We start from the raw sequence: 143,831 nt of genomic DNA, 5'->3' as shown, positions 1-143,831 counted from the left end.
AAGAAAGAGGTAATGGAAGATCAATAGCAGATCTAAACAGCTTGTATGGGGGAAATTTAAGCCAAAATATAAATATATTTAATGCTTCTTGTGCAGATATGTTCCACTCCCGCTTGCCCTCTTCTTCTCCCACACAAACTTGCTCTCTGCACAGATCACAAATGCATTCGCAAACCTGTCTTCCCTGCTTGTGTGTGTGCTTTTGATCTTTTTCGGATGAATGACAGTGTGCAACTGCGAGGTCACAGGCTTAGTGTGGGTGAGGTTGTTTTTCCTTCTTGTGGGTGTGCTTGTGTGGCTACAGTAGATCACTACATCTCTTCTTTTGGTGCTGCCCACTGCATGTGGGGAACTGCCGTTAAACCGAAGAAGAAGAAGACAGAGAAGAAGAAGAAAAACACATTTAGGTATCTTTGAGGGTGAAAATAAATTTATATGAGTATCCCATTTTTCATCAGCTAATTTTCTTTCCTCCTCTGTGTCGTGGCACAGTTGATAGCACTCTTGCCTTGCAGCAAGAAGGTCCTAGGTTCAATTCCCAGCTGGGGGGATCTTTCTGCATGGAGTTTGCAAGTTCTCCCTGTGCATGTGTGGGTTCTCACCAGGTACTGCAGCTTCCTCCCACAGTCCAACAACATGCCTGTTAAGTTAATTGGTCACTCTAAATTGCCCTTAGGTGTGTGGGAATGAGTGTGTGCATGGTTGTTTGTGTGTTGCCCTGCATTGGACTGGTGACTTGTCTAGGGTGTACCCTGCCTCTCGCCCATAGACTGCTGGAGATAGGCACCAGCTCTCCCGTGACCCACTATGGAATAAGTGGTAGAAAATGACTGACTGACTGACAATGAAAAGAACTGATGTTCACTGTGACAAGAAAAGCTCTTTGGTCATATCTTCTGCAAAAACCAATTAGATGCATTTAACAGGATTGCCACACCTCCCTGTCTTTCTGAAGGACTGTGTCATGATGACTCTGTTATGGCTCACATTGTTACTTCATCAAGGGTGTAAGTACTCTTTACATGATTTGTCACAATGCTTTTCTTATTAAGTAACAGAAAAACGACCATTTGGTCATTTGTATCTAATATTGTTCTTTTTCATGTTTTTCTCCATTGTTTCACTGCTTTTTTCCCAAAGTAGATACTCTGGTTCCAGTGGTCACAATTGAACATGGTCAATCGGTGACTTTGACATGTGGTTTTGGTAGGAAATATCCCAGGAACACATGGCTTTACTGGTACAACTAGAGTGCTGAAGAAACTCTGAACTTAATTAGGATGTTGCAGAGAAGGATAATCCCCAAGTATGGATCAGATTTCTCTGATTCAAGATTCAGTGTAACATACGTTGGGTATAGCAGCAATCTTAGTATTTTCTCAACAGTTCAACAAGATAAGGGAATGTATCAATGTGCTGAAAGGGACATGATTGAATCTATGTGGAGTGGGACTTATTTATCAATAAAAGGTAAATAAGTAATTTCTTCATCCAGTATTTAAGAAATTATTTATTAATCCCAGTTACCAAGTGTGCATTTTTGTGTGAAGTGAAACTGGACATATATGTGTTATATAAAAACGCAGAGTATTAAAGGTACAAAAAAAATCAACTAGTTCATTTTTCTGACATGCAAGTCATTTTCAGGTCCTGTTTGTGGATGATTGGTGCCTCTAAATGTGTATGTTTTTGAAATGTTAATTTTTCTTCTATATACACACTAATAACCACATTTGTTTTCCACATCCAGTGTATATTTTATACTCTTTAATCTTTTGTTCTTTGTATGAGAACAGATCACAAACTTCTCTCCATTGAGAATTTAGTGAAGATTCAAGATTGCTTGTACAAAGATTCACTCCTGCTGAACTCACAGCCCAGTGACAGAGTACACGCAGTATCCAAGATAAAAATAATTCAGTGGATTCATACTTTCTACAGTCAGTGGTGTAAGGACCGGCCTACCCTGCCTCGTTTTAACCTTATCACGCTGATCACTTATGTTTGTGTGTGCGGAGAGAAAGTTAGCTGGGTAGGGCATTTGTGTAACCTAACAGGATGCTGCCAAAGACTGCGACCTTGATAGTGGTTCACTTCAATAGCCTCTACTCATCACAGAGTGTGTGTGTATGTGTGTGTGGGTGTGTGAGTGAGAGAGAGCTGCTTTGTAAAATAGCAGCATCCCCATGTATTAATTCTCCATTGAACTTAAGTGTTTTCACCCTTTATTCCCTTTAATCGAACATCACCACCACAACTCTAAAAGAGGCACAGTGCATGTATGTGCAATAACAGAAAGAATAATAAAAACAAATAACAATTGCTAACACCCTGTTATGGCTTGCGAGATATAGGACCCCAGAATGCAGACTAGAAGGCAGCATGTCGGTAAGTAAAAAGGTTTAATAACAAAAACTCACAGCAGGAGGCAGGAACAAAATAACAAACGGGCAGGCGAGACAGGCATGGCATGATCAAAAAACAAGACATGATCTGAGAAATGTTTCCGCGACGACTAACTGAACAGGTGTGTATATATGGAGTGAAAACCAGGTGGAGCAAGAGACAGATTAACTTGGAGCAGGTGAACCGAATAAACTTAATTGACAGACAGAACAAATCGTGGCTGTGGCAAAAACAGAGACTCTAATATACAAACAAAACCAAACTTGACAAAACATGAACAAGACTAAAACATGACCAGAAAAATAATAAATGATTCAAAATCTAAGAATAATAATAATAAATAATAACAAACAAAAGAACGAGTCAAATCTTTAACTGTGAAAAAACATAAGAAAAAACCCCAAACCAAAAACCAAACAACCCCAAATCATAACACACTGTAAAAACCTTAGATTTGGCAAAAAATGTAAAACCTGAAATTTTAAAGGATATGTAGTTTTATAAAACTAATCCACCTGCTGTAAAAAATATTTTAACTTAATTGAGAGTTACCTCCAATATTTGTCCAGGGATGCTTTTTTATCACGTTTTCCATGATGTTATCTTTTCAATATATGTAACAAATCTAAAATTTCATACAAAAGATATTTGCTTCTAGTGTTATGTTAGCTGTAATATCTGAATTAGTTTCACTGGTACTCCAGCAAAATTATAAAGGGGCTGCATGGTGGCGCACTTGGTAACATTATTGTCTTGGAGCAAGAAGGTCCTGGGTTTGACTCCCAGCCAGGGGTCCTCTGCATGGTTTGCTTGTTGGCCCCGTGCATGTGTGGGTTCTCTCCGAGTACTCTGGTTTCCTCCCACAGTCCAAAAACATGACTGTTAGGTTAATTGGTCTCTCTGAATTGCTCTTAGGTGCAAATGAGTGTATGCGTGTTTGTTTGTCCTGTGCATGTCTGTGTTTCCCTGCCCATAGGCTGCTGGAGATAGGCACCAGTTTCCCCATGACCCACTATGGAAGAAGCGGTAGAAAATGACTGATGACTGACTGGTACTCCAACAAAATTATTTATTATTATTATTATTTGATAGGAAAATCTGAGAGTGTTCGGTCCTCTCTGATGCTGAGAACAAGAAGTATTCAGGTGAACCAAGTGCAGTCTGGTTCAAAGCCAGATCACACAATTATTTTCTTGATATTATCTACACTGACGGAAAAAGATCAGGAAGTTGTGAGAACAGATCGGACTCTCCAAAGACATGTGTTTATAACTTCTCTAAGAACGTCGTCTCATTTGATACTGGGACATATTACTGTGCTGTGGCAACATGTGGACAGATATTATTTAGAAATGGAACACACCTGGAAATTCATGGTAAATGGCTAAATTCATTCATTAATGAAATATTTTAAATGTGATTAGTATTTTCTGATTTGTGATGTGTATAGTTTTGATAATCTTCAAGGATCCAGTCTGTGGTCACAGGAGGCCATCATAGTTATTATTTTTCTTTCTGCTGCCTTAGCCATAAGTCTGAGTGTTATGGCTGTCCTCCTATGCTCCATCAACAGATGTAATTGTGGACATCATCATGGTAATTCAAAATACCTTTCTTGTACTTATCTAAAGTAACCTGTTACACTTTGTTTAATCATTTGTTATCTAATTATCCAGAAGTTGTTAACCTGGAGAAAAACTTTAGACAGAACAGACAACAGGTAACGTTTTAGGGATTATCAAATATTTTGATACAATTTAAAAGAACAGATGAGTTTCATACATGTTTATTTGCATTATAATTTTTTTCATTGATCTTAGAAAGATGAAGACAGAACAATGTTTTCTACTGCCATCTTTACCATGAGGGGAACTGGCAACACTGAAACAAAGAACAAAGCAAAAACACAGATGATGTTTGCTGCAGTAAAACCTTTGAAAAATGTCCTATGTACCTTTGAGCTGATTGATCTAGTTCACAGTTGTTTTGAATAATATATTACAGCTCTGTGGTGGAAATTAAACCCTTAAATAATCTTGTGACACCAAGTTGGTTATAGTAAGATTAAGTATTTGTTATCTGTTGCAACATGAGAGTGCCAGACCAAAACCATCAGGCTTACAATGATACCACTCAAAGTATTTTATACCCATTACCAGACACATCCCACAATTTTGTCATATGTTGTTAATCTTTCCTGGTTTTGATCTTGAAATGATTGTCTGTTGATTGTATTCTATGTTATAGTTTGATGTATGACTGTATTAAAATAAGACTGTATTAAAACAAAATAAATTCTAGCAATAAAATTTAAAAATCAAGATACGTCTGTACAGGTCTTAAGCTGCAAGCTGTTTGTTTATTGACAGTAAAAATGTCATGCCATGAAAATACTAAACTGAAAAAAAATTTAAAAATATAGAATAAGAATATTTTTAATTCTTCAAAATAGCCACCCTTTGCTATCATTACCCCTTTGCTCTCTTGGCGTTCTCTCCATGAGCTTCATGAAGTGGTCACCTGAAATGGTTTTTCAAAGAGTCTTGATAGAACTTCCCAGACATTCATTGGGAGACGGCCAAAAGTTAATATTTCAGTCAGCACAGCAAAGTGCGGCTACTTCTATCTAAATCTAAAATATAACATATTTAAAGTTGTTTTACAATTTTTTGTTTGCTACATAATTACATATGTTCATTCACTGTTTTGATGCCTTCAGTGAAAATCTCCGTACAATGTAAATAGTCATAAACTTAAAGAAAACCATTAAATGAGGAAGGCGTTCAAGTGTATGTACAACCAAAATATTTACTTTATTTCTTTGTGACAGTACGCACAACCAGCTGTATGGCCTGTTCAATGGTTGGATCTGCTGCAACACTGAATAGTTAAGATGATGAAATTATCATTATAAGGCAAAGCCATTTACAAGTCGTCTAGAGTATATTTTTCTTTTTAGACAGTACACAGGGGGAATGATTGTTTGCAAAGAGCCCAAGGATGTCAGGATCTGGGTTTTGTGTTTTTGTGCTTGCTACATGTGCTCATTCTCAGGTGGTGCTGGAGCTCTCAGGTGTGCTGGGTGACAGGTGCGACTTATTCCAGTGATTGCCAGGAGGAGTACTTAAGCAGGAGGCTGCCATCACTTCAATGTGAGAGTGTTTTTGCCACAGTGGTACAAGCTCGAGCCACACTCCAAGTTATGCTTCGTTCTTCGATCTTGTTTGACTTTGTTTTTTTGCTCCTCTGCAGATTTTGAAAGCCTAAGCTTTGGACCTATGTCACTGAGTTTTCTGGACTATGTTTCTGAAAGTTACTCTGGATGATCAAGCCTGTCTTCGTTCTGAGGATTCCTATCCTGTGATCTACCTTCGTTTGGATTTGCATCAAGCTGGCAGCTTCCTGTCCTCTTCGTCTCCTGAGCCAAGCCACAAGCGTATCCTGTCCACCCTCCAACATAAGCCACCGCACATCGAACTTGCTTATGGTAACCTGAGCTCCACAGAACAGCACCAAGAGAACTCTCTATGGATATACCTGCTTAAGACCTGGATCCTGAATCTCATTTCCCCCTGGCGACCTGACCATCATAACTCAGTAAGCCGATCTCTGTATCAAAATAACTATTTGCTCTTAGTTTCGTTTTTCCCTCTGTACCCGTACTCATCCATTCTTTTCACTTCTCTCCTTACAGTGGGATATTTCGTCTGTTCCGTTCCTGACCATATCTTCAATAAACAACCTTTATTTTACTTCCTCCTCCTGAGTGTTCTATGTCATCATGTTCGAAAATAGCTCATACCCACATACAAAGGAACCAACTTTAACCCTCTATAATGCCTTTTGTTGAAAACTTGCAAACAAGTATGACTCTTAAATGTTTTCACCTTTTCAGGAGCTTCCTGATCCTCCAGAAGGACCACAAGGAGGGCCACCACTCTGGAATGTGGCCCGTGCACCCACAAAGACAACGGCCTACCGAGGCGAGCAGCCCCCTGCTGGTCCCCCATTTGGTGGGTGCCTTCAAAGACCCCAGGATGCCCCCACAGCCCCAGTGCTTTTTGACAGCAGTCTTCTCCAAAGCGTCTCAAGTGGATTAAAATTGAGGTGCACAAGGCTCATCAACCCACATCTCATGACGCTACTGATGTGTTGCAATGTAAACCCGTGTTTAAGAGAGACAATAATCTAATAAAGTGGATTGTCTCGAGTGAAAGCAGACACCTGCATAGGACGGTATTAGCTTAAATGACGCTATTATTGTGTAACTTCTGTAACATTTTCAATAGATCAACATCATAGCTGCCCAATCTTTTGGCTTAAGGAAACCTATTCACAAACACTGCAAGGTTATAAACCCTCAGCGAATGCTAATCCTGCTTGTCCACCTTGCTGTTCATTAGCCCCAAAGCTGTCGAACCTTTTAAAAGCTTTAGAGAAGCATCCTTAACAGCTACACTCAACATAACTGTCCAGCTGTACCATATACAGAGCAGTGTGCAGCATAAGAACTGAACACTACAGGTGCATCACAAAAGATTCGACTGTTGTAAACAACTTTAAAACTCATTTCAGAAAGTCCGTCCGTCCGTCGTCTTCCGCTTATCCAGGACCGGGTCGCGGGGGCAGCAGACTCAGCAGAGACGCCCAGACGTCCCTCTCTCCAGACACCTCCTCCAGTTCCTCCAGGGGGAGCCCAAGGCGTTCCCAGGCCAGCCGAGAGACATAGTCCCTCCAGCGTGTCCTGGGCCGTCCCCTGGGCCTCCTCCCGGTGGGACGTGCCTGGAACACCTCCCGAGGAAGGCGTCCAGGAGGCATCCGGTATAGATGCCCGAGCCACCTCAACTGGCTCCTCTCGATGTGGAGGAGCAGCGGCTCTACTCCGAGCCCCTCCCGGATGGCCGAGCTCCTCACCCTATCTCTAAGGGAGTGCCCGGCCACCCTACGGAGGAAGCTCATTTCAGCCGCTTGTATCCGTGATCTCGTTCTTTCGGTCATGACCCAAAGTTCATGGCCATAGGTGAGGGTAGGAACGTAGACTGACCAGTAAATTGAGAGCTTTGCTTTTCGGCTCAGCTCTCTCTTCACCACAATGGACCGGCACAGCGCCCCCATTACTGTGGCAGCTGCACCGATCCGTCTGTCGATCTCCCGCTCCATTCTTCCCTCACTCGTGAACAAGACCCCGAGATACTTAAACTCCTCCACTTGAGGCAGGAACTCCCCTCCAACCTGAAGAGGACAAGCCACCCTTTTCCGGTCGAGTACCATGGCCTCGGACTTGGAGGAGCCGATCCTCATCCCAGCCGCTTCACACTCGGCTGCGAACCGCCACAGCGCATGCTGTAGGTCTTGGCTAGAGGGGGCCAGCAGGACCACGTCATCCGCAAAAAGAAGAGACGAAATCCGCTGGTCCCCAAACCAGACCCCCTCCGGCCCTTTGATTCTATGTTGTGTTCTCATAGTGTGGTGCATGAAAGAAAACAGAGGTTGCATCTCGGCTGTCTTATACTGTTTGAAATTTCAAAAAGACCGAAACTGCAGGAAGTACTTTGAATCAACTGGTCCAAGACACCTCCCTTTACTCCATTGTGTGTGTGTTTGTGTAGATTTCACACATCTGCAATTTCCTGGGTAAACTGCTGTAGATATAAGGCGCTCCTGGAGAACCATTCCTCATCTGATGATTGACAGTGATATGGTCAAGCCTCATTTTCATGAAATCTAGGTATTTAATGAGAAATATACCTCGTGTGTCCTCTGTACCTCCTGGGTTGACTCCCGCGTATGACCTTACATTCAAAAACATTGGATGTCTTAAGTCACTTCCTCATTGAGCAAATTTAATGAGCCACTCTTACTTCTCTCCTCCTCAGACGCCACCTGCTGCCGGAGAACTCAGTTATTAAACAGTGAACATTACCAAATCTGTAAAATAAACCACTTGCCTTTGCATAAACTGTTTCCTGTGTGAGCTTTACATGGTGGTGTGAAAATCTATGACAAATATGACACTTAGTATGGGTAATTTGGCCTATTTGCCTTTCGAGCTGTTTGCCCTGGGTCAAACATTTTGGGTATTCTTCCACAAACGTTTCACAATTGTTTAGTTCCTCCTCACAGAACCGGGCTAACTAATTAGTAGTTTGCTTGGGGTCATTGCCCATTTAGAAGACCTTTTTAAGACAAATCTCTAACTTCCTGGGTTATGTTTTAATGCATTGCATAAATATTTCCACATAATGATTTCTGATGTCATTTGTTTTGTGAAGTGCACCGGTCTCTTCAGCAGCAAAACAACACATCATGATACAGCTGCCCTTATACTAGGTCTTCTTAAGCTTGCAAATATTTTCAGAATCAGCTTAAGTTTATAAAGGGCAAACAGGGAATTTGGCTGGTACGCTTAGCTCTCAATAATAAAGAATATCTTTTTTAAATGTACTTACAGTATCTACACAATTGACTGTACAATAGAATATAATGTGAGATCAGTCCAAGTATGCATGGTGTTGTTCTGGAAGTCTGACTGTTAAGTGTTCATCAGAGAAACAGCCTGGGGGAAGACAGTTTGTGTGCAATGTGTGTGGGGTCTGCAGAAATTGTAGCTGCCCTTTTCTTGACCCTAGACCTGTAAAAGTCCTGGATAGAGGGAAGGTCAGTCCTGATGATCCTCTCTGCAGCCCTCATGGTTTGTTGATTCTGGACCTGTCCTGTTTTGTGGATGAGCCAAACCACACTGAGATGGACGAAGACAGGACAGACTGAATTATGGCAGTGTAGAAGATGACCAGCAGCTCCTGTGGAAGGTTGTGCTTCTTGAGTTACCTCAGGAAGTACAGTCTCTGCTGGGCCTTTTTCCGAACATTGTCTATGTGTGAAGACCATCTCAGGTTTTGAGAAATGGTGGTTCCTAGGAACCGGAAGTGGTCCACAGCAGATATAGTGTTGTTGAGGATGGTGAGGGGGTATGTGGGGGTATGTGTGGGTGGTGTTCTCCGAAAGTCCACCATCATCTCCATAGTCTTAAGTGGGTAAAGTTCCAGGTGGTTCTGATCACACCAGTGTACCAGCCGATCCACCTCCAGTCCGTATGCAGACTCATCACTGTCCTGGGTCAGTCCAATAACAGTGGTTTCATCTGTAATCTTCAGGAGTTTCACAGATGGGTCCGCTGAGGTGCAGTCATTTGTATAGAGGGAGAAGATGAGTGGGGAGTGAACACATCCCGGGAGGCGCCGGTGTTAATGGTTCCTGTGCGGGAGAAGATGCTCCCCAGCCTAATCTGCTGCTGCCGGTCCTTCAGGAAGCTACTGATCCACTGACAGGTGGGGGCCGGGAATTTGAATTAGATGAGCTGCTGGTGGAGGATGTCTGGGTTGACAGTGTTGAAGGTCAAGCTGAAGTCCACAAACAGGATCCTGGAGTACATCTGTTAGGAATAACCTTTATTAATATGACTCATTGCTGTTTTTCCCATTTATACCATAGTGAAGTAAAATATAAGTTCTAATGTTTCCCTTTTGTTACAATAGGATAAGAATGCTCATAGACATACAGTACAAGGATAAATGGCCCAAAGGTTGTCATAAATGACCTGAGGCTGGGGCACTGGGGTTGATAGTGGAGCAGCCGGTATAACTGGTTTGATTAGAAAGCCACAGCACACTTAGATTAAGGATGGACACCCGCTACTACACAATCTAACAGATAGACACCACAATGGTGACACAGTCTACTGATAATCACTGAGGGAGGGCACATCCATTGCATTGGAGTGCCACATATAAAACTACATGTGACCTTCTTTAGGAGGCTCTTCGTCATCCTTACACAGACGGTGACGGTCCGAGACGGGAGCCTCAGCGCTAATCTCTGTAATCATCCCTCTACCTTAATTTAGAAAAAAGAGCTAAAAGTTAGAAACTGGTTGAGAGTCGTTCCTTTAAGACTCAGTGTTAGATAAAGTGTGTGATCGCTTCATGGGGACCAAGTACCGGAGGAGCTCCGAGGCGTCTGACCACCAACAGGGTGCGGTAGCTCAGACACATCCATGGGTGGTCGAGGTGTTGCAGGAGAAAGTGTAGTCCCAAGTTGACTGAATCATCTGCTGACCTGTTTGCCTGGTAGGCAAACTGCAGGCGGTCCAGCAGGGGGCCTATGAGATCCTTCAGGTGCTTCAACACCAGTCGCCCAAAGGATTTCATGACCACAAACATCAGGTCGACAGGCCTGTAGTCATTTAATCCTGTGCTGGTGGGTATCTTGGCTACTGGAATGATGGTGGAGCATTTAAAGCAGGACGTAATCTCACGTAATCTAATGGGCTATGTACAATATAAACAAGTGAATCAAAGATGGTTGAAAACCATGACCGAAAGAGTGATGCAACATTAACATGCAATGTTATTTATGTTTGAGAACCAAGGATTATCTTGAAGAATCTGGAAATGAAGTTAAGTTAGTCTTGGAACTAACTTAAGCAATAATTGGTATACCTTTAAACAACCATTCACAAGGCAAGATCAGATAAAATATTATCTTAACAAAATAATATTTTAAAGAACGATTTGCTGAATAAAACCGACCTTCTGGATGACCAATTCTCAATGGTGTTTAAATAACTGCCTTTATTTATTAAAATAACAATTAAGAAATATTATTTTGAATAAGAACCAAATCTTTGAGAAATGGGCTTAATTGTGTTAATTATTTATCAAGTTTAGTAAAATAATATTTAGAGAAATATTATTTTACTAAATTGAAAACTAACAACTAAATGATCTTTAGTAGGCAAGCATGTGGTCTTAGCTGTTAGCGGCTGTTAGCGGTTGAAGCTGACAAAAGAAGCTTATACCTTATCATCCGAAACACATACCTTTAAAATACCATTAATAAAAGGGTTAAAATGCATAAGCGTGGACGGCACATTATGGATGATCTTTTATGTTTAAAATCACCCTTTAAATAAAAAATAAAAAAAAACACAGAACACTAACTGAGCACATGTGCTGAGCAGATAATGTGCTAGCACTAAGATGGCTGAGTTTTCATCATAAACAAAACCAAATGTCATAAAACAAAAAATATTTAGATTATTTCATTCTAAACTACTTCTCTCTGCCCAAAACACAACCTCTTACATAAACCGTGCTGAGGGAAAGTTGTCGGAGGTGACGAAGTTGAGGAAGTATCCACAGTGAACAAAGGGTTAGCTCCAGCTAACCTCCGTAGCTGTGGGATGGGGCGGCATTTCTGTCGGCCCGCCAAACTGCACCTTACTGCTGTAACCATGGTGATGTGGTCCCGTTGTCCTTCCTTCAGACTGGGAAAACTGCTCTACTTGGCGTCGTAGAGACAGGGTCTCTGCTGGGAACTTACCCCTCCCTCCTACTTCCCTATTTTGAAAGGGAATTGCCCAATCCAGCTCTCCATCCAATGGGTCCGGCCACCCTAAACATGAAAGGTCTTACTAAGCAGGTTTACTGAAAGTTCTGTTTAAGCTGGTGTCGGGAAATAACACGCCTAACCTCTCACAGCCTGCATCCAGAAGTCTCGCCCTTCTTCAACTGGGGGTCTGGACGACCGAGTAGCCCACTGCAGTCATCCACTCCTCGACAGTCACTTCTGTTGAGGGCTGCTCATTCCCTAATATCACAACTGGCTCTTGGTATATGGGTTAGGTTAATTTTAGTGACTCGGCATGAGCTGCAAGGGGGCTGTATTAACAAGCTTGGCTAAGGCAACCTATAAAAACCTCCTAAAATATCTTAGAACCAGGCAACAAGACTTTTTACCACCAATGAAAAACCAACAATAAGGTGACTCAAATAATTGAATGTCCAAGATTTATCTAGAATTTTATATGCTTTCTTTAATTTGTAATGCTTTTGCAAGGGTCAGTAACAGCTTAAATTTGGCAACACATAATAAATTCAATAATAGAAATGAATCAATCAACTCAACCTGTCTTTCCCTTATGCTGAAACTAGTGAGTTTTGAGAGGCTTTGAAGACGGAGGATGTTTCTTCTGGTAACAACGAGCGATTTCTTGAAGGAAAGACGGCTTAATCTTCAGTTTTCTTCTTCTTAGTGGACAGGCACTGATGCTCCAGATTTCGTTGGTCAAACAGAACTTTGTTGTCATATCTCAGAAGACATAGCTTCCAGAGGCTGAAGAGTTGAAGGAAACCCCGGAGGTATAAAAGAGGTTGATTCAGCAATTCCAGAAGCCTGAAACGTAGAGCAATCAGTTGTTCACTGATCAAGTTCTCTTCTGTTGTCTGGATAAAAAGGCTGTAGATGAAATCAGATTCTTAATTTCGAGGCACAGTCCTTCCAGGGCACACAGGTTGATCCTCTTTTTAATGCAGTCGATCAGCTGGGCTGTGTCTCTGGTCCTCTGCCTCATCTGTAGCGTCTCTCTCCGTCCGATCTTGTTCACTGGTCTTCTGTGAGGAAACAACCGTGGTTCCCTTTTTTGGCATTGCTTTTATAGTGCAGATGCTCTTACTGGTCAGCCCTTTGTTAGGCTTCTCCGTTATTGCGCAACATGCTATTGCCTAATACGTTATTGCTCAATACTTAGTCATAGTCATTGTGACTTTGTGGTGCTGTTTTTTGGCCTTGAAGATACTAGTAATAGCCACACAGCTGGCTGTAGTCTTGCGTTGCTTGTTGGTTTTCAAAGATTCACTGTCAGCATGCAGCTGGCTTTATCATGTTCCTCCCTTCTTCGTCTCTTTTGTTGGCCTTCAAAAGGTTCGTTGTCAGCCCGCAGCCGGCTCTCGTCCTACAGTTCTCTCCCTAATCTGCACAATCTTAAACTTTACACAGTATTAGACATTCCATACTCAGCTTTCTGCATTTACTTTTTAGACAGTTATAAAACCATCACTTCATTCTTTTTTTATTCATGCATCACAACTGATCAACATTATATCTCTTTCATATATAGCTGATTGAGAATTTTAAACCTTAATGTTTTTTATTTCAATTATCAGTTCTCAATCATATTTCAATCAGTCAGTCAGTCAATCAGTCATTTTCTACCGCTTATTCCATAGTGGGTCACAGGGAAAAAAGAAAATGGGTATAAAAGAACTACTGAGAAGAAGAAAACTAACGAAAATGCAAAATAAATAAAAAGAGCTTTATGTCGTCAGTCAGTCATTTTCTATACCGCTTATTCCATAGTGGGTCGCGGGGAAGCTGGTGCCTATCTCCAGCAGTCTATGGGCGAGAGGCGGGGTACACCCTGGACAGGTCGCCAGTCCATCGCAGGGCAACACAGAAACAACCATGCACACACTCATTCATACACCAAAGGGCAATTTAGAGTGACCAATTAACCTAACAGGCATGTCTTTGGACTGTGGGAGGACGCTGGAGTACCCGGTGAGAACCCACACATGCACGGGGAAAACATGCAAACTCCATGCAGAGGACCTCATCTTCCAAGAACTCGGAGTAATATGGTGATCAAGGGACTTGCGGCGGGGACCAAGCATCGAGAATCTCAAACTTGTCGATGAAGTCAAGGTGAATCAAAAAGGGAAATGACACAGACTCTTTCTGGAGGACAGGTGATGAGGGAAATCCATCAGCAGCAAGAGTTGCTGCCATCCATGTGAGATTGTGTCAATAGGGCTATGCAGATGCGAGAGCATTGGGGGTAAGGACAGAGGGGGGGAGAAGTGTTGAGGGGGGATTGCCGACATGACCTCGGCCAGCAAGCCATCTGACAGTTGTGGAGGACCCGTCTCGTGTAGCATGGCATCACCTGTTGCAGAAGTCTGGGAGATCAGCTCCTCCAATGAGGCAGACAGGTGTTGCTCTTCGTCATCACCGACAGAGGTTTGACAGGTCACAGTCTATAGGTGACAGAGGTTTGAGTGCTGCCCTCTGCAGTAGTGATTGACACCTGGCATCCTTTGTCGTCAGTGCCTGGAGGAGGCAAATCAGGGGAGCTATGGTTGCCAATAGCAACAACCCTCCCGTCGAGTAGATGCAGGGTGGGCAACCAGAATCGATCTTTAGGATCTTCCCAGATGTAACTGATGATAGGGAGATACATTCCCCATTGCTGTGTCTTTATTCTAAAGGCACAATGTTTATTCTAAAGGGCATTCGAATGCCGATGTCCAGGTCACCTTATATCGTGTCTGAAGAGTTTGGGTCATAGTCATGGAGATAAAGGGTAGATCCCCACGACCCTCAATGCAGAAAACACTTGTACCTTAATTACCCCAGTTCATGAATGAATATTGGATACACAAACAGCAATTCATTCCTACTTAACTTAGTGCATATTATTGCATGATCGCATGACACTTGGATCCAGTTTGAAGAGTTATGTCAGTTTGCCTGCAATGAGACATTAGCGCACTGTGTCCCTCCGTCCAGTTCCACTGGGGACCTGCGTGGAAGAGGTCAGTTTGTTGCAAAAGCGGGGATTTTATTTGGACAGTGACGTCACGGGACGTCCACTGTTATTCCCCGTTTCTGGCTGTGCTGGAAGTAGGTCAATGAGATTTATTTTGAAAGTTCCAGACAAGTTCGTACTGGCCTTTCACCCATGTCTGTGGTCCCAACAAAGTGAACAAAGGTTTCTTGTTATGTGCAAAAGGTCTTGGTTAGCACACACATATCCTCACAAAAACTGATGTATGATGTCACCACCTCAGTAAGTTGGTTTCAATCAGTGGCTGAACTTTCAAAAACAGTCAAATCTGTGCAGTCAAAGCAGGCTTGTAACATCTGTTTTGACCCATCAGTTCACCTCTTAAAGGTCCGAACCACAGGTTTGGAAGCATTTAATTTCTGGTTGGGATGAGGTGGACCAAAGAGTAGTCAGAAAGTCCCAAATCAGCCCTGGTTACAGCATGATAAACATCATTTAAAGTTGCATAGCAGTGGTCCAGAGTGTTTTTTGTCCCTAGTGGGAGAAAAACAGACAAAAAAGAAAAAATTCTTGGCTAAAGGTTACATTTCTTATATGTAATTGAACCTCAAGAAACCTTCTTACAGTCAAGATTGCCTAATAAATGGCAGACCTAAATCTAATCTTCAAATTCTTTTCAAAGTAGTTCCTAATCTAGTGTGTTAGCATTTTCTCAGTAATGATCTGTTTGAAGAGTTTTAGTCAGGTTTCAGAGCTCATTGTAGCAAATTAAGGTATTTGTCTATGAGTACATTTGCAAACTGTAACTTGGCTTTTTATAAGTCTTTCAGAGAATGGCTTCTCCATCTCTGATTAACCTATGTCAGCCAGCATCTTCACAAGTTCTTATAAATTTGTTCTCGGTAGGATTCAAACATTTAAAGAAAACTGTTGTGAGTTAACCAATACCAATAGAGGATTCTGTTTGTTCTGTAGCTGAATGCTTGTAATCATCCAAAACTTCGACAGGCTCAGGAGACTAGTGAAAAGCCATGATATGAGTAAGCATTATAATATATTCTCTGAGCTAAATATTTGTAGTTCATCTGTCTGCAGATGTGCAATGAAATATACCAAATATACCTACCATGTATATTTTGGACAAGACCAAAAATACCTGGTAGGTATATTTGGTCTTAACCAAAGAAGTACTTAGTTAAGACAAAAGGACACTGGTTATTCAAAACTCTAAATAAAGGCTCAAATACAGATGTAAGTATTATTTACTTGAACACATACAGAATATTTTGTCATTCAAGTAAAGGTTAAGGACGGGCATAGGCTCAGTCTGAGCTAAAGTTTGTATTCATGCTGACCTTTTTTTAACTTTTTGTTTTTTACAAATGCAGATACTCTGGTTCCACTGGTCACAGTTGAACTTGGTCAACATGTGACATTAAAATGTGCATTTACTGAGAAATGTGTAAGTGTAGCAAGGCTTCAATGGTACAAGCAAAGTGCTGGAGATACTCTGAAATTAATAGTGATGCCACGGAAAACATCCATGTACGAACCAGAATTAGCTCCTTCACGATTCAATGTAACATACTCTGGGGATAGCATCAGTCTTTCAATTTTCACAACAGTTCAAGATGATGAAGGAATGTATCACTGTGCTCACATGGACTGGTTGGAATCTGCCTGGAATGGGACTTATTTGTCAATCAAAGGTAAATAAGTCATCTCATCTTCCTGTATTTTTAAAAATTCTTTAATACATGGAAACTCAGATGCATGCATCCTATTGGTAAATGAAGGCAACCTACATTGGATGTGTTAATTAAAGATTTGTGATCTCTAAGGCAGCTTTATTTAGAGAAGTCACAACGGCATCCTAGTCCTTAATATTTACGGGTTACATTATTTTCTGGCAGCTATTGGTTTTGTTAACTTTCTTAAGCAGCAAAAGAAATTCTTTTCTTAGTCATGTGGAAAGAAAAAGTAAAAACTTATACTTTTTATGGGTTTATTACTACAGTGGAGGCTTTGTCAAGTAAGAATGTAGACGCTCTCAGGTTCTAAAATAGGTCAAATGACTTAACCTCTGCTATAAAAACCACACACCACAAATCTCACAATTGTGCTATTCGTTAAACAGGTGAAGCCTAACTTGAAACATCTGATTTATTTTATACACCACAAAAATCATAGTGGTAGATATTAAGCATGCTAAAATAATTATTTTAGCATGCGTTTAAATGTATAGCATATCAGAGCTGAATTAAAAAAGAAATTATTATATTCATTTTTTTCAACAGTAAAACTTAAAAAAAGGACAATATGTTTAACCCGATGGTTCCTTTGCTCACCCTCTCCTTACTGTGCCTTGCAAAAGTATTCATCTTCATTTGAGATTTGGCACGTTTTGTCATGTTACAATCAAAAACTTCTATAATTTTTTGAAATTTTAAGAGTTTATTCAAAGCAAAGTAGTGTATTAAAATGACAATGGCAAATTTTACAGTTTTGAATTTTAGTTACATAAAAATACATTTAGGATGCTTTTGTATTCAGCCTCCGATCCCTGGGTAAGCTGGGAGAGTCAGTCAAGCAGGAATATAGCTCTATGGAAGAATGGCAAGAAGACATTTTTGAAAGAAAGCCATCAGAAATCCCCTTTAAAGTTTTCTGCAAGCCATGTAAGAGATACAGCAAACAAGTGAAAGAAAGTTATCTGTTAAAAGTGCAAAACAGAACTTTCTGGCAGCCAAACACTATGATTGGTTGAAAACTAACAATGATTATGCACCATTATGCATGTTAGTGGCACTATCAATCTGTGGGGATTATTTTCTTTAGTCGGGACAGGGAAGATGGTCTGAGTTGATGGGAGGATGGAAATTAATGCAGCACAATCCTAGAAGAAAACATATTAGGGGCTTCAGAAGAGAACAGTTCTATTGTGCTGCTATGTTATCCCCCCACATTTATGTCTGTAGTATTATCATTATTATGCATTATTTTCCACAGGAAAATCTAAGAGGACATCTAGCTACACAGTTGTTCAGAGGCCAACATTATCAGATCCATCCCATAAAGTGGATCCAGAAACTCTGCAATGTTCAGTCTTCTCTGACTCTGAGATCACAACCTGTTCAGGAGATCCCAGTGTATTCTGGTTCAGAGCAACATCAGATAAGTCTTTACCTGATATTATCTACACTGATGGAAAAACATCTGAAAATTGCGAGAAGAGATCTGACTCTCAGATGAGATGTTTTTATAACTTCTCTAAGAGCGTCAGCTTCTCTGATGCTGGGACATATTACTGTGCTGTGGCCACATGTGGACAGATATTTGGAAATGGAGCTATCCTTGAAAGGGGTATGATTATGTTTACATAACTGGAGGCTTTTTAAAAAATTGCCAATGATCTTATCGATAGTAAATGTCATACTGCATAAGCAATGACAAGCATATTTCTTTGTTTTCTAGATGAAACTTTTAAAATCAACATGCTGGTGGTCACAGTTATCTGCCTGGTCATTTCTGTGATTATTAATATTATCTTTATCTGTTGCCAAACTCAAAGACGTGCATGTCAACAATGCAAAGGTAGGTTTATATCTTACAATCATACAAGAAACAAGTTCATATGAAAACAAAAGATACTCTGAGAATCAATTGATGAGTAAAATTTTAGTTTTCAGTTTGCTCTTTGTTCCTTGTTTACAGAAAGATCTTCTTCACATAGAGGACAGAACATTGTTCAAAAAAGAGATGATATTGTAAGCACTAACAATAAATCACCTAATTTGTAGTTTGAAACTTAAGAGCTCGATATAAAAATATAATTTTGAAATGAAAATTATCCAAACAGGCTGAAGATGGACCAGATCTGAAATATGCTGCGTTACATTTCTCTGAAGGGAGAACGTCAAGAGGAAAGAAGAAAAGAGATCTGATGACTGAAGAAATTGTGTATTCTCAAGTTAAAGGACCAGCTTGAATGTGTGGCGCTGTAACATGTACAAAGTAACACTTGATTTGTTACTTTTATTCACACATGCACTTAAAAGTTGTGGATTGAGTTTTAACTGTTAAAAGAAGTGAGCATTTAAAAAATATAACTTTCAATATAGTGAATATTAATATTTTTGAACTATATATTTACTTTTTCTAGTGTTTTGGTAAAAAAATTAAACAAGCTGGCTTCATGGTGTGTTTTATGTTTTGTCAAAAAAATCCAATCTGTAAAATCTGCATTTCCATCTGAATAAAACAAATTAATACTGTTTGTTTATGTGCCAGTGCCAGAAAAAAATAGTTATGCTAAACCTCAATAATACATTGTATAGCTGCACAATGGGGCAGTTGGTAACACTGTATTGTAACTATTATTATATTATTTCATATTGTTTTAAATAATAATTTGGTCTGTTTAGTGTTGTCTGGTGAATACCACCCCAAATGGTAGTGGTATTAGGATAACAGAGACAGGATGAATCAAGCTCTAGTATTACTGCACACACATGGAATAAATTCACACAATTTCTTAAAATACAATATTTTATTCACAAAAATAATTCAACTCCAAGTCAAATATATTTCAATTAACAAACTATTTATTATACTAGAATAATTCAACTAAAACTACCAAGCAAAATGAAGGAATAAGAAAAACTAATGAAATACATACAAATGAAAGAACAAGGGAATTAAAAATCATTATAAACCATGACGAATAAAGTGATACAATATTACCGTACAATGTTATTTATGTTTGAGAACTAAGAATTATCTTGAGGAACCTGGAAATTGGGTTAGATTAGTCTTAAAACAATCATTGGTATACCTTCAAACCACAAATCACAATCCAAGATCAGAAGAGTAGATAAAACATTACTTTAATAAAATAGTATTTTAAAGAATGATTTGCTGAATAAAACAACATGTTGGATAATTAACTCTCAATGGTGCTTAATTTGTCATCCTTATTTAGTAAGATAATATTTAAGGAAATATCTGGAATGGGAACCAACAACCTTTCTGGATAAATTATTCTTAATGTTGTTTAATTAGCTATCACATTTAGTGAAATCATATTTAGGGAAATATTTTTCTTAGATTGGAACTAATAACCTTTCTGGACAGTTGTTTCTTAACAAGCCATTACCTGGTTAATGGACTACTAAAATGGCGACGAGGAACGCCTATGGACTCTTAAGATAGAGGCGAATTGCATTTAAACCTATGACTTAACTTCCATTAATATACCTTAATGATCAGTTTAAGGGGCACTGGCTGGGCGTTATGGCAGTTTTGTGTTTAAAACCAACCCTTTTCTTAAAAGCTTGTTTTCCGCACTAGTGCCCTGTATTTCCCTGTAGGTTGACAGGAAAGGGGTGATGAAAAGCGAAAGATATGCAGCAAATGTCCCTGGACCGGAAGTTGAACCAGCTCTTGGGCTGCGTTTTGAGGACTAAAGGCTTTGTACATGGTGCTCTTAATCCCTGCACCACCGCTGCTCCCTAAAACCACTCTTTAAATGAAGTATGTCCTAACTTTAAAAGACAACACAGAACCAATTGTTAGCCTTAATGATGAGGAGCTTGTTCACATTAACTGAGCAGATAGTCTGCTATCACTTAGGGAGCTGAGTTTTCTCAACACAAACATATGCAAAACATCATGAAACGGTGTTTAAATTATTTTCTCCTATTCTCTGCCCACACACCACCTCTTACATATACCGTTTGGAAGAACAAAGGACTGTTGCGGTTGCTTCGGTGGGCAGGCTTGGGTGTTGTTTCCGCTACCTGGACATGCAACCAAGAAGGCGTGCGATGCTGGTGGCTCCTATGTTGCCCTCTTTCAGGCAGGGGGAAAACCCCTTCACTCAACGATGTTAGAGACAGGGTCTCTGCTGGGAACTCTCTGGTTGCTTTTCTGTAGGCCTCAGACAGAAGAGTAAAGCCATGCTTGCTTTAATCAGCCCCTTTTGTATGAACGCTGGATTATCTGAGCAGCAGATCATACTTAACCTCGTTGCACTCGATCTGCGGGTATTTGACCGTCTGATCATAGTCACTGTTGTTGGGACCCAGCCATCTATTTCAACATTAAAACTCCGGTACAGACTTTCCTGAAACTTTCAAAATAAATTGCATTTAACTGACTTCCAGCAACTGAGGAAAAGGGGGTAGCAGCAGACTTCCCATGATGCCACTGTCTGAATAAGAGCACCCCCTCTCCAACAAGGCGACCTCTTCCACACGGCCTTCGAAAAGGGCCGGATAGGGGAGACAAGCGCGCTGATGTCTCTATGCTGGCAAACAGACATAAACTCTTCAACTGGATCCAAGGATGTCATACGATCATCGATCATATGCAAAGTTAAGTACGAATGGAATACTGTCTGTGTATCCGGTATTTTCATTCATGAACGGGGAAATTAAGGTGTAAGAATTGCTTACTTTCCCTCTGAGGCCTGCAGAAGCAAACTGTCCCAGAGAAGTTCCCTACAGAGAAGCGGTCTCTATGAAGCCGAGCGGAGCGGTCTCCCAGTCTGGAAGGAAGACAGCAGAGACCCCATCACCGTGGTAACGGTAACGTGCAGTGTGGTTGGCGGACAGAACGGCCCGTCTTTCATCCACAGCCACGGAGGTTAGCTAGAAGCTAACCGTTTGTTCACAGACCGGCTGACAGAACAGCCTCCACTCCCACAACTAAGGAGGTTAGCTGTAGCTAACCATTGTTCATTGTGGATACCTTCTTCAAACTTTGTCGTCACCCGGACAACTCCTCAGCATGGTCAGAGGTTAGATTTGGGCAGAGGAAAATATTATAGAAGTGATTTAGATTGAAATTATCTAAACATTTTTCATTTTATGAAGTTTGGTTTTGTTTGTGTTGAACTCAGCTATCTTGGTGCTAGCAGACTATCTGAAGCACACGTGCTCAGGTTGTGTTCTTTGTGTGTTTTTAAAGTTAAGACAAACTTTATTAAAGGGTTAGTTTAAAAAAAAGATTGATCATAACGCGCCGTCCACGCTTATGCATTTTGACCCTTTTATTAACGGTAATTTTAAAGGTGTGTGTTTGAATCTGGTGCTAAGCTAGCAGCTTCTTTGTTAGCTTAACTGCTAACAGCTAAGGACATGTGCTTGCTGCTAAATATTTACCCAGAAAGGTTTAGTTTCAATCCAGTAAATAATGTGTCCCTAACATTTTACTAAATTTGATAACTAAGTACACACCATTAAGCCCCAATTCTTCAGAAAGATTTGGCTCTTTCCAAAACATTCCCTTAATAATATTTATTCAAATATTATTTCAATAAATAAAGGCAGCTAATTAGACACCATTGAGAATTCATCCAAAAGGTTGGTTTTATTCAGCCGATCATTATTTAAAACATTATTTTATTAAAATAATATTTTATCTGATCTTGCATTGTGAATGGTGGTCTAAAGGTATGCTGATTATTGCCTAAGTTGGTTCCAAGACTAACTTAACTTCACCTCCAGATTCTTCAAGATAATCCTTGGTTCTCAAACATAAATATTGCATGGTCATGTTGCATCACTCTTTTGGTCATGGTTTCCAATCATCTTTAATCAACTTGTTTATATTGTACATAGCCCATTAGTCTTAGTTATTCTTTAATTCTGCTTGGTAGTTAGTTGGATTGTTTTAGCATAGTAAAGAGTTTGTTGATTGAAATATGTTTGACTTTGAGTTGACTTATTTTTGTTAATACATTCTTGTATTTTAAGAAATTGTGTGAATTCATTCCATGTGTGTGCAGAGTTTATGCTGTTCAATAATGTCAGATCTCGTCTCACACCTTTCTATTTTGTCCTAATACCATCACCTTACTGGGCTGGTATTCACAGGGCAACCCTTAACAGACTGAAATATTATTTGATAAAATATTAAAATATTAATATTAAACATTAAATAATATTCTCAGATTCATAAGCCCAACACTGTGGATCCCAGGTTGAAGAGTTTGCCTTCTCGCCCGCAAGGAGATATTGCCTCTACTGTCTGACCTCAGCTGAGAGTTGAATGGATTGAGACAGCCATGTTGGAACAAGATGGTTTTGTTCAGACTGAATGACATCACGGGGAGTCCAGCTATGACTCCTCCTCTTCTTGGCCTGGTTAGACGTAGGTTAGTGTGATCAAAGGTGAAATGAGGTTCATATCGGCCTGGGATTGTGTACAGTCCAGTCCATCTTCCATCCATGTTTTAATATATAGCTGGGGGCCCAACAACTGTTACCTAACAGAATGGAAGGTCCTGGGTCTTGAGTGTGCATGTTATCCCTGTGCATGCCTGGGTTTTCTTCGGGTACTCTGGTATCCTCCAACAATGCAAAAACATGAGTGTTAGGTTAACTCATGGGTGGGCCATTATTTTTTCCATGCTACCACATGAGAAAGAAAAATAATAAATGTGGGACTGGGCTTAAAGGCTGAACTTAATTCTTTACAATATCAATTCTATTTCTTCATAAAACAACTGTGGAAAAACATGGAATTGTTTTGACAAGTTGATAAACTGGTAAGAGTATATGTTATAATTAAGCATAATAAAAAAGAGAGGTTGCCTTACAAAAATATGTATTGAACCAAATATAAAATAAATGGTAAACAAAATGGAAGTTTTTACCATTTATGACTCATTAGTGAACAATTTAAGACACACATGCCCCAAAACCCATTTTGAATTTCATATACAGTTGCAAAGAGGTTCCTCTCAAGATCTCACAATGTTGCATTTGTACACCAAATATTAAACAAGATGCATCAGAGTATAACAAGGGTTGTCACTGAACTCTTGAGGAAAAGGTCTCGGAAGAAAGTGTTAAAAACCATTTGCCTATTGCCTTCACAGGCCTAGATTTGTATTCCAACCAAGCTTTAACAAGTGCATCAAAGTCAGGCTGAATGTCTGAAGTAGAGATGTGAAGCCCAGCTGACAGGTGATCATCTGTGAAAGGATCTACAGGGGTTGGACAATGAAACTGAAACACCTGTCATTTTAGTGTGGGAAGTTTCATGGCTAAATTGGACCAGCCTGGTAGCCAGTCTTCATTGATTGCACATTGCACCACTAAGAGCAGAGGGTGAAGGTTCAATAAGCAGGGCAAGAGCACAGTTTTGCTCAAAATATTGAAATGCACACAACCTTATGGGTGACATACCAGAGTTCAAAAAAGGACAAATTGTTGGTGCACGTCTTGCTGGCGCATGTGTGACCAAGACAGCAAGTCTTTGTGATGTATCAAGAGTCACAGTATCCAGGGTAATGTCAGCATACCACCAAGAAGGACGAACCACATCCAACAGGATTAACTGTGGATGCAAAAGGAAGCTGTCTGAAAGGGATGTTCGGGTGCTAACCCGGATTGTATCCAAAAAACATAAAACCACGGCTGCCCAAATCACGTCAGAATTAAATGTGCACCTCAACTCTCCTGTTTCCACCAGAACTGTCCGTTGGGCGCTCCACAGGGTCAATATACACGGCCGGGCTGCTATAGCCAAACCTTTGGTCACTCATGCCAATACCAAACGTCGGTTTCAATGGTGCAAGGAACGCAAATCTTGGGCTGTGGACAATGTGAAACATGTATTGTTCTCTGATGAGTCCACCTTTACTGTTTTCCCCACATTTAGGAGAGTTACGGTGTGGAGAAGCCCCAAAGAAGCGTACCACCCAGACTGTTGCCCAGAGTTAAGCATGGGGGTGGATCAGTGATGGTTTGGGCTGCCATATCATGGCATTCCCTTGGCCCAATACCTGTGCTAGATGGGCGCGTCACCACCAAGGACTACCGAACCATTCTTGAGGACCATGTGCATACAATGGTTCAAACATTGTATCCCGAAGGCAGTGCAATGTATCAGGATGACAATGCACCAATACACACAGCAAGACTGGTGAAAGATTGGTTTGATGAACATGAAAGTGAAGTTGAACATCTCCCATGGCCTGCACAGTCACCAGATCTAAATATTATTGAGCCACTTTGGGGTGTTTTGGAGGAGCGAGTCAGGAAACGTTTTTCTCCACCAGTATCACTGTCGGGTTCTGGGAGCCTGTCTGTTTTCTGCTTGCTGCTAACCTTATTCGTCCAGCAGAGGGTGTCGAGCTACAGGAGGAATGTGGACAGGTGTTTCCCATCTTCTGATCGCCGTGTACGCTACTTAAGCCGTGGCTGCCTGCTACTCGTCGCCTGAGTGTTGAGCTTATGTGGTAATCATCTCGAGCCAGTTTTTGGGTTTTGATCTGCTCTGTTCCTTTCTGACATTTGTGTTTTCGCCTTAGGTATCAGTAACCTTGATGTCCATCGATCCCTTAACTATTCCTCGAGCGCTTGGAGCCTTTTGGATTACCTGTCTGGAATTCTACGTACACTCCTGGACTGAGCAATCTTCACCTTTTACTGGATCTGTGCTACATTACGACAAGCGTACTTCTCCTGCAGACCTGTCCACCCTCCTACATAACTCCTGCTTCACCTTCCACTTGCTTTCCACAGAAAGCACGTTTCGCTGTGAGCTCTACTTCAGTTCTCCTAAACCCCGTCTCCCCTGGCGGATTCCGTTCACTCTCTAGTAAGAGCATTTATTTATATTCATGATATTTATATTTATATATTTATATATACATTGCCGTCCTGTTTTCTTATCAGTTCTTTTTTCTCGCACAGTTGGAGAGACCAGATCCCTGTCATCCCTGTGTGGAATTTAGAAATAATAAACTTCTTTTCACTGTTTGATGCTCTCTACTTGAGTTCTTTCTGCATGTGGGTCAGATCAGTGTCAAAAATGATGTCAGAACACTCAGGCCAGACAGACCCAGCAGAGAGTCTCAGTAGAACTCTATCTGAACACTCTCACCAGATTCACTCTCATGACTCTGCTCTTCGTTCTCTTTCTGAACAGATCCAACGGAATAATCAGCAGCTAGATCATATTGTCTCGCTACTCCAGCATTCTTTAAGTCCTCAGACCTCCGGTTCCTCTGAGGGCGCTGTAGCAGCTTCTACTTCTCAACGTCTTTCACACTTTCGTCACTTCCCCTGTTCCGGAGAAGTTATCCGGTGACATTGATCATTGTAAGGGGTTTTTGTTACAATGTACTCTCGTCTTTAACCGCTCTGCTGCTAGTTTTCCCCATGATGATGCTAAGATTTCTTATATACTGGGATTACTTACAGGGAGGGCCTTACGTTGGGCTGAGGCTCGTTTTTCTGACTGTAATCAGTTTGATTGCTCTTTTGATGACTTCATTCTTGAGTTTAAGCTGGCTTTCTCCTCTGAGACCGACCAGACTAGCGTCTCTCGCCAGTTGTGGGCCTTAAATCAGAGAAATAGACCAGTCTCTGATTTAGCCCTAGAATTTCGTACTCTTGCAGCTGCTTCTGGCTGGAATGATAGTGCTCTTAGAACAGCTTTTTTCCAGTCCCTAGATGAGCCACTGAAGGATGAATTAACCTTGATTGATGAACCTAAGACCCTTAATGAGCTAATTTTGTTAGCTACACGGATTGACAGTCGTATGCGTGAGAGATGGAGAGCCCGTTCTGAGCATTTCCGGGCTCGTTCTTCTTTTTCTGCAAGATCACCACCCAACGCTAGGTCTCTTCCTCAAGTAGTTCTGCCTGAACCTGAACCCATGTTGATAGGTTGCACTCGCCTTACCCCTGAGGAGAGACAACGTCGTAGACAGGGGAACCAGTGTTTTTACTGTGGTTCATCCAATCACCTTATTGCAGCTTGTCCAACCTGTCCTACCCGGCCAAAAGACAGGGTCCGCTAGTTTTTTTGGGGGAGCTAACGGACCAGTTTAATGATTTTGAAGCCCCTAGATTTTCCCTACCAGCCACCTTGATTGGTAGTCAGCAGACTAGGAATCTTTTAGCACTCGTTGATTCTGGCTGTGAGCAGAATTTTATCGATAGCAAGTTGGTAGAACTGGCCCAGATTGAGATTGTACTTCTTGATACGCCACGATTAGTTTCTGCCTTAGATGGACGGAGGCTGCATAGAGTTACTCACAAGACCATACCGATTGAACTGGTTCTCTCTGGAAATCATAGGGAAATGATTTATTTTTATGTATTTCCGGTATCTCAGTCTTCTTTAGTTCTGGGTTTTCCTTGGCTGCATAAACACAACCCTCATTTAAACTGGTCCGAACTCCGCATTGAGGCCTGGTCTAATTATTGTCATTCCAATTGTCTTCAGTCGGCCTTACTTGTTAGGAACTCCATTGTGCCTAGTCCTCTTAGTGATGACTGTCCCGACCTTTCCGGGGTTCCTACAGTATACCATGATTTAGGACTAGCCTTCAGCAAGAGTAACGCTCTCTCTCTACCCCCCCATAGGCCCTATGACTGTGCCATTGACCTTCTTCCTGGGGCTCCTCTACCCACCAGTAGGTTGTATCCTATCTCTGGACCTGAACGACAGGCCTTGGAGGATTACATTAATGACTCCCTAGCTGCTGGTATTATTCGTCCCTCTTCCTCCCCAGTGGGTGCAGGGTTTTTTTTTGTTGGAAAGAAGGATGGTTCCCTTCGTCCCTGTATTGATTATCGGGGCTTGAACCAGATTACAGTTAAGAATAGGTACCCACTTCCTTTACTTTCCTCTGCATTCGAACCAGTTCAGGGTTCTACTGTTTTTACTAAGCTTGACCTTAGGAGTGCTTATCATTTAGTTAGAATCCGCCAGGGGGACGAGTGGAAGACAGCTTTTCAGACTCCTTTGGGTCATTTTGAGTATTTAGTCATGCCTTTTGGACTTTGCAATGCCCCAGCAGTCTTCCAGTCGCTGATTAATGATGTGTTAAGAGATTTTTTGAACATCTTTGTTTTTGTGTACCTCGACGATATTCTGATCTACTCCAGAAACCTTGAAGAACACCATCATCATGTTTGACTAGTCCTTCAGCGGCTGCTGGAGAACCGATTATTTATTAAGGCTGAGAAATGTGAGTTTCATCAGTCCTCTGTTACATTCCTGGGTCTCATCTTAGAGGGTGGACAGGTTCGTTCTGATCCTGATAAGATCAAGGCAGTCCTGGAGTGGCCAATTCCCGAGACAAGAAAACAACTTCAACGCTTCCTGGGATTTGCTAATTTTTACAGGAGGTTTATACAGAACTACAGCCAGACCGCAGCACCTCTGACGGCTCTGACCTCCACTAAGTTGCATTACACCTGGACTTCGGAGGCAAATTCAGCTTTTCAAGCTCTAAAAAGGAAGTTTTCCCGTGCACCAATCCTTATCCACCCTGACACTAACAGACAGTTTACCATGGAGGTTGATGCTTTTGACTTAGGGGTTGGAGCTGTTCTGTCCCAGTCTGCTGCTTCTGATGGTAAATTGCATCATTGTGCTTTTTTTTCCCGCAGACTAAGTGATGCAGAGCGCAATTATGATGTCGGTGACAAGGAACTGTTAGCCATTAAATTGGCTCTGGAGGAGTGGCGTCATTGGCTTGAGGGAGCCTGTTTACCTGTCATTGTGTGGACTGATCATAAGAACCTGGCCTACTTACAAGCTGCTAAGCGACTCAATCCCCGTCAGTCTCGCTGGTCCTTATTTTTCTCCCGCTTTAATCTGGCTATTTCCTATCGCCCAGGGTCTAAGAATACTAAACCTGATGCTCTGTCCCGTCAGTTTTCTGCTGATGAGGTTTCCGTCTCCTCTGTTCAACACCATATTCGCCGTTACAGGGCTGTTTGGAACTCCACTGTCCGGGCCCTTCAACGGACTGCTGAACTCAACAAACGTTTTGCTGACAGAAGACGTCGACCAGCTCCTGTTTACCGCCCAGGGCAACAAGTCTGGTTATCCACCCGTGACATTCCTCTAAAATCTATTTCTAAGAAACTTTCTCCTCGTTTTATTGGACCCTATGTGATTGACTCTTTAGTCGGTTCCACTGCAGTTCGTCTTCGGTTGCCTCCTAGTCTTCGCATCCACCCCACTTTTCATGTTTCTCAGGTAAAGCCAGTGTTCACCAGTGCAATATACTTCGAAAGTGCAACAAATTGTCTGTGATTTAAAGCTTGTGCCTTAATGAAGTTAACTATTTTAGTCACAATATCAATAACATGGTTGAATTTTAGCCTGGACAACACATGATGATGTATTATACAATGCAAAAATACCAACTTTTGATCAGTATCTATTTCATTTACTTTAACTTGCATAAGTTTCAAAAGTCCAATATTTTTTTTCCTGTCAGATTTGGGCAACATCTGTTATAACACCTGCCAGTCAGTCCCATTTTAATCCAGAGTGTCCATGAATCCAATTACCTCTGTGAACAGATTGCTCCCTGTCGTCGTTCCTTTAATTTGCCGCATTGCTGCAATCTTCTCACTAATCTAAGTCCGTTATCACACGGACAAATATGAACAGCTGGGCTTTATCACGCACATCACAGCTAAGCAGATAAAGTCAAAAATTGACACTTGACGTTGAAGCTAAGGCTCCAGATACACTGCAATGTCCTCAATCTTTCTCCACATGGTTTGCCTGGACAGCAAGACTTGCTTAAATGCTTCTTTTTTTTTTTTCAGGGCATAATTGAAACCACAGGCTGCATGGTGGTGCAGTTGGTACCATTGTTGCCTTGCAGCAAGAAGGTCCTGGGTTCGACTCCCTGAATGAGTGTGTGAGTGGTTGTTTGTCCTGTGTGTGTGTCTGTGTTGCCCTGTAATGAACTGGTAATACCCCCGCCTCTCGCCCAATGACCACTGGAGATAGGACTGGGACCCTACAAGAATAAGCTGGTATAGACAATGGATGGATGGATGAATACATTGACTGGTATGGATCTTTACAGTCATTGTGTTAGTCACCCAAATGACAATTTTAAAATAATAATGTAAATAGAAATAATTAAAGATAAAAAGTGTTTGATTGAAGGCACTACTGACTGCTGAAATTCTGTAAAAAACATTAAATGCAAGATGAATATGAAAACAATTCTATACACAAGTTATTCAATAAACCTTTATATATGTGATAATCTTCATTAAATAGAAATATCCTATTAAATAATGAATAAATGCATCTGTGATTATTTAAATGTGTTAACAATTTGTGAAATACATTAGGTTATAATTATAGACAAACCAGATCAATCACTGTTTATGGTAGAAATCATATTACCGCATGGCAAATATTTACCAGTTGTTATAGTAGAGTCATAGAAAACCAGCGGTATCAACTTTCATTCTTTGCAGGGTCATGAGTCTATGTAATTGAATCATTTATTGGAAGAGGTGTGTTCAACATAATAGCAGTGGGGCTCAACTACAGAGGTCATTCATTATTTGAACAAACAGGTTAATCAGGTGGACCTTAATTAAGGATGACACCAGGACATGTTGTACATGTATTTTTCTCTGAAAATCTGACACAAATGGGTTGTTCCAGGCATTGTTTGAAAGAACAGTGTACTTTTATTAAGATTGATTGATTGGAGAGAGGAAAACATATAAAAAAGTGCAGAAAATTGTAGGCTGCTCTGCTAAAATAATCACCAATGCTTTAAAATTGAAAGGAAAACCAGAAAGACGTAAAAGTAAACGACAGACTGCAGTCCGAATGGATCGAAGAGTAGCCAGAACTGCAAAGGCTCAGCCAATGATCAGCTCCAGGGTGATCAAAGAAGGTCTGAAGTTAACGGTGAGTGCTTTGACAATTAGAAGATCCCTGGGTGATGCTAATCTATCAGCAAGGAGCCCTTGAAAAATTGCTCTGTTAAAAATAAAAGACATATGCTGAAGAGAACACAATTAGCCAAATAACACATCAACTGGCCTTAAGAGAAACGGAGAAACATTTTGTGGACTGACAAAGTAAGACCCCCAAACTCTGAGTTGAAGTTAAAGTAACTCTAAAGACAGTGAAGCATGATGATTCAGGCATCATGATATGGGGATGATTCGCTTACTATGGTGTCTGATCTATTTATCACATACAAGATCAGAACAGTTTGCAAGCATCAAAAAGCTTGAAGAGGTCAGGTTGTCTTATGGCAGAGAGGAAATGCCCTTAAAATGGGTGTTTCAAAAATGGCAACAACCCCAAACCAACAAAATCACAGGAGTGGCCAGCTTAATCCAGGAAATGCTGTTTCTCAAGCAAAACCAAGGAATGCAGAGGAATTCTGGAATGCTTTCAAATCCTCCTGGGCTGGAATACCCGTTCACAGGTGCCAGAAGTTAGTCAACTCCATGGAACATAGCAGTTCTCAGAAACAGTGATTATACAACCAAATATTAGCTTAGTCGTTCACAGGAATGATATATTTTAAAGATTGTTCAGTTTATACAGTAAATATTTGCATTTGTACAAATGTAGACCCTGCTATTTCATTGAACAGCCAAATGTTTTATGCTTTATTTTCTGTAATGAGATTGATATATGTTTCTTTATTGTTTGATCTAGAATATAATGTGAAGGAAGAACCACCAACCAGCTCAGCTCCACCGCCACCACTAGGTCAATCCAAATGCAGGTGACTACACATCCGAAAAGGGACGCAACCTCCCCCACCACACATGCTCCAATCCCTCCGTAGCACCCTCTAGGGTGTCCGCCACCCTGACACCCTGGACAGAAAACGAGGGGAGCAGCACACTGCCGGGCCCGCCCAACCACCCGGCCAATCCCAACAGCCCCAACCCGCGTGTTCATGAGAGAGAAACAACAACAAAAAATAAATAAAAATAAAATAAATGAATACCCACCAGCTTGTACCCGCACCCAGGCCGAGCACAACCTGCCAGCCCCCCGATACATGTACAAGATGCACTCCACCGTCCCACCCACCCCACTTTCAAAAATTCTTGAACAATACTTTTCCAGACTTCAAAAAGTCTTTTGACGTATTTATTTGAAATTTGGAAGTCCTTTCGATTATTTTATGAACAGCTCTATTATCGCAAAGTGTTTGTTTAAATGTGAGCCAAAAATAAATAAATGAACAGGAATATGAAATGTCAAGGATAAAAAAATAAAAACTACATAAGATAAACAGTGTCTGAAAAAATCTAGCAGAGACCTGACACAAGACCTGAGAGATGATTGTTCTTAATTTTTACATATGCAGCTTGCAACGATGTTCGGGATAATTGACTGTCCTTTATTTTAACTGTCCAGGTGGACACTTTTGAAAACTTGTGTCAACAGTAAGTGTAATGGTAGCTGGTTTTTCAAAGAACAAACCTTTATTGTGGCAGGAAGTGCACTTTGAAAGTATATACTGTCATAGCCAATCAGATGCATTTGACTCGACACCTCCCCCTCTTATTTAAGAATCAAGGGTCTCAATGAAGGCAGTGTCAAAATGTTTCTGTTATGGGTTACACTGTTTCTTCTTCATCAAGTATGTAAGTAACATATTTTAAAGGTTACGTAACTAAATGATGAGTAATTGTTGATGTCAGTTAAATATTTTTATGTTGTTCAAATATTGTATTTATTAAATGATGCAGATACTTTGGTCCCAGTGGTCACGGTTCAACTTGGTGAACCTGTCACTTTGCCATGTGCTTTTTTGGAGAAATATCAGAGCACCACATGGCTTCACTGGTACAAACAGAGTTCAGGAGATACTCTGAAATTAATTGTGATGCAGCAGAAAGGCTTAACGCCCAAGTATGGACCAGACGTCTCTGACTCAAGAATAAAAGCAACAAATGATGATAAATTCAGCAATCTAACCATTCTGAGGACAGTTCTACAAGATGAAGGAATGTATCACTGTGCTCATATGGACTGGACTGAATCTACTTGGACCGCGACCTATTTGTCAGTAAAAGGTACTGACTTAGTTTATTTTTTCAATTTTTTGGTGATGTCTTATTTTCTCCAAAATTGCACAGCTGCAATGGGGGTACACACAGGAGAATCAAGTTAAAGTGCAAAGAAGTATCTTCAGCAGTAACAACAGGATTGTATTTATTGTACTCAAATCTTAAAATTTGACACTAACAAATATTGTTTTACTGGACAGATTGTTGGTCTTGAAACTGTACAGATACCTAAAAACCTAAATGATTTTGTAAGAATTAATTTTTTTTAAATTATATCAAGATATATTTATGTTATTTAAGCTGGAAAACATAGGGAGTTATTGGGTACAGAAAATATGTGAATAAGTAAAACATCATTGTTAGAAAAAGTTGACAAACAACTGATAGTGTGACAGGCACATCTGGACATACGTATATATATATATATATATATATATATATACATACATATATATATATATATACATACATACATATGTCTGATGTTCCTTTTTCTTTTTAAAAAACATTGAGGATGTAATCTGTGTGATTCAGTTGAATTGACTTTGTAAAGGGTGTTATATAAATAAATTGAAATGAAAGCAATTTAGAAACATTGAGCTTCATAGAGGGCTGCACGGTGGCGCAGTTGGTGGCGCAGTTGGTAGCACTGTTGCCTTGCAGCAAGAAGGTCCAGGGATTGATTCCTGTCCTGGGGTCTTTCGGCAAGGAGTTTGCATGTTCTCCCCGTGCATGCGTGGGTTCTCACCGGGTACTCCGGCTTCCTCCCACAGTCCAAAGACATGCCTGTTAGGTTAACAGGCATGGTAACTCTAAATTGCCCTTAGGTGTATGAATGAGTGTGGTTGTTTGTGTGTTGCCCTGTAATGGACTGGCGACCTGTCCAGGGTGTACCCTGCCTCTCGCCCATAGACTGTTGGAGATAGCCACCAGCTCCCCCGTGACCCACTATGGAATAAGTGGTAGAAAATGACTGACTGACTGAGCTTCATAGAGACATTTTTCAGCTTAATTTGAGATGGAAGACCTCTTATTTACACTGTTATCTTTGTTAATTTATCTCTCCATAGAAAACTCTGACAAGATGTTGAGCTACACTATTATTTAGCAAAATTAACATAATTATCAATTAGATTTTGTTCTAATGGGATATTTTTGGAAATCAAGCATCAAGAAAAAAATTCTGTGTAAATCAAAAGGGTGGACAGTTGTTTACAGTTGAATCTATGTTCTTTCATTTCTTCATAGAAAACTCGAGCTACATTGTTCTTCAAAACCCAGTTTCTGATCGAGCGCATCCAGCAAACTCAGAGACTCTGCAGTGTTCAGTCCTCTCTGAGTCTGAGGGCAAGTTGTGTTCAGGAGAGCTCAGTGTGTTCTGGTTTAGAGTCGGATCAGGACAATCTTATCCAGAAATCATCCACACTAATGAAAAAGGACCACATAATTGTGAAAATACATCATCATTAAACACTCAGAAGAAATGTACTTACAGCTTATCTAAAAACCTCAGCCCTTCTGGTACTGATACATTGTACTGCGCTGTGGCAACATGTGGAGAGATATTATTTGGAAAAGGAACTAAAACAAATGCAGGTATGAATTTTATTCTTAAAGGATGAGAGTTAAAGCTATGCAAATACTTGAACTTCTTTGAAGACAATGACCTCTTTGTTTTCCCCTTGTTTTTCAGATAAATTACCAAATTCTGAAGTTAATGTGCTGATGATCATAATAATATGCTTGACCATTTCTATAACTATAAATATAGTTTTTATCTGTCGCCGAACTCAAAGATCACTGTGTAGAAACTTTAAAAGTAAGTTTTGTTTGCTGAATTACTAGTTTTGAAACAAACATGCATAAATACTAAAAACACCTAAATGTTGTGCTGTGAAATAAAACAAACACTATAAACTGATGAGCAACTTTTAAAGATACTTTTTAAAGATACTTTTCTGCTCGCTTTTTCCCAAAGAAAAACACAATGTCAATCAGCCGGATAATATTGTAAGTGAATTATACTAAATTCCTCATTTTCTTTTTGATATTTGTTAAAAATACTACTTATTTTAGCACTAAAACTAAAATGTGAATTTGTCGTTTTCGCCAGACTGAAGATGGACGGGATCTGAACTACGCTGCTTTACATTTCTGTGAAGGCAAATCTTCAAGAAGAGAGACTAAAAGAAAGCCAAAAACTGAAGAAAGTGTTTATTCACAAGTTAAAGGATTAATTTGATTATGCAAAGATACATTATTTAAGTACACAACTAGATGTTGTAGATCCAAATATATCCTCAGTGAGAGATTCAGAGGTTACCATAACTGTCCTGATATAATGTCTTATTTAATGTCTGAAAGAAGTTTAAATTTGCTTCATTGTAAAAATACATGGAATTTTGTTTCATACATTTTCACATGTAAAAATGGTAGGTTTGAGCTAAAATTATATATTTTTTTAAAGAAAATGAATAAATGAAAGAGAATAATTGTAAATGTTCATTTGTAGTTGGGATGGACTTATCAAAAGCACATTAAGAATGAGAAGAAGGATGTTCCAGAAACATCTCTGTCATTTGCACAGGGCTCATGTGAGTGTAAATAGGTGTTCATGGGGAAATTTGACTCTTTTGGATATCTGGCTGTCCAGGTAAATGGCCATGCCTGAGCTTTATGAATTTATGAATGTTTGCAGTTCTCTGAAAGCCAATGCTAATTTTTTCAATGATTTCAATTATCTTCTACATGTAATATGTGTTGATTACGACTGTTTAATTATTGTGGGAGACTTCAACATCCATGTTAACAGCCCTAAAGACAAAGGGGCAAAATAACTATGTGATACACTTACAAATTTTGGTTTTGTTCAACATGTTACAGCCAACACACAAATGGGGACATATTTTGAACTTACTCATCAGTAAAGGTCTAAACATTTTCCAAGGTCTTTGTAATGTTTAGATGTCACCATATCTGACCATTTTTCTTAACTTGTTGTCTTGTAACTCAGTAAATGAGCAGGTAGATAAATTCCATTCTAAAATTTCTTATATTATTGATTCCATTAAGGTAAGTGTTGTCTCTGGTAAAAAGACATCTGCGTGGAGAAATGCTTTACTACTAAGAAGTGTAAAAAGGAAGTGTCAACCGAGGAGACTGGACACCAGGTTCACTGTAACATCTATAAAGAGAGACTTTACAGGTATAACAACTAGATAATGCAAAGCAATCTTTCGTTTCTGAAATCAGCAAAAACATTAATGATTCTCGTGCTTTGTTTGCTATGGTTGGAAGGTTAACAAACCCTCCTGTGTCTGTAGCATCTGAACTCTAACAAGTAACAATGTAACAAGCTAACAAGGTAGTGCATATGTCAATATCAAGTCCAACACCAATGTGGTGTCCAACCAAAACAAATTTGGACAAAATGACACAATTCTACCAAATCAACTACTGAAGCTTAGAGGAAATTCTACATAAACTAAGCTCTGTCTCGATATCTTACCCACAGCCTTCTTTCAGAAAGTTTTGCCAGTCGTAACACCTGATTTGATTCAAATAATAAACTCATCCCTTTTGTCAGGTGTTTTCCCTGAGGCCTTAAAAACAACAATTATCAAATCACTGTCAAAAAAGAATAATCTGGACAAGTTCTAAAACACATTATCTTGCAAAATTATAGGCCCATTTTAAATCTCCCATTCATCAGAATGGTTTTAAAACAAAATGTGTTTCAACAGTTAAATACAATGAACAGCCGCTTTGACATCCTCCAGTCAGGTTCCCATGCTCACCACAGTACCGAGACTGCCATTGTCAAGGTGTTCAATGACATCCGCATGAATGTGGAAGAACCACAGTGCTGGTATTATTGGACCTCAGTGCAACATTTGACACTGTTGATCACAGTATATCACTGGAGCGAATCACAGAACTGGGTCAGTCTGTCTGGTAGAGCACTAGACATTTTTTGTATCAATATGAAACCTAATAGAGTTGATAACACATGCAATGTTCCCCAAGGTGCGATCCTGGGACCTTCCTATTCAGATGATACACAGCTACCAGGTGAATAGGTAACTTAATTGATATGCCATAATTTTCTCTTGTTGAATAATAACAAAACTGATTAAATCATTTTTAGAGTAGACAATCCTTATGCATTCATTCTCTCTGGATCATAGGACTTGAGAAGATTATCTTAATCCTTTTTCTCTCTGGGGCTTTCTTGTAGTTAACCAGAGACCTTCTGGCTGCAATGACAGTGCTCAAAATTGAGCCAGAGTGCAGCGTTGACCTGGCCTATATTTTTCAGAAAAATATTACTCTTTGATCTTGATGATCTTTGCTCCCATTGGACATAAATCACAAAGACGAGAGAGAGCACAGACCCGGAAATGGTGAAAAACTATCATGGAAGTCCTGAGGCTTGCATTTCTGGTCTGCATATTTGTCCTGTTATTACAGCTGCAAAATCATTGTGAGTGTCAAGAGCAGCTCATTCTACTCATTCAATCCAAAGACTGAGGATGAACAGTGTCTCATTGCTCCAGGTCTGTCCACGGCTCATTGTTTGCATCATCCATGCAGTAGCAGGTTTAGCTACACCACATGGCCAAATCTTCCCATGATGCCCTGCTAAAGTGGCTTGTTTACTACAAAAAGGCATATGTGTCCTGTAGTTGGGTCAGATCAGGTCTGGTTCCTATTTACATCAGAAGCAACCCGCACTAGAGTCCACTTAGAGGTGGGCTCGATACCACCTCAAAAAGTGTGTCACAGTTTGGATGTTTGGTCCAGAACAAGGTTCAATTGAATGTATTCAAACCTGCAAAAAAGCTCCAAACCAAGGCAGAAACGAACTCTCGTCTGTTTACATGTTGCCGGTGTGAAAACACCCTAAATCTTACACAAAGCAAGCACATAAATATTCTGTTCAGTGTTAAACATTTATTGGTGTTTTCTATCTCTCAGCTTTTTATTGCTATTTAACCTAACATAGTCATTACAGTCATTGCATGTTGGTGTAGCATCACCAACCAGTATGAGTGATACAATAAAATCTGATAAGGACTGAAAAACAGAAAATATTTGTAATAAAAAACAGTGTTGTCATGGTGACACTGCCAGGAATGTGATCACATATAAAAACGTTTGCTCTGCAATATTTACTATCGACAAACAAAATGTTTAAGTTTGGTCACATGTTTATCCCGGGCTGTTTGGTAATATAACACCAATGAAAGGTGCCACTCTCACTGACCACAGACTGACAAATGGCATATCAGACTCACTACACAGCTGCATAGAATTCAATGATGCATTTACTTGAACTTGCATATCCCAAAATTACCCAGTAAGCACTGGGTAGTCTGATAGGCAAAGAAGCACTTTATAAATGCATTTTAATAAATTAAATGTATATTTTTTGCAGACATTTAAATGGAATGCAAATTGTGTGATATGTTTGATTTGATTGTGTGCTTTTCCAGTATTTATTGTCCTGCCCTCTTAAGTTTTGGTAGACTTCCATAACAAATTTTTATTCACTTAGTCTTGGCAAATGTATCCATCTTATTAAAGATCTTTAAATTCAAGCCAGTTGCTCTACTGTTTACGATATCGAGTTTTTGTTAATCTGCTTTGGCACTTATTCTTGGATCAGGATATATACCCGAGTCCTGGCTTCACATTGACATAGAATCTTCATTATACCTCAACAAGGTAAAACACACAGATTGAACAATTTTTTTTAAGTGGTTTTGGGCAATAGTAAAAAGAAAAAGTAGACAGGCGGATGACATGTCAGGGTTTGAAAAACCAAATAGAAATAGGAAATAGTCAAGCAAAGACCTGTCATGGGACCTGAAATATTATTGTTTGTAATTTTTACATATAAGGGTTAGGGTAGGTTATAAAAACAACATCCCCAGCATTGAACATCTCATTGTTCAATCATCTAAAAATTTAAAGAGTATGGCATAAGTGCGAACCTGCAGAAATACACCTAAACTTACCTGCCAAGTAAGGAGAGCGTTAATTAAAGTAGTCAAGAGGCCCGTGGTAACTGTACAAGGGGCTGCAGAGATCCACTCCTCAGCTGGGGGAATCTCTCAACTGGACAACTACTTGTCATGCACTTCAGTTCTGCCCTTTATGGAAGACTGGAAGACTATTTTTAGTAGGTGATATTCTTAAAACACTCCACTGGCTCCCTGTTTATAAAAAAATAGATTTTACAACTCTGCTGTTGAACCATAATACTAAGTTGCTTGTCAACTATGAACATCTTCTGGGCATCCCATTGATGTCTTTATTGAGGGTCTGGTCCCATATGACTTGGTGGTTGACTCCACATTATCTAGGATACCAAACCCTGCAGTACCAGGGTAAGACTATGTTAAGTCTAAAAAAGGTGTTATGCAGTTTGTTTGTGAATATTTTTCAACAGTGTGAGGGCCAAGTCTCAAACTAACATTAGTGACAAACGGTAAAGAGAAGACTGAGGACTCCTGAGCTTATTCAACAATATCAGAATTACTTAGACTCTGTCATGATTAATAGGGATTTATCGTCTGAAAATTTGGAAAAAGTAGAAACCATGTTCAAATTTGCAATTTTCATGGATAAACAAAAACTCTGACCAGCTGGTGGCGCTAGGGTAAAAGCCACCTGATGGTAAAAAGCGCATGAGGATTTATCATGTGGTCTCCATCTAATATGATGTCTTGTACAAAAACTTTGACTGCAATGTATCTGCCTTGATAAAAGTGATTACATGTTTATGTGGTTGAAATTAATTAAGAAATGCCAAAGAGTTAGAAGAAAATGTTTACACAAGGAGCTTCATTGTGGCAGCAAACCACCTTTGATTGTATATTCTTTGGTAACCAATCAGATGCATTTGACAGTCTGGATCACCACACCTCCCTCAGTTTCCTTAAGCGTAAAGTGTCCTTATGTAGACAGTGTCAAGATGACTGCTATGGGTTATACTGTTTCTTCTTCATCAAGGACGTAAGTAGCATTTACACAAATTACCAAAGAATTTTATTTATGTCTGAGCTGTAAACTGTTTTTTGAACTGATCTTTATTTTTCTTCTTTTATGTGCTGCAGATACACCTGAAAAAAAAAAAAGGACTTATACAGGTCTAGGATCAGGAAAAGAGCTGCTAAAATCTCTGCAGACCCAACACACCCGGCACATAAACTGTTCGGAGTTTTACCTTCAGGCCGCCGCTACAGAGCACTGTTCGCTAAAACCAGCCACCACAGAGAAAGTTTCTTCCCCCAGGCTGTTTCTCTGTTGAACATTCAATAGAGTACAAAACAACAGCATACAGATGTTGCAAATGCACCTTTTTTATTAGATATGTGTATATTGTACATTGTAAATATGTATATTCTGTAATACAAAAACAAAACCAAAGAGCAAAGTGTACCGGAGTCAAATTCCTTGTTTGTATGTATGAACTTGGCAATAAAGCTGATTCTGATTCTGATACTTTAGTACCTGTGGTCACAGTCCAGTTTGGGGAACCTGTGACTTTGACATGTGTTTTTACTGAGAAGTTTCAGGTTGTGACATGGGTTCATTGTACAAGCAGAATGCAGGAAATACTCTGAAATTAATTGCAATGCTGCGTACAAGTAAACAGCCCACTTTTGGCCTGGGATTTTCAGCATCAGGATACAAAATAACATTTAATGGCAACGAAAGCGATTTGATAATTTTGTCTACAGTTGAACAAGATGAGGGAATGTATCACTGTGTTTATATGGACTGGACTGAATCTATTTGGACTGGGACTTATTTGTCATTCAAAGGTAAATATCTTACTATTTCATTATGTGGTTTTTTTTTTGATACACAAAACTTAAATTTGGTTAAAAGGATGAAAGACTGTCATGGTAAATGTGTGAAGTGTCTCTGGATGGCTCATTTATCCAATCTTTCCTTCACAATTTGGCAGGTAAAATGGTAAAACATTCTTGTTAGGGAGTTCTAATAATATGAAACACATGTTTTGTACTAAAGATATTTGGATTTTTACTATTTTCTTAGTGAATGTGTTCTCTTGGTAAAATGTCCTCATTTATTCTGTTGAAGATTGTTTTCTTCCGCAAACAAGACAAAAAATTATATCAAAGCAACCTCATAGCTATTTTAAAATCAACATTAGAAAAAATGCTTGTAATTGTGAATTTTGGTAATGATAACCTTTCATGCAACTTAACTATATCTGTTCTTAGCAGGATATTATTTAGATATTTGCAGAAAACAAATCTATCAAAATTAGTTTAAATATAAGGATAAAAACAGACAGATTTTAGGAAATATATAATAGGAAACATACATAATATAAATAATGGTATAGTTCTATATTCAATTATTTTTCTAGATTTAATTAGTTTTGAACAGTGTAACAACAAAGTAAGGAAAATACTTGCTGAGAATAGACTCTAAATTGATACCTTATAACATTCAGTTAAGCCCACAATGATTTATACAACTGGCCGATTTTATTTGACAGGTTTATCTGTTTGGAAGTAATATTAACATTTTAGAGTGGCACAGTTGGAATCATGTGTTGAATCAAATAGCAAATTTGTTGAAGGAGCTAAAGATTAGGGTGATGGCAAGGAGGCCATCCAACCTCAAAGATTTGAAGCTCATGATCAAAAATAAATTGTCAATATACCAGAGGAAACATGCAAAAAGTTGGTGAGCAAATATAAGAAGGGTCTTGTTGTGGTAAAGCTGATAAAGATTTTTCCATGAATATTTGGGAAGGGTATAAATAATTATAATACAATATACATAATATTAATAACTTGATGTCATTTCTTACATAAAATTAAATAAAAATATAAAAACAGAACTTTGTTTAAACATTGTTTTATTGTCTTTTGAAAGATGCCTGTCTCATTCCCTATAATAAACAAACTTCTTGACTAAACCTAAATCTGCCAGGAGTATGAATCATGTAGGGCTTAACACTAGTTAAGGACCTTAGCCTATCTGGTAAAAGTGATAAATCCACCTTTTCCTGAAATCTCTCCTCGGTTTCTAAGAGATAAAAAAATTACTAAACATCTTAAAACAATGGACATCTTAAATTAAGATGAAAGACCTCTTTTTACAGTTGTATTGATTTTTTATTTTTCCATAGGAAACTGTCAGAGAACATCGAGCTTCACTGGTATTTAGGAGCCAACAGGTTCTGATCTCACAGAGTTAGAGACTCTGCAGTGTTCAGTCCTCTCTGTCTGTGAGTTCTTTGAGCTCGTCACCAAAGATAGATTGTCAATATACTAGTGGAAACCTATAAAAAGCTGGTGAGCTTTTATAAGTAGGGTTTTGTTGCTGTAATGCTGATAAAAATTTTTCATTTGATAATTAGGAAGGGTATAAATAATTTGATATAAATTTTAAATCAAAATAAAAACAGAACTTTTTTAAACATTGTTTTATTGTCTTTTGACAGAATCCTGTCTCACCCAAAACAAACTTCCTGTATGAATGAAAATCATTTTAAATCTAAATCTTCCAGGGGTATGAATCAGGTCGGGCTCAACGGTAGAGACAGACCTTAGTCTACGTATATGGTAAAAATGTGTTAAAACCACCTTTTCAAATGGGACTGTCATTTAAATAAAATCTTTCCTTGGTTTCTAACAGATAAAAATAATAAACATCTTCAAGACAACTTTCAGCTTAAATAAAGATGAAAGACCTCTTTTTAATAGTTGCTTTGTTTTTTCTTGTTTCCATAGAAAACTCTCAGAGGACATCGAGCTACACTGTTATTCAGGACATAACAGGTTCTGATCCAGTTTGTCCAACAGACTGAGAGACTCCGCAGTGTTCAGTCCTCTCTGTCTCTGGGAACACAACCTGTTCAGAAGAACCCAGTGTGTTCTGGTTCAGAGCCAGATCAGATACATCCCAACCAGATATTATCTACACTGATGGAAATTGTGAAAAGACATCAAACAATCAGAAGAAATGTAGTTATAAAGTCTCTAATGTCAGCTCGTCCAAAGCTGACACTTATTACTGTGCTGTGGCCACATGTGGACAGATATTATTTGGAAATGGAAAAAACCTACAAATTCAAGGTAATTATATAAATTTATTTATTAATTAAATACTTTTAATGTGTGATAGAATAAGCATGTAATCTTATCTCTTATCTTTTTATTTAAAAACTGGATTTTAGACAGTCCAAATGTAATCAAACATTTCTGCTGTGTGATATTTGTAGTTTTCTTTTGATAATCTTCAAGGATCCAGTCTGAGGTCACACAAGGCCATCATAATTATTTTTCTGTCTGCTGTGTTTGCCATAAGTCTGACTGGTATGGCTGTCCTATGCTCCAACAACAGACACAAGTGTGGACATTGTCATGGTAATTCAAAATACTTGTTAATACTTGTTAAATTGTTAATCATCATTATTTAATTTATCTTTTTATCTAATTATCCAGATGCTGTTAACCTGGAGAAAACTGTGGTCAGAACAGGCAACAGGTAAAGTTTTTGGGCTTCTCTTATTAAATGTTTTGATACGTTTTAAAGTAACAGATTAGTTTCATAAATGTTATTTGCATTATCTATTATTTATTATTATTATTATTTATCTTAGAGAGATGAAGACAGAAGGATGTATTCTGCTGCCATCTTTACCATGATGAAAACTGACAACACAGAAACATTAATGATATTTGCAGCAGTAAAACCCTTCAGTCTTTAAAACATGTCCTATGTACCTTTGAGATATTTAATCTAGTTAACAGGTGTTATTGTAGTTTAAATGTATTGGATCAGTTTGATTAAACACAAAAGTGGTTATAATGTCCAGGCTTGGATGTATATTAAATTCATTTAAATATGCATAAACATAAAGGAAGCGCCAGGCTGCAAAGTTCTCTGACGTTTGTTTCAGGTCCTTCTTATATTTCCTCTCTGCTTTATTAATTGTGTGTTTAGATGCCAGTAGGAGTCAAACATGCCAAATTTATGAGCTTTTTCATGCAGAATTTTATAATTGCCATTGTTGTAATCACCATACTTAATTTAGGCATGTTTTTTCTGTTGATATAAATTTAATGAAATCAAGCTACTCTTGTAGCCGGCAGGATGGCCGGGTACTCCATTAGAGTGAGGAGCTTGGCCATCTGGGCAGAGCTTGGAGTAGTAGTCCTCCACATCAAGAGGAGTCAGTTGAGGTGGCTCGGGCATCTGTTTCGGATGTTACCTGGACAGTGTTGGGAGTAACTATGTTACAAGATATCGTCTTTAGTAACTGCATTACTTTTTTGGTATCGGAGTAATCTAACTAATTACTTTTCTCATTTCCGTAACGCTGTTATGATATTTACAATGTAACGTGCCACGTTACTACAACTCATTAAGCAGGGTTTAATAGGAGCACAGAGCTGCTTTTCTCCCGCAGGTGCTGAGAAGGCATCAGGTAGGCGGGTTTTCACCACACAGAGTAAACCAACAGCAAGAGGACAGCATGACAATGGAGGGTAGTATTGTAAATTCAAAGACGGCGTTCAAAAGTTGGAAGTATAGGCAATATTTCACATCGCTTAAGTTAAAAGCAAAAATGTGCATTTGATTTGCAAGTTATGTTCAGGAACAAAAAAAAGTATCTACGTCCGTGACCAGTAACTCCAACCTAATGAAGCACCTCGCATTGTCTCACAACACTTGTGGCTAACAACCCGAGCTCTGCTGTGACCAGCGCGAGCTCTGACAATCCTACAACCTGCAAACAGAAAAGGCTTGCTTTTCTGGTCAACAACTTGTACCATCATTTTAGATTCTAAAAAATAACTGAATAGGGTACTTTGCCTAGTAAGTAGTTATTTTGTGCAGTAACTGCGTTACTAACTCAGTTACTTTTTGGAAGAAGTAAGTAGTAACTATAACTAGTTACTTTTTTAAAGTAACATTCCCAACACTGCTGCTGGACACCTCCCCTGGGAGGTGTTCCAGTCACGTCCCACTGGGAGTAGGCGCAGGGGATGGCCAAGGACATGCTGGAGGGACTATGTCTCTCAGCTGGCCTGGGAACACCTCGGGCTCCCCCCAAAGGAGCTGGAGGAAGTGTCTGGGGAGAGGGAAGTTTGGAAGTCTCTACTGAGTCTGCTGCTACCGCGACCTGGTCCTGGATAAAGTGGTAGACTACGAGAACGAGTAAGCTACTGTTGTGGACACACCATGTGATCAATGGATGAAATAGATGTGAAAGAACTTTATAGTATGTGTAGTAATAGAAAAAAAGAGTACTTTTGGGGTATATTCTGTTTTACAGATCGGAGTAAAGAAATGTCTATATTTTCTTTCCTTACAAACAACTACATGTTAGTTTTGTCACATTGTGGATATTGTCTTGCTGTTTCTTTGATTTCTTTAATTTTTTGTTAATTTTTCCTTGTTTTGGATTTGGGCTTAAAATGATTTTGTTTGTTGATTTTATTCTATGTTATAGTTTGCTGAATGTATTAGCCATCTTGTAGTAGCTTTACTCACTGTAGTGTCATGTACTGTTTCAAAATCCTTAAGTTTTACTTTCTGCCCAACACATTAGGTCTTAGATTGTTATTATCTATTTGTGATTACTGGCTTTGTTTGATGTTCTTACTGGTTTTCTTTTTCACTTGCCAGATTATTGTCATATCATGTATCGTCATTGAGTCCTGATCTGTGTACATGTTTCTTTAAGTGTTTCGGGGTATTGCTTTGAGGGCTTCCCTTGTCGTTTTGTCACTTCTTTCAGTTCATCATAAAAAGTCAATTTTCTTTACATTTAGCTAAGTTCACGTTTTTTTTTTTTTGTATGTAGATCCTCTTCACCCACATATCACTGTGATATTTTTATAATTCAACAGTAATGGCAAAATGCCAACTTCAGTATTTTAGCGTCAGGTATGTATTCAAACAAAACTATATAAAAAACAAAATAAATTCTAGCAATTACATTAAAAAATCAAGTTATGTCTGCACATATTTTAAGCTGCAAGCTAGTTGACAGATGTAGGTAAAAATCTAACAGAAAAAATCCAATATAGAGAAAGCAAGCAGAAAATGTATAATCTCTTTGTAAACACACACACACACACACACACACACACACACACACACACACACACATTATTTTCGATGTTGAACAAGCCTAGTGTCTTTAGATCTCTGTCAAATCACACTCATGCATTTACTTGGTCTCTGCCACGCTAAATGTTGCTGTTTTGCAGCAGCAACATTATTGCTTTTCTTCATCAATATGTGTCGATATTCTCTATGACCCATCATTAAGATTTGACATGCTGAATCGTGTTATCTTCGTTTCATTGCTGAGGGCTTCTTATATATTTGCGCTTGTGGGGCAAACTTGGCTCAGAGTTTAGTAACGTAATTGTTACGACCTGTTTTGAAACCAAAAACCCTGAGAATCACAGAGCCGAGTTGGTCCAAAGGTTCTACTTTCTAATCAGTGCTTGTCCAAGGTGGACACTTTTGGAAGCTTGTGTCGACAACTGTAAGTGTAACGGTAGTGGGTTTCTCAAAGAAAAAACTTTTACTGTGGCAGGAAGTGCGCTTTGATTGTAAATACTGTCATAGCCAATCAGATGCATTTGACTCGACACCTCCCCCTCTCACTTAAGAATCAAGTGTCTCAATGAAGGCAGTGTCAAAATGTTTCTGTTATGGGTTACACTGTTTCTTCTTCATCAAGGCCGTAAGTAACATATTTTAAAGGTTACGCAACTAAATGATGAGTAATTGTTTATGTCAGTAAAATATTTTTATGTTGTTCAAATATTGTTTTTATTAAATGATGCAGATACTTTGGTCCCAGTGGTCACGGTTCAACTTGGTGAACCTGTGACTTTGCCATGTGCTTTTTTGGAGAAATATCAGAGCACCACATGGCTTCACTGGTACAAACAGAGTTCAGGAGATACTCTGAAATTAATTGTGATGCTGCAGAAAGGCTTAAGGCCCAAGTATGGACCAGACGTCTCTGCCTCAAGAATAAAAGCAACAAATGATGATAAATTCAGCAATCTAACCATTCTGAGGACAGTTCTACAAGATGAAGGAATGTATCACTGTGCTCATATGGACTGGACTGAATCTACTTGGACCGGGACCTATTTGTTAGTAAAAGGTACTGACATAGTTTAATATTTCTTATTTTCTCCAAAAATGCACAGCTGCAATGAGGGTACACACTGGAGATAGAAGACAGTGAAAAGTATCTTCAGCATTGATCCACCTCTCTGATTATTACACTTTGTGAACTTTATTACACTTATTTGTGAACAAAAAGATAAACACCTTAGGTCATGAGGAAGAAAGTATTGGAATGGTTGCAGCTTTCTGTCAGGCTTCAAGATTATTTTCTTTCATGGCATGTCTTCTTCATAAGTACAAAGTACAAAACCTGTGATATTTTAGGTGTCTTTTCATGCATCCTATGTTCATACCCAGTGATCCTTGCAAGTAGTGGGGGTGCTTGTGCCCATCTACCGTGGTCATTGGGCGAGAAGTTGGTCGCCAGTCCATCACAGGGGGATTTGATTATGCTGTTCAAATCTAATTTGTGTTTGAAAAAAGAACATTCAGCAAACTTTAACCTTCCCACATCAAGAGCCTACATTTTATAACTTTACACATTACCCTGCATGTTTTTAAACAAACAGAAAAACATATTTTAGAGAAATACCTCATACATGTATGTTATAAACAGTACCAACATAATTATAATTATTGTACTCAAATCTTTAAACTTTACAGTAACAAATATTTTTACTACTTTTAAAACTGTACAGACATGCAACAAAATAAATGATTTTGTAATAATTAAATTTATTAAATTATATCAATAAAAACTTTATGCTATTTAAACTGGAAAACATAGGGTGTAATTGGCTACAGAAAATGTGTAAATAAGTGAGCCGTCAAGGTTAGAAATAGTTCAAACAATTGTCTGTGTGACAAAAATATATAGGCATATTAGATCAACTGCAGGAGTGGTTTACCTTCATTAACAAATATCACTACTATTTAGTTTTTAATTATTTGTGATTATTTTAATAGATGAAAAACACAACAGCAAAAGGGTCTTTTCTTCTTTGTCTTTTTTCCTTTTCATTATCTTACTGTTGTTTAGCAAAACTGACAAATATAAATAAAAAACATTAAGCATCAATGACACATTTTTCAGCTAATTTCAGTTTCATTTGAGATGTAAGATGTTGAGCTACACTATTATTTAGCAAGATTAACATAATTATCAATTAGATTTTGTTCTGATGGGATATTTTTGGAAATTAAGCATCAATAAATTCTGTGTAAATCAAAATGGTGGACAGTTGTTTACACACTTTCTCTAGACTCTGGTATCTGAAAAGAGGACTGTCTTCTGGACATCTGTCAAGTTAGCAGTGTTCCTCATCATTGTGCAGCCTACTGACCCAGACAGAGAGGCCATTTAGAAGCTGAGGAAACATTTGCAGTTGATTCGAGTTAATTACCTGAAAAGGGTGCGAAACTATGAGTTTTTATATTTAACTTTTTCACAATATTCAAATTTTCTGAGACTGAAGTTTGGGTTTTTATTGTGCTTGGCAACAAACAAACATTAACCCCTCAGTTACATTCAATCTCTTGCAGGTGTTTCCTGTTGGCCCTCCTGCTAATTTGGGTCCTGATAAACTTCACAGCTAAACACATGTATCAGCTAGGAGAGGTAAAAACATATTCATAAGGGGACTAATTTCTATCTTTCATCTAGACCTCATCTCAAGCCCATCTTCTTTTTTTGTTTCGGTGTCCTTTCCTGCAGAGTAGCACCCAGAATTGCTATCTGAGTGCCAAGAAGAATCCTGACAGATTAACTTTCACAAGTGGAGCATTAAGACTAACGCTATAATGCTCTGCTTGATAAATATAAAAAAACTTTATTAGAAATTGCTTTGGGATTATCTTAAATGGAATGGACATTGAGACAAAAACAAAAGGGAAAAAAAAATACCAAGAAAGGGAGAGAGCTGGGGCAAAAAGGTAAAAGGGAGAGAAGGACATAAGAGTAGAGGAGAGAAAGAAGCATAAAGAGAGTAGAAGAAAACACCCCAGAATGCTGCTTCTACACCTGCAGAAACGCATGTACTGCTAAGACGATCCAGGTAAGGGAGTAGCCCAAGACCCAACCTGACACAAAAACAGGCACACACAGTCACAATGACATGTTCCCACCCTCATGACTACACATAAAAACACAAACACCCAACGTTAAGACATACAACAATGGACGCCATACACTTACTCGCACTCCTCATACACACTCCCAAGTCCAGGTACCGATACACCAGATAGCCTTTTTTCCACCAAAAGAACTCTCGTTCGGTTCACGTGCCTTTAAACTTTGGTGCTTTCTTGAGCACCGGCACACATTTCCACCAGTTTTGCATTAGGCGTTTCATGCAATGTTCCTTTTAACCTCTTAAGCCGGACGGGCTGCCGGAAGACCTGCTAGGCCACGCCCCTTTTTGGTGGTTTATAAAACTATGTAAAACTCCAGCAATTTTATTTTCTTAAATATATCCAAGGAGGAGGCTTTAATCTTTACAAAACAATTCCCCAAATGAGTTTTGCACAAATACCTTTTAGTTTTACAGCAACTTAAACACAGGCAATGACATTTTAAGATCCCTCAGACAGTTCTGACTGTAAACAAAACGGTACAAAAAGCACATTTCTCTTTGCAGCACCCCCACATGTCTCATATCATAACAAACTAGAGACACTCACCTTTCTAACAAGGCATAACATGTCTTTGTAGCACCTTCTCTGGTGATGTAATTTGCTTGCATATTACAGTCTGCTGGTTGCCGTCTGCCGGCTTCTGGCTTGTGCGCTACTCCGTTAGCTTCCAATTATGTTTGCAACTGTACATTTTTATGATACACAAGGTAAATGTCATAACCAAAGGCTATTTAATATGCAGAAGGACTCTTACAATGGAAATCAGCACTTTTATTTGACCAGATTCCCTTTTATTTCCTTTTAATAAGGTGAAAAACACATTTGGGAACGTTTTGGCACCCTTTGCTTAACTGCCATTTTCGCCTGGCACATTGCCCTCTAAAACATTTGTGGAACATATATGCTTCAACTTAGTCAGTCTAAATTTGCTGCAGTTATAGTGAAGATGTGGATGAATGAACCAGGGGGTTCTCCTAGGAATTCCAAAGGATTTATCTAGTGTTTTGCAGTGTTCATTTAGAAACAACTTTTGGCGAGGCTCAAAAATGTTTATTTTTTCTTTGTTTAATCACAAATAAATCAGACAAAGTAACAGTTACAATAGTGGTTCCACTGAAAAAATATTATTTTATGTCTTAGCTTTACACAGCTACCAAAGGTTTGCACATAGGCCTTATAACTTTGGAGCTAAACTTGATTTATATAAGGTAAGTAATTTCAGACGGAAATGGCTCTAAAACCCCTTAGGGCTTATCAGGTTAATGCTAAAAGAGAGCATCTATTAACTACAGGTAATATGGAAAATACGACAGCAACACTGTGCAAGAACAATGGTATGTACAGTGGTTTCATTTGCATATGTTTAGCATCCCCAAGTGTTCTGGAAAGAGTAGTTATACAATGTGTGTTTGTGTTTTTGCAAACATAAATAATGTTTATACGGTACGTTGTTTGTCTTCGTTACCGTACTTGTTGCTTTTATTGTTTATGGCTTCGACCCGGAGAAAGTAGGGAACTGGAACAGGCTCCGAACCATGTTGGTGGAGAAAAAGAAAAGGATAAGAGGGGCAACCAGCCCCCGGACCCAGGAGGTGGTCCCCTTCATTCCGGGGTTAAGACAGGCAGAGTCCCTGTTCCACCAGTCTAGTTTATCCTAACCAGCCCACCCCCGGTCCCCAATGACCCCTGTCCCCATCCAGGAGGGGTCCACCTGATCCAAACAAGCCCGCTAACCAGATTCGCCCCCAGGATGAAACAGTCTCAACCCCCTAATGAAGTCCGATTCCAACCCCATGAACCTCCCACCATCTCAAGCCATTCTAAGGCAGTGGCTAACTTGAAACCAGATGTTTACATACACTGTATAAAAAGACAAATAACAATTTTTTTTACTGTCTGATACATCAAACTAAAATTTTCCTGTTGTATGTCATTACCAAAATTATTTCTATATGCTAAATGCTAGGATAATGAAGAATGTTTTAAGTGACTTTCTTCATATTCTGAAGATTACATATACTTGCTTAGTTGTGTGGTTTTTTTCTGTGTGTGCATGGGTGTTCCTCTGAGCTGCAGGTGTCGTGGTCAGGTAAGCTGCGGCTTTCACACTTCTGCAGTTTCCTGAATAAATTCTTCATCTGATGATTTACAGTGGTATTGTTAAGCCTCATTTCATGAAACCCGTTGGGCATTCTATGGGAAGTATACTTCATGTGTCCTCAGTAACTCCTGGGTTGACTCCCACATATGACCTTACATTACAAAACATTGGATGTCTTAAATCACTTCGCACCTGAAGAATGAGCCATTCTTACTCCTTTCTTCCTCGGATGCCCCCTGCAGCTGGAAACCAGCGTTATTGAACAGTAAACATTTCCAAATCTCTGAAATAAACCACTTGCCTTTGCATAAACTGTTTCCTATCTGAGCTTTGCATGGTGGTCTGAAAATCTATGACAAATATGACACATCACAGTGTTTGGTATTTGGCCAAAAAACCTTTAAGCCTGTATGCCCTGGGTCAAACGGTGGGTATTTTTCCACAAGGTTTTCGCAGTAGTTGACTTACTTCTGACAACACTGGGTTAACCAAGTCAGGGTTGTAGTCCACCTTTCTTGCAAAAACCCTTTAATCTCTGTTGAAAAACCTTTCTATGAAATTACGATCATGTCTTTGTAATGGCCACTGCGAACATTGACTTAGTTATTAAGCTACTTAATAACTAATTTAGTTGTATTGGGATTGTTGTTCATTTAGAAGGCCTGTTTACCAAATCTTTGATTTCCTGGATGATGTCTGAATATGATGTATCATATTCAATGTAACATACACTGGGGATAGCAGCAGTCTTACAATTTTCACAACAGTTCAAGAAGAAGAAGGAATGTATCACTGTGCTCACATGGACTGGTTGCAATCCACCTGGATTGGGACTTATTTGTCAATCAAAGGTAAATAAGTAATCTCCTCTTCCAGTATTTTTTAAAATTCTTTAATACATGGAAACCTATGAGGGTGCATCCTATTGCACATTTTATTCTTCCATTGTCGATGTTTTCTAACTTAATATATTGTCACACAAATTTACAGTATGTCTGAAGTATTATAATTATTATTACATTAATATGCACTATTTTCCACAGCAAAATCTGGGCGAACCTCGAACTACACAGTTGTTCAGCAGCCAACATTATCAGATCCATCCCATAAAGTGGATTCAGAAACTCTGCAGTGTTCAGTCTTCTCTGACTCTGACATCTCAACCTGTTCAGGAGATCCTAGTGTATTCTGGTTCAGGGCAACATCAGATAGGTCCTTCCCTGATATTATCTACACTGATGGAAAAACATCTGAAAATTGCGAGAAGAGATCTGACTCTCAGATGAGATGTTTTTATAACTTCTCTAAGAGCGTCAACTTCTCTGATGCTGGGACATATTACTGTGCTGTGGCCACATGTGGACAGATATTATTTGGAAATGGAACTATCCTTAAAAGGGGTATAATTATGTTTACATAACTCGAGGCTTTTTAAAAAATTGCCAATAATCTTGTTGATAGTAAATGCCATACTGCATAAGCAATGATAAGCATATTTCTTTGTTTTCTAGATGAAACATTTAAAATCAACATGCTGGTGGTCACAGTCATCTGCCTGGTTATTTATGTAATTATTAATATCATTTTCACCTGTTGCCAAACTCAAAGATGTGCATGTCAACAATTTAAAGGTAGGTTTAATGTAGGTTTTGCAATCATACAAGAAACAAGTTCATACTTTCATATGAAACAAAATAAAAAGATTTGCCAAGAATCAATTGAGTAAAATTTAAGTTTCCAGTTTGCTTTTTGTTCCTTGTTTACAGAAAGATGGTCACAGAGAGGACAGAACTTTGGCCAAGAGAGATAATATTGTAAGCACTAACATCGTCTGATTTGTGGTTTGCAACTTAACAGCTCGATATCAAGATATAATTTTGAAATGAAAATTATCCAAACAGGCTGAAGATGGACCAGATCTGAACTATGCTGCGTTACATTTCTGTGAAGAGAGAATGTCAAGAGGAAAGAAGAAAATAAATCTGATGACTGAAGAATGTGTGTATTCACAAGTTAAAGGACCAGCTTGAATGTGTGGCCCTTTTACTGTACATGTACAGTACAATTAATTTGTTATATTTATTCACACATACATTTAAAAGTTGTGGATTTAGTTTTAACTCTTCAAGGAAGGGAGCTTTTAAACAATTTAAATTTTAACATATTAAGTTTTAATATTTTTGAAATTCATATTTCTTATTGTAGTGTCTAGAAATAATTAAACCAACTGGCTTCAAGGTGTAACAATAGTTTCATGTTTCATCAAAAAAAACCAACATAAAACTATGTTTTATGTTATGCTTTTACTATCTGTAAAGTCTGTATTTTTGAATAAAAAAATGCATGTTTATGTGCCAGTGCCAAAAGAAAACCACCTGCAGGGGGAACCGTGAGGGACCGGTGCAAAGAGGATTGGGTGGCGGATGAAGGTGGCGGACGAAGGTGGAGACCTCGGCGGCCTGATCTCCAGATGCTTAGGCTGGCTCTAGGGATGTGGAATTTCACCTCGCCGGAGGGGAAGGAGCCTGAGCTCGTGTCGGAGGTCAAGAGATATTGACTAGAAATAGTCGGGCTCACCTCCACGCACAGTGTGGGCTCTGGAACCCATCTCCTCGAGAGGGGCTGGACTCTCTTCTACTCTGGAGTGGCCCACGGGGAGAGACGGTGGACTGGGGTGGGTTTCCTTGTTGCCCCCCAGCTCAGCAGTCTCGTGTTGGGGTTTACCCCAGTGGTTGAGAGTGCCGTGCCTTCGGGTTGGGGACAGGTCTCTGACTGTTGTTTTGGCCTACGGGCCGAGCGGTAGCGCGGAGTAACCGGCCTTCTTGGCGTCCCTCTTGGTGGGGCTGGATAGTGCCCCTCACGGAGACTCCATTATTCTGCTGGGGGACTTCAACACCCACGTGGGAAACGACAGTGATACCTGGAGGGGCGTGATTGGGAGGAATGGCCTCCCCGATCTGACTCCAAGTGGTGTTTCATTATTGGACTTCTGTGCTAGTCACGGATTGTCCATAATGAACACCATGTTCAAGCATAAGGGTGTCCATTAGGACACCAGGCAGGATGTCGATGATCGACTTTGTTGTCATGTCATCAGACCTTCGGCCACATGTTTTGGACACTCGGGTGATGAGAGGGGCTGAGCTGTCCACTGATCACCACCAGGTGCTGAGTTGGATCCGTTGGAGGAGGAGAAAGCCGGACAGACTTGGCAGGCCCAAATGCATAGTGAGAGTCTGCTGGGAACGTCGGGCAGAGGCCTCGGCCAGGGATGTATTCAACTTAGCTTTAACCAGATTCTGGAGGATGTTGGAGACATAGAGTCCGAGTGGAATATGTTCTCCGCATCTATTGTCGATGCTGCTGCCCGTAGCTGCGGCCGTAAGGTCTGCGGTGCCTGTCGTGGCGGCAATCCCCGAACCTGGTGGTGGACACCGGCAGTAAGCGATGCTGTCAAGCTGAAGAAGGAGTCCTATCGGCTGTGGTTGGCTTGTGGGACTCCTGAGGCGGCTGACGGGTACCGTGAAGCCAAGCGTGCTGCGGCCCGGGATGTGACAGATGCAAAAACTTGGGCCTGTGAAGAGTTCAGTGAGGCCATGGAGAAGGACTACCGGTTGACCTCGAAGTGATTCTGGTAGACCTGTCTGGCCAATAGTCGAACCTCGGCTTCAGGAGGAGCAGTGTGGTTTTCGTCCCGGCCGTGGAACACTGTACCAGCTCTATACCCTCTACAGGGTACTCGAGGGTTCATGGGAGTTTGCCCAACCGGTCCACATGTGCTTTGTGGACCTGGAGAAGGCATTCAATTCAATTCAGTTTTATTTACATAGCGCCAATTCACAACACATGTTGTCTCAAGCCACTCGACTGTGTCCCTCGTGGTGCCCTGTGGGCGGTGCTCCAGGAGTATGGAGTCGGGGGCCCTTTATTAGGGGCCATCCGGTCTCTGTACAAGCAGAGCAGGAGTTTGGTCTGCATTGCCGGCACTAAGTCGGACCTGTTCCCAGTGCATGTTGGACTCTGGCAGGGCTGCCCTTTGTCACCGGTCTTGTTCATAACTTTTATGGACAGGATTTCTAGACGCAGCCAAGGGCCGGAGGGGGTCTGGTTTGGGGACCAGTGGATTTCGTCTCTTCTTTTTGCAGATGATGTGGTCCGGCTGGCTCCCTCTAGCCAAGACCTACAGCATGTGCTGGGGTGGGTGGTAGGCGAGTGTGAAGCAGCTGGTATGAAGATCAGCTCCTCCAAGTCTCAGGACATGGTTCTCGACCAGAAAAGGGTGGCTTGTCCTCTTCAGGTTGGAGGGGAGTTCCTGCCTCAAGTGGAGGAGTTCAAATATCTCAGGGTCTTGTTCACAAGTAAGGGAAGAATGGAGAGAGAGAACTACAGATGGATCAGTGCGGCTGCCGCAGTAATGGGAGCGCTGCGCCGGTCTGTTGTTGTGAAGAGAGAGCTGAGCCGAACTTTGGGTCATGACCGAAAGAACGAGCTCCCGGATACAAGCGGCTGAAATGAGCTTCCTTTGTAGGGTGGACGGGGACTCCCTTATAGATAGGGTGAGGAGCTTGGCCATCCAGGAGGGGCTCGGAGTAGAGCCGCTGCTCCTCGACATTGAGAGGAGCCAGTTGAGGTGGGTCGGGAATCTATATCGGATGCCTCCTGGACTGCTTCCTCAGGATGTGTTCCAGGCACGTCCCACTGGGAGGAGGCCCAGGGGATGGCCTAGGACATGCTGGAGGGACTATGTCTCTCAGCTGGCCTGGAACACCTTGGGCTTCCCCCAAAGGAGCTGGAGAAGGTGTCTTGGGAGAGGGACATTTGGGTGTCTCTGCTGAGTCTGCTGCCCCCGGGACCCGATCCCGGATAAAGCGGAAGACGACAGGTACGAGTACGAGCACATTAGGTAATAACAGTTGTGTTAAAAATTGTCATGAACGGCTCTTGGAGTGGACCCAAATGCAGACAGGCAGGAGGCACCGTGGCTTGGTGAGTAGCAAGGTTTACTTTACCAAAAAGACAGGAAGGAAAAGGCAGGCAGTTGGAAGCAGTTGCAGGCATGGACACGGCTTGGAAAGGTAAACAGACATGAACAACAGACTTGGCATGAATGGAGGAGATCAGAATAAATCAGCAAGGAACAATCAGAAATGAGGAGTATATATGGGGCATGGCACAGGTGATGCAAGAAGACTAATTGACAAAGTGCAGGTGGACCGAGTGAAGCTGATTGCAAGCTGACCGTGGCAGGGAGTGGAAACAAGACATAGCTAGAACAAAACAGGAATACAAGGACACAGTCAAACCTAAGGGACATCTTACAGATAAAGCAGAACATAAACTGAAATGCACTATAAACAGAATACAAGAATCATCAAAACCAGAACAAAAAACACTAAACAAAGTTCAGGCAGGCGACCCAGCGGACGGTCCGTGCAAACAGAGTTCAGGCAGGCGACTCGGAGACAACGACAAATTCCGAGCTCCCTGCCAAAAAACAAAAAAATGGCTTTAAGAAAGATGGCAGAGGAACCCTCCCAGCTTCCTCTGTAAACAAACACTTGCTTTTTAGTTTTACACACTGACTCACAGAACACACCAAACCGCACAGATCTAAACCATTAGATTCCTTTCAAACAAGATCACTTCAGATCAAGGCCCAGGCAAAATGGGGGATTAGGCACTTTGGAAGTGCACTCTCTATGCAGTGGCTGACGAGCTGCAACTCATCTCAGCTGTGGCAAGGGACCTGAAACAGAGGAGAAAGAGAGCTCTCTCTCAAACACACCAGTAAGTGAGCAGCATCATGGTTCCAAACTAACAAAATTAAAGTTATGGAGTGGCTAGCCCAATCCCTGGAACTTAATCTAATTGAAAACTTGTGAGGTGACATCAAAAATGCTGTTTCTGAGGTAAAACTAAGAAATGCAGAGGAATTCTGGAAAGTTCTCTCATCCTGGGCTGGAATACCTGTTTACAGGTGCCAGAAGTTGGTCAACTCCATAAAACACAGATGTAAAGCAGTTCTCAGAAACAAAGGTTATACAACAAAAAATTAGTTTAGTGATTCATGGGAACGAAAAATCCTAAAGATTTTCCAGTTTGAACAGCAAATATTTGAATTTGTAAAGAAAAATGTAGACACTGTTATTTTGTTGAACAGCCTAATGCTGATTTTCTTTCATTTTCTGTAATGTGATTAAAAGATTGACCATTTGTCATCATGGTTTCAATTATAAAATAATGTAAATGTGTTTCCAATTCATGGAAATGAAAACTGTTATAAGGATTATGAACTTTACTCACATTTTAAACGCAGTGCTATCGTTTGACACAATTGTAGATGTGAAAATAATTCATTAAACATTTTATTCATCATATGTTTAAATTAAGCATAAATATTTTAGTGTTTAAATGTATTTATTTAATAGAACAACACATCACTAATTTCTGTTATCTGTCAGCCTTAACCATCCAATTCACAGGGTTTGGGTAACTATATGTTATGTAATACCTAATAAATTGATGTTTTAATGAAAACCAACTCAACTGGCTCTTTTCAATGAGGAGGAGAGTCAGCTTCTTCCTCTTCACAACCACGCCATGTGATCCTGAATGAAAACCACACACAGGGTCAAGGATGAACAAGGTCAGAAGCAGGGCTAACAGTGATAGCATAGACATTATTTTGCAAAATGAAGTGCTGATGACTGCAAATTGAATTATGAACTATTTGAGACAAACATTACTATGACCACACATATTGTTATTATACATAAGTTGTATGTACCGGTTTTCATTTGTGTTTGCTTTCTGATCTTTTCTGGGTCAGTTGTTATTGTTGTTAAGGTCTTGCCATATAAATTCATTCCTTTGTGTTGAGTTTCTTACTTATTTCTCTTATTCTCTTTTCTGTGCATTGTGGTTGAAACTCTGGTTAATATTAGGCTTTGTATTTAGTTCAGCGCCCTGCTCTGCTATATCCCCCAGCTGTTCTGCACACCTCTGATTCAACACACCTGGTTTCAGAGTCATTCTTTACTCCTCCTCAGTGATAAAACTCCCTGGTTTTTATTGTTCTTTGTTGGTTTCTCCTGTTGTGCTCAAACTAGTTCTATGTAGTTCTGCGCCCAACCTTTAAGTTTTTCTTTGCTTTACCATTCAATTATTATTTTCATGTCACTGCTTTTGGTCTGTGTGTGCATGAGTCCTCCAAGACCACAATATGACAAATGTGGCATTTCTATATATTTTAAAATCTTTAGAAATAATGCAGGGAATGACTCTTACTGCAATAATATCCTATAAATTACAGGACATTATCTTTAGATGTGGTAGGTATGGCAGAAAATGTGATGGTTATTTAGCTCTACTGGGCATTATGCCTTCCTGTGTCTTTACAAAAAGTGATGTCTATTAGCTTGTGTTGTGCTTATGCTGCTTTTCTTTACCAGATTTCAAGAGAGAAGAAAAGTAATTGGGAAATAGTTTTTCTTAAGTAGTGACAAACAAGACTGATACAGTGTTTAGCCCTGTGCATCCTTAGCCCGAAATGTGGCCCTGGCCTGTCTATGTAGGGTTTTCATAAAAGGGTTTTTTTCAAGCTCCAAGCTCTCAGGCATTCTTCCTGCCAGGTACATCCACACATACAGTACAAACAGCAGAGAACAGGAACAGAAAATGAGTGGGTACCTGAATTAACTGGATACTGATGCACATGTTCCTCACTTTTCCACTCATTTGCTTTGGGTTGTGATAGGACCAGAAACCCTGTATCCTCACTGCAAGATGAGTTGCAGTTGCTCTGCAGTTTGAGTGTCATTTTACAGTATGAAGAACAACATGTCAACTTACCTAAAATGTTAAAAAGAATAAAGCAGACTGAATATTTTAGTTAATTTAAGACATAGGAATTGACTAAGAGGTAATTATCATCTGGATCTGTATCAAAGTAATACAGATACATTTAAAAGGCTTTTGCTTCACCCCACAGATAAAGGGAATGTATAACAGCAGCTCATTGTAGCAGGACATCCCCTTTGAATGTATAATATCACCCTCTGTGACTCCACAATTGACACTGTGGAATCTTTCCGCTTCCTGGGAACCATCATCTCCCAGGATCTCAAGTAGGAGCCAAACATCAGCTCCCTCATCAAGAAAGCCCTGTAGAGGATGTTCTTCCTGCGGCAGCTGAAGAAATTCAACCTGCCAAAGACTATGATGGTGCACTTCTACACAGCCATCATTGAGTCCATCCTCACCTCCTCCATCACCATCTGGTACGCCGCTGCTACAGCCAAGGATAAGGGCAGGCTGCAGCGTGTCATTCGGTCTGCTGAGAAGTTGATTGGCTGCAGTCTACTGTCGCTCCAGGAACTGTACACCTCCAGGACCCTGAAGCGGGCAGGGAAGATTCTGGCTGATCCCTCCCACCCCGGTCACAGACTCTTTGAGACTCTCCCCTCTGGCAGGAGGCTGCGGTCCATCCGGACCAAAACCTCACGCCACAAGAACAGTTTTTTCCCATCTGCCACCAGCCTGGTTAACAAAGCCCGGAAACCACCCTGACACTCTCCCTCCCCCCCCCCCCCCCCCCTTTTTTTTTTTTGCTGACAGGACACTTGTAACCTGTAACTCTATGCGTTACATTAACGCTCAGCATGGACTCCTGCTTTACTTGCACTGCCATACTTGCACAATGATCACCTGCACTGTTGTATTGCGCTTGCATCTTATACTGCTCTGTGAGTGAGAGTAAATACTCTCACTCACTTAAAACTGTGCACATATATTTATATTATATTGTAGATATGTTTATACTGTTTAATTTGTACTGTATTGCACCGACTACGCCAAAACAAATTCCTTGTATGTCCAAAAACGCACTTGGCAATAAAGCTTTTCTGATTCTGATTCTGAATCTGATGAAAGAACCAATCAAATGTATTTTACATCCTCATAACCACACCTCCTCCTGTTGCTTCAGTGTGAGGTTTCCTAATATAGACAGATGACATGATTCTTTTGTGGGTCACACTAATTCTACTTCATCAAGGACGTAAGTAGTACCTATGTGCAATCAAATTCTCATTCAAGTGTATAAATGATGCCTTATTTTGTTAAACAAATTTTTGTTGTATATTTCTTTTTTTTTTACCGTGTCCTGACCGGCAGAGTATCGCTCCGAATTGTTGTCTGAGTGCCAAGAAATTGCCCAACAGATTTACTTTCCCAAGCAGAGCATCACAGCTAATGCTTTAAAGCTCTGCTTGATATTTATAAAAGAAACTTTATTATAAACTTCTTTGGGAATATTTCAATTGTTACGGACACGGAGACTGAAATGAAAAGGAAAAAATAAGCTCAGAAAAGAGAGAGATGGGGGAAAAAAGGGAGAAAAGGAGGAAAGAGTGGAGGAGAGAAAGAAGAATGAAGAGAATACAAGATTACACCCTGCTTGCTTATACACCTGCAGCTGTTTTTTTTTTTTTAACAAAATAATACAGGACAATTCTGAATGTAAAATGTACTTAGTGAGAGGTGCAGCCCAATATAGAACATCTGTGTATCTGTCAACACCTGAAGCTTAACACCTGTGAGTATGGGTGTGGACGCGATTTTGTATACAAGGTTTCTCCACAAAAATATGCAATAGCGTTGTTGTATATTTCTAATCTAATACAGAAACTTTGGTGTCAGTGGTCACAGTTCACACTGGTCAACATTTGACTTTGACATGTCATTTTACTGAGATGTTTCAGAACTTGGATTGGCTCTACTGGTACAAGCAGAGTGCAGGAGATACTCTGAAATTAATTTCAAAGCTGCGTAAAAACACAAACCCCATTTATGGACCAGGATTTTCTTCCTCAAGTTTCCACAAAACATATGGCGACAAAATGAGCCAAATGACAATTTTGAAGACAACTATTGAAGATGATGGAATGTATCACTGTGCTCATATTAACTGGCTTGAATCTGCGTGGAGTGCAACTTACTTGTTATTAAAAGGTAAATATGTAAACAAAATGTTCAGGTTTGAAAACTAATATTGAAAGACATACAAAGGCATGTCTGTTTGTTTGAATTTGAAGTCAAAGCAGTTTGATGTTACTGTGCTGGAATGTGTCTAGGTACAGAAATGTTTTAACTCTAAATAAACTTTTAAAACATAAGGTTTTAACATCTTCAGGTTATATTGAAACATTTTACTCTATGGTAGTATTTAATATAAATTTTCACTTCTAAACAAAGAAATGTATCATTAAATCATTGTAGAAAAGACAACATTTGTCAAATTATGTTTTTTCTTGAGAAAATTAACCAAATTAAAATGTATATGTCAGTTTTTTTAAAGGCAAAAAAGAGCTATTTTACAATCTTTATTTCATTACAACTGTTTTAGCAGCTAAACTTCATGCGAACACAGGTTGATTTTTTGCCAGAACATGTTGAGAACACATTAAAAGTTTAAATTATGAAGCATTTGACATTTGCTTAACCCAAAAGCACAGAGTAGTGAAAACAATTTTTATTTTATTTTTTTTACAGAGGAACAACGAGAACATCGAATACAATTTTTATTCAACAGTCAGTGGTTTCACATTCTGCTCATGGAGCAGAATCAGTGTCTCTGGAGTGTTCATTCCTCACTGACTCTGGTCAAAAGTCGTGTTCAGGAGAACCCAGTATGTTCTGGATAAGAGCCAGGTCTGACAAATCTTACCCAAATGTCATCTACAATGATGGAAGAAGATCACATTATTGTGAAAAGAGGGCTGACATTCAAAAGAGATGCATTTATAACTTCTTCAAGAACGTAAGCTCTGATGGTGACGCTTACTACTGTGCTGTTGCCACATGTGGAGAGATATTATTTGGAAATGGAAATAGCCTGGATTTTCCAGGCAAGTATAACATTTGATCTTTTTCCATTAAATAATTTGAAGAGTTTACTTGAGCACTCTTGGGTGGTACTTTTTGCATCTTGTAAATCATGTGAGAACAATGGCAGACAAAAACAAGAAGTTTTTACTGCTAAGGAGATGCTGAATATGTTGGAGCCAATCTGTGTCCTGTCAACTCATCCTCAGCAAGGAGGACTTACTGTATCCAATGGATACTAGTGATCCTAATCGATTATTTGCCTTTTGAACATTTTTATAATTCTATTTTAAAATGCTCCATTTGGAGTCAAATCTAATTTGCTCTGTATGTTCTTTTTTAAGTTGACAAAATGGCTAATGTAGAAGGCCTACATTTTTATCAACTAATACCTATAGTTAGTTATATTTTAGTTAGTTATATTTTAAAAACAAATTAAAGTACAGTACTCATTAGATTATTGCACACTATTAAATAAATTAATTATTGAACCTGGCACTCGATAATTAATTGATTCTCTGATATTATTTGTACAAGTTTCTAATATTCATTTTATACATGCTTTTATTAACTTTGATTCCTAATATCATGACTTTTCACTCCCAATATCATAGTCTGACCAGAACCTTATTTGGAAATATTTTTCAACATCAACATGCATAACTGTTGGAATAATTGTATATAGATTTCTTATATTTCCTCATCTTTATTAACTTTACTATTTGACCTTTATAACCTTTCATGTTGTATGTATAAGTAAACATGTAATGAGTTGTTTGCAGGCAAGGAGGAAAGGTGGAATCGGGATGACACAGTGACAGTTGAGGACATCATAAAGATGAAGGCTGATTGTGCTGAACAAAGAGTGCACATATCTTAAGATTATGGAGACTGTGCAAGTGTGTTTGTACAAGATAATGGGGTACATGATCTATGTCACATTGTTGCTGTTGTTCCCCACCCTTTAAGAGCAGCAACGTTTATGTAACCAGGGACCACCTAAAGATAATAAAAGAGGATGTCGGAAAGATGGTTTTCAGAGCGGTAGGAGATTTGTAACTGAAAGCACATCTGTCTGTTCTCCTCGCAGTGAGTAAAAACTAATTCTCTTGTCTTTCTCTTCTTTTTGTGATGTTATAAGTATTTTAGGTTAATTGAACCTGACAATAACATTCCATAGATGTTGATAATTGTAAATAAATCTCCATATACTTAAAGTTCATGAGTGTTGAGCAGTGCTTGGTAGCATTGTTCTTGTACCATTATTCCATGTTCCTCTAAATTATACATTAGGAAATCATTTGATTTAAATAGTCCATCATTCAAAACAAAAAACACAATTTCTAGGCAAAATTTTAAAATCATTGTCCTTCGGCTGTTATGTTCTTTGTTATGTGCTTTTATTATGGAAACAGCAGGAAAAAGACATGCATGTAAAGTTCAGCTGGAAATCAATTCAAAAATACTTTATTATTCCCATCATCATGTACATCATCATAATACAAATTGTGTTATTTATTGAATCAGTCACTAACCCAAATGTATTAGAATTAAAATATTTAGCTTTTTTAATTTTTATATATAATTGTACATAAATTCAAGCAGGAATGGGTTAAATCACACTGGACATGTGATGCCAAAGTGCTGTAAAACAGAAAAGATAAATAAACTTAGGTGTGAGTAGTTTTATTTTTTAGAGTAAAAGTCGCTTGGAAAAAACAAAAGCAAAAGACAAATCGCAGGGGACCGAGTTGTGAAGAGGCGACCCATGGCCCGAGCTCTCTGATGTGGGCTGTCATAAATTGCTCCACATACCACCATCTTGTTTTTTCTATTAGGTTAGGTCATTGTCATGCAAACGGTCATGTTGAGCTACACAATGATCGTTGCTAAATAAGTATTTCTGTCCATTTGCTAATACGTTAGCAGCAATAGTGAAAAGTGAATATGATGACACTGATTAGGCACTTGAGTAAGGGATATGTCTTGGTTTGTAACAACTCAAGACAAGGCTACCTTTACTTATTTTTCAATTTAAAATACCAAAACCAATCAAAATTGAACGGAATTGTTTTACACTAAACATATAAATAAAAACAGTTAGTGATTTGTGATTGTTCTTTTCTTTTTGTGGAAACAAACAGTGTCAGTTCAGTGTATAGCAACTATAGCAAGTGTTTTTTGCAGCTTCCATGCATGCTTTCACAAATTAAATAAAGGTTATATTAATCACTTACTGTTCTATTTCACAAGTCACAAGCAAGTTATTTTGATTGTAGTAGACCACATCCGATTATTTGGCTCCTTTGATATTCAAAATCTACTGAACCATTAAACAGTCAGACATTGAGAAGAATTTATATTATATACTTTTATGTTTTTCTTTATCATCATGTGTGATTTGTTTATCCTTTTGATGTTTTTAATGGCTTCTTTTTATGCACCACATCCTCCCTTACAGGTTATGGGCTGTCTACCCTCACTAAAGCCTTCTTAGAACTCTCACTCTCTCTGAAAACTTTGTTATTCTTTCATTGGGCTTCTGAGAAATACATTAGACATTTTATTTTGAAGACTCTCCTGTTGAGAAAGTACAATGCTTTGTACAGTTTGTACTCATTTGAAAACAGATGCACTTTTCAACAGCAAAAGGCTTTTTTGACAAGTGACCCAAAAGTCACTCTACACCAAACACCCAAAAAATAAAAGGGGAATGAATAAATAAAAAAAGAAAGTTTAAGACTCGGAGACACTACAAATGGCCATATAAATATTAGGTGAATTAATAAAAAATAGGTCAGAATGCTGAGAGCTTGAGCAACTCCAAGCATTATGAAAGCAGAGGTAAGGAAATCTTCATCAGAGTAGACAAAGTGTCTGGATAGGATGAGAAAAATTAATATCAGGTCATTGCTGTAACGTTTGAGTAATGCCTGCATAAAATGTTTTGCAGTGGCTCATATATGCCATCTCAGAGTTGTAATGCAGGAGTATATTTCAGCCTCTACGAAGTCATTGGACATCTGGCTTAGCATTTGCTCAAACTGCATATGCTACAGTATCAGATGCGCTGAAAGACAATGCTGGAGCATTTGTTTTATCCAAAGGAGCATTATTTTCAACGACATTGAAAACCAAGGTATGGAACACTGTGGCGTGAGTGTAACTAAGCATCTCCAGCTAAATACATCTACGTTATATTTTGATCCAATTGTTATCAGCTGTGTTTAATGAGCATTTACACATCTCTACCTGCCATAGAACACCTCAGGCATGTTCTGTAGCAACGTTTTGTGTTATATAAATAAATTTGACTTGCCTTGCCTTCATAAACAGACACACTGCTGTTGTGGATGTTGAGGGGAGGCATTGCTGTGGGTGTTCTCCGGTTATGGAAATTTTTAGTGCCTTGCTTGATTTGCTCTTTGATACTCTGCAGGAACTGACAAAAGTATTAGAACCCCTCAGTGTTGTTCCATTCTTCTCGTATTTAGTCTTAGAGTAATGGTTTCTCAGCATTCTGCTTGCAGCTGTGAGATAATGTCAGGATCTGGAGTCATCTGCTGCCTGCTGCTAACACCTTTCCAACACTAGGTGCCGCCAGTAGAAGAGTCCTGAGGCGACAGGTGTTGCGCATCTATTCATCAGCTGGGAAGCATAAAGAGGATGGTTGCCAACATTTCATCGCCTGAGTGTTTTGCCTCCGTGGTAATCTTCTGGCCAGCTCTGAAAACTTTGCAAGAATTGCTGTGAAGGATTTTGAAGTATTTTTCTGTGTGAATTCTAACTTCCCCTGTTACCTGTTCCAGGTGCGATTTCTGCCTGACCTGTCCCAATCCTCCGTTGTGGTACTGGCTACTTCCTGGAATTGGACTGGACCTGGCAAGCGGGGCTTCTTTCCTGACACTTATCCTCTCCCTGGAGGTTTCCCCGGATTCTCCAGTAAGAGAATGTTTCAGTTAGGTCACATTCTGACGTTCAGCCACTAATCATTTCTCTTTGTGTTTTTTCAGTGACGGGAGATTAGATTCGCCGTTTCTGTTGCGCTTGACCAAGTTTGCAATAAACTTCTTTATTTAACAAGTTCTCTGAGTGTCTCTGTATGTGGGTTAAGTCGGCTGTAAAAATCATGACAGATAATATGTATGCCACACTGTTAAGATTATGTCTGGAACCTCGTCTTTCTGGGTCTCACGAGAGTTACCTTGAAAACTGTTGTAGCTTATAAGGAGAACCTTTGCTTTGTCTAGGGAGAACGATTTGGCAGCACTACTGAGCGCATCTCCAATGCTGTAAAAAATCCTTCTCTCTTGCAAGATTAAAATAAAGCTGATTCTGAGTGACAATCATTGGTCTCTGTCTTGGTAAAAACCAATTTTTCTACAACACTCTGGAAATCCATCATCTCCACTGTCTGGATCAGGTAAAGCTCCAAATGGTTCTGACCGCACCAGCTGATCAACCTTCTGTCTGTGTGCAGACTTGTCATTGTCCTGGATCAGACCATTAACTGTTGCGCCAGATGTGTACAGGTAGAAGAAGAGTATGGAGAGAACACACCTCGGGGGGTGCTGGCGCTGATTGTTCTTGTGCAGAAGAAGATGCTCCCCAGCCTCACTGCTTTCGGTCAGTCAGGAAGCTGGATGAACCTCTGACAGTTGGGGCCCAGCACTTTGAGCTGGGTGATCTTCTAATGGAGGACGTCTGGGCTGATGGTGTTGAAGGCAGAGCTGAAATCCACAAACTGCCTGAAGCCTGGACTAACCGGCTTCAGTTAGCCTGCTACATCCTCCTACATGGCTCCCGAGGAATTTAGCTGGGGGAGGGGCCTATTAAACAGTATTTTTATTTAATATAATTATGTTAATACACATTTATAAAGCCTTGCAAATGAAATAACCATGTTGTTTACTAATACAAAATAAAGAATAATGTGTTAAACAGTGACATGTAAGTGCGCAGTCACCAGAAAATGCTGAGTAATTATGCTCAGGTTTGCATAAACTTTAGCTTGTGCATTGCAGAAATCTTAGAAACTAATCTGCACTGCATAATAATCATTGTATTTAAAACATATTAACTCCAGAAACCTGAAGGCAACTGTACAACTTCTCCTGAAGAGATTTGGAAATGTTTTTGAAAAAATACTATAAACATTTCCACTCTTGTTTTTTCAACCTTAAATGCCGAAGTAAGGCCCAAAGTGATCGAATTTGGATGCTCTAGCCTTCACCAGCTATTCCCGCCCTTACCTTAGCATAACTTCTGTTGCATAGCAACAATGACAGCGTGACGCACAGCACAGTGAAGGACTAATGGAGCCCAAAGGTTAACCCCTCGCTTATCTCCACTGTATACTGCACATGGTTTTTATTTACCCCTTTATATATTCCTGATGGCATATAAGCTTGTTTTCTTCTGAATATTCTTGTTTTATTATCTTTAAATTTTATTCTCACTCAATAATCAGCCATTTAAAATGTTTATAATAACTTTCATGTTCATTGATAGAAAAAAATAATACTAAAGAAATTATATTGATGACAAATACCACTTATTTTATTGGTAAAACCATATGTATTTCATTTTTTTGCGGCACTAGTGGGCTTTATTTTTTTCTCAGTGTTTTTTGACAGTAGGCAGACAGGAAACAGGGGGTGTAGAGAAAAGGGGAGACATGTGGAAAATGTCGCTGGGGCCATGACTCGAACCCGGGTCCACCACATTGTAGACCAAAGCCTCAGTACATAGGCCGCACACTTAAAGTCCTACACAAACAGTGCTATGCCCTTGGTAAAACGTTTAACAACTCAAACACTAACATAATAACTCTCTGAACCAAGTTTAAATCAATTTATCTGTAGAGCATAAAAACAAATAAACCAAACATTTCTCATCAGATATAATCTGACAGTTTAATTTGTGTTTAACTTCCTCTCAGTGGTAAAACCCCGCAGGAGTATGATAACGATGGGCCAGGAGACAGGCGTCCTTCCCCAATACAGTGAGCCTCATCTTCTAGGCCAGTTGACAGTTGGCGAGCTGAGCCGGCTGTTAGCACAGTGGGAATCGACATCTCCAAACACATTAAGCAATTAACAGATATTTCAGCCTTACACAGCTTTTTTTAAACATTGTAAAAATTATTTTGTTTCACAGAAAGCGTAATATATCCAACTTTATTCATAGCATCTCTCTCTCTCTCTTCTGCCATTACTACTTCCGTTTGAACAATCCACTACGACCCACAATGAATCATGGGATAGAGTGGGCCACAAGGGATACACCGGATATATCCTTTAAATCTGGGGAAAAGAAGGACACAGTTGTCGGTCGTATTTGGAGGAGCCTTCAAATTGACGTACTTGTCCTTCGAAGGATGAAGCCCATGAATTTGGACACAGCCAAAGCCCATTTTGGCACACTATCTTGTCAAAGTGTCTTTACTGCCTCCCCATTTAATGGCCTACAGCTATTAAATGGCCGTGGCAACTTAATTTACACAGGGTTGTATTTTTTCTTGGGCGGGCCCAGATATCTGAATGGGCAGGCCCCGCCCCACACACCCGCCCCCCCTTGGCATTGGTTCTGCCAGAGCCTGGGCTAACTGGCCTGAGCCTGCAACATCCTCCTGGAGCGTAGGATAACAGGCCTGACTCTGCTATGGTCTGTGCTCCCTTGGCCTCCTGCTCCGCTCTGCTTCACTTGCAGGGCTTGTGCTCTGCCAGCTTGCTGCTTCTCCCTATTACTAAAGAACCATGGCTCTCACTAAAATACTATACTTTGTTTGGACTCATTGTAGCATATGTGCCATTTTGTAAGACACAGTTTTAACCATAATGCTCCTGTCATGTTGTTTAGAGATGTCTATTTACACCAAAGAGATTATGACAGTTTTATTGTTACAAAGATTTTAGGAAGTGCGCAAATTGTACACTCTCATGGCTGCCCCTTTTTCTATTGTGAAAATATGAAACTTTTGAATTTGTTACTTTTTATTATGAGTTTGCTGGCAACAATGAGACATTTGAAATTGCTAAATGTTATTAGTCAAAATCTTATTCTGTTACTTCTTCTCATATCTGGTAATGTTAAAGTACACCCTGGCCCTCCAATTTGCTCTGTTCAAATTCCTCAAACACCAATATTGGTTTGGGTTTTGATGATTTTTGTACCCATAAAGGCATGGGCTTCCTGCACATTAATGCTGGAAGCTTGTTACTAAAGATGAACCACCTTCACACTTGGGTGGAAAGCTCTAAGCCAAAGTTTGTTATAGTTTCTGAGACTTGGCTGCGTAGAAATGTTGATTATGCAGAGGTAAACATTCCTGGCTATGTTCTTTTCAGACAGGATGGAATGTCAAGAGGTGAAGGAGTTGGCATTTTTACGTAAGATAATTTTTAATGCTCTATTCTCTATCACGTTCTGGGTTTGGATCAGACCAAAGTGCAGATAAGAGCTTGGCAGCCGCATGATGAGAGAAAGGCTTCTCTTTAATTAAAGGTCTCCAAAACGTAACATAATCCAGCATGTACAAACATGAGTCGAGCCAAAAACTTACATGTGTTCACAGTTCTGTAACGTAGCAAAACTGAGCATAAACTACCCCTGTTTATGCTCAGTTTTGCGGAATGAGGAATAGTGACGGAGGAACCAGCGGGGAACAAAGAACACAGACAAACTAATATACAGGGAGAAAAGAAAGGCAGGTAATCACAAGAACTAAGAACAGGTGTGGCAAGGAGACATGGAGGCATAAGGGACAGGTGGAACTAATTAACAATAAAGGAAAACATAGACCTAAGCACAGTTAACACAAAAACACAAACCAAGTCCAAGGATGTCATACCATGACATTCTCTTGTCAAAGTCAATACCTAAACTCTTTGATTTATTTATTGATCACTCTGACATAAACAACTAACCTCCATTTCTGCTACCTGTATGACCCCTTCTCTTTTCCAATGGTTATAATCCGTCTGACAGAGAAAGGTATCCCAATCCTTGTGGTTTTTAGTATAACAATGGCCAGCAGTGGGACCCTTTGTGGAGTGCCTTGAGACGACATTGTTGTAAATAAGCGCCGTTTAACTAAATAATCTGAACTGAAACTTTCTGTGTAGTTATGCTGCTATAGGCTTGGGCTGCTGGAGGATATGATGACCACTTTCACCCTCTTCACTACATTCTCACACTACTCTCCAATTTTGCATTATTTGCTGTTATTTCAGCTTTTAACTTTGTTCTCTCTCTTTTCTCTTCCTAGAAGCTACACCTGGCCTGACTCTGTCTCTACCTGTGACACATTTCTGGAGAGGGGCATCGTCCGAGCTTATGCTGGCAACAACTTAATGCTTACCCTCTACCGATGATCCACATGGCCCTGTCTTTCAGTGTTTAACCCTTTCTCTCTCCTAGACATGGCGATTGACTGAGCTTTTACTGTAACTAATTATATGTGCTCTCTTTCAGACTTTAACCTTGAAAACAGGGAGTTTTTCCTCTCCACTGTTGCTACATGCATGCTCAGTATGAGGGATTGCTGCAAAGTCAACGCCAGTGACTGTCCACTGTCTCTACATGCTCATCCAGGAGGAGTGAATGCTACAAGTCACTGACTGGATGCAATCTGCTGGCTTTCCTTAGACAGAAAAACTTTTTATCCAATTTGAATAAATAACTAACTCTGACTGCACTGCTCAATGGTTAGGACTAATTGGAATGTATGTACCTGACCTTTGTGAAGTGCCTTGAGACAACATTTGTTGTGAATTGGCGCCATATAAATAAAACTGAATTGAAAAATTTGAATTGAATTCAGTTTCAATTGTATCTTGTGCATCTAAGGTTCTGGAGAGACTTGTTCATAAACAGGTTAATTTGTTATCTTGAGGCAAACAATTTGTTATCTCTTGTACAGTCTGTTTTCTGTTCTGGTAATGGATGTGCAACAACAGTTTTAAAAGTTAAAAATGATATAACCGCTGCCCTGGACTCCAAACAGTACTACAATGCAAAATTCATTGATTTAAGACAAGCTTTTGATTCTGTGAACCATTCCTGTCTAATCAAAAGACATAGCTGCACTGGAGTTTCCATTCAGTCATTGACATGGTTCTCTAACTACCTCTCAGACAGAGCACAAGTGATTATAGACTCTGAAGCTTCTAAATTTTTTAAATGTCTTCAAATGTGTGTCTCAACGTTCCAATTTACTTTATTTCATTTATATTAATTTATTTGATTTAATTTATATTAATTATATCCCACAAGCTGTTAGTAAAGTTGCTGTACATTTAAGCAGGTGACACTATTTGTGGAGCTATCTCTGAATGCTAAGAAAACGTCCTATGGTTTAACTGTAAAAAATCTGTTAATCTCTTCAATTCGGATTTTACTACCATAGATGGATCTATCCTAGAGCAGGTTAGACAGATATCTTTATTGTAATCTTAATCTGTTTCCACAGGCTGACATGTTAAGTTGGAAATCCACATCATACATATAAACATTCAACGCAATTAACAATTACAGTACAAGTGCACAACAGCGGGCAAAATAAATTCAATAAGGCAGCTTGTTTAGAACAGCAATGGCTGAAAGAATAAAACTCATTTTAAAATGGACCATTCTATATTTAAGTGTCCAATATCTGCATTCAGAGGGCAGGAGCTGAAAGAGGTTATGGAGCGGGTACTCAGTGTCCATAACTATTACTATGGCAGGGTGGGTCATTGCTCTGTCATCCAGTTCTGTGATGTGTGGTGTGGGGGAACAGATTATTTTCGATCCGATGTGAGTGATTGTGAGGAGCTTATTTCTATTTGCGACTGACAGCATGGTGTAAAAACTGGTAAAACAGTACAGCAGAGTGGACTGAATAATATTTGGTACAATAGCAGCAGAAGGTGATTTCAAGGTTACAGAGTATAGGTACTTGGGAATCTGGTTAGATACAGTAGCTCAATGTGCTTTTGTCACCACATCACCATGCTTAAGTTCAAAGCAAAACTTGGCTTTCTGTAAAGAAACTACTTTTGTTTTACATCCTAGTTTAAAAGAATAATTGTTAAAATGTTTATTCTTCCCTTGTTTGATTATTGGGACATAATCAAACAGTCTTCAAAAACTGGATACAATTTAGCATTTTGCCATTCGATTTATCACCAATGCCCAGTATAAAAAACACCACTGTCTGTTGTACTCTCAGGTTAATTGGCCTTCATTACAGTCTCGTCGTAATATCCACTGGCTCCAGTTCATTTATTAAACCCTACCAGGTCAGTCAACTTGTTACTTAAATCAGTTACGGCAACAGGAATACCCCTTTAGATACAAAACTCATTCCTCCCAATTTATTAAATTGAAAGTCCCTAAGGCTAAATCTTCTTTTTTCCATGCGTTTTTTCACCTTGATGTTCCAAATGATTTGAATTTTTATTGAAACACATTGCATCTTAAAACTTTGATTTTACTATCTACTTTTAAACACAGAGTAAAAGGTATTTTTAAGAAATCATATGATTTTTTTTATTTTTTATTGAATGAACACATTACTTGTTGTATGTTTGTAAAAGTTTGATGTCCTCTCCCCATTTTCCCTTTCAAGTGTTTTAGCACTTTCAGGATAGCATTGTAAATAAGAAATTGTTTTTTTGTAAGGATGATGATTATTGATTAATGAATATTTATCAAAAATTATAATTAAAAATCCTCATTCAAGAAATATGTTTTCTCAACCAACAATCATTGCTTATGGATAGAAATCAGATGTCCTCTGGTGTTGTGATTATGGGCTCAAAGCACTTAATAATTACAATTAGTTAATTATCATTAATAAATGATAATTATTAACCAAAACCACTCTAAATGTCACTGCTTAATCAGCTGCTTCACTGATAGGTTGGGGAACTTTGACTTTATTTTGACAGATAAATCACTCTTCCATGAAATAAATACAAATGCTTCTCTTTAGATATATATGTGAACATTTATTGAAACCATATAGCCCTGATATAATTATTACTCTGGTCTAAAAACCTTCACCTAACTAACAAGCACTATTCTACAAAAGAGTAAAATGATTACCTAACAATAATAATAAAAGAAAATGTATGTGCACTAAGTGTCTATGAAAATCAAACCAGCAGTTTTATGGACAAAATGTGCAGTTTGGGTAACTTGGAAAGTGGAGCAGAACCACTTTACAGGGCAGCCTTCTTGGTGTGCTGATGTGGCGATCTTTGGCGATCAGCTGATAGACAGTGGGTCATGTCCTTAGCCACACAGACTCTGATTGCCCCAAATCTCAAACAAAGGGTCATAACACTCTGAGGCGGGAACTCAGTGGAAAAACTCCAGTAGTAAAAGTGGGACAAAGGACTAGGCCGCAAGGCCCAGACCGCGGCTGCTTTGAATGGAAAACGTTTAAAAGTCCAACTTCTAACTTCTGGCTGATTTGGATCAGCCGGTTAAAAACATGACCATACACACCTAAATATACCTATCCGATTTAATATAAAAACAATGAAATTACTTTGACGTTGATTTCTTCTCTTCACCAGTTGAGGATGGGTCGTACGTCTGAAGAAGAAGGGGGGGGGGGGGGGGGGGGGGGGGGGGGGGGGGGGACCAGAGTGACAGGCGTCCGTGATCACCTCCAAAATGAGTAAACTTCTCATCCATCCAAAATGGGGAAAATATGAGGAACTGTTACAGTCGACTTATTCAACAAACTCCTCTCCTTGAGAACAAACCTCTATGGGTTTTCACCTGCGCCGGAGTGTCAGTGGGGTCTTCGATCGGTATATGAATCTACTGACCCTCTTGTATCAGACAGAATTCCAGCTTTTAGGCTGTTCTGGGTTTGGCCTTGTGGAGGAAAAAGTGACTCGCCTGTGAGTTTCTGTCGCTCCACATATGCGACTCCATTGCATCATCCCATGAGACACAATGGAAATGGCAATGAAAGTTTGGTTTCCGCGGGTTTTATAATCCCGGGTGACATCAGAGCTGCGATGCCTGTTGGGCTGCGCATGTTCAGCTGTGCAGCCCAGACGGTCTATCCGACCAAAATGATTGATCCCAACATCTTAATGTTTTGCCTGGTAAAATAAAGGTTTATTAATAAAAAACAGGATCCTGACGTCCATCCCTGGGTGGTCGAGGTGGTGTAGGATGAAGTGTAGTCCTAGGTTGACTACATCATCTGCCGACCTGTTTGCGTGGGAAGTAAACTGCAGGGGTTCCAGCAGGTGGCTTTTGAAGTCCCTCGTGCTTCAACACCATATGCTCAAAGAATTTCATTACCACTGACGTCAGGTTGACAGGTCTGTAGTCATTTAACCTCGTGATGGTGTGTATCCTTGGGAGCGGGATGTTGATGGAGTACATAGGATCCTCACACAGCTTCAGAGACCTATTGAAAACATTAATGAAGATGGGGGCCAGTTGGTCAGTGCAGGTTCTCAGACATCAGGAAGAGACATTGTCAGGTTCTGGAACTTTCTTGATGTTTTGATGCTGAAAAATTCAATGCAATTCAATTAAAAAATACCTTATGAATCCCAAAGGGAAATTAAATGTTGTTGTAGCTCATTATGTAGGTTTCTTCAAAGAGCTGTTGTAGATGCTGATGGCTCTGGACAGGAAGGATCTCCTGTAGCGCTCCATCTTACAGCATATCTGAAGAAGCCTCTGACTGAAGACACTGTTGTTGTAGGACAGTCTCATGAAGAGGATACTCAGGGTTCTCCATAATGCTCTTCATTTTATGAAGAATCCGTCTTACCACAATGATCTTCAGAGGTTCCAAAGGAGTCCCCAGAACAGAGCCAGCCTTCTTTATCACCTTGTTTAGCTTTTTTAAGTCCCTGGCTCTGATGCTGCTTCCCCAGCAGATGATGGCAGAAGAGATCACACTCTCCAGAACAGACTTATAGAAGATATACAGCATCTTGGTGCAAACACCAAAGGACCTAACCTTCCTCAAGAAGTACAGTCTGCTCTGTCCCTTCTTGTAGACGGCTTCACAGTTGCATCTCCACTCCAGTCTGTTGTCCAGGTGAACACCGAGGTATTTATACTCCTCCACCACCTCCACCTCTTCTCCCATGATGGAAATAGTTTTTGACTTATTCCTGGTTTTCTTCAAATCTACAGTCATCTCCTTTGTTTTGGTCACGTTCAAGATGAGATGATTGTTTTCACACCATGCCACAAAGTGGTCCACCACCTTCCTGTACTCAGCTTCTTGTCCATCTCTGATCCAAACCACGACTGCAGAATCATCCGAGTATTTCTGCAGATGACAGGGGGTCCTAATAGTTTATTGTTTGCTTACTCAGGTGGGCCAACAGGAGTCTCTCTAGGAGCTTCATGATGTGGGATGTCAGGGCAACAGGTCTATAGTCATTGAGGACTGATGGGTGAGTTTTCTTTGGTACTGGAACAAGACAGGAGGTCTTCCACAACACCGGAACCTTCTTCTGGGCCAGGTTAAGATTGAAGAGATGCTGCAGAATCCCACAGAGCTGCTCTGCACAGGCCTTCAGGACTCTAGGGCTGACATGATCTGGACCTGCAGTCTTATTCCGATTCACTGTCTCCAGTTGCATCTTCACCTGACTTCTTGAGACACACAGGTGAAATGGGGAGGCAAAGGAAGCATCAGCATCTTCTGATATGGTTGAAGGCAAACATATAGAAGCAGAAGGGTCTATGGCTGAGGTGGAAGATAAAACATTTGAGGTGTTACTGGACAGTTGTCTGTCCTGTGGGTCAAAGGAGGGTGGGATGTCTGTTTGGCTCTGAGCAGGAGAGGAGGATGCTGAGCTTGTTTCTGAACTGAACCTATTGAAGAATGTGTTCAGTTCATTGGCTCTGTCCAGACCTCCATCAGTCTGATGGAAAACCTTTTGAAATCTGAAAGCCTATTGATATCTTTCTCAGATATCTTAATTTTAGGCAGTGGGTCTAATGACAGGAGGGTTGGTGGATGTGGAGCTTATGTATTAAAATGCAAAGTGGATGAATTGATGGGAGGTTTAAACTACAGGCCAATTTCAATATTATCTTTGCTTTTCAAACCTGCAGTAAAAGCTGTTAAGGTCGTCTGCCAGGGTGAAGGGCTAGGCTCCTGTAGGCAGTGAGGTTTCTCAAACCATTCCAAACTAAGGCTCGGTCGTTAGCTGTGAAGTTGTTTCTTAGCTTCTCACTGTAGCTTCTTTTAGCTGCCTGAATCTCCTTGTTAAGGTTGTTGCTGGCTTACTTTACAGGCCCCAGTCCCCACAGTTGTCTTCCTTGTTGACCTTCGTTTATGTAAAAGTAGATTCCACCTCGTCTCTTTTTTTCCCTACAGCTTCAAACTGCGGTCCGTTTGAAACACCTGGAAGCCCGGCATCAGACGTGCAATGTCCTGGATGTGTTCACTCAGCCATGTTTAGGTGAAACGGAGGACGGTAGATCCACGGAAGTCATAGTTTTTAGAGTTTAGAAGCAGCAGTTCGCCCATTTTGTTAGCCAGAAAGCACACACTATCCAGTTGAGTTGAGGGCTAGGTTGTGTGGAGTCCACGTTGCCAAAGCTTCACAAGCGTGCCTGCCCACTTACTTTCACTGGAGCAGTTCCCCTCCAGTGTAAGTGACCACAGAATGGTGGCAGAGAGCAGAATAAACACACAAGAACACAAAAAACAAGGGAGCGAAGTATCTGCCATCTGCAGCGCCACTTTGGAATATCAGACAAAAATAGCCTGAGTAAATACAAAATGCATTAATTAAATGATAATAAAATAATAAAAATAATAATAAATAAAATTAATAAACAAAATATCCAAGCCACACTAACAATGTGTGGAAAGGTAATTGGCCCCTAATCCCAACCGCTGGTTCTGTAGGCCTTGGCAGTAACAGCTCCTATCAAGCATTTTGCAATTACTGGCAAGTCCTTTACATCGTCATAGAAGAATTTTGGCCCACTCTTTGCAGAACTTTGAAGAACTTTTAGTTTAGTTGCCAAACAGGTACAACATAATGTTTAGGTTTTTTTGGCTCTTATACATGATGATTTATGGGCTTTAAAAATATTTCATCATCTAGAAATTTGTGGTAATTGTAATAACTGCATAAATTTAAACCTTCTGATCATAATGTTGTTCAAATATTAATCAAAAACTCACCTGCTGGTTGCGCTAGTGGAAAATTCCATGCCACGGATAAACATGGAACCATTACATGAAGCAGATACTATGTTTAGCATCATGTCTGTTCACAACCCCCTGATTTAAATCCATCTTGACTCAAGAACACCTGATGATTCAGAAGAAAAAACAACAGATATGCAAATCCACAAACGAAGGCACAAAAAAGGAAAAAAAAAAAAAAACAGAGCAAAGGTTCATTGTATAAACAGGAAATGTCCTTTGCGTATATATTCTGAGGCAACCAATCAGATGCATGTGGCAGTTGGGATCACCACACCTCCCCCTGTTACTAAAGGATCCAGAACTAGAATGAAGACAGTGTCACAATGACTCTGTTATGGCTCACACTGTTATTTCTTCAGCAAGGATGTAAGTACTATATATGTATGAATTGAAACAGAATAGGTCCAAATTAAACTATGTAACACTTGGTCCGTTACTATCTAATAATATATATTTTGTTTCATGCAGAACTTGTTTTCACTTGCTGCTCTTTCTCCACAATGCAGATACCTTGGTTCCAGTGGTAACAGTTGAACTTGGTGAACCTGTGACTTTGACTTGTGCTTTCACTGAAGAATATCCGAGCAACGTATGGCTTTACTGGTACAAGCAGAGTGCAGGAGACACTCTGAAAACAATTATAATGCAGCGGAATTTAATAAATCCCACATATGGACCAGAAGTCTCAGCTTCAAGATTTAATGTGACAAACAGCATGAAAGTAAGCAATCTAACAATTTTAAGGACAGTTCAACACGATGAGGGATTTTATCATTGTGCTAAAACGGACCTGTACAGATTTAACTGGACTGGGACCTATTTGTCAATAAAAGGTAGGTCAGGTTAACAAGTAGCACGTACATTGCATATATGTATCTTGATGTTAAATGACAGCATTTGGAAATTCATGATTTCTTAAAAAATATAACTTAGTTGAAAATGCAGAGAAATGCCCTGCTGTCAAATGCTTCTAGTGTGTTTCTCTGACTCGCATTTAATATATAAGATCTAAAAGCTTGGTAAGTGCCTCCAATGTATCTTTTTATTTTTGTTTTCTCCCAGTGAAAAAAAAATCCCTTAATCAAATGTTTTTTCGTGAAAAGTTAAAATGTTTTCTTCAAAAAAACTCATTCAACTTTTTATGTTTTTCAATAATGTCTAGTCTCTTAGCCAAATAAAGAAAATTGATTTTTCACAGTGATATTATTACTGACAAACTTTGCGAGCATGACAACTCAGTAAAATAATATTCTTTTTGTGTTTGCAAATCAAAATAACTGACAGAGTTACCACTGTTATATCCCAGTTTGGTACCAAGCTTTCCAAGCTAAAAATTACACTGAATAACAATTTATTTACAGATTTCTGTTATTTTAAATCAGTGAAGAGAGGTTAATTAAACAGATATTAACTATAAATAGTTATTTTTTCTGAGCTGCAGAAGATAACCAGTTGCAAAATTCCTAACCCGACAATCCCTCAGAACACAGAGAATAAATATCTTTGTTTATATAAAATATGACCTCAGAGTAGCAAATTTAATCCACCCATTGTAAAAGTACTTAAGAATGCCGTTCAAGAAATGATGGGATGGTTTTATTTAATGATGTTATCCTTTCACAAGACAAAAGAATAATTATCTAACAATTTAAGATAAATATTACTTTAATACAAAAGAGGTTACCTTTCGTCTTCTGTCATGCTAGCTGTTACTTTTTATTTGTTAATGTACAAGTTTCATAGGTTTTGTACTTTACATGTACAGGATCAATAGGGATGCACATGATTAAAAATTATTTTCATTTATAAATTTTTTTCAGGAAGGTCTGAGAGAACAACAAACTATACAGTTGTTCAGCAGCCAACAGTTTCTGACCATGGCCGCCCAGCAAACTCAGACACTTTGCAGTGTTCACTCCTCTCTGACTCTGAGAACACAGCATGTTCAGAAGATCCCAGTGTGTTCTGGTTCAGAGCCAGATCAGCAAAGTCTTTTCCTGATATTATCTACATCGATCCAAAAAGAGCTGAAAATTGTGAGAAGAGATCTGACTCTCAGAAGAGATGCATTTATAACTTCTCTGGGAATGTCAGCTCCTCTGATGCTGGGACTTACTACTGTGCTGTGGCTACATGTGGACAGATATTATTTGCAAATGAAAGGGACCTTAAAAAAGGTCTGGCATTGTATATATCACAGCAGCTATTATACAAATGGCCAAAATCATCATAAATAAATGAATAAAACGTTTTCTTTGTTTTCTAGATAAAACAAATGAAATCAATGTGCTGGTGGTCACAAAAGTCACAATAATCTGTTTGGTGATTTCTGTAATTAGCAATATTGTCTTCATCTGCTTTCGAATACAAAGAGCTGCATGTGAACGATTCAAAGGTTTGTTTTGTTTACTGATTAATATAATTTAAAGATTTTTAATACAATAAATTCTTAAAATCACATGAATTAAAATAAATCAAACCTCATATACACTGAGTATTTATGTGTCACTGTTTGGTCCATGTTTACAGAAAGCTCTTCTTCACAGAGTAGACTCAACTTTAGCCAAAAAGGAGACAATGTAAGTAATGACTCTGAGTCAGCTAATTTGTTCTTCGTAACACTAAACATTACATCTGAACATTACAAAATGACTTTTTATGAATTTTTATTTTTCTGAACAGACTAAAGATAGACCTGATCTGAACTACGCTGCATTACATTTCTCAGAAGGAAGAACATCAACAGGAAAGAAGAGAGAGTTGATGACTGAATGTGTGTATTCACCAGTTAAAGGATCAGTTTGAATATATGTATGTCAACTTGTGTGTAAAACTCAAATTTTTAGACTTTAGTGCATACTGTTGCTGATGCACATTTAAAAGTTGTGGATTCAATTAAAACTGAATAGAAGGAGGAAGTGTGGAAAAATAAGTGTGTTTTTAATGTTTTATTACAAACCTGCCTCCATATTGTAGTGTATTTGAACAATTAACTTGTTGGGTATTTATGTGGACTTCATTAAGTACACAAGTTGCAAATAAAAACAGCTCTATATATCTGGATCTTTCCGATTTTCCAAACCAATTAGCTGTCAAGCTTATGACAGCTAATTGGATCCAGATAAATAAATAAATACATTAAGTTCATATAGCTGAGACTGTTCTGTATTGTTAAATGGATGTTAAATTTATGAGGTAAAAAAAGGCTTGTCAGTCCTCTGAACTAAAAATAGAACCAATCAACCTCTTTACATATCTAAATAATACATGGAATTATAGCTTTGTGAACTTTGTGAACAAGGGAGAATCTCATCTTTTCTAAACCAAAACAACCATCTGCCACTCCCAATTAGCATCATACCTCCGCGCTGCATTTATAACATGATCATGTTCTTGACTGTAACTTTAGATCTAATGAAGCCGTGTTGGCTCTCAGCTTTAACTTTACTGATTTGTTACATGAAAATTAAAAGTGGTGCAGAAGACATAAGTTTTGATGTTGATCTTGAATTTGAGAAAATTTCAGCTGCTCCTATGTATTCTGTTTTATTAGTTTTAACAAGACTTTTTCTAATCTATGTTTTTGTTTTTTTGTTTTATTTATTTTTTCTGATCATTCTGAGCATTTCTGGATGAATGTTTATGGTTGTGAAGGTCATAATTATACATAATTAGTCGCTTGTGATGAATTTTTTACTTATTTCTAGTATTTTGTTCCCTGTATTTTGGCCCAGGCTCCTATTTTAGTTTTAGACTTTTCCCCTTTGTCTATGGATCATCTTATTTTAGTTCAGCTCCGTCTTCATTCTGCCTGTGTTATTTAGTCTTCTTCCCTTAGTATCTATGCTCAGCATTCTCCCTTCGCTGTTTAGCATCTCCTTGATTAGTCTCACCTGGTTTAAATGTCAATCTTCACTCCTCCTCAGTATTTAAGCTCCTTGGTTTCCATTGTTCACAGCTGGTTTCATTTGTTCTGTCCACCATGGTTCCCTGTTCAGCTCTCCTTGCTCTTTTGTCATTAAATCCTTGTAATACCCATGCTACATCCTGTCTGTGCTTTGGTCCTGCTTCTACACAACCACTTGTGACAGACTTTACTAGAATGTTCCCGCACTTTGTTGCTGGCAGACTGTCTTTGTTAAATTTGGAATATTTCATATTTCACATTTCCCAGACTTAAAAAAACAGAAATCAATCAGGTTCACAGTCAAGCAAATAAGAACCAAGAGTAAAGTTATGTCCAAGAGCTACACTCTGTATCAAACTGTTTACCAAACCCAAAATATATATATATTTTAATTTGAGAAATAAACAATATCACTCAGACTGTTGCTACAATGTCTATGAAACAATATGCAAATTTTAATTATTAAGATGATTTTATTTTATTGCAATAGGTTTCATAATAGTTATCAGTTTAATCTATGCACAGACATTATAAGTATTATTGATAATATTATTATTTTTTCTTAGTACTGGTACCAGCAGTCTGCATTGTTGTTCATTTTAACATTCCTCCCCAACACATGCAGAATGTGTTCTGTTTTACATGACTTTTATCAGGGACGATATTCTTTCTTTCAATGCACACAATGCAGTCAGCACTCAGATCTTTGTATGAGCAGATATTACAGTGTAAGCTGTTTTATTAGCCTTAAAATATGATAATTGAAATTAAAGTTGAACGAAACCCCAAATCAACTTTTTTTTGCAGATAAACTTTATGAATAAACTTTTTAAATTCTGTAATATTTGTCTTAAAACCGTCTTAGTCCTGCCCTCTTTGGGTTGAACGGTGGCTATGGCAGTTGAGTTTTCCTACTAGTTCAAATGGCATAGCTTGGTACGTTCCTACGTTACAGCCCTGCATTTGGGTATAAAACCATTTCACTCAAACACACGCCCTCGTGGTGAGTCGGATCTAGCATGTTGGATCTGTGAACATTGATCATAGCGTTTATGCTTTATTCCTTTGATCATATGCTTTACTTAAGACAATATAAATCTACATGTAAATGTAAACTTTTTGAAAGGTTGTTTCTGTTTTGAATGTTAGCCCATGTTAGCAATGATGCTGCTAACATCACTTTCCCACAGAATGGGACACAATGGGTCCACAGAAACTGGATCCATTCTGTCCTCCGCTGGCTCGGCTGCACCAGCTTCAGGCCTCGTTGAATCTGCACCTTGACCCAACAGCTTGAACTGATGAGGCTCAGGCCTGTTGGGCTTCATACAGCCTCCATCAACCTCTTGTGATGAGGGGGTTGAAAAATCTTCCACTTGAAAAGATCTATTTGTGGCGCTCTCGTCCTCCTGACCAGGCTCCCACTTAACCCCCTTTGCTCATCCCTATACTTGGTTGTGCCCCTCAGTTTCTCTTGGCACTGCCCACTATGGTGGCATGTTTCAAAATGTGTTTGGGGGCGGGTTTATGCTTTTCTATTGGGATTAGTTCCACTTTAAGGACGCTTTATACATGCTTAAGGCTTTTATTGCGAAGGTTTGCAATAATGACTGTTAAATCCTTATGTTACTGTTTTTGGTGTCATGCCGAGTATAAATAGGCCCTCACATACAACGCTGGTAGTCAAATAAATCTGACCAGTTGGTGACACGTCATTTAACAAACATACCAAACCATTTTGCCCCTCCTTGAACCACCACCTTAATGTGGTGGAGGGGTTTGAGTGCTTGAATGATACTAGAGGCTATGTCGTCTGGGGCTTAAATGCCTCTGGTAGGGTCTCCCATGGCAAACAGGCTCTGGCTGACAGGTCCCGGCTCGAAAGAGAGATGCGAGGACATCCCCTAGTGGGCCCACCACCTGTAGGAGAAACCATGAGGGACCAGTGCAAAGAGGATTGGGCAGCAGACGCAGGTGGAGACCTTGGCGGCCCGATCTCTGGGTCTAGGGACATGGAATGTCACCTCGCTGGGGGGGAAGGAGTCTGAGCTTGTGAGGGAGGTCGATAGATATTCACTAGAAATAGTTGGGCTCACCTCCACGTACAGCATGGTCTCTGTCCTCCAGAGAGGCTGGACTCTCTTCTACTTTGGAGTGGCCCGCAGGGAGAGGCGGCGAGCTGGGGTGGGTTTGCTTGTTGCCCTGCAGCTCAGCCGTCTCGTGTTGGGGTTTATCCCAGTGGATGAGGTCTCTGACTGTCATTTAGGCCTACAGGCCAAGCGGTAGTGTGGAGTACCCGGCGTCTTGGCGTTTCTGTCGGGGTGCTGCATTGTGCGCCTCCTGGGGACTCCATTATTGTGCTGGGCAACTTTAACGCCCACATGAGAAACGACAGTGACACCTGGAAAGGTGTGATCGGGAGGAATGGCCTCCCCAATCTGAATCCGAGTGGTGTTTCATTATTGGACTTCTGTGCTAGTCACGGATTGTCCATAATGAATACCATGTTCAAGTACAAAGGTGTTCATCATTGCACTTGGCACCAGGAAACCCTAGGCAGGACATTGATGATCGTCCATGTTTTGGACACTCGGGTGAAGAGAGGGGCTGAGCTGTCCACTGATCACCACCTGGTGGTGAGTTGGATCCGCTGGAAGAGGAGAAAGCCGGACAGACTCGGCAGGCCCAAACGCATAGTCAGGGTTTGCTGGGAACATCTGGCAGAGCCCTCAGGGAATACATATTCAACTCCCTCCTCTGGGAGAGGTTTGACCAGAATCCAGGGGAGGTTGGAGACATAGAATCCAAGTGGGCCATGTTCTCCGCATCTATTGTCAATGCTGCTGCCCGTAGCTGTGGCCGTAAGGTCTGCGGTGCCTGTCACGGTGGCAATCCCTGAACCCGGTGGTGGACACCAGCAGTAAGAGATGCTGTCAAGCTGTAGAAGGAGTCTAATCAGCTGTGGTTGGCTTGTCGAACTCCTGAGGCAGATGACGCGTAACGTGAGGCTAAGTATGCCATGGCCCGGGCTGTGGCAGAGGCATAGGCAAAAACTTGGGCCTGGGAGGAGTTCGGTGAGGCCTTGGAGAAGGACTACTGGTTGGCCTCGAAGCCATTCTGGCAAACCATCCAGCAACTCAGGAGGGGGAAGCAGTGCTTTGCCAACAATGTTTACAGTGGGGTTGGGGGCCTGTTGACCTCAACTGGGCACCTTATCAGGCGGTGGAAGGAGTACTTCGAGGATCTCCTCAATCCTGGCATCACGCATTCCTTGGTGGAAGCAGAGGCTGGGGACTAGGGGTTGACTCTTTCATCACCCAGGCTGAAGTCACCAAGGAGGTTAAAAAGCTTCATGGTGGCAGGGCTTCGGGAGTGGATGAGATCAGCCCTGAATACCTCAAGTCTCTGGATGCTGTGGGGCTGTCATGGTTGACACGCCTCTTCAACATTAACAGAGGGACAGTGCCTCTGGACTGGCAGGCTGTGGTGGTGGTCCCCCTTCATTAGAAGGATGACTGGAGGGTGTGTTTCAACTATAGGATGATCACACTCCTCAGCCTCCCTGGTAAGGCCTTTGCCAGGGTATTGGAGAGGAGAGTCCAGCCGATAGTCGAACCTCAGCTTCAGGATGAGGAGTATGGTTTTCGTCCTGGCTGTGTGGAACACTGCACCAGCTCTACACTCTCTGCAGGGTACTCGAGGGTTCATGGGAGTTTGCCCAACCGGTCCACATGTGTTTTGTGGACCTGGAGAAGGCATTTGACTGTGTACCTCGTGGTACCCTGTGGGGGGTGCTCCATGAGTGCGGAGTCAGGGGCCCTTTATTAGCAGCCATCCGGTCTCTGTACAAGCGGAGCAGGAGTTTGATCTGGATTGCTGGCGCTAAGTCGGACCTGTACGCTTTGGGCTCCCCCTGGATGACCTGGAGGAGGTGTCTGGGGAGAGCGACGTCTGGGTGTGTTGTAATTATTAATATGGATATATTATTTAATATTTAATATTATTATTTTAATATTTTATTATATTATATTTTGCCCTGTTAGGGGTTGTCCTGTGAATACCAGCCTAATAAGGCAGTGGCATTAAGACAAAGCACAATTTAGCACAATTTCTTAAAATACAAAAATGTATTAACAAAAATAAGTCAACTCAAAGTCAAACATATTTCAATCAACAAACTCTTTACTATGACAACTAAAACAATCCAATTAAACTACCAAGCAGAATTAAAGAATATGGAAGTCTAATGGGCTATGTACAATATAAACAAGTTGATCAAAGATGGTTGAAAACATGTCTGATAGAGGGATGCTACATTACCATGCAATGTTATTTATGTTTGAGAACCAAGGATTATCTTGAAGAATCCGGAGGTGAAGTTACGTTAGTCTTGGAACCAACTTAGGCAATAATCAGCAAACATTTAGACAACCCTTCACAATGCAAGATCAGATAAAATATTATTTTAATAAAATAATATTTTAAGAATGACTTGCTGAATAAAACAAACCTTCTGGATGACCAATTCTCAACAGTGTTTAATTAGCTGCCTTTATTTAGTAAAATAATATTTAAAGAAATATTATTTTGAATAAGAACCAAATCTTTCTGGAGAAATGGGCTTAATGGTGTTTACTTAGTTTTCAAGTTTGGTAAAACAATATTTAGGGAAATATAATTTTACTGGATTGAAAGCCAACAACCTTTTTGGGTAAATGATCTTTAGCAGGCAAGCACGTGTTCTTAGATGTTAGCAGTTAAAGCTAACAAATAAAGCTTGTAGCTTATCATCAGAATCACACATATACCTTTAAAATACCACTAATAAAAGGGGTTAAAATGCATAAGCATGGACGGCACGTTATGGCCGATCTTCTGTGTTTAAAATCACCCTTTAAATAAAGTTTGTCTTAACTTTAACAAAAAAAAAACCAAAAAACACAAACACAGAACACACAAACTGAGCACGTGCTGAGCAGATAATCTGCTAGTACTAAAATAGCTTATTTTCAACATAAACAAAACCAAACTTCATAAAAAGAAAAAATGTTTAGATTATTTCATTCTAAATTACTTCTCTCTGCCCAAACCTAACCTCTTAGGTGAACCGTGATGAGGAAAAGTTGTCCAGGCAATGAAGTTGGAGAAGGCATCCACAGTGAACAAAAGGGTTAGCTGCAGCTAACCTCCGTAGCTATGGGGAGGGGTGGCTCGCTTTGCCAGCCGGCCAAACTACACGTTACTGCTGTATCCAATAATAATAATAATATAATGCGGTCCTGTTGTCCTTCCTTCAGACCGGGAAAACTGCTCCACTGGCGTCGTAGAGACAGGGTCTCTGATGGGAACTCTATAACACAGTTTGATTCTGTAGACTTCAGAGAGAAAAGTCAAGCCACGCTTGTACCTTAATGACCCCTGCTCATGAATGAATACCGGATACACAAACAACAATTAATTTGTACTTAACTTAGTGCATATGATCGCGTGATCGTATGACACTCTTGGATCCAGTTTGAAGAGTTATGTCTGTTTGCCAGCAAAGAGACATTGGCGCACTGTGTCTCTCTGTTCAGATCCCCTGGAGGACCCACATAGAAGAGACGGGATGTCTGGAAAAACGGGGTTTTATTTGAACAGTGACGTCACGGGTAATCTGCTGTTACCCCTTTTTCCTGGCTGTGCTGGAAGTAGGTTAATGCAATTTATTTTGAAAGTTCCGGAAAAGTTCGTACTGACCTTTAATTTTGTAACCCATGGCTGTGGGGTCCCAACAGATGTCTCCACTCAGTCTTCTGGCCCCGTGACTCGGTCTCAGATGAAGCAGAAGATGACAAGTACGAGTACAAACCCATTCTTACTTAGAATTAAGTGCTACACCTTTACGACAGGTGAGGCGGTGAATAACTGTGCCTCATCACCAATGGCGCTGTGCCACACTGACTGATGCAGGCATTTGGCTCATGTCCATTGAATTACACATGTACTAAACATGCTGACATTCCAAAGTCTAATATATTTAACAAATGTATTTCGTTTTTCTAATTGGCCATAATGCACAGTGAAAATGGACAGGGTGAGGCAAAAGTACCGTGCTGCTATGATGGGGCACTGCTGAGCCCCATAAGCACAGACTGCTAACATATTGCTACGTACTCTTCTGCTATGTAGAGTGCAGGGGTATTTTCACAAGACCTGTAACCGTACACTGATTTAAATTTGTTCCAACAAAACAGAATACTCAACATTTGAAAAGGATTTTTTTAAACTGTATTTTTAGTCGAAACAGGAAGTTTCTGAGAGGGGAAGACAAATTCCAGAGCTGAAAGATGTGCTTCAAACAGGTGGGAGAAAGGTAACCCGCTCTTTTTAACCGGAGAGGTACACCCAAAAACAGCATTGAATGGGCAGCACAGGCTCAACATCAGCACCCACAACGCAAAGGTGAAAGAGAATTGGGAGATTTTAAAACACTTGATTAATGCAACCTGCTTACATTGACTTTATACGCAAATAAAGATAAGATCATACAAAATTTTTAATTTTAATCAAACAAAAGAGCTGAAATAATTTAAAATTAAATAATCAAATTTTGACTGTTTATAAAATATTATTTTCCTTGCTATTGTATTGTTGAACAGTATGTAATAATTAATTAAAATCTTTTAAAACAATTAAATGATTCAATTAAGGTCAAAATTTAAATAGAAGCATTTGTTTTGGGTTCATATATTTGTACATCCGACTCCAGATGTTATGATTCTAGCCTATCTTCCTGCTTCCTCCTCTGCCCTCCTGTCAGCAATCAGCTCCATCTGCTCGACCTGTTTGCTGCTGCACTGCATGCAATCATGGTCATGCCACTCACCTGTATGCCAGCAGTTATATTCAGCCTCTGGCAGGCAGACGGTGCCAGATTTTTGAAAGCCATTAGAGTGAGTAGATATCCAGCATTCCTTCCTGCCTGATCACGTTTTCTGACCACGGTTTTTGTCTCTCTTGGATTTCCCCCTCTTGCCTGGCCCTTGTTGGATGTCTCTAGCTCTGGATCTTGACCCTGTTTCTGTCCCCTGATTTATGTCTCTGCCCAGCACCTGGTTTTATCTGCCTGAGCCTGCCTGCTTTTCCTTTCTGCCCGGACTCCCTGCTTCGCCCAGTCCCCTGTCAAGTGGCCTGTCCTGGCTTTTCTGGTTCTCGCCCCCGCATCAACTCACTGGTTGGTGAGTTTGGATCTGTCAGCAATCAGACATCAGTCAGCGGGACATTCCCATATGGACGTTCTGGGCCAATCTCTGATTGACCACCTCCCAGCTGAGGAGCCGTTTCCTGGTCCGCTGTCTCACACAGATCTTGAGAAGTGGTTCCTGGGTTCTGATTGGTGGTTGCCACTGTTCCTGTTACCAAGACCATAATAAATCTTTTAACTTTGTGCTTTGTCTCTGGCTGAAATTTTGGGTCTTCAGTCCTGGTCATAATACCAGAGGAGTCTATGTCTCACCAGTCATGAACCTCATCACACGTCACTGGAGACATGCTATATACAGTATGTGCTGTCCTATTTAGTTTTTTATTTATTTAGTTTTTTTCATTGTCACGTCAACTAAAAGACCAGTTACAAGATTCTAGTTTTGTATCCCTGCAAGCTACTACAGTTTGCTGGAAGTTATGATAAAAAGAGTGTGTGCAGTTTTGTGTATCTTGTTTTATGCCTGGTTTGGAGGGTTTACTTAAGTTTTTACAAATGTCTGAATTTGGATTTCTCTTTTTTCAAAGAAATAATAGCATGGAGTAATCTGTGGTGTATGGTTTTGTAACCTTTTGACTGAATACATTTGAGAACGTGGCAAAAGCCAGATACTTTATACATAACTGTAAAAATGAACAGGATAATGTGCTCCTATTTTGTCATTGCTGGATCTCCAGAACGCCGTTTCAAGTAATTCTTTTTTATTTTGAGTCACTCCCAGTGCATCTCTGCTGATATGCAATGTTCAAATGCTTATAAAACTTATTGTGTAATATGGTTAATCTATTTCGGAGCTCACCGAAGTCAAGCTGTAGGGCTAATAAAAATTTTGTGATTTGTTTCCTGTACCAAATATTTTTATCATGTTTGTTCGCAACCTTTGTCTTTACCAAATAACTATTGATAGTACATAGAAAACCCATGGGTGACTGAAATAAAGCCTCACAAATGAGAGCAGAGGCCCAATGTACATACAGGAAATGCCCTTTGATTGTATCTTTTGTGATAACCAATCAGACGCATATGACAGTCAGGACCTCTACACCTCCTTCCAGCTACTTAAAGGACATACTGTCTGAGTAAAGACAGTCATCATGACTTCGTTATGGCTCGCATTGTTACTTATTCATCAAGGGTGTAAGTACTATATACAAAAATCGAAATAGCACTTTTTTTCATTCAAGGATTTGAAATGTGTGGTTCAGTTCAATATAATGTTCTTTTTCATGTTGTCTTTTTTTGTTTAATGAGCTGCTTTTTCCCAATGTAGATACTTTGGTGCCAGTGGTCACAGTGGAACTTGGTCAATCTGTGACTTTGACATGTGCTTTTGGTAGGAAATATCAGAGGAACACATGGCTTTATTGGTACAAGCAGAGTGCTGGCGATACTTTGAATTTAATTGTTATGCTGCAGAGAAGGATAATCCCAAAGTATGGACCACATTTCTCTGCTTCAAGATTCAATATAACATACTTTGGGGATATCAGCAATCTTACCATTTTCACAACAGTTCAAAAAGATGAGGGAATGTATCACTGTTCTGAAAAGGACATGATTGAATCTACTTGGAGTGGGACCTATTTATCAATAAAAGGTAAATAAATGATTTTCTTCCACTATTGTAGAAATTCAAAAATTACCTTGTGATTGTCTTTGTCAAAAATGTAAGTGGACATAATAATGGTACTGAAAAATGTATAATCTCTAAAACCACCATAATTCAGTGGGCATAGATTTATTGGTGGTCATAAAAATTTTTGGACCAACAAACAATGTTTATTTTCAATATTTAAGTAAATTTGAAATATATTTTTTATGTTCTTATTTTTGCCTCATGTCCTCTAAAAACGTATGTAATAGACCAAACATCAAACTTATCATTTCTCCAACTATAATGACAGATTTTTTGCCAGGATTGAAACATTTATAAATTGAATATTAAAGGTTGTGGAAAAAAAACCTAATCCCCAATCCCCTCAAATTGTACAAAAACAAATTTAAAACCTGAAATGTTTTATGGAGTTTACTTTTCTTTTTCATGAATAGTATAATGAAATTAGTATTTGCAATTTAAAAGTTTTTAAAATGTGTGCACCTTATTCATTGTTTAACAAAAAACATAACTTTATTGTGTTTAAATTAGTTCTTGTGGAGGTAATGTATAGGTATACCACACACATATCTCTATATATACAGGTCCTTCTCAAAATATTAGCATATTGTGATAAAGTTAATTATTTTCCATAATGTCATGATGAAAATTTAACATTCATATATTTTAGATTCATTGCACACTAACTGAAATATTTCAGGTCTTTTATTGTCTTAATACGGATGATTTTGGCATACAGCTCATGAAAACCCAAAATTCCTATCTCACAAAATTAGCATATCATTAAAAGGGTCTCTAAACGAGCTATGAACCTAATCATCTGAATCAACGAGTTAACTCTAAACACCTGCAAAAGATTCCTGAGGCCTTTAAAACTCCCAGCCTGGTTCATCACTCAAAACCCCAATCATGGGTAAGACTGCCGACCTGACTGCTGTCCAGAAGGCCACTATTGACACCCTCAAGCAAGAGGGTAAGACACAGAAAGAAATTTCTGAATGAATAGGCTGTTCCCAGAGTGCTGTATCAAGGCACCTCAGTGGGAAGTCTGTGGGAAGGAAAAAGTGTGGCAGAAAACGCTGCACAACGAGAAGAGGTGACCGGACCCTGAGGAAGATTGTGGAGAAGGGCCGATTCCAGACCTTGGGGGACCTGCGGAAGCAGTGGACTGAGTCTGGAGTAGAAACATCCAGAGCCACCGTGCACAGGCGCGTGCAGTGCAGGAAATGGGCTACAGGTGCTGCATTCCCCAGGTTAAGCCACTTTTGAACCAGAAACAGCGGCAGAAGCGTCTGACCTGGGCTACAGAGAAGCAGCACTGGACTGTTGCTCAGTGGTCCAAAGTACTTTTTTCGGATGAAAGCAAATTCTGCATGTCATTCGGAAATCAAGGTGCCAGAGTCTGGAGGAAGACTGGGGAGAAGGAAATGCCAAAATGCCAGAAGTCCAGTGTCAAGTACCCACAGTCAGTGATGGTCCGGGGTGCCGTGTCAGCTGCTGGTGTTGGTCCACTGTGTTTTATCAAGGGCAGGGTCAATGCAGCTAGCTATCAGGAGATTTTGGAGCACTTCATGCTTCCATCTGCTGAAAAGCTTTATGGAGATGAAGATTTCATTTTGCAGCACGACCTGGCACCTGCTCACAATGCCAAAACCACTGGTAAATGGTTTACTGACCATGGTATCACTGTACTCAATTGGCCTGCCAACTCTCCTGACCTGAACCCCATAGAGAATCTGTGGGATATTGTGAAGAGAACGTTGAGAGACTCAAGACCCAACACTCTGGATGAGCTAAAGGCCGCTATCGAAGCATCCTGGGCCTCCATAAGACCTCAGCAGTGCCACAGGCTGATTGCCTCCTTGTCATGCCGCATTGAAACAGTCATTTCTGCAAAAGGATTCCCGACCAAGTATTGAGCGCATAACTGTACATGATTATTTGAAGGTTGATGTTTTTTGTATTAAAAACACTTTTCTTTTTTTGGTCGGATGAAATATGCTAATTTTGTGAGATAGGAATTTTGGGTTTTCATGAGCTGTATGCCAAAATCATCCGTATTAAGACAATAAAAGACCTGAAATATTTCAGTTAGTGTGCAATGAATCTAAAATATATGAATGTTAAATTTTCATCATGACATTATGGAAAATAATGAACTTTATCACAATATGCTAATATTTTGAGAAGGACCTGTATATGTAAAATTACCGTAAATTGAGTGTCCCACATTTAATCTGCCTGCTGTTAAAGTGACCTAATAATGAGTCTCTTTACCAAATTTGATACAAACAACCTTTTTTCTAGCATTACTTAAGTTCTAATATCTGAGTTGTGGTTTAATATCTGAGTTTGTTTCAAATGTATTTTTCTGTGAGACTGTGATTTTCTAATATACCACAGGATACTCTAAGAGAACATCAAGTTACACTGTTGTTCAGCAGTCAGCGAGCTCTGATCCCTCCCGTCCAACAGACTCAGAGACTCTGCAGTGTTCACTGCTCTCTGACTCTGAGAACACAACCTGCTCAGGAGATCCCAGTATGTTCTGGTTCAGAGCCAGATCAGATAAATCTTATCTAGATGTTATCTACACTGAGGGAGAAAAAGCTGAAAATTGTAAAAAGAGATCCGACTTTCAGAAGAGATGCGTTTATAACTTCTCTAAGAATGTCAGCTCCTCTGATGCTGGGACCTACTACTGTGCTGTGGTCACATGTGGACAGATACTATTTGGAAAGGAAACAAACGTTAAACACGGTAAATCCTGTCTACACAGGTATGCATTTTATACAAAATTCCCCACTTGCTCAGAAATAATCTTGTTTAGAACTCATACTTTTTCTTTGTTTTCCAGATAAAACATGTGAAATCAATGTTCTTGTCATCACAATAATCTGTTTGATCATTTCTGTGACTTGTAATATTTTCATCTGTTGCAAAACAAAAAGAGCAACATGTCACCAATTTAAAGGTTTGTTGTACCTAGTGAATTATATCCTATTATTTTTAAAGAACTTATACTTTTAAAGAACAGTATATAATTATACTAATTATATTAAAGCTGTCTTATGATTTAACAAATGCTCTTTGAGTAATCATGTTACTGCTTGTTCCATGTTTACAGATAGCTCTACTTCACAGACAAGGCACAACTTTAACAAAAAAGTAGATGATGTTGTAAGTAATGACACCAAATTCTCAGATATTGCTGTTTGTACAGCTGAACATTCAAGAATAATTTTGAAATGTAAATGTACTTCACTGAACAGACTGAAGATGGACCAGATCTGAACTATGCTGCGTTACATTTCTCAAAAGGGAGAACATCAAGAGTAAAGAACAAGCGAGAATTGATGACTGAAGAAAGTGTGTATTCACAAATTAAAGGATGAGTTTGAATATGTGTGTTATTTTTTATGGAAAGCTCAAATCATGAGATATGAATGCATTCTGTTACTGAAATGTCATTCAGAGTTGTAGATTCAGTTAGAAGTCCTAATGGAAGGTATTTGTCCAAAAAAACAGGATACCATTTACAATATTTTAATATAGACTGCCTACATGGCTTCTTGTTGTAATGTCTAAAGCATAAAGCAGTTGGCTTATTGTTAATATGTGTTGCAAAAGTAAAAAAATAAATAAATAAAAAGCAATATAAAATGTTTTTTTGTATGTACTCATACCTTTCCTGCTCTAACTTCCTAACACCATAGGGGGGTTGGATGACTGTCAGTGTGGCAGGTCGGGGGTGCCGCAGAAAGGGTTGTAGCATTTGTAGCTGAGTTGGTTGGTGGTTCTCCCATGGCTGATGTTGCAGTGGTGGTATTGTTGAGTGTTTGTGGGGCATGGTGGGGGCTGTCAGACCAGGTTGCGCACCGCATTCAGAAGACTGCTTAGTAGGTGAATTGATGCTGTCAGTGGGGGGCAAGATGCAACAGGCATGCTTTGAACAGGGGCTGTGTGCGGGGTTCGAGCTGTGTGGATGTCTTGTCACTGGCTTTTCAGGGGTGGAGCTTTATCTTTGGGGTGTGCCCCTGTGGGGAGGGGATTCATGGCATTTGTGTTCGGGGGCATGTGTTCGATACTGTGTCCTGAGTGGGGATGGCCCTGTGTGTAATTTCATGTTTGGGTTGGAATTCATTGGCGTGTTGGGACTTTTTTGTAATGGGGCAGCTCTGGTTGGTTGGCTTGTCTAGACCTGGCAGACCATTTTGCTTTGTGATGGATTGTGTCCAGGGTTTATCATTCGGCCGCTGTTTATAGGCACCAGCAGGGATTCAGTAGACAAAGATGGAAAGATGCTTATCAAAAGCAGGGAAGATGTATCGTTCTTTGAATTTGTTTAAAGGGGACATATCAGGCTTCTTAATCCTTCTTTTTCACAATTAAATCAGTCAGTTGTGGTCTATATAAAGTGGAAGTGCAATGCCCTGGTCTGAATTCCTTGTTATTGTAGCTCCACAGGCTCCTCTTTTATCCATGTTCCAAGGTGTGTCTCAAAGCACATTGTTGTGATGCAGACTCTTTAAATGCTATCAAGGCACTTAACACACCAATCTAACCCTGGTCAAAGAGCTTTCCACTCCACCCAACTAGGTCATTTTTGTAGTTTGATAACAGAGATACAATTATCTAGTGGCACAGAAACAAGACAAAAATTGTCTTGTTTCATTAACACATAGAGTTGCGTTAATGTAACGCAACTCTATGCGTTACATTAACGCTCAGCTTGGACTTCTGCTTTACTTGCACTGCCATGCTTGCACACTGATCACCTGCACTGTTGTGCTCTCGCATCTTATACTGCTCTACATACTGCTCTACATTTACTCTCACTCACTTAAAACTGTGCACATATATTTATATTTATTTTGTAGCTATATTTATACTGTTTAATCTGAGTACTGTATTGCACCGACTACACGAAAACAAATTCCTTGTATGTCCAAAAACGTACTTGGCAATAAATCTTTTCTGATTCTGATTCTGAAAAAATAGTAATAATACTATCAGAATATGCAGTATAGAGTTAAAAGTGAGCACACAACAAAAACATAGGCAGAAGGCACAATGCTACTGCTATCAAAACAATGGCCAGGAAATCATATTAACACACAATAAATTCTTTGTCATTTTAGTGTTATTCGCATCTTACCGATTTGCTGTGTCCTTCGTTTCCATAGACAGAAGGAACTGACCCTTTAATCACATGAAGTCTTTTGGAAAAACCTTCTCGATGCTGGAGGATGTTGCTGAAGGCACTTATTTATTTACTTGCAGCTTCAGCATACTTGCAGTGTGGACTACAAAATCACAGCAAAAAATAAAAATGGCAGATATGTGAAATTGGTTGGCTGGAAGTGCATGATCTTGTTTACCCTATCCACAGCAATTACTGTGACATAATCGTTAAAAACCCATAACTGATTATAGAGAAAACTGAATTAACTGAAAAATATGAACTAAAAATAGTATAAACATTTCTACTGTAGGAAATGCAATCAGGATGCCTTTTTCACTTCAAAATTAATTGAATAACCATTCGGTCTGTTAAGTGTTATCCTGTTAATACCACCCCAATATGGTGGTATTAGGACAATAGATGAAAGGGTTAATCAAGCTCTGCCATTACTAAACAGCAAACTCTGCACGCAGTCAGTCAGTCAGTCATTTTCTATACTGCTTCTTCCATAAGGCGTCGCAGGGAAGCTGGTGCCTATCTCCAGCAGTCTATGGGCGGGAGGTGGGGTACACCCTGGACAGGTCTCCAGTCCATCGCAGGGCATAAAAGCACACAATTTCTTGAAATATATAAGAATTTTTTAAAAAACATAATTGAACTCAAAGTTAAACATATTTCAATAACAAGCTCGTTACTGGGCTAGAAGAACTCAACTAAATCTAAGAAGCAAAATGAAGGAATAAAGAAATTAATGAACTATATAGAAAAGAAGGAACAAGGGAATCAATACAAATCGTTAAAATCCATTACCAATAAAGTGATGCAATTTTACCATTCAATGTTATCTATTGCCCCTTTTCCACTGGCTGAATGTATGGCAACTGAAACCCACCTCTAGCTGTCAGTGTAGTGCACTGTCCTGCTATTAACGCTACTGAGTTACATTGTCACATTAAATTAATCTGCGTGAAATAATGAAAACATATATATAAAATAAAAACAAATAAACTAAATACTAATAATGTTTGTATTTTTGCATATGCAAGAATGTCTTAATTATGTTTTTATGTATAAAATGATCCACTGGGGTAATTATCTGGACCACAGCCCAGCCAGGCGCAGGGGTTCTTAAGTGAGGGGGGTGTGGCAGGAGAAGCTAAGAAGAGAGATGCTGCTGTCTTGACTGATGAAGCTCCAAAATTTCCCTAAAGAAGTTAAAATTTTTGGCTTTATGAGGAAGTTTTTGTCTCATCCATTTCAATAATGAGGACAAGGACTAGCACAAAACCATGGACTTCTCATCACAGTGAAGTTAGTTTTAGGTTGGATCTTGGTGATTTATGTTCGTGGATTTAGTGGGCTCGTCCTCCCGTTTGATCCGATGTAGGCAGTCTGATTACGGGCAGCTGATCTCTGCCTGCTTCCTCCTCCTGCAGATGCTGGGTCTCTTAAAAACTGTCATTAAATTTCTGATCCAAACAAGCATTTTCATGGTGGTATTGTCTTGTGTGTTTTGGGGAAAAATGTTTGTGCGTCTGAACAGTTGATTTTATGTGTGATCAGCTCATTTAGGATGTTATTAAACAAAGCGCCCCACCTGCATGTAATTCAGAAAGCTGATCTGTCCTTTTTCTTTTCTTTTCTTCCAGTATGACTTATAATTAGTAAATAGTAAAATTATATTTTGGCATGACACACTCCAGCCATTTTGATTCTTATTGTAGACTCATGAGTTTTTTTTTACTTTTCCCTGCACTACCTCAGCGAAAACCTTCCCATTTCTCCTCGTCCCATGGCCAATCGGTGTACAGCAATCTGTTCACATCACATGTAGTCCCTACTCAGCCTTGGTCATACCTGCTCAGGAGCAGGGACCAACAAAGTAGGTACGGGTACAGAAAAAATTGTTATGGAAACGCTCGCAAAGTGGGCCGAGTGGAATCGAGTACGGCCAAATCAAACCAGTGGAAAGGGGGCATATGTTTGAGAACCGAGGTTTATCTTGAGGAACCTGGAAATGAGGTTAGACTAGCCTTAGAATTAAGTTAGACAATAATTCATATACCTCCAAAAACCAATCACAATGTAAAATCATAAGAGTAGATAAAGCATTATGTTAAAAAAACGATATTTAAAAAATAATTTGCTAAATGAAAAACGACATCTATAACAAACCTAAATTTTGCTAAATTAGCTGTCTTTATTTAATGCAATTCAATTAAATTTTGTTTAATTTACGTAGCACCAATTCACAACACGTCGTCTCAGGGCACTTTACATAGTCAATTCAGTCGAATCAAATAGATTTCAAGTCGGGTACATAGATTCCAATTAATCCTAACTATCAAACAGTGCAGTCAGATTCAGTTTATTATTCAAATTGGTTAAAAGTTTTTCTATCTAAGGAAATCCAGCAGATTGCATCAAGTATGTGACTTGCAGCATTCACTCCTCCTGGATGAGCATGTAGCTACAGTGGGCAGTCGCTTGCATTGACTTTGCAGCAATCCCTCATACTGAGCATGTAGGAAGAAACCTCCAGCAGAACCAGGTTCAATGACTCGGGTTTGAGAGAACAGAGCAGAGACAAAAACGAACACAGAAGCACTAATCCAGTAGTACTTTCTATAGGAAAGCAAAGTGAAACATTAATGGTTGTAGCTCCTTTAGAGATTTCATCTAGGATAGAAAGACAGCTAAGCAGATTAACTCTGAGACAGTATTATGAAAGAGAGCACATACAGTTAGTCACAGTAGAAGCTCAGCCAGTAGCTATGTCTAGGAGAGAGACGGAGTTAAACACTGGCCCAGTCCAGGGGTCAAGATGATACTGATGATAATGGTGTTTAATTAGCTATCACATTTAGTTAAATAAAGAAAATAATAATCAATGGCTTCAGTATTCAATGCAGCTATCGTGGGTTCAACTCCCGCCCCAGGTGACCTTTTGTGCAGGTCTTCCCCCTCTCTCCACTCCTTTCCTGTCAGCTTACTGTCAAATAAACTAGGCAAATAAAGGCCACTAGTGCCAAAATAATAAAGCATACTATTTGCTTTCATGGCCTCAGAAAATAAAGTCAGAGAGTGCTATAATCCAAAGTGGGACAGGTTCTCTGAAAGGCCACTCGAAGAAGCTGAAGTAAAAGTGTCGGTGTTAGGGTAACCCTATGAAGCTGAGTGAAAAGCATGAAAATGAAACTAATGGGTCTTAGCAGAAGCATAGAACTGCAATGCATTGAATATGCCATGTACACTGCTTTGGGGAATAATCAACACCTTCTAATTCTTAACAACCTTATATTATCACAAACCCTCAATCACAACAAAGGAATACAATGACAATCCTTAACTACTGCCAGTCCTTACCTACCAAAGCCATTTTGTGCTAATTCTGGTATCCAACAGTTTCATGCAGCTGAATTAGCAATCTTTCGGAGACACATTCTATAGACAGTGTGTCCTTTTCTATTTCGTTTTTATTTTGTCGTCACACCAACTAAAAGACCACATACAAGATTCTATTTTTTGTAAAATTAACAGAGGGTGTGTTTCTTTTTAGCCATGGCTGTAACTCCACAACGCCATTCAAGTTATTATTTTAATCTCCGAGTCCCTTTAATAGTTCAGAGGCTGATCATTTGTTTCAGAAAGCAAGGCAAGGCAAGGCAAGTTTATTTAAATAGCACATTAAAATAGCCAGACAATTCAAGTGCTGTACATGAAAAAAAAGAAAAAAGAGCTACAAGCTTCTTCTCCATGTTTGGTTCTGGCTCTGGGTATGCAGAGTAGATTTGAGCCAGAAGATCTGACACGTCACACTGACAACAAGTCAGTAATGTATTTTGGTGCTACACCATTCAATGAATAATAATAATATTCTTTGAGATACAGAGAGCCAGTGTAAGAACTGGGGTGATGTGCTCCACTTTTTTAGTTTTAGTGAGGATGCGGGCAGCAGCATTCTGGATCAACTGCAGCTGTCTGAACGCAAGAGTTCATTTTTCAAAGTCCTCCTGAGACATTAGTCCTTTAATCCTGAAGATGTTCTTTGGGTGATAGAAGGCCAACCTTGTTACTGTCTTCATGTATCTCTAAAGGTTCAGGTCTGAGTATATCACTACACCCAGATTTTGAGCCTGATTGATGGTTTCTGGCTGTATAAACTGAAGCTGTGTGCTAACTTTTGAACACTCTTCCTTTGGTCCAAACATTATTACTTCAGTTTGGTTTTGATTCAGCTGAAGAAAAAATTGGCACATCCATGCATTGACTTCTTCTAAGCATTTACCAAGCGCTTGAATGGGTTCACAGTCACCTGGTGACATTGTAACGTATAGTTGTGTGTCGTCTGCATAGTTATGATAACTTATGTTGTTGTTTATTATAATCTGAGTTAAGGGAAGGATGTAGATATTGAATAGGAGAGGCCCTAAGATGGAACCTTGGGGAACGCCAAATGTGATTTTTGTGGTCTTTGATGTAAGGTTACCTAATGACACAAAAAGTACCTGTTCTTCAAGTAGTATTTAAACCAATCGAGTACTGTTCCAGAAAGAAAACTCTGCAGGCATCACAATCTTTCAAGTACCATAGGACAATGCTAGTTTTCCATAAGAATAAAAATGTGTTGGTAACCTTTGCATTTTAATTGGTTCATTAATATAGTGAGCCTCACAATGTCAACCTAACTGTCGTGGCAAAAAACAAAACAGAAAACACTGTTTAATACCTTTGGTGGTCATAACATGTGGGAACTCACCAAATCTCTGTAATTAATAATGATTCATTATCTAAGAATCTTAACAGTTGTTGTAAATGCATGATTTCAAACCATCTATGTTCATAGTGTTGTACAAAGACGAAACAAAAACAGACTTGCTGGTGGTGCTAGTTATAAAGCTGTGGGGCTAGTAAATATTTTGCGATTTGTTCCCTGCACACAACAATTGTATCATGTTTGTTCGCAACCTTGGTTCTATGTGCATATTCTCTTTACAAAAGAACTGTGACATTTTGGACTTTGTTTTATGGTTTCTTGTGATGGATTATTTTGTCTAGATGTTTCTATTAAGTTTATTAGTTTGTTTTGCTCCCTCTACTTCCTCCTGGTGTTTTGTTGTTCTCCTTCCTCATTAAGTTCTTTTATGGTGGTTTTCTTATTACTTGGTATGGTTTATTATTATTATTATTATTGTAATTATTATAGTTCTTGGTCTTCCCTGGATTCTCTAGTTTTATTTCTCTTTAGTATCTTTGTGTTTAATTGTGTTTTATTATTTGTCCTTTGCACTCTTCTTGTTTACTAGTTTATTTTCTGTTTCCTTTCCAGTTAATTCAGTCAGTGTGGTTAGGTTTGTTTACTTTTGTATTCAGGTTTTCTTTATGGGTTCTTTGTTTGTTCTTAGGTTGTTATTGTTGTTCCTATGTTCCCTCTAGTTTCTCTGTTTACTTTAGTCATGATTATTCTAGTTTCCTTATTCCCCATTTGATTATTTATCTTTGTCTATAGGTTGGCTTGGTCTGTGTTTCTGTTTATTGTTTATTAGTTACTTTGCCCATCCTCAGCCTTTGTATTTGTTTCACCAGTTCCTTCTGCTTCCCTGCCTCCTGGTCACACCTGTTCCCTGTTCCGTTGATTATCTGCCTTTGTTATCTCACAGTATATAAGTTGGTTTTGTGTCTTTGTTCGTTGCTGGTTCCTTGTGTTCGTCAAACCTCGTTCTCGTCCATGATTATGCTTTGTTTTTTGCCACGTCTTGTCTTGGGAAACCTGCAGTGATTTTACCACGTTTTTTAACCTTATAAATAAATCTTTGAATTAAAAAGATGATCCTGCCGAGCTCTTGTCTGCACTTTGGTCCGATCCAAAACCACATCATGACAAGAACTACTGATAGTACATAGAAATCCTGTGGATTCTGAAAAATGAAATGAAGCCTCACCAATGAGAGCAGAAGCCCAATGTACATACAGGAAATACCCTTTCATTGTATATTCTTTGATAGCCAATCAGACGCATATGACAGTCAGGACCTCCACACCTCCCACCAGCTACTTAAAGGACATACTGCCTGAGTAACGACAGTGTCATCATGACTGTCTTGTGGATCACATTGTTACTTCTTCATCAAGGGTGTATACTTTATACAAAAATTAAAACAGCATATTTTTTCATTCAAGAATGTGAAATATTTTGGTTGGGTCCAATCTAATGTTGTTTTTTTGTCATGTTGTCCTTTTTTGTTTCACGTGCTGCTTATTTTCTCAATGTAGATACTTTGGTTCCACTGGTCACAGTTGAACTTGGTCAGTCAGTGATTTTGACATGTGCTTTTGCGAGGAAATATCAGAGCAACACATGGCTTTACTGGTACAAGCAAAACGCTGGAGATACTCTGAATTTAATCGTAAAGCAGCAGAAAAGCATAATCCCCAAGTATGGACCACAATTCCCTGCTTCAAGATTCAGTGTAACATACAGTGGGGATAGCAGCAATCTTACAATTTCCTCTACAGTTCAAAGCGATGAGGGAATGTATCACTGTTCTGAAATGGACACACTGGAATCTATTTGGAGTGGGACTTATTTATCAATAAAAGGTAAATAAATAATTTTCTTCTTCAGATATTTTTTAATTCACAAATTGTCCAATGTTTATCCACGTGGACATGATAATGTTACTGGAAGACCTGTAATCTCTAAGCGAAGCATATTTCAGTGGGCAAAGCGATAGTAAGATTTTCAGATCAGCAAACAATGTGTATTTTCACCTCATGTCCTCTAACATCATATGAAATAAATGCAGACAAAAAGAAAGGCTTGGTTCATTTATTGCACTTTATGCAATAAAATTATGCTTTTGGCATTATTCCTCTATGACGAAAGAAAATGACCGCATTTTGATTTGATAATCTTGCACTACATTGGGTATAATCATGGTGCGAACCTCCGATTAATTCTAATGTAACAATAAAGTAAATCTATCAAAAAACTGTACAAAACCACACACTATAAATTTGTTGAAACAACAATAAATTGAAGATTAAAGGTTGTGGAAAAGCAACCTAAACCCCAAACCCCTCAAATTGTAAAACAAAAAATATATATAACTCAAAAATATGTAGTTTACTTTTCTGTTTGCAGACTATTATCATGAAAATATTATTGGCAATTCAAATAATCCAATTTTTTTTAATGAGAGAACTGTATGAATTGTTTTAAAAACAACAGATCTTTGTGTTTAATTTAGTTCCTGTTTAGGACAAAAGTTGGTGCTGTAATTCAGTAATATTCTTAAATACGTATATTAAAATAAATGAATAAAATAAATACGAACATTGTGTATATATATATATATATATATATATATATATATATATATATATATACACATACATTTTTTTTAACTGTATAACTTTAACAATTGCAAAATGATTAACCTTAAATTCTTTATACCACACACACATATCTCTAAATATGTAAGTTGACCATAAAAAAAAATGTCCCAATTTTAGTCTGCCTGCTGTTAAAGTGACTTAATAACTAGTCTCTTATTCAAATTTGATACAAACGACCTTTTTTCTAGCAATACTCAACTTCTAATATCTGAATATGTTTAAATTTTGCACAAACAAAAATTATTTATATCATTTCACAGGAAACATCAAGAGAACATCAAGCTACACTGTTGTTCAGCAGTCAGTGAGTTCTGATCCCTCCCGTCTAACAGACTCAGAGACCCTGCAGTGTTCACTCCTCTCTGACTCTGAGAACACAACCTGTTCAGGAGATCCCAGTGTGTTCTGGTTCAGAGGCAGACCAGATAAATCTTCTCCAGATTTTATCTATACTGATGGAGAAAAAGCCGAAAATTGTGAGAACAGATCTGACTCTCAGAAGAGATGCGTTTATAACTTCTCTAAGAACGTCAGCTCCTCTGATGCTTGGACTTACTACTGTGCTGTGGTCACATGTGGACAGATACTATTTGCAAATAAAATGAACCTTAACATCGGTATGATGTTGTTTATATCATTGGAGGTATTACACAAATAGCCAATATCCTCATAACTAAATACTTTTTCTTTGTTTTCCAGATAAAACTAATAATATAAATGTACTGGTGGTCACAATAATCTGTTTGATCATTTCTGTAATTGGTAATGTTGTCTCCATCTGCGTTCAATTACAAAGATCTCCATGTGAATGCTTGAAAGATTTGTTTTGATTACTGATTTATTTAAAAAAATTTTATTCAAGAAAATAATTCTTATAATCACATGATTTAAAATAAAACAAACCACATATTAAATGAAACTGAGTAATCTCAGGTGTCACTGTTTGTTCCATGTTTACAGAAAGCTCTTCTTCACAGAGGATATCCAACTTTAGCCAAAAAGGAAACGATGTAAGTAATCACTCTCAGTCATCTAATTTGTTCTTTGTAACATTACATCTAAGGGTTATAAAATAACCTTTAAACTGAAATGTATTTCTAAACAGACTAAAGATGGACCTGATCTGAACTACGCTGCATTAAATTTCTCAGAAGGAAGAACATCAACATCAAAGGAGAAGAGAGAGTTGATGACTGAATGTGTGTATTCACCAGTTAAAGGATTATTTTAAATATATATGTGTGTCAACTTGTACATAAAACTCAAATTTTGAAACTTTAGTGCATACTGTGACTGACACACAGTACTGTGCAAACGTTTTAGGCAGGTATGAAAAAAATGCTGTAAACAAAGAATGCTTTCAAAAATGTAAGTACTAATCATTTATTTTCATCAATCAACAAAATGCAGTAAATGAACAAAAGAGAAATCTAAATGAAATAAATATTTTGTGTGATCACCCTTTGCCTTCAAAACAGCATCAATTCTTCTAGGTAAACTTGTACACAGTTTTTGAAGGAACTCTGCTGGTAGGTTGTTTCAAACATCTTGGAGAACTAACCACAGATCTTCTGTGGATGTAGGCTTTCTCACATCATTGTGTCTCTTCATGTAATCCCAGACACACTCAATGATGAGATCAGGGCTCTATGGGGGCCATGACATCCCTTCCAGTAAGTCTTGTTCTTCTTTACGGTGAAGATAGTTCTTAATGACTTTGGCTGTATGTTTGGGTTCGTTCACTTAACATTTTGTAAATTGATAGAAATAAACAATCATCATTTATATTTCTGAAAGCATGTTTTGTTCACAGCAGTTTTTGACACCTGCCTAAAACCTTTGCATAGTACTGTACAATTAAAAATTGTGGATTCTATTAAAACTCAAGTGCATAAAACTAAAGTGAATTTTCAATATTTTTTTACAAGGTTGCCTCCATATTGTTTGCTTCTTGCTGGCAGACTGTCTGTGTTAAATTTGGTAAATGTCATTAAATCTTTGGCCAGGCTTAAAAAAAAAAAAAAAAAAAAAAAGATAAAATAGATAAGACCCATGAGTAAAGTCATGTTCAAAAGCTACGATTACCTGTCATGATTTGCCTGTGTTTGGGGTTGTGAGTTTGAGGACTGTTTACTCTGTCCCTCAGTTGCCTTCAGTCTCTCTTCCACCAACTGTTCTTGAATCCCCTCTGATTAGCTCCCTTGGTTCATTAGTCCAATCTCCACTCTCCCTGAGTATTTATACTCCCTGATTGTCATTATTCCCCACTTGATCCTCCTGAAAACTACCCTTTAAATCTTTCCTGTCCATGTTCCGTTTCCTGCCTTTTGTAAGTCTCTTGCTTATTATTAGAATGACTCTCCTACTCACCATGCGGCTCCCTCGCTCTGCTCTGCACCTTATTCCAACCCAAAACCAGCATTATATGACATGACTTGTTTAACCAACCTGAAGCTGTTTACTAACGAATAATCTGCTATAGAATTTAGGTAAATTGTATGAAGTTGTCAGAAATGAGCTGTCAAAGCATAATTAAATAACTGAGTTGATTATGCTATAAGTAATACACCAAATCCCCGAATGTTGCTGTTTGTAACACTCAACATTATAGCTGAATGTTCTAAAATAATTTTAAAATGTAAATGCATTTTACTGAACAGCCTGAATCTGGACCAGATCTCAACTACGCTGCTTTACATTTCTCAGAAGGGAGAACATCAAAAGGAAAGAAAATCAGAGTGGATGAAAGTGTGTATTCATGTGAAGTGTGTATTCAAGTTAGATAATTATTTTGAATATGAATATGACTTGTACATAAAAGTCAAAATGTGAGATAGGAAAGCATTCTGTTACTGACATGTAATTTAGAGTTATAGATTCAGTTAGAACCCATAAAAGGAAGGTATTTGTCAAAAATACAGGATTCCATTTATATTATTCTATCATAGGTTTGCCTACATGTTTTACTTTTGAATGTTTGAAAACATAAAGAAGTTGGCTTCTTGCATCTTTGTCATGCAAAAGTGAAAAAAGTAACATGTTTTGTATGTATGTCTACAGAAATACGAGTTGTCCGACTTCCATCCACAGTTAAAAAAAGAAGGGTTAGTTTGTGTGTGTGTCTGTGTGTGCCTGTGTGTTTGTGTGTGTGTGTGGTTGTGTTGTTCTGTTGTCGGTTGATGATGTGTCCAGGATTTATCCTTCGACTGCTGTTAACAGGCACCAGCAGGGATTCTGCAGACAAAGATGGTAAACAGTAAATTTTCTGCATTTGTATACTGCTCTATCAAGTCCAAAGACCCCAAAGCGCTCTACACTACAATCATTCACCCATTCATACACACATTCACACACTGACAGTGGTAAGCTACATCGAAGCCAAAGGTGCCCTGGGGCAGACTGACAGAAGTGAGGCTGCCATACAGTCGGCGCCACCGACCCTTCTGACCACCATCAGCAGGCAAGACGGGTGAAGAGTCTTGCCCTAGGACACAAAGACTGAGACAGAGATATTGGGTTTGAACCGGCAACCCACCGGTTATAGAACGGAGCCCTACTACTATCGCCCCAGATGTGCCTTAAATGCAAGGAAGCTATTGTCACATTGTTCCCTGTATTTGTTTAATACAAGAATGAGAATTGTTTTTAATTAATATTTAAAAACACAAGTTGACATACAATATACCTTCAAACAATTTAAGAAAACCCAAGCTTCTGACTGGCTAATTAAACCAACACTTACACAAAGTAACTGCTTTCAGGGCCTCAAAGTCCACACAAGTCATGTGAAAGGCCACTCAAAGAGGAAGACATCAACACATCAGAAGCACAAAAAACTCCAGATTAAAGTTTGCAATGGCACATATGAACAAAAAGCTTAATTTTGTCAAAAATATCCTGTGGTCTGAAACTAAAATTAAAGTGTGGCAATTATGACCTTTGTAAGGTTAAGAGGCAAAAGGGGGAAGATTTTTAAGCCTTTCCCACTGTCCGAAATGTAATGAGTAGAGGTGGTAGCGTCAGTTTGTGTTGGTGTTTGGCTGGTGTACTTTACAAAATAGATGGACTCATGAAAGAAAGTTTTGCAGAAATTTTGAAGTGACATCGCAAGATATAAACAAGCCTTAAGGGGTTTTAGAAGCAATTTCCGCCTGAAATTACATACTTGAAATAAACTACCTGGCCAAAAAAAAAGTTGCCACCTGGATTTAACTAAGCAAACAGGTACAAGCCTCCCATTGGATAATTACTGCATGGGCGATTATGTTTCAGCTGGCAACAAGTTGTTTAACCCCAACTGGTGCAATGAGTTGCTTCTCTTTTCTTAAACAACCATGTCGAAAGATACATCCCGTGGTCGTGGAAAATAGTCAGTCTGTTTCAGAAGGGTCGAATCATTGGAATGCATGAAGCAGACAAAACCTCTAAGGAGATTGCAGAAACTACCACAATAGGGTTAAGAACTGTCCAACGCGTTATTAAAAACTGGAAGGACAGTAGGGAACGAAGAAAAACAACAGTAGAACTCCGGGCTATGTTTAATAGTGAAAGTAAGAGCATTTCCACACGCACAATGTGAAGGGAACTTAAGGGATTGGGACTGAACAGCTGTGTAGCCCTAAGAAAACCACTAATCAGTGAGGCTAACCGGAAAAAAAGGCTTCAATTTGCTAGGGAGCATAAGTATTGGACTCTGGAGCAACGGAAGAAGGTTATATGGTCTGATGAGTTCAGCTTTACCCTGTTCCAGATTGATGGGTGCATGAGGGTAAGAACAGAGGCAGGTGAAGTGATGCACCCATCATGCCTAGTGCCTACTGTACAAGCCTGTGGGAGCAGTGCTATGATCTGGGGTTGCTGCAGTTGGTCAGGCCTGGGTTCAGCAACAGTATGTGTTCAAAGAATGAGGTCAGCTGACTACTTGCATATAATGAATGACCAGGTTATTCCATCAATGGATTTTTTTCTTCCCTGATGGCGTGGGCATATTCCAAGATGACAATGCCAGGATTCATCGGGCACGAATTGTGAAAGAGTGGTTTAGGGAACATGAGACATCATTCCCACGCATGGATTGACCACCACAGAGTCCAGACCTTAACCCCATTGAGAATCTTTGGGATATCCTGGAGAAGGCTTTGCACAGCTGTCAGACTCTACCATCATCAATGCAAGATCTTTGTGATAAAATAATGCAACACCGGGTGGAAATAAATCTTGTGACATTGCAGAAGCTTATCGAAATAATGCCACAGCAAATGTGTGCCGTAATAAAAGCTAAAGGCGGTCCAACGGAATATCAGTGTGTGACCTTTTATTTTTTGGTGGTGATTTTATATTTGGCCAGGCAGTATAAATCAAGTATAGCTCCACAGTTATGAGGTCTACATGCAAACTTTTGGTACCTGTGTAAAGGTAAGACATAAAATTATATTTTTCAAGTGGAAGCACTATTGCAACTGTTACTATGTTTTATTTGTGATCAACAGTTACTATGATTTATTTGTGATCAAACAAAAAATTGAACACAAAACAAATTAAGCACACAACAAAAAAATAAACACACCACACACAGCTCCATCACCGGCAGGTTAAGAAGCTTAGGCACAAATGGGTTTTCCATTTGAAGAGTGAAACAAAGAAAACCATGACCTAAATCACAAAGTTGCTTAAGGAAAAAAAAAAGTCCCAATCTCAGTACCCCAGGAAACTTGTGGGCAGAGCTGAAAAGGTGTGCGTGAGCGAGGCGGCCTACAAACCTGACTTTGTTAAATAATTTCTATTTGGAGGAATGGGTCAAAACTCCTGCAAATTCCTCTGAGAAGCTTGTGGAAAAATAAATTAAATGTATGTATTTATATCAAGTGCTAAGGAGATGTATATAAACTTCTGTCTTTGAAGAAAGTAGCAAAAACATTTCATTATTCTGAAATTTTGATCTAAAAGAGGAACTATAAAGTTTAATTTAATGTTAGCGAGTGAGGAAAATGTCTTGTTTTATTCATATGTAGAAAATGATGTATGTTGGTCTAAATCTAAATAAATGAAGTGAATTTGGTTGAACATCAAGTCCTGTCATGTATACAAAGAATGCCTGTTGCCTTCAACCTAGCTAAAATGTGTATATTACATGTGTTTTGGAATGAAGGGTTGTATATCATCAGTGTTGAATCAGTGTTCAACTGCCATGTTTTCATAGTCTTATTTATTTTTCTGATATTTTTTGATAGCCTCGCCATGTTGGAATGAAAGTCTTTTGTTGTAACAGACTCAGTCTAAAAGTGTTCCCTTGAGGTTAAACAGATCCTGAGGTTAAACAGATCCATCAATAGACTAATTTCTGACTTTTATCTTGAACCCAACTCAAGACTGTGTCATTTTACTGGAATCATTGCTTTGGTTTTCTGTGTATTCTCACTCCTCCCTCTTCTTCATTTCCTGTGCAGATCTCCTCATGGGCAGGGCCAGTTCTTGAGTCTCACTCACTTGTTTACTATCAGCAATCAGGCAATGGGTATTTAGGATTTATGCTTCATTTCACCAGTTGCTAGATTGGCCAGGAGTATATACTCTCTTTCTTTAAGAACATTTTCCTTGTTGAACTTTCCAGTGCTTAATTACCATGTTTCTGTGTGGCTTAGAAAAGCTGGAACACTTATCAAGTTCACATTTGGAAACCACCCTCTAAGGCATTGTTCTTGCCTGAATTACTCACCTTCATGAAAAGAGACTTTGAATCTACTTATTTGGAATGCATACCTGCATCTGCAGCATTGTTTGAAAAAAACCCAAACAAAAATCAAACATTACCTAACTAACTAGGCTGCACATTTTCAGAAAGAAATGTAATTGTGATAGCGTTATATATTTTGATAAGCCCATACTTCTCTGATACTTCTGTCCTCATAAGCCTTAACATGTCAGCCACTAAAAAATACCCCGGTGTCGACATAAAGGAAGGTAAAAGTTGATTTAACTAGCCAAATGTTTTATAGATATGCTGAGATGTAATACATGACCCGTGAAATGAAAGACACCACTACATACTGTTTTCAAGCAGTCTTTTGGATTTGCAATAAAGAATAGAACTGGAATGCATAGAATAAGCCCTGTACATGTTCTTATAATCTCTCTGCTTTGCTAGATCATCAACACCTTCTGATTTTTAACAATCTTATACTGTCATATTACCAACCCTCAGCTACAACAAAGAAAAATAATGACAATCCTTTCCTACTACCTAGTCCGTACCTACCAAAGCCATTCTGTGTTAATCCTGGTATCCAACTGTTTCATGCTGTTGAATCATCAATCTTTCTGAGACACATGCTTTATACACTATGTCCTGCCTGTCCTATTTAATTATTATTTTGTTGTCACACCAACTGAAATATCAGGTAGGAGAATCTAGTTTTATATATCTGTAAACAATTACAATTTCCTAGAAGTCATGATAAAAGAGTGACACCTGTACATTCTACAGTTTTGTGTATCTTGTTTTATGCTTGATTTAGAGGGTATACTTAGTTTTTCACAAATGTTTGCATTTGGATTTTTTTTTTATAAATAATTTCATGGTAGAATCTGTGGTGTATGGCTTTGTAAATTTTAGGTTAGACTGACATAATTTTATAATGTGGGAAAAGCAATATCTTTTATACATATCTGTACAAATTAACAGGATGGTGTGCTGCGTTTTTGCATGGCTGTTTCTCCAGAACACTATTCAAGTCATTTGTTTCATCTCTGAATTGCTTCTAATGAATCTCTACTTTTATGCAATGATGCATGTAGATATCAAAAGCTTATAAACCTTATTGTGTAATATGGTTAGCCTATTTTAGGCATAAGAAAAAACTCTGATCAATAAGCAACTCTTCTGCTGTTTGTGTCTAATTAAATAAGTGTTTTACAATTCAGTATTTCAGAGGCTGAACATTTGTTTAATTTATTCAGAAAGAAAACTGCATTGATCACAAGCCTTCAAGTACCAAAGGACTATACTAAAGTCTCCAATAACACTAATAATGTGTCGGTAACCTTTGGATTGTAATGGGTCCTTAATACAGTGAGGCTCAAAACGTCAACTAAACTAGGGCGAGAACAACCAAAACAGAAAACACAGTTAATTAACTTTGGTGGTTATAGGATGTTGGAACTCACCAAGTCTCTGTAATTTATAATGATTCATTATCTAAAAATCTGAACATCTGTTGTTACTGCATAATTTTAAACCATCTGTGGTCATAGTGTTATATATAGATGTTACAAACTGACCTGCTGGTGGCGCTAGTTATAAAGCTGTGGGGCTAATAAACATTTAGCAATTTGTTCCCTGAACCAAACATTTATATCATGTTTGTTCGCAACTTTGGTTCTATGTGCATATTTTCTTTGCGAAAGAACTATTGATAATACATAGAAAACCCATGGATACTAAAAAATGAAAAAAGTCTCAACAATGAGAGCAGAGGCTCAATATACATACAGGAAATGCCCTTTGTTCGTATATTCTGCGATAACCAATCAGAAGCATTTCACAGTCAGAACCTCTACACCTCCTTCCAGCTATTTAAATGATCTACTGTCTGACTAAAGACAGTGTCATCATGACTCTGTTATGGATCACATTGTTACTTCTTCATCAAGTGTGTAAGTACCTTTACACAAAAATTATAACAGCATATAATTCATATAAGGATTTGAAATATGTATTTTGGTTGAGTCCAATCTAATGTTTTTATTGTCATGTTGCCCTTTTTTGTTTCACGTGCTGCATATTTTCTCAATGTAGATACTTTGGTTCCAGTCGTCACAGTTGAACTTGGTCAATCTGTGATCCTGACATGTGCTTTTGGTAGAAAATATCAGAGCAACACATGGCTTTACTGGTACAAGCAGAGTGCTGGAGATACTCTGAAGTTAATCGGGATGCTGCAGAGAAGCATAAGCCCCAACTATGGACCCTATTTCTCCGATTCAAGATTCAGTATAACATACGTTGGGGATAGCAGCAATCTTACAATTTTAACAACAGCTCAAAACGATGAGGGAATGTATCACTGTGCTGAATTGGACACAATGGAATCTATGTGGAGTGGAACTTATTTATCAATAAAAGGTAAATAAATAATTTTCTTCTTCCAGTATTTTAGAAATTCTTTAATTCTAAAATGTATCTTTGTTTACATTTATCTCAAATCCAACTGGACATGACTGTTACTGAAAGATTTGTAATATCTAAGAGAAGCATAATTCAGTGGGCAAAGAAGTCGCCTGGTAGTAAAATTTTCAAACCAGCAAACAATGCTTATTTCCAATATTCAAGTAATTTTTTTTTTTCTGTTCTTATTATCGCCTCATATCCTCTAACAACATTGGAAATAAACGCAGATAACAAACTTAGTTAATGTATTCCACTTTATGTATCTAAAGTTGTACTATTGCCATTATTCCTCCACATAGAAAGAAAATTTCCAACATTTTAGTGTATATAATATTCTTATGCACTACATTGGTTTTAATTGTGGTGAGAAAGTGATCTGGTCTTTGCCAGGATTAAAAAATAAGTAAATCTAGCCTAAACTGTACAAAATCACACACCAAAAATGTTCCCATTTGTTAAAAAAAACAAAAAAAAAAACAAAAAAAAAAAACCCAAAAGGTGCAGAAAAGGTTGTGTAAAAACAAACTAAACCCAAACCCCTTAAATGGTACAACATTTTTAAATAAGATTGACATTTCTTTTACCATGAGTAATATTATTAAAATCTTACTTGCAATTTAAATAATCAAATTTTTAAAATGTGAGAACTTTATTCATTGTTTAAAAAAAAGGAAAAATTTGTTGTGTTTAAATAATTTTTTGTATAGGATTGTAGTTGGCGTTGTAAAACAATAATATTCTCAAACGTAGAGGTTAAAATACATGAATATAATAAATACCAACTGTGTATATGTGTAAAATGTTTGACCTGACATTATTTGTAGCACACACACACACACACACACACACACACAGACACACATATCTCTATATATGTAAGACAACCATAATTTGAGTGTCCAACATTTAATCTGACTGTGTTTGCAGTGTTGTAACTTAGTAAAGAGTCTCTTTACCAAATTCGATAAAAAACAAGGCTTTTTTGAAGGATTACTCAAGTTTTAAAATCTGAGTTTCTTTGAATGGTGCACTAACAGAAAATGTTTCTTTTATTTTTTCCACAGGAAACTCTAAGAGTACATCGACCTACACTGTTGTTCAGCAGCCGACAGTCTCACAGACCCTGCAGTGTTCACTCCTCTCTGACTCTGAGAACACAACCTGTTCAGGAGATCCCAGTGTGTTCTGGTTCAGGGCCAGATCAGATAAATCTTATCCAGATGTTATCTACACTGAGGGGGAAAAGGCTGAAAATAGTGAGAAGAGATCTGATTCTCAGAAGAGATGTATTTATAACTTCTCTAAGAACGTCAGCTCCTCTTATGCTGGGACTTACTACTGTGCTGTGGCCACATGTGGACAGATACTATTTGGAAAGGAAAGGGACCCTCAAATCGGTATGACATTGTATAAATCTCTGGAGGTATTATACAAATGGCCAATATCATCATAAATAAATCTGTTTTGTTAGATGTAATGACATATTTTTCTTTGTTTTCTAGATAAAACAAATGAAATCAATGTGCTTGTGGTCACAGTAATCTGTTTGGTCATTTCTGTAATTGGTAACATTGTCTTCATCTGCTTTCGAACACAAAGATCTGCATGTGAACGATTGAAAGGTTTGTTTTGATTACTGATTTACATAAAAAAATTTAATACAAGAAATTCTTAAAATCACATGAATTAAAATAAATCAAACCTATTTATATGTCACTGTTTGGTCCATGTTTACAGAAAGCTCTTCTTCACAGAGAAGACGCAACTTTAGCCAAAAAGAAAACGATGTAAGTAATGACTATAAGTCAGCTAATTTGTTCTTCGTAACACTAAACATTACATCTGAACATTACAAAATGACTTTTTATGACTTTTTATTTTTCTGAACAGACTAAAGGTAGACCTGATCTGAACTACGCTGCATTACATTTCTCAGATGGAAGAACATCAACATCAAAAGAGAAGAGAGAGTTGATGACTGAATGTGTGTATTCACCAGTTAAAGGATCAGTGTGAATATATTTGTGTCAACTTGTACTTAAACTCTAATTTTGAGATTTTAGTGCATAATGTTACTGACACACAATTAAAAGTTGTGGAGTTAATTAAAACTTGGAATAAAAGGCAGATGTGTAAAAAAAGGAGTGCATTTCAATATTTTATTACAAGTTTGCCTTCATATAATAGTATTCTTGAAAAATAAACCTTTTTGCTTCTTGTATGAATGTGGAGTACATTACATAAACAAGTTGAAAATAAAAACAGCCCTATGTATATGGATCTTTCTGATTTTCCATTCTAAATTTAAATAACTGAGACCTTTCTGTATTGTTGAACAGATTGTATATTTTTGAGTAAAACAGGTTTGTCAGTCCTTTGAACTAAAAATAGAACAAATCAACCCCTCCATCTAAATAACATGCAACAATTACTTTGTGAACTTTTAAAAATCAAGGAAGAATCTCATCGTTTCTAAACCACAACAACCATCTGCCACTTCCAATTAGCATCATACCTCCGTGCTACATTTTATTACATGATAATGTTCTTGTTTGGCTGTCAAGTTTAACTTTGCTAATTTGTTTTATGAAAATTAAAAATGTAGCAAAAGACAAAAGTTTCTAAGTTTATCCTACAAACATTTTGTGTTGACTGTGTTTATTCAAATCCAGTTTTTTGTATTCCTCTAACAAAATTGCGTCTGCCTTTATGCCTTTTGTTTTAGTAGTATTACCAAGACTTTGTCAACATCCACCTGTGTTTGTTTTTTATTTATTTTATTTGCATTTATGTTCTGATCATTCCTCAATTGTTTATTATGGTTTTTAAGCTCTTGCCAGATCCGTCATTTCCTTTGTGATAATTTTCATATTTATTTGTTGTGTTGTATTCCCTGTGCATTTTAGTTTATGCTTCCATTTTAGCGTTAGGCGTGAGCCTCCTTTTAGTTGTAGATCTTCTGATTTTAGCATTTTTTATGTGTCCTGTCATGGCATTTCAATCATATCATATGGAGCAGATGGTTGTCTACATGTGCCTGAGCAGTTTTTCTGTACACAAAGGATGTCTCAATACAGTATCCTGGATTCAAGGATTCAATCCAGCATCAGAGTAGGCAGGCCACATTGACGTTATAGTAACCTCTGTTTTTTATGACCTTTCATGACCAACTGAATAATTGTGTGTTGGTGCATGGGTGTGTGTCTTTGTGTGTGTGTCTGTGTGTGCCTGAGTAGCTGGGCGGAAGTATATTTCTGTAGAAATACGTTGGTTTGAGTTGAGTGGTTGTGTTTGAGTTTCTCACCTTAAGGTGTTACACCATCACCTCCAGCCACGCAGGACAAGCCCGGAAACCAGTTCCCCAAGCAGGGAAGACCCCCCTAAAGCCCTCAACAAGTTGGGCAGGCACCAGCTCACCGCAACAGTCAGAACCCAGAGAGACCAAGATAGGAGGGGCTCATTGTATTTTACTCTGGGGTGCCAATTCCCAAGAGACCTAGAGGGAAGGATACCAACCAGAGCCCAGCGCAGTCCCCGTTGCCCTCAATCAGCCCAACACACCTCCGGAACCCATAAGCCAACAGACAGGCACCTACCACTCCAGGACATGGCCCGAGCCCCCACATAGACAACAACTTTTTAAAGTGGTTCCTGCTGGAACATCGTTTTGGTGCCATCAGAGACCCCCAAACCATCCACTTACCCTCAGTCCTTGCCAAGCCGGCACAGGCCCCATGGCGTAAGCCAGGAGACCACACCATGCCACCTGAGCACAGCACCCTCTCCTTGATGTTTATGAGTGTGCCTGTGGTATTTTGAAGTGTTGTGATGAATGCAGATGTGGATGTCTAAAGTGCCACAAATGTGGGGTTGTGGCTAGGGTGTTTGAGCCTCCACTGCTTGTTGACAACAGAGTCTCCCACACCCCAGCCCAAAAGCCCTAAGTGTCTCTAATGTATTAAAATTGAGGAGCAGGACGGGGCCAAATATAGCAGAGGCAAGGCATTGCATGGTGCTCTCTCCATGCCTACAAGGCATATCGTACCACAACCGAAGACCCCACAGGTATGTGGTGTTACATATGTGATGGAGGAGAGGTGGGCATCCAGGCACCAGCAAAAATTCTGCCCTTAGTGGCCAGCTCCCCAACTGGCCTCCTCTAGTCCTTCCAGCACCCACACCAGCCCAGCACCGACTGAGGCCAGAGACCCCCCCAGAGATCCCTAAAGACACCCAGTGCTCCCAGCCTCCAGCCCCCTATTATTAACCCAGACATACCCAAATCCCTAAACCCCCCTCCCAGCCCCAGCCCCTATTCTGTTCCACCCATGGGCCCTAGTCCACGAAGCCCCAACGGCCCACCAAGAACCACGGAAGACCCCAAGTCACCCCGGACCTGCCCAAACTAGCGAGGATCTGAAGCAGGCCAGACAAGAGAGCACAGATACCCATGGCCTGACCCAGCCTCAGTTCCAGCAGCGGCAGGATCCTCACCACCGGCACCCCCATTCCAGACCCATCGCCACCCCAGGGCAGCACTTAAATGCCAAGTCTGCCAAGGGACAGTACTGCCCTGGCACCAGTATCCCCATTCACCCTGGTCTCCAATGCCAATCTGGCTATGCCCATACCCCTACGCTACAATGTGATGTATTCTATGATTGGAGACCAAGAGAATTCAAAATCATTCTGTTGGTTTTTTTTACAAACATTTATTCTCTCACTAGAAACAGTCTAATAACATATTTTTGAAATGCATTATATTTAAACTGCATTTATTCTTCCAGTTTTTATGTATTGTTTTTGTTGCAATGAATAAAACCGCAAGAAGGATGTGGCAGGATTTGTTTCCAAATCTACTTATGTGATGTCACCAAGAAGGCAAAGTGAGGGGCAGATTGGAACTGTATACTCTAGGCATGTTGGTAGGCCTTCGTATACTTATATATATTTGTGCCCCACATACCTTTAAATCTGTATGTATTCTTAATTATTGTAGTATTGGTTCTCCATATTTAGGTAGAATTATCTTATAACATGACTGGGTTTTTGTGGGAAGATTTGTACATGAATTATCATTGCTTAGCTTAAAAAGTTCTTTATCCTAAATGACTGATAATTAAAAGATATTTTCATTTATTTAGTTTGATGAACTTTGATAGAAGTGGTTTGAATACTTTTCACATTTATCTTGAGTGTTTTATGAACTATTAACAGAATTGTCATCTTGTGTTAGAGTTGCATTTGGGTGGTTGCTATGCAGACTGAGCAGGAACTTGTGTGCGTGTGGGGGAGTTCTGGGAAGAGGGCTTTTCGCACCCCAGCCAATCTTCGTGTCCTTGAGTACCAGATGTGGACGTGTGTGCTGTATCAGTATCTGGATAAACCAGTTTTAATCAGTAGAACTTGTATTTGTGAAACTGTGTGTCGTCACACCCACGATGCTGTAACATGAGTGTTTTTTTTCCTTTCTTTAATAAAAGGCTGTGTTCAGGCAGCAGCATCTCTGAGAGAATGGACTGTCAAAGATAACTAACTCACTTGTGTCTTCATTCATACCTTCTCTGAGTTTATCAGTGTGTCTAACTCTGACAGTTTTACTGTCTGTGAGAGTGATGAGATTATAATAATTAAATTCAATTCAAATTCAAAAATACTTTATTAATCCCAAAGGGAAATTAAATGTTGTTGTAGCTCATTATGAAGGTTTCTTCAAAGAGCCGTTGAAGATGCTGATGGCTGTGGGCAGGAAGGATCTCCTGTAGCGCTCCGTCTTACAGCAGGTCTGAAGAAGCCTCTGACTGAAGACACTCTGTTGTTGTAGGACAGTCTCATGAAGAGGATGCTCAGGGTTCTCCATAATGTTCTTCATTTTATGAAGAATCAGTCTTTCCACAATGATCTCCAGAGGTTCCAGAGAAGTCCCCAGAACAGAGCCAGCCTTTTTTATCAGCTTGTTGAGCTTTTTTACCAACTTGGTCAAATCGTATTTCAACCTGAAAAGACTTACAAATGAGAGAAACACAGAGATGGCAATTAGAGAATTTTATCAGCTGGTGTTTGTTTTCTTGTGGCGCTAAGACCCCGATGGAAGACACGGATGCTGATAATGGCATGAGCTTGAATAAACATCTTTGGGTTAGAATTAGAGAAGTCTTCCCTCCCGGGATCCTGATACTGGTGGTGGAGTGGAGGCCTGAGGAGATAAGGGAATTGGTAGGAGCTTGAAGCCTGATGGTGGAGATGGGGTGGAGTAGGTTCGAAGCTCAGTTGAAGAGCAGGAGATTCTGCATATGAAGGTCTTTTAAAGCAAAGCCTTGAGGGTGACTGGCTAAAGAGGATTGCGAACCAGAAGCTGGTTGGAACGGAGAAAGAAGTGGAGTAGTCAGACGGAGCCAGAAGTAGAGGTGAGTCTTCCAAGTTGAATTTTCGTCTAAACTCCATTTCACAAAAAAGCAAGTTTTCCATCTTTTGTTGTTGAACAGAAAATGCAAACCAATTAGGGTAAAAGAGTCCTTTCACAATAATTGTGGAGACTGATGGGAGGAAACAATTAACAACTGTTGTCATATTGTTCCTTGAATATGTTTGATGCAAGAATGATAATTTATTTTTATCACTCTTTGAAAACATAAACTGACATGTAATATGCCTTCAAACACTCTGGGAAAGCTCAGATAATGATTACATGGCTTTGTAAGCTTCTGATATTAATTCACAACATTTGAGTTCGATTGAGGCACACATGTAAATGTATTTTAAGCCAACACCTCAGACATGCTATTTCTTTACATGGAATAAACAAATAAAAAAGAAGCAATGTAAAAGAATTGTCGATCTTAACCAATTTCTGTTAATTCTTGGGGAACAATTGCCAGAGGCCTGAAGGTGCCAGGTGTCAGGTTCAAACAACCTAAAATACTTATAATCATCACAAAAAGAAGAGAAAGACAAAGAATTAGTTATTTTATTCGCTGCAAGGAGAATGGACAGAGATGTGCTTTCAGTTACAAATCTCCTACCGCTCTGAAAACCATCTGTCCGCACCTCTCTTTTTATTATCTTTGGGGGTTCCCTAGTTACAATAAACATTGCTGCTCTGAAGGGTGGGATAAACAGCTGCAACGTAAACAGGTCATAAACACCATTATCTTGTAACAACACACTTCCACAATCTCTCCCATCTTAAGATCAGTGTGTCTTCTGTTCAGCACAATCAGCCACTCTCTTTATGACCTCCTCAACTGTGACTGCTTCCTTCCCAGCTCCACCTTTGATTCTTGCCTGCAAACAAACTCATCACATCCTTACTCACACATACAGCATGAAAGGTTATAAAGATCAAATAGTAAAGTTAAAGAAAAGGAAAAACTATAAGATGAAAGGAAAAAATATAAGATAAAACTATATACAATTATTCCAACACCAGGTTTATCTGTTGAAATGATAAAATGCCAGTATAAACACCATGGAGCTGTCAGACCATAATACAGTGCAGGCAGGATTCTGGTTCTGTGATTCTGTGTTCCAAACATGAATGGGTTTTGGTGGGAAATGTGTTTACCATTTTCAGAACAAAAGCAGAAGATCATTCGACAGTGCTGGTTGAGGGTGGTCACAGAGTGTAATTATCTACAGTGGAACAAGTCCTCTTCAAAGACCTGTACAGGCCTTGTTACGTGTTTTGTTTTTGTTGCCCTCCTTCCGAGACTTCCTCCGCCTGCTCCATTTGTTTCGTCTTTGTCCACCTGTTTTTTTTTTTTCTTAAATTAGTCACAAGAGGAGGCCTTAATGTTCACAAAACAATTCACCAAATGGGTTTTGCACAAAAAATGTTTGTATTGCAAGAACTTAAACACGCGCAATGAAATTTGAAAGGTCCCTCAGACATGGCTTACTCTGTGAACAAAACGGTACAAAAAGCACCTTTCTTTTTGCAGCATCCCCATATGTCCAATATCTTTACAAACTATAGACACTCACCTTTCTAACAAGTCATAACTCGTCTTTCTAGCTCCTTCTTCGGTGATGTCATTTGTGTGCGTAGGCAGTGGCGTGCACAGACATTTTGGGGGGCAGGTGCTCAAGTGGAAAAAAAGGGCACCCTGTGCGGCACATGGAGCTGTCGGTTGCCTTTGTAGTGTGAGATTTATTACAGGCACAACATGAACATAATTTATATGTATTACTAAGCACCCCCAAAACAAACTGTCCTGTGGGTTGAAGGGAAATGACCACCTACGAAAAAAAACTCAAAACAAGAATGCATTTGACAAAATTCTCAAGATTAATAAGGTAACAAAATTATCATAGACTGATTTAAAGTTAGATTATTGATTTTCAACCTGAACTTCCTGAGTCAAATTTGAAACTTTTGTTATCCTTCATTTATTTTTATTTTTACACACTGAGCACAACGTGTTTGTCTTGACGATATTATTCTGTACTTTTATCACAAAATGTCTTCTGCACCAAATAACCTTATGTTGTAGCAAAGCAGGTTACACTGCCAAATTTACCAGGTAGGTCACACTAAATGAGTTATCTTCAGTAACCAGTGACCATTCTACAGCGTAAATCAACTATACTCAGAAAATGAGTTATAAAATCTTTATAGTCAAAATGAAACCAACATCAGAGAATATGATCATAAGAAGAATCATCTATACTTCTGCATGTAGCCAGTGTAATTTATGACAGAAATTATTCTTAGAGAATAAAAATTAATGACATTACAAGTCCTGAGAACTGATAAGATGTCTGCTATTTAGAAATTAAAAAACTCTGATCACATAATCATTTTTATACACACAGAAGTAGAAAATACAATTTAGCCTAGATGCCCCACATTTACTGAACTTTATTAAAGGTATTTTAGTTGTGTATGAATTGTAATGTTAACCAGCTCATTTGGCTATATTTGTAATAAAAAATAAATAAAAAAATGAGACAAACAGAAGTCATCATGGACCATTATAGCAAATGTAATACCAACATCTATGAGATAGATTTGAATTTATTTTTTTCTTCTAATTTAAACTAAGAGTTAAATCGTAGACATCCTCCTGGCGCCTGGTGGCGGCCATAGAAGACATAGCGAGTAAAGGTGCCATTGATTGGCCTGTTCTGTTTAGATAAAATGGTGGCAGGTGAAGTTTTAACTTTTTCATCTGAAGTTTAGGAAGCAAGTATATTTGTTTTGTTTGTTTCCTGGATGGTTAGCCGGCCTGCCGGCAGGGCAGGGCTCTATCTGACGGCGGAGGGAAGGAGAGAAGAGGTAAGCTGGACCAGCGCAGGTCCAACTCTCCGCTCCGCACACTGCCCGTCTCCGTTGAGAGACACACGAGGCGGGACACGGACGTGTATTGGCGAAGGGGTGGGGGAATTTCAAAACGTGGGTCACTGGTATTATAGGCGTTTAAATTCAGAAATTTTACCTTGGGCCCCACACTATACACTGTAAAAAAAAAAAAGATTTCAGGAGGGCACTTTTTTTTCCAAAGGATAAAAAGGGCAGGTGCTCTAGCACCACCTAGCGTCTATCTGTGCACGTCCCTGTGCGTAGGTCATGTGGTCTGGGTGCACCTGATCTGCAAATTATAGTCTGTTGGCTTCTAGCTTGCGCTCTGCTCCGTTAGCTTCCAGTAGTGTGTTATTTTTGAATAATCAATCACTTATAATGGCACAGAAGAGGATAATGATCAGTTTAGAAGTAATGGATGACATTTAACTGACCAGGGGTGGGGGGTGCTGCCCATATACATTTTTGCACATTTATAATATCTTTAATAATATATTTTCATAGAATACCTTTTTGCACATTGGTTTACATATTTTATCATTTATTATTCATTTTACAATTAAAATTCCTCCAATTGGAGACAAAGGATACAATTCAGCTCAATTTCATTTAGCAAGGCTCAAAGAATTTGATTTTTCTGTTGTTTAATCACAACATCAGTCAGAGTAACATTTGCAATAGTGGTTTCACTGAAAAAAAAAATTTTATTTTATATTTTACCTTTACACAGGTACCAAAAGTTTACATTTAGACTTTACAACTGTGGAACTATACTTAATTTTTGTAAGTTATGTAATTTCAGGCGAAAATTGGTCCAAAACCCCTTACGGCCTAACAGGTTAATGGAACCCACCTGTTTTTCATGTAGTTTTGTTAATCTTTGTTGGATTTAAGTCATGGTTGGATCGTCCATTGTATCTTCATTGCAGTCCCTGTTGTCATTCCTGGTTCCTGAGTGTTCTTTCATTTCCTGTAAGTTCATTTTTGCTCAATAAATGTACTCATCCACCATGTGCCTGCCAAAGTCCTGGTGCTGCTTTAGTCTTTCTCCACCACAAACTGTGACAGGGTTCTTTAATACAGTGAGACTCATAATGTCAAACTAAGTGGGGCAACAAGAACAACACCAGAAAAAACAGTTTAATAATTTTGATGGTTTTAAGATGTTGGACCTGACCAAGTATTTGTACTTAATGATTGTTTATTTCAAAACCTGAACATCTGTTAATCCTTGATTTCAAACCATCTGTGATCATAGTGTTGATGGAAGATGTAACAAAAACTAACCTGCTGGTGGCGCTAGTTATAAAACTGTGGGGCTAATAAACATTTTGCGATTTGTTCCCTGCACCAGACATTTGTATTATGTTTAGTTGAAACCTTGGTTCTACGTATATGTGGTCTTTAGCAAAGAACTATTAATAGTACAAACAAAACCCACAGATTCTAAAAAATAAATAAAGTCTCACCAATGAGAACAGGAGCACCAATGTACATTCAGGAAATGCCCTTTGATTGTAAATTCTGTGATAACCAATCAGAAGCATTTGACAGTGAGGACCTCCACACCTCCCACCAGCTATTTAGAGTACATACTGTCTGAGTAAAGACAGTGTCATCATGACTCTGTTATGGCTCACATTGTTACTTTTTCAACAAGGGCGTAAGTACTGTATACGTACGTTTTTTCATTCAACAATGTGAAATATGTAGTTCTGTTCAGTTCAATCTAATGTTGTTCTTTTTCATGTTGTCCATTTTGTTTCACGTGCTGCTTTTTTCCCCCAATGTAGATACTTTGGTTCCAGTGGTCACAGTGCAACCTGGTCAATCTGTGACTTTAACATGTGCTTTTAGTAGGAGATATCAGAGCAACATGTGGTATTACTGGTACAAGCAGAGTGCCGGAGATACTCTGGATTTAATCGCGATGCAGCAGAAAATGATAATCCCAAAATATGGGCCAAATTTCTCTGCTTCAAGATTCAGTGTAATTCACACTGGGGATAGCAGCAATCTTACAATTTTTTCAACAGTTCAAAAAGATGAGGGAATGTATCACTGTGCTGAAATGGACACACTTAAATCTACGTGGAGTGGGACTTACTTATCAATAAAAGGTAAGAAACTACCATCATTTTCTTCTTCCAGTAGTTTAGAAATGATTAAATTCACAAATTGACCAGTGTTTATCTTTACCTATAATCCAACTGAACATGATTATGTTACTGAAAGATGTGTAATCTCTAAGAGAAGCATGGTTCAGAGGGCAAAGAGGTATCCTGGTACAAAATCTTTCAGACAAGCAGAAAATGTTTCAGTATTCTAGCAACTGTAAGATACTTTTTTTCTGTTATTTTATCACCTCATATCCTCCAACAACATATAAAATGAATGCAGATAAAAAACTTAATTTGTTCTACTTTATGCATTGAAAGTTATATGTTTCCCATTATTTTTCTACTTCAAAAGAAATGACCACATTTAAGGGTATAATTGATAATCTAATGCACTACAGTGGGTTTAATTATAGTGAAAGTGGACCCTCTGTTATTTCTAATTTAACATTTAAATGATCTTGGCCCATATTCACAAAGAATCCTAAGACTAAAAGTATTTCCTAGAGACATCATTCTTAGAAAAATCTAAGAATGTCTCGATTCTAAGAATTTTCTTAGAATTTTACCTCAGTAAAATAAAAGTTATTCACAAAGCATCTTAGGCCTTCAGAGAGCTCCTAAAGTGAACAAATGTTAAAAATTTTAGTGAGCTTACTTTACAGTAAAATTATGAAATACTAATTCTGGTTATAGCGTAGATGACCCTCTAATAAAATCTGAAGAGATTGTGTTGTCACCTCTCATGGTTGTGGAGAAATAAATTCCTGAAAGTGGGACAAATGCATATAATGGTTGAGCATTTTGAGGTATTTTGACAAGATACTTCTCCAAAACTGTACAGTAAAATATTAAATATTTATTATTTCACATAAAACATGAATGTGAAAGTTGTAAAAATGTAATTAATATAAATGTTCTCTAGCTTACTTTTCTGTTTTCCTCTTATTTTCTCAACCGTTGCCAGGATCGGCATCCTTTCTGCTCCATTACCGTAATGCACCTTGTAAGCGCGATGCTAATCTTTAAGAGAGAGCTGGTGTCGGCTGACGTCACCGCGTATTTCTGACTGTCGGCTCACTTGACCGCAGTTTTCTTCTGTAGAGTTGATGTCTCCTCACTGAAGCAACGCTGCAAGCCCTGCAGTTCGAGCAGAAGTTCAGAGGTGGGGGGATCACAGTCTACGGCTTTAGTCAGCGCTAACCAATAGGGAAACGTCTTACAGCGCTCGTCTTTAGGCCCCGCCCAGGATGTTCATGTTTCCAGAACTCAAAATTCGTTGAGTTCAACCAAAAACAGAGAGCGTCAAAACCAAAAAAGCAAGACTCGTAACCAAAGATTTTAAAAGTTTATGTTTTGCAAATAACTTTTTTCTCTTCGTGAGAAAAAAATTAGTCATTTTAATCAAAAAAAGTTTTATCAAACAATTTTTTTTTCTCCCCAAAATAAAATATTCCATTAAAAAAAAAAAAAAAAACGTTACAACTCTGAAAGTTTTGATCACAACTTAATATTTTTTTACTGAATTTTTTTGTTTGACTGAATAATATTGAGACAAATTAACCTCCATACACCAGTAGGCTCTGCTTCTGTTCAGTTCAGTTTTCTCCAGCTATTTTCCTCCATTTTGTTTTGGTCATTTTACCAAAAGTAACCTCATTATACAAGGAGATCATAGTAAAATGCAGAATTTTAATATTAATATGAAATAGATGCAGTATGACCAATATGGTGAGTTTACTTAATAATAATCAAATCAAAATTATGAAGAGCATGTAAATAAGGTATGTTCAAACTTGTCGATGCTGTGTGACAATTAATTTCATTTTGGTAATTTATCATCATGATTTACACTTTTCTGAATCCAGTCAACAACCAATCACAGCTCTTAGAAGATCCCAGGAATAAATCTTCCTTTCAACACTCATCTCTTCTCCTGTAGCAGCATGCTCTGCTTCTGTTTAGTTCAGTTTTCTCCAGCTTTTTTCCTCCATTTTGCTTTGGTCATTTTAACAAATTTATCCTCTTAAATTTACACATTTCTGAATCCAGTCAACAACCAATCACAGCTCTTAGAAGACAGTGTCACAGCTAGCAACAGGGTCAACCACACCTCACTAAGACAGGAATTTCTTGCTTAGAATCGCTCTCAGCAGCGAAGTGAATCACTCTAAGCTAGGAGTCCTTGCCAAGAATTTTTAGGCTAAAATATGAGCTCTCTATGAGGACTTTGAGAATCTTTGTGAATACGAGCTCTGGTCTTTGCCCGGTTTGAAAATTAAGTAAATCTAAACTGTACAAAAACACACCAAAAATTTCAGTGCTCATTAAAAAAATGAAAGGAATAGAAAAGGTTGTGAAAAAACAACTTAAACCGAAATAAACCCTAAAATTGTACAAAAAAAAAAGAATTACATTTGAAAATTAAAATGAAATTTACCTGTGTTTTCTGTTAGCATGTCTTTTCTATTACAATCTTCTTTGCAATTTAAATGTTCTAATTTGTACAAAGTGACTACTTTATCAATTGTGTGCAAAACAACAAAACTGTACTGTGTTTAAATTAGTTTTTGTGTAGAACAAAAGTTGGCAAATGTTTATTTATTTCTTTAAACTGTTGAACTTAAACGGGTGCAAACTGTTTAACCTGACCTTATTTGTACCACACACATATCTCCGAGTGTTTCACATTTAATCTGCATGCTATGAAAATGATGTGACTTAATGTTTTTTTTTTTTTGTTTTATAACCAAATTTTACACATATAACCCTTTTTTTAAGGGTTACTGTAGTTTTAATATCTGAGTTTCTTTCAATGGTGCGCAAAGAAAATTTTTTACAATTTTTTCCACAGGAAACTCTAAGAGTACATCGACCTACACTGTTGTTCAGCAGCCGACAGTCTCACAGACCCTGCAGTGTTCACTCCTCTCTGACTCTGAGAACACAACCTGTTCAGGAGATTCCAGTGTGTTCTGGTTCAGGGCCAGATCAGATAAATCTTTTCCAGATGTTATCTACACTGAGGGGGAAAAAGCAGAAAATTGTGAGAAGAGATCTGATTCTCAGAAGAGATGTATTTATAACTTCTCTAAGAACGTCAGCTTCTCTGATGCTGGGACTTACTACTGTGCTGTGGCCACATGTGGACAGATACTATTTGGAAAGGAAAGGGACCCTCAAATCGGTATGACATTGTATAAATCTCTGGAGGTATTATACAAATGGCCAATATCATCATAACTAAATCAGTTCTGTTAGAGGGAATGACATGCGTTTTCTTTGTTTTCTAGATAAAACAAATGAAATTCATGTGGTGGTGGTCACAATAATCTGTTTGGTAATTTCTGTAACTGGTAACATTGTCTTCATCTGCTTACAAATACAAAAATCTGCATGTGAACGATTGAAAGGTTTGTTTTGATTACCCAATTATAAAATGTTTTTTAATGCAAGAAAGAAATTCTTATAATCCCTTGAACTAAAATAAAATAAACCTGATATGAACTGAAACTGAGTAATCATGGGGGTCACTATTTGTTCCATGTTTACAGAAAGGTCTTCTTCACAAAGACGCAACTGTAGCCAAAAAGGAAATGATGTAAGTCAACTAAGTCCCCTAAGTTGGTCGTTGTAACATTACATCTGAACATTACAAAATAACCTTTAAATGGAAATATATTTTCTGAACAGACTAAAGATGGACCTGATCTGAATTACGCTGCATTACATTTCTCAAATGGAAGAACATCAACAGGAAAGAAGGGAGAGTTGAGGACTGAAGAATGTGTGTATTCACAGGTTAAAAGATCAGTTTGAATATATGTTTGTCAACTTGTACATAAACTCTAATTTTGAGATTTTAGTGCATAATGTTACTGACACACAATTAAAAGTTGTGAATTTAATTAAAACTCGGAATAAAAGGCAGATGTGTAAAAAAAATAGGAGCACATTTCAATATTTTATTACGAGTTTGTCTTTATATAGTAGTATCCTTGAAAAATAAACCTGTTTGCTTCCTGTATGCGTGTGGAGTATATTACGTACACAAATTGAAAATAAAAATTGCATCATACCTCCATGCTGCTCTTTATTACATGATCATGTTTTGTCATGACTGTACCGTTTAATGTAAATCTAGTATTAATGTAAATCTAGTCTTGGCTAGATTTACCCTTTAATGTAAATCTAGCCAAGTGGTTTTGGCTGTAAAATTTAACTTTGCTAATTTGTTATATAAAAATTAAAAATGAAGCAGAAAAAAAAAAGTTTGTGTTCATCCATTTTGTGTTGACTGTGTTTATTCAAATCCAATTTTTCGTATTTCTCTAACAAAATTGGGACTGCTTTTATTATTACCAAGACTTCAAGTCATCATCCACCAGTGTTTGTTTCTTAATTTAATTTGCGTTCACTTTCTGATCATTCCTTGATTGTTTATTATGGTTGTGAAGCTCTTGCCATATCCGTTATTTCCTTTGTTATAATTTTCGTACTTATTTCTCTCGTGTTCTATTCTCTATGCATCTTGGTTTATGCTTCTATTTTATTGTAAGACGTGAGCCTCCTTTTGGTAGTTAGATTCTCTTGTTTTGACTTTTATTGAGCAGATGGTTGCCTATATCCAGCATCAGAGTTGGCAGGCCACATTGATGTTATAATAACCTGTGGTTTTTATGACGTTGAACCATTTGAGCAATTGTGTGTTGGTAGACGGGTGTGTCTTTGTGCCTGTGTGTGTTCCTGTGTAGCTGGATGGAAGTAAATTTCTGAAGAAATACGTATGTTTAACTTGAGTGGGTATGTGTGAGTGCGAGTTTCTCACTTGGAAGTATCGTGGGAATGATAGAAGGCCTGCAATCAACAGCACCTATGAGCAACAAAGGGCAGGTAGGCCTGGCTCCAGAAAGCAGCAGTCCCAGGGGGACAAACAAAAAGCATCACCCCAGTTCAGCCATATGCCAAGCACAGAAAGGCACAGGAGCAGCAGACCCCCACAAAATCTAATTTTGTGATGTCACCAAGAAGGCAAAGTGAGGGTCAGATTGGAACTTTATACTCTAGGCATGTTGGTAGGTCTTAATATACTTTACGATAAAAGCCATAGACAGGTGGACAGTGCCAGAGATCATCAACAGCTGTGCTGCTTAATTAAAGGGCTGACGATTGGAATATCTTTGATACAGATTTCCTTACACAGCATTTGTTCAATTCCTATCCTTAGACTGTGTAACACACATTAATATTTGTGTTGATAACAGATGGTTATAGCTATAATAAAGTTTGGGCCATCAGAAGATAAGGTTTGGCTTAATAATGAGGTGTTGGAAAGGTAAATAATAGACAAAATTTTGATTCGATGTTGTTACCAAATATTCAGAGATTTGGAAGAAAAAACAAAACAAACCCAATAACCCCAGTATTTACAATCTCCAGATAAATTAGGCTGATTCATGACAAAGTGCACTTAGAAATCTCAGCTGATTTAGCAGATTACCATACAAATTCAAAATAAATAACCCCCCCTCTACCAAAAGAACAAACAAGGAACTTTCAAAAAGATAGCTAATTGGAAGATGATTCACATCCTACACACAAGTACCATTTTTTCATTCATGACTGAATGGCCAAAAAGAAAGGAACCATTGCGTATAATGATAAAAAAATTCCAGAAATCAAGTGTTCATATAACATATAACAAGAACAGTCCAGGGAAATGGTTATAGTTCATAAACTGAATATCCAGATAAGAAAAATCCAGGAAAATAGTTGTAGTCCATATACTGAAGATGAGGTGAGTATATATGAGTGAAAATGAAGGGGAGAAAAAAAAAGAACAGGGCTCAAACACCTATCAGACCCGCAGGACCCAATGCTCAAGTCTGGTGAAGGTTTCTTTTGCTCCGGGTTTAGTAGCTCGCCATCAATTTACCCAACTGGGTGCACCTGGCCTGAATTTAATAAACAGAACCCATAATTTAATTATTATTCATAATTAAATTTGTTTCATGTGTACACATCTAATCAGTATAAAATATACTCTTAAATAATCCATATTTTCATAAATGTCAATATTTGAAAAAAGTTAAACAAATATACTTTAAGGTATATCAATAAATATGCATGCATTCCAATTAATTTACAAACATTCAATACATTTTACATTATGAACACTAGGTTTGCACACTAATTCAATAGAAGGCTATTAAAGCAGCCTCCACAGCAACAAGAAACAAAACAAATAAATAAAACAATAGTGGTAAATACAAAACTAATGCTAACAGCATCAAATTAGCAGACCATCTGATTGAAATACACCACAATAGTAACTACTAGCAACATGCTAGTAATATAAACAAATCCCAGCATTCCATGATGCCAGACGGCCACCGAAAACACCGGTAGTTGCCACCCCAAACATACAGTCTCACGCGTTTAACTTAAAAGTGCATTTGCTATACAACTTTAGCCAAATAAGCAGTCGTTTGAGAAGGACCAAACACATCAACTGCAGCAACTTCTCCCCCTCGCACTCCTAATTAGCGAGAAGTCACAGCAGCTTGTAAACATACCTTCTTCGCTGATACATGACTACAGTGTGTTCAAGTAACCGGGAGAGTGGGAAAATACAGTTTTTAACCTGGGTTACAACTGTCTGATGGATTTTTCCAAATCCTTAGTAAGATTTATTGTAAGATATGTGCAAGGTAATATTTACAAGAAATTGGGAGTTCCAATCCTCCTACATATTTAGCCTTTTGTAAAGTTTTTAAACCTATGCTTGGTGGTTTAGATGCTAATACAAAATTCATATGACAGAATCTAACCTTTTGAACCACGTCTATGGGGGTTTAACTGTGATCACAGAGAACATATAGTTTATTTTGTTTATTTTAATTTCAGAGACTCTTCCGGTGAGTGACAATGGGAGAGTTCTCCACCGTAAGAGGTCGTCTTTTATTAATTTGAGTAATGGGGTATAATTTAATTGTGTCAGCTCATTTAGCCTGTTAGAAAAATTGATTTCCAGGTACCTGATGTTTCTAATCTGTAAAGAAATGGTTAAAGAGATGAATATCAGAAGATATAGGAAGGACCTTTGACTTGTTTCAATTAATAGAGTAATCTAAAATTGTTAAGAACTTATTCATTAGGTTTGTTGTCTCTCTTAGAGATAGGACTGCATTTTCCAGAAAGAGCAGCACATCATTAGCATATAAACACATTTTTAGGTTAATGTCTCTCTGAAAGAGGGGCTTGCATTTTCCAGGAAGAGCAACACATCATCAGCATATTAACAAATTTGGTGAATTCTATTAGCTGTTTGAATTCAGTAAATAGGTTTGCTTTCACAAATTGCAGCAAACAGTGGTTCAATGAATTTAGAGTGGACAGCCCTGTCTAATGGCTCTCTCAAGACTGAATCTCTGAGAAATCCACTCATTTGTCTTTACATAAGCATTAGGTAAGCTATATAGTAATTTGAATCATGACAAAAAATATGTCCAAATACAAATTCATGTAAAGGTAACAAAGATAAATGTCCAATTAACTTTGTCAAGGGGAGTCAGGTTTAGCCTAAACTGGCTCAGTTATGGTTGAAGTCCAAACACACCCTCCATTTCTGCTACCTGTATGACCCCTTCTCTTTTCCAATGGTTATAATCAGTCTGACAGAGAAAGGTATCCCAATCCTTGTGGTTTTTAGTATAACAATGGCCAGCAGTGGGACCCTTTGTGGGGTTCCTTGAGACGACATTGTTGAATTAAGCGCAGTTTAACTAAATAATCTGAACTGAAACTTTCTGTGTAGTTATGCTGCTATAGGATTAGGCTGCTGGAGGACATAATGACCATTTTCACCCTCTTCGCTACATTCTCACACTACTCTCCAATTTTGCATTATTTGCTGTTATTTCAGCTTTTAACTTTGTTCTCTCTCTTTTCTCTTCCTAGAAGCTACACCTGGCCTGACTCTGTGTCTACCTGTGACAACTTTCTGGAGAGGGGCATTGTCCGAGCTTCTGCTGGCAACAACTTAATGCTTACCTCTACCGATGATCCACATGGCCCTGTCTTTCAGTGTTTAACCCTTTCTTTCTCCTAGACATGGCGATTGACTGAGCTTAACTGTAACTAACTCTATGTGCTCTCTTTCAGACTCTAACCTTGAAAACTGGCTCAGAGTTTATCTGTTCATTCTTTCTAGGTGAAACGACTAAAGGAGCTACATCCATTAACATTTACTTTTCCTTCCCATTGAAAGGACTCCTGGATCAGTGCTTCTTTGTTCTCTTTGTGTCTCTGCTCTGTTCTCTCTAACCTCCAGCCGGTCGTGGCAGATGGCCGCTCACACTGAGCCTGGTTCTGCTGGAGGTTTCTTCCTGTTAAAAGGGAGTTTTTCCTCTCCACTGTCGCTACATGCATGCTCAGTATGAGGGATTGCAGCAAAGTCAACGCCAGTGACTGTCCACTGTCTCTATGCTCATCTGGGAGGAGTGAATGCTGCTGACTGGATGATATCTGCTGGGTTTCCTTAGACAGAAAAACTTTTTATCCAATTTGAATAAATAACTAACTGACTGCACTGTTCAATGGTTAGGACTAATTGGAATGTATGTACCTGACTTTTATGAAGTGCCTTGAGACAACATTTGTTGTAAATTGACGCTATATAAATAAAACTGAATTGAATTGAATCAAAAGTGTTGTCTGTATCTACTGAAACATTAAACCGCTTTTATTTTGGATGTTACAATAGTCTATTAGACTGATGAGTCTTCTTGTGATATTTGTTGCTTAACGATATTTAATATTTCTGTGACCACCCGTTGGAAGGTGGGGGCGAGCAGTGGCAGCACTTTGTAGAATTCTGCAGGGAAGCCATCAGGTCCAGGAGCTATGTCATTAGGCATACTTATAACTGTCTTGTGGAGTTCACTTGCTGCTAAAGGTCATTCTAGAGCCTTTTTCTTTTCCTAATTTAATTTAGAAACGTTGATCTCATTAAAAAAATTATCTTTGTCAGAGTTGTAACAATCAGTATTATTCAAGTATTAATTTTTGTAAAAATGTCAACAACAAAAAATAGTTTATTTAGGATCATTAGTCGGCATTTTGTTACTGTCACTTCTTGTTGAAATTGTTCCATTTCTTTCTTGGACTGAAACTTTCTTTTTAATTGATTTTGTAGAGGTTGGTTGTTGTAGAACCCTCAAACAGCATGAAAACCAGAGGTTGTGAAGATGCCCATAAGAAGAATGGCCACAACAAGCTTCAGTAGTTTTCCAGAGCTCTGAATATTTTCCTCTTAATGTTTAAGAAGATTTTTACAAAAGGTCTTACCAGTTACAGATTCTGGCACCAGGGTCACAGCATCTGCAGGTCAGGCAGGAACGCAGCTTGTTCATCAGCAGTCCTCTCAATTATCCTAAAATTCTGCATAAATAGCCACAGACACCAGCACTGGTCTACCTTAGGGGTTTTCACCTGTGCATTTTTTTCAAAACTATACAATTTGCTTTTAAATTACTTTCAGAAACAACATACATCTGACTACCAACTAATACAGATTAAATAATATACAAAACAAACAAGAGTCAAACGAAAACTAAAGTTTCTGTCCACTTCAGCCCTCATCGTGAGCCCACTGGTCTGCCCCGATGAGGAGGATAATGAGGGAATTCGCTAAAGGTGAAGTCATTAGGCTGTCATGTGTGCACTTCATGAAACCTGCATTCAGGATGTTGAGAGCTTAGAGGTCTTCAAAATAAAAGCATTACAAAAACAAACTTCCTGTTAGTCAATGTAATGTTCTTCACCTTAGCGAGTGATGCTTTACAGCACCCTCACAGACGTGCAAGTCAAGTCTGCTAAATTTACTATGATCATAGTTCTCCAACCACAATCTCTGTATGTTCTTGTCTTTATTTCATTAGGTCCCTTATTATTTTCTTAAGTTATAATATATTTTTTTTCTTATGTCATTTAAAAAAAAAAAATTTTCTGGGATTCAGCATAGGTTGGTTCTAAGTCTTATTTTCTCTTTTAGTTCCACTTCAGTTGCCTTATCTTTTTTTTCCTATATGATAAATAAGAAATTGTTTTCCCACAACTTTTGCTGCCTCACAGAAAACATTATTTATTTTAGTCCGTCCACATTCTCTTCACCTGATGAAATCTTCATCTTTAAGTAATGCTGTCAGAAGTTTTACAGGTGGTGTTAATGTTTTTTCCATTACCATCATTGTTACTGGTGTGTAGTCACTTAAGGAGATGAAATGAATTTGTGCCCCTCATACCTCCTTCCTAACAGAGTTGCTGATTAGAAATATATTATATTATATTACATTATATTATAAATACATATTTAGTGGGAATAAATATGAAAGAAATAAGGGACAGGAAAAATAAAATGGTTGGAAATTCACTTGAATTAAATAATCAATTGAAAAATACACAGTTCAAGAAAGAAAGTATTTTTGAACAATTTTGTTTTTAATAAAAAATAAGTATAATGCCACAGATATTTTTCTATCTGATAATCGATTACTTATTAATGAAATCTCTTCTTTTTATTTTTTGTTTCATTTCATGGCACATTGATTTATATGTCAAGCTGATTTTTGGCACAGTAATAATTTTATTGCGTCATTTATTTATTTATGTATGTATTCTTATTTATTGCAGTATTGGTCCTCCATATTTAGGTAGAGATATCTTGTCATAGGCTGGGTTTTTGAAAAAAATGTGACGATTAAACAATTTTTGCTAGAACATCCCACAGAACTGTACCCGGTTAAATTTCTGACAAGCTGTCTAAAGTTAGGTTGTTTGCCTTCTGCATGGTAATATTGCAAATTGATCTAGTCAGCTGCTAATTTGAATATTTAAAACAAAGAGGGTATGTATTGCTTATTTTAACAATAAGTTGTGTTATGGTAAGGTTGTTAAAACTGTTGCTTAGCAGCAAGAAAATCCAGGGTTCAAATCCTGGCCAGGTTCTTTCTGTGTGGAGTTGGCAGGTTCTCTCCATGCATGCATGGATTCTCTCTGGGTACTCAGATGTCCTTCCACAGTCGAAAAAAAAGAAGGGTTAAGTTGATTGGTGTCTTTCACTTTCTGTTAGGATTTTACGTAAAACTGACAAAATTGTGCTTATGTTTGAGCTAGTGAGTGTGTGCATAGTTGAGTTGCTCTGTGATGGACTGGTGATGTGTTCAGGGTTCATCAATTGACTGCTGTTGATAGGCACCATCAAGGATTCAGCAGACATATATGGAAGTATGTGTTTCAAAGGCAGGGAAGCTTTTGTCATATTGTTTCTTGTATTTGTTTGAATGACAATTTAGTTTTATTACTCTTTAAAAACATAAGTTGCCATATAATATGCCTTCAAACAATCTGGGAAAGCCCAGATAATGATTACATGGCTTTTGAGTTTGATTGAGGCACACATGTGAATGTATTTTAAACCAACACCTCAAACATGCAATAGCATCAAAAAATTAAAAGAAGCAATGTAAAAAGAATTGTGGACCTTAACCAATTCCTGTTTATTCTTGTGTACAATTGTCAAAGGCCTGAAGGGGCCAGGTTCATCTGTTCAAATGATCACATGCCAGTATTAACACCATGGAGATGTCCAACCATCACATTGTGCAGGGAGGAGAGAGGTTCTGTGTTCCAAACATGAATGGGTTTTGGTGGGAAACGTGTTTACCATTTTGAGAAGAAAAGCAGAAGATCTTTCGACAGTGCTGGTTGAGGGTGGTCACAAGGTGTAATTATCTACAGTGGAACAAGTCCTCTTGAAAGACCTGCGAGGGCCTTGTTACGGGTTTTGTTTTTGTTGCCCTCCTTCCGAGACTTCCTCCGCCCGCCCCGTTTGGGTTGTTTTTTGTTTCGGCTTTGCCTGTTTTTTTTCTCTTAAATTCGTCACAAGAGGAGGCTTTAATGTTCACAAAACAATTCCAAAATGAGTTTTGCACAAATCTTTTTACAGGAACTCAAACACGTGCAATAAATTAAAAAAGGTCCCTCAGACATGGCTTACTCTGTGAACAAAACGGTACAAAAATCACCTTTCTTTTTGCAGCTTCGCCACATGTCCAATATCATTACAAACTCACATTTCTAAGAAGTCATAACGCGTCTTTCTAGCTTCTTCGGTGATGTCATTTGCGTGCGTAGCTCATGTGGTCCGGGTGCACTCTGATCTTCAAATAATAGTCTGCTGGCTTCTAGCTTGCGCTCTGCTCCGTTAGCTTCCAGTAGTGAGTTATTTTTGAATAATCAATCACTAATAATGGCACAGAAGACGATAATTACCGGTTTGGAAGCATTGGATGACATTTTATGGACCAGTGACATGGAAATGTAATGTGCTGTGTCGAGAAGGATAACGATGATGAAGGTTAGCTTCAGGAAGGGAGGAGTTCTGTTTCATGAGAGAGTTACAGAATGGGGGTATGCAGCCCATATATATTTTTGCACATTTATAATATCTTTAATAATATTTTCATAGAATACTTTTTTGTGCACATTTGTTTACATATTTTATCATTAATTATTCATTTTTTTATAAAGTTCCTCCAATTGGAGACAAAAGGATATAATTCAACTCAATTTCTTTCCATTATATTGATTTGGTACATTTTGATGATACACAATGTAAATGTCAAGACTATGTCATTGCAGAAGTCGTCCTACAACAGAAATCACCACTTCTTTTGACCAGATTCACTTTTATATGATGAAAAGCATATTTGGCACAAATTGTGTAAAAATTTCACTTTGCCCACTAAAACCTTTGCAGAACAAATATGTTTCAACTGATTCAGCCCAGAGCTGCAGTTACAGTCAAGATGTTAATGAATACCACCCAAGGCTTCTCCTAGGATTTCAAAATGCTTTTCGTGATGTTTTGCGATGTTCATTTAGTGAAATATTTAGCGAGGCTCAAGAAATTTGATTTTTTTCGTGGTTTAATCACAATAACATCAGACAGAGTAACATTTGCAATAGTTGTTCCACTGGAAAAAAATATTTTTATATTTTACCTTTACACAGGTACCAAAAGTTTACATTTAGACTTTACAACAGTGGAACTATACTTAATTTATTTAAGTTATGGATATTGGTCCAAAACCCCTTAGGGCGTAAACTGTTAAGCCCTAAGGGGTTTTAGAGCAATTTCTGCTTGAAATTACCTACCTTAAATAAATCAAGTATAGCTCCACAACTACAAGGACTACATGCAAACCTTTGGTACCTGTGTAAAGGTAAGACATAAACGAATATGTTTTAGTGGAACCACTGTTGCAACCGTTACTATGCCTGATTTATTCATGATTAAAACACAGAAGATTTTCTGTTTTTCGGCCCTTGCCTTAATTTTGTTCTAAATAAACATTGCAAAACACCATGAAAATCCTTTGGAAATCCAAGGAGAACCCCCAGGTTGTATTCATCAACATCTTGGCTATAACTGCAGCAAATTTGGACTGAATCAGTTGAAGCATTTATGTTCCACAAAGGTTTTAGTGGGCAATGTGGCAGGCGGAGCTGGGATTTTGGCACAATTTAGCCAAATGTGTTTTTCACCTCATAAAAGGGAATCTGGTGAAATAAAAGTACTGATTACCATTGTAGGATTCATTGTGCATACGACATAGCCTTTGGGCATGACATTTACCCTGTGTATCATCAAAATGTATCATTGTGCACAGCATAACATCAATTTAGTGAATAAAAAACAAGTTGAATTGTATAGTTTTGTCAGTTTTGAAAACAAGAATTTTCAATGAAAAACAATGTCAACAAATGTGCAAAAAGCAGTTATGTATAAAAAAATATAGAAATAGAAATATAAGCTGTAAAAATATAGAAATTGATTAGTTCATAGCTAAGTTTTCTGTTCACAAGATGATAAATTATTTGCTACTGTACTCCAAAAATAGACAAATAACACAAAATAGCAATGTTATAAAACAGTAGAGTAATTGGTAAAGTGTAAATAATAAAACAGCTTCAGATTGGGGGAGGGACGCCATGTAATATAAAGACGTTTGAAATAAAAAGTAATGGTATTACTTACTTATGAATCGGGTGAATGAGAAGAAGTTGCTCATCATCTTCCTCATCAAACTCCACAGCTGTATCTGAAGAATCCACTATGTCAATATCGCTCAACCTGTTAATTTCCCCCAACGCTTCGAGAGCGGTCATCTGCCTCTTCTGCGCCATTATTATAAAAGAAATCCAAGAAAAGAAAACACAGCCGAAGCAGAACAACAAGCTGACTTGGACTACAGCTGTGCGTAATAATGCCTGTGCACAAAGCAGCTGAGAATGCCGATTTTATAACCTGCGTTGCGCACGGAAATTACGCCACAGGAAAACGTCGAGCAAACACGTGACATACCTCATTCGTAAGGTGGGGGTCTCTAGTTTCCGTACATACTGGTCAAGTGGGGGCGGACCATACTATGTTTGTGTACAAAAGCATATTCCCAAAAGAAACACCACTTCCAGTTGGACCTTAAAACAACTTCCTGTGTTTTTAAAGTGCTGTAAAACCGAAAGAATGTGTAAAACAAATTTGATGACTTGATTTATCAATATTAAAGCCTCCTTTTCCGAGATATTTAGAAAAAACGAAATGTAACCGTGTTTTACGGCTGGAGAAAAGTGGGCAGGGCTTAACCGTCCCGGAGCTACCGGGATCCTCGGGCTTAAGGGGCTTAACAGGTTATTTGAACCTACCTGTTTTTCATGTAGTTTTGTTAATCTTTGTTGAATTTAAGTCCATGTTTTTTGCTCACTCGTGGTTGGGTCATCCATTGTATCTTCATTGCAGTCCCTGTTGTCATTCCTGGTTCCTGAGTGTTCCTTCATTTCCTGTAAGTAAATTTTTGCTCAATAAATGTACTCATCCACCATGTGCCTGCCAATGTCCTGCTGACGCTTTGGTTCTTCTCCACCACAAACTATCACAGGGTTCTTTAATACAGTGAGACTCATAATGTCAAACTAAGTGGAGCAACAAGAACAACACCAGAAAAAACTGTTCAATAATTTTGATGGTTTTAAGATGTTGGACCTGACCAAGTCTTTGTACTTAATGATTGTTCTCTCAAACTCCCAGTCGGTCATGGCAGATGGCCGCTCACACTGAGCCTAGTTCTGCTGGAGGTTTCTTCCTGTTAAAAGGGAGTTTTTCCTCTCCACTCTCGCTACATGCATGTTCAGAATGAGGGAATGCTGCAAAGTCAACGCCAGGGACTGTCCACTGTTTCTACATGCTCATCCGGGAGGAGTGAATGCTACAAATTTCTGTCTCGATGCAATCTGCTGGGTTTCCTTAGACAGAAAAACTTTTTATCAATTTGAATAAATAACTAACTCTGACTGCACTGTTCAATGGTTAGGATTAATTAGAATGTATGTACCTGACTGTTGTGAAGTGCCTTGAGACAACATGTGTTGTGAATTGGCGCTATATAAATAAACTGGATTGATTTCAAACCATCTGTGATCATAGTATTGAACAAAGATGTAACAAAAACTAACCTGCTGGTGGCGCTAGTTGTAAAGCTGTGGGCCTCATAAACATTTTGCGATTTGTTCCCTGCACCAGACATTTGTATCATGTTTGTCTGAAACCTTGGTTCTACGTATGTGTGCTTTAGCAAAGAACTATTAATAGTACAAACAAAACCGACAGATACTAAAAAATAAAGTCTCACCAAAGAAAACAGGAGCACCAATGTACATTCAGGAAATGCCCTTTGATTGTAAATTCTGTGATAACCAATCAGAAGCATTTGACAGTGAGGACCTCCACACCTCCCACCAGCTATTTAGAGTACATACTGTCTGAGTAAAGACAGTGTCATCATGACTCTGTTATGGCTCACATTGTTACTTTTTCAACAAGGGCGTAAGTACTGTATACGTACGTTTTCTCATTCAACAATGTGAAATATGTAGTTCTGTTCAGTCCAATCTAATGTTGTTCTTTTTCATGTTGTCCATTTTGTTTCACGTGCTGCTTTTTTTTCCCAATGTAGATACTTTGGTTCCAGTGGTCACAGTGCAACCTGGTCAATCTGTGACTTTAACATGTGCTTTTAGTAGGAGATATCAGAGCAACATGTGGTATTACTGGTACAAGCAGAGTGCCGGAGATACTCTGGATTTAATTGCGATGCAGCAGAAAATGATAATCCCAAAATATGGGCCAAATTTCTCTGCTTCAAGATTCAGTGTAATTCACACTGGGGATAGCAGCAATCTTACAATTTTTTCAACAGTTCAAAAAGATGAGGGAATGTATCACTGTGCTGAAATGGACACACTTAAATCTACGTGGAGTGGGACTTACTTATCAATAAAAGGTAAGAAACTACCGTAATGTTCTTCTTCCAGTAGTTTAGAAATTATTAAATTCACAAATTGACCAGTGTTTATCTTTGTCTAAAATCCTGGACATGATTATGTTACTGAAAGATGTGTAATCTCTAAGAGAAGCATGGTTCAGAGGGCAAAGAGGTATCCTGGTACAAAATCTTTCAGACAAGCAGAAAATGTTTCAGTATTATAGCAACTGTAAGAACAATTTCTTCTATTATTTTATCGCCTCATATCCTCCAACAACATACAAATTTAATGCAGATAAAAAACCTAATGTTTTCTACTTTATGCATTGAAAGTTATATTTTTCCGATTATTTTTCTACTTTAAAAGAAATGACCACATTTAAGGGTATAATTGATAATCTAATGCACTACAGTGGGTTTAGTTATGGTGAAAGTGGACCCCCTGTTATTTCCAATGTAACATTTAAATGATCTGGGCCCATATTCATAAAGAATCCTAAGACTAAAAGTATTTCCTAGAGACATCATTCTTAGAAAAATCTTAGAATTTCTCGATTCTAAGAATTTTCTTAGAATTTTACCTCAGTAAAATAAAAGTTATTCACGAAGCATCTTAGGCCTTCAGAGAGCTTCTAAAGTGAACAAATGTTAAAGGTAGTGAGGAGGACTTTTAGTGAGCTTATAAGTGTCTTAAGCAGGCAAGGGGGTCCAAGAGAAACGAAAGATATTCTTCGTACAATGAACAGCGAATTCATAAAACGCTACCGGCTTGACCGCTCGGGGATCCAACCCTTTAATAGTTGGGTAAATGAGCACAAAAGCTTCTCTAACAATCATACAATTATTAATATAGAGATGGGATAAACTTTATCATCAACCTAGGGGGAAATTAAATAGTTTATTTCAGTGGCAGGACAGATTAAAGTTGCACCTCTAGTAAGGTAATGTTATAAAGGATAAATAAGCAATAGAAAAAATAATGAATAACCATGAATGAAAAGTGCACAAAATTACAAACAATATCATACAGAATTATTTAAGTATTTACAGACTGTAAAATGCTTTCAAAAAATACATTTGGAAAAAAAAAAAAATAACCCAGGAAAAACAAATACATAAATACTATCTCTAGGCAACCGTACAATAATCTAAACTCTATATACAGAGAAGGAAAATGTAAATGAGGTGAATAAGAATTTGCTGTATTATACATGATGATGTCAGCAGCCTAAACCTAAATAGTCATCTACCACGCTCCCCATCTGTGGAGATGTTCTCTGGTGTGCTGCTACCTCCTCTCTAGCTTCTGATTGCAGCAGGTACCAGAGCTGCTCACATTCCAGGCTGGTGCTGAAAGCAGAGGGAACGATGCATTGATCTGCTGGGAATGCCTGTTTGTTTGCTTCGTGATCCCAAGAATAAATATTCCTTTCAACACTCATCTCTTCTCATGCAGCAGCATGCTCTGCTTCTGTTTAGTTCAGTTTTCTCCAGCTCTTTTCCTCCATTTTGCTTTGGTCATTTTAACAAATTTATCCTCTTAAATTTACACATTTCTGAATCCATTCAACAACCAATCACAGCTCTTAAAAGACAGTGTCACAGCTAGCAACAAGGTCAACCGCTCCTCACTAAGATTTCTTGCTTAGAATCGCTCTCAGCAGCGAAGTGAATCACTCTTAAGCTACGAGTCCTTGCCAAGAATTTTTAGGCTAAAATATGAGCTCTCTATGAGGACTTTGAGAATCTTTGTGAATACGAGCCCTGGTCTTTGCCAGGATTGAAAATTAAGTAAATCTAAACTGTACAAAAACACACCAAAAATTACCCCACTCATTAAAAAAATTAAATGAATAAAAAAGGTTGTGGAAAAACAACTTAAACCAGAAAACCCCTTAAATTGTACAAATATATACGTATATATAAAAATTACACCTGAAAATGTTAATGAAATTTACATTTACAATCTGTAATTTTTATTTTCTAATTTGTAAAAAGTGACAACTTATCAATAGTGTGAAAAACAACAGAACTACTGTGTTTAAATTAGGTTTTGTGTAGGATGAAAGTTGGCACATTTTAAAATCACTGAATGAAATGTATATGTATATATATATATTTTTATTTCTTTAAACCGTAGAACTTAAACGGGTGCAAACTGTTTAACCTGACCTTATTTGTACCACACACATATCTCTGAGTGTCTCACATTTAATTTGCCTGCTATAAAAATGATATTACTTTTTGTTTCGTTTTTTTTACAACATTTTATTCATATAACCGTTTTTTCAAGGATGACTATAGTTTTAATATCGGAGTTTTTTTTTTTTCCAATGGTGCACTAAGAAAAATGTTTATTTTTTCCACAGGAAATTCTAAGAGTACATCGACCTACACTGTTTGTTTTTTTTTGTTTTATAACCAAATTTTACACATATAACCCTTTTTTCAAGGGTTACTGTAGTTTTAATATCTGAGTGTCTTTCAATGGTGCGCAAAGAAAATTTTTTACAATTTTTTCCACAGGAAACTCTAAGAGTACATCGACCTACACTGTTGTTCAGCAGCCGACAGTCTCACAGACCCTGCAGTGTTCACTCCTCTCTGACTCTGAGAACACAACCTGTTCAGGAGATCCCAGTGTGTTCTGGTTCAGGGCCAGATCAGATAAATATTTTCCAGATGTTATCTACACTGAGGGGGAAAAAGCAGAAAATTGTGAGAAGAGATCTGATTCTCAGAAGAGATGTATTTATAACTTCTCTAAGAACGTCAGCTTCTCTGATGCTGGGACTTACTACTGTGCTGTGGCCACTTGTGGACAGATACTATTTGGAAAGGAAAGGGACCCTCAAATCGGTATGACATTGTATAAATCTCTGGAGTTATTATACAAATGGCCAATATCATCATGACTAAATCTGTTTTGTTAGATGTAATGATATACTTTTTCTTTGTTTTCTAGATAAAACAAATGAAATAAATGTGCTGGTGGTCACAATGGTCACAATAATCTGCTTGGTAATTTCTGTAATTGGTATTGGTAACATTGTTTTCATCTGCTTCCGAACACAAAGATCTGCATTTCAACGATTGAAAGGTTTGTTTTGATTTCTGATTTATATAAAGATTTTTAATACAAGAAAGAAATTCTTATAACCACACGAATTAAAATAAAATAAACCTTATATGAACTGAAACTGAGTAATCATGGGTGTCACTGTTTGTACCATGTTTACAGAAAGCTCTTCTTCACAGAGGAGATGCAACTTTAGCCAAAAAAATTATGTAAGTAATGACTAAGTCACCTAAATTCATAATTTTAACACTAAACATTACATCTGAACATTGCAAAATCACTTTTAAATGAAAATGTATTTTCTGAACAGACTAAAGATGGATCATATCTGAAATTCGCTGCATTGCATTTCTCAGAAGGAAGAACATCAACATCAAAGGAGAAGAGAGAGTTGATGACTGAATGTGTGTATTCACCAGTTAAAGGGTTATTTTAAATATATGTGTGTCAACTTGTACATAAAACTCAAATTCTGAGATGCTAGTTTATACTGCTACTGACACACAATTAAAAGTTGTGGATTCAGTTAAAACTGAATAGAAGGAAGAAGTGTAGAAAAAGGAGTGTATTTTTAATGTTTTATTATGAGCTTGCCTCCATACTGTAGTGTATTCGAACAATTAAACTTTTGGGGTTCATGTATTTATGTGGAGTTCATTAAGTACACAAGTTGTAAATAAAAACAGCTCTATGTATATGCATCTTTCTGATTTTCCACTCTAAATTTAAATAACTGGGAAAATTGTGGCTTCTCTTATGCATTTCAATTTTATTAACAAGACTTTGTCACATCTGTTTGTTTTTTTATTTTATTAGTGTTGACTTTCTGATCATTCATAGATTGTTTATTTTAGTTGTTAATGTCTTGCCATATTAATTATTTCCTTTGCGTTAAATTTCTCACATTTCTTGTATTCTTGTTAGGTATTATTTAGTCAACTCAGAGGTAAGAACGATACAGTCATAGTTACTTGCAGCAAGGGTAGCCCACTTTGCAGTGAAACTACAAAGTTTTTGACACCCTATCTCTTTATTTATATGCACAGTTCAACAGACAGTTCAGACAGGGTGTGTGTGTGTGTGAGACGGAAAGGAGGCTGGTTCTCACAAAGATAACAATGATCTCACACACACAGGGAGGAAGGCATAGTGCAGGTGCCTTGCAACACAAAGTTTTTACATGAGTGATAACAAGTTTTTGCACCCATCCAACAGTCCCTCCTTTTATCACAAGTAAAAACATTTAATATAAAAACGAATAAGAAAAATACTTTGTATGAGCGAAAACCCACGGACG

At 38.5% G+C, this 143,831-nt stretch overlaps 9 protein-coding genes across 13 annotated transcripts; all 9 read left to right on the top strand.

Annotated features, from left to right (window-relative positions):
* The first annotated feature begins 32,183 nt into the window (after positions 1–32,183).
* On the top strand, positions 32,184–42,511 carry LOC124860090. Its single transcript, XM_047353066.1, has 5 exons — positions 32,184–32,226; positions 32,332–32,658; positions 33,901–34,248; positions 34,346–34,471; positions 42,435–42,511. The coding sequence occupies exons 1-5, from the start codon at positions 32,184–32,186 to the stop codon at positions 42,509–42,511; spliced, it is 921 nt and encodes a 306-aa protein (XP_047209022.1).
* Positions 42,512–43,800: 1,289 nt separating this feature from the next.
* On the top strand, positions 43,801–52,853 carry LOC124860089. Its single transcript, XM_047353065.1, has 5 exons — positions 43,801–43,879; positions 46,517–46,843; positions 52,087–52,443; positions 52,555–52,674; positions 52,810–52,853. The coding sequence occupies exons 1-5, from the start codon at positions 43,801–43,803 to the stop codon at positions 52,851–52,853; spliced, it is 927 nt and encodes a 308-aa protein (XP_047209021.1).
* Positions 52,854–60,795: 7,942 nt separating this feature from the next.
* LOC124860088 lies at positions 60,796–61,967 on the top strand. The gene is made up of 2 exons (XM_047353064.1): positions 60,796–61,054; positions 61,597–61,967. Exons 1-2 carry the CDS (start codon positions 60,796–60,798, stop codon positions 61,965–61,967), a joined length of 630 nt encoding a protein of 209 aa, XP_047209020.1.
* Positions 61,968–65,593: 3,626 nt separating this feature from the next.
* Positions 65,594–81,411, top strand: LOC124860087. The gene is made up of 11 exons (XM_047353063.1): positions 65,594–65,635; positions 65,737–65,869; positions 66,523–66,700; positions 67,869–67,931; positions 71,593–71,725; positions 76,290–76,389; positions 77,642–77,968; positions 78,956–79,312; positions 79,402–79,530; positions 79,665–79,714; positions 79,818–81,411. Exons 1-11 carry the CDS (start codon positions 65,594–65,596, stop codon positions 79,938–79,940), a joined length of 1,635 nt encoding a protein of 544 aa, XP_047209019.1. The 3' UTR covers positions 79,941–81,411.
* Positions 81,412–89,382: 7,971 nt separating this feature from the next.
* LOC124860086 lies at positions 89,383–93,298 on the top strand. The gene is made up of 6 exons (XM_047353062.1): positions 89,383–89,425; positions 89,559–89,885; positions 92,307–92,663; positions 92,761–92,877; positions 93,031–93,083; positions 93,176–93,298. The coding sequence occupies exons 1-6, from the start codon at positions 89,383–89,385 to the stop codon at positions 93,296–93,298; spliced, it is 1,020 nt and encodes a 339-aa protein (XP_047209018.1).
* A 7,882-nt stretch (positions 93,299–101,180) lies between these two features.
* On the top strand, positions 101,181–103,500 carry LOC124860085 (T cell receptor alpha chain MC.7.G5-like). The gene is made up of 5 exons (XM_047353061.1): positions 101,181–101,223; positions 101,362–101,688; positions 102,747–103,103; positions 103,186–103,268; positions 103,447–103,500. Exons 1-5 carry the CDS (start codon positions 101,181–101,183, stop codon positions 103,498–103,500), a joined length of 864 nt encoding a protein of 287 aa, XP_047209017.1.
* A 7,595-nt stretch (positions 103,501–111,095) lies between these two features.
* Positions 111,096–114,297, top strand: LOC124860796. Its single transcript, XM_047354368.1, has 6 exons — positions 111,096–111,138; positions 111,281–111,607; positions 112,717–113,049; positions 113,155–113,274; positions 113,390–113,439; positions 113,543–114,297. Exons 1-6 carry the CDS (start codon positions 111,096–111,098, stop codon positions 113,666–113,668), a joined length of 999 nt encoding a protein of 332 aa, XP_047210324.1. The 3' UTR covers positions 113,669–114,297.
* Positions 114,298–122,581: 8,284 nt separating this feature from the next.
* Positions 122,582–127,311, top strand: LOC124860762. Of its 3 annotated transcripts, XM_047354317.1 has the most exons (6): positions 122,582–122,616; positions 122,747–123,073; positions 125,925–126,257; positions 126,364–126,483; positions 126,625–126,671; positions 126,764–127,311. In XM_047354317.1, exons 2-6 carry the CDS (start codon positions 122,830–122,832, stop codon positions 126,887–126,889), a joined length of 870 nt encoding a protein of 289 aa, XP_047210273.1. In that variant the 5' UTR covers positions 122,582–122,616; positions 122,747–122,829; the 3' UTR covers positions 126,890–127,311. The 3 variants fall into 3 exon arrangements, with proteins under 3 accessions (XP_047210273.1, XP_047210271.1, XP_047210272.1); XM_047354315.1 differs by lacking the exon at positions 122,582–122,616 and having other exon boundaries at positions 122,648–123,073; XM_047354316.1 differs by lacking the exons at positions 122,582–122,616; positions 126,364–126,483 and having other exon boundaries at positions 122,648–123,073.
* Positions 127,312–134,093: 6,782 nt separating this feature from the next.
* LOC124860775 lies at positions 134,094–143,229 on the top strand. Of its 3 annotated transcripts, XM_047354340.1 has the most exons (8): positions 134,094–134,167; positions 134,297–134,356; positions 137,934–137,976; positions 139,390–139,473; positions 141,982–142,314; positions 142,421–142,555; positions 142,697–142,743; positions 142,845–143,229. In XM_047354340.1, exons 2-8 carry the CDS (start codon positions 134,351–134,353, stop codon positions 142,968–142,970), a joined length of 774 nt encoding a protein of 257 aa, XP_047210296.1. In that variant the 5' UTR covers positions 134,094–134,167; positions 134,297–134,350; the 3' UTR covers positions 142,971–143,229. The 3 variants fall into 3 exon arrangements, with proteins under 3 accessions (XP_047210296.1, XP_047210295.1, XP_047210293.1); XM_047354339.1 differs by lacking the exons at positions 134,094–134,167; positions 134,297–134,356; positions 137,934–137,976 and adding an exon at positions 138,685–139,016 and having other exon boundaries at positions 139,147–139,473; XM_047354337.1 differs by lacking the exons at positions 134,094–134,167; positions 134,297–134,356; positions 137,934–137,976 and having other exon boundaries at positions 139,049–139,473.
* Positions 143,230–143,831: the final 602 nt, after the last annotated feature.

Source organism: Girardinichthys multiradiatus, chromosome 23, assembly GCF_021462225.1.
Source record: "Girardinichthys multiradiatus isolate DD_20200921_A chromosome 23, DD_fGirMul_XY1, whole genome shotgun sequence".
NCBI classification, from domain to species: domain Eukaryota; kingdom Metazoa; phylum Chordata; class Actinopteri; order Cyprinodontiformes; family Goodeidae; genus Girardinichthys; species Girardinichthys multiradiatus.
The sequence above is the reverse complement of the archived record's forward strand: the minus strand, read 5'-3'. Positions and strand labels throughout refer to the sequence as shown.

Bases quoted from the DNA above. Each gene is read 5' to 3' on its own strand.
- LOC124860090 (XM_047353066.1), top strand. From the start codon at position 32,184: ATGTTTCTGTTATGGGTTACACTGTTTCTTCTTCATCAAGTAT. The intron at 34,249-34,345 runs GTATGAATTTTA...CTTGTTTTTCAG, and splicing joins AGGAACTAAAACAAATGCAG to ATAAATTACCAAATTCTGAA. The intron at 34,472-42,434 runs GTAAGTTTTGTT...TTGTTTCCATAG, and splicing joins ACTGTGTAGAAACTTTAAAA to AAAACTCTCAGAGGACATCG.
- LOC124860089 (XM_047353065.1), top strand. From the start codon at position 43,801: ATGGCCGGGTACTCCATTAGAGTGAGGAGCTTGGCCATCTGGGCAGAG. The intron at 43,880-46,516 runs GTCAGTTGAGGT...TAAATGATGCAG, and splicing joins AGTCCTCCACATCAAGAGGA to ATACTTTGGTCCCAGTGGTC. The intron at 52,675-52,809 runs GTAGGTTTAATG...CCTTGTTTACAG, and splicing joins TGCATGTCAACAATTTAAAG to AAAGATGGTCACAGAGAGGA.
- LOC124860088 (XM_047353064.1), top strand. From the start codon at position 60,796: ATGTTTCAGAACTTGGATTGGCTCTACTGGTACAAGCAGAGTGCAGGA. The intron at 61,055-61,596 runs GTAAATATGTAA...TTTTTTACAGAG, and splicing joins AACTTACTTGTTATTAAAAG to GAACAACGAGAACATCGAAT.
- LOC124860087 (XM_047353063.1), top strand. From the start codon at position 65,594: ATGGTTGCCAACATTTCATCGCCTGAGTGTTTTGCCTCCGTG. The intron at 65,636-65,736 runs GTAATCTTCTGG...TACCTGTTCCAG, and splicing joins CTGAGTGTTTTGCCTCCGTG to GTGCGATTTCTGCCTGACCT. The intron at 67,932-71,592 runs GTGAGCCTCATC...ATCTGCATTCAG, and splicing joins AGGCGTCCTTCCCCAATACA to AGGGCAGGAGCTGAAAGAGG.
- LOC124860086 (XM_047353062.1), top strand. From the start codon at position 89,383: ATGACTTCGTTATGGCTCGCATTGTTACTTATTCATCAAGGGT. The intron at 92,664-92,760 runs GTAAATCCTGTC...TTTGTTTTCCAG, and splicing joins GGAAACAAACGTTAAACACG to ATAAAACATGTGAAATCAAT. The intron at 93,084-93,175 runs GTAAGTAATGAC...TTCACTGAACAG, and splicing joins ACAAAAAAGTAGATGATGTT to ACTGAAGATGGACCAGATCT.
- LOC124860085 (XM_047353061.1), top strand. From the start codon at position 101,181: ATGACTGTCTTGTGGATCACATTGTTACTTCTTCATCAAGGGT. The intron at 101,224-101,361 runs GTATACTTTATA...TTCTCAATGTAG, and splicing joins GTTACTTCTTCATCAAGGGT to ATACTTTGGTTCCACTGGTC. The intron at 103,269-103,446 runs GTTCAATTACAA...CCATGTTTACAG, and splicing joins GTAATGTTGTCTCCATCTGC to AAAGCTCTTCTTCACAGAGG.
- LOC124860796 (XM_047354368.1), top strand. From the start codon at position 111,096: ATGACTCTGTTATGGATCACATTGTTACTTCTTCATCAAGTGT. The intron at 111,139-111,280 runs GTAAGTACCTTT...TTCTCAATGTAG, and splicing joins GTTACTTCTTCATCAAGTGT to ATACTTTGGTTCCAGTCGTC. The intron at 111,608-112,716 runs GTAAATAAATAA...TTTTTTCCACAG, and splicing joins AACTTATTTATCAATAAAAG to GAAACTCTAAGAGTACATCG.
- LOC124860762 (XM_047354315.1), top strand. From the start codon at position 122,686: ATGTTGTTCTTTTTCATGTTGTCCATTTTGTTTCACGTGCTGCTTTTT. The intron at 126,258-126,363 runs GTATGACATTGT...TTTGTTTTCTAG, and splicing joins GGAAAGGGACCCTCAAATCG to ATAAAACAAATGAAATTCAT. The intron at 126,484-126,624 runs GTTTGTTTTGAT...CCATGTTTACAG, and splicing joins TGCATGTGAACGATTGAAAG to AAAGGTCTTCTTCACAAAGA.
- LOC124860775 (XM_047354337.1), top strand. From the start codon at position 139,086: ATGTTGTTCTTTTTCATGTTGTCCATTTTGTTTCACGTGCTGCTTTTT. The intron at 142,315-142,420 runs GTATGACATTGT...TTTGTTTTCTAG, and splicing joins GGAAAGGGACCCTCAAATCG to ATAAAACAAATGAAATAAAT. The intron at 142,556-142,696 runs GTTTGTTTTGAT...CCATGTTTACAG, and splicing joins TGCATTTCAACGATTGAAAG to AAAGCTCTTCTTCACAGAGG.